Here is a 144179-nt window from a genome sequence, read left to right as displayed (position 1 = left end):
TCTGGTGTCAAGGGCAAAGTAAATGTTAATTTTATGGACGGATTCTTCACATGACATTTTGTGGCTTTATTTTCAACATAGTCAGTAGCTGCATCAGGTACAAGTTCAAAAAACTCAGAGTACTGGCAGATTGAGGTGGGGATTTGAATCTGAGGTGGAACTTGAATCAGGGACAGAACATGAGGATTTTAAACTGCACACGGTTATTAAATTGAAATTATAGTTGTAAAACAGAGTCTTTGGTTATACTTATCACACAATGTCACCTCTGACCTGTAGCTTTTGTGTCTGCAATGTGTGGCATCCCTTTTCATTGATGGGGGAAATCTGTCTATAAACTACCAATTGTACAGCAGCCTCATTAATATTCATGTGTGGAATGTCACTGCCATGGCAGTTGGAATATTGGTAGTCTCATGGTGTCACAGTCTCCTCTTCTCCCTCTGCCCTCTGTCTGTCTTGCTATTCCCAAGTAGCTTGATTTAATTTATTTTTTCCTATTTTTTTCTTTTTTAACTTAAACTGCATTAGCAGGACTCGGGGAGTGTGTTAAAAAGTGAGAATAAACATAAAAATTGAAAAATTGAAAGGCATGCTGGGTAAGTCATAGGGCAGGCAGGCAGGGTTAAGGAGGAGTCCAGAAGAGAAACAGCCTCAGTCGCATGTTTTACAAGATGTGCAATAATGGCTGCTGACAAATTGGTGTTTCCATTTTCTTGCAGTGAGAACAGGGCTCATATGATAAGGACCCAAGATTTCCTGATGCCTGAGGCAACGTGCAAGATGGTGTCTCCCCATTCTACTCAAAATTTCATTTTTAATAACTGACAAGACTAGTAGTGGAATTTTGTTTCAACATTAAAAAAAAAAAGGACAGCCTTCTCCAGTAAACCTGAGGGTAGTAGGAGATAGCTTAGCTAATAGTTGGTCCAGTGATGACTTGGAACTTATGCCACTGAACCATAACATTCTTCCTAAACTTGGAAATATTACTACCTTGAACCATAACTCCCAGTAACACCTGGTTGCTTTATGCCTGATGTCAGCTAGCATTTGGCATTCAGAGAGGGCTTCTTGTATTTTTCCATTTAACTAGACTGTTGCTTTTCTTTCTTTCTAATCTTCAGCTTCCTTCTATGACCATAACAAGGGAGTCATTAGCAAGCCTCCATGCTGATTCTCCAGCTCTTAATCTTTTACCTTTTTGCTTCAGGCAATATCTAACATCCTTACTTTTATCATCTCCATTTTCTTTTCATTTTCTCTTTTTAAAAAATATTATATTTTAAAAAGATTCTCTCTTCCCCATCACTGTGGCTGTCTAATGTAATTATGTTAAAGACAATATTGCCATGAAATTGAACTACACCTAACCAGCTCCTGTTTGTTCAGGATTGTGGGGGTTTTGTAATAATTTTTATTTTATTTTAGCTTAGTTTTTGGTTTTTGAAAAAAAAAAGAAGGGGGAGTGAAGAGGGCTTCAAGAATAAGGGAAGTCCTGTTCTGTTTTCCAAAACATACTGTTTTGTATTTTCAGAATTTATAGTTGATAATTTTCTTTCCAGTTTTAATTCTTTCAGCACAATTTGTCTTTTTAATAACAAAAAAAATCACACAGATTACATAATTTGACCCTGCTGATGATGCATGATTGATAGTACATTCCAGTGGGAAGAGCGACAATTTTTAACTAAATTGTTGAGAATGTAGTGTTGAGTGCTCCTTGACTTTATAAACATGCCTGCTATATCTCAGAAAGAGAGAGAGGGAAGGAGCTGGCATCCTTCTAGGGGTGCAGTGTGTGAATATTGTTTCTACGAATAATTGTTTACAGTTCAAGTTAAGTCTCACAAAATTTACTGGCTCGTAATTCTCAAGTAAGTGTGCATGTACAGCAGCTGTGAAGATCACTCCTGTGTGACTTTCAGGGGAGGGGGGGAACTGAATTCAGTGTTCTGAGTCTAATTCATAGTCCCAACCAGACCATACCTATTAAATCAATGACATTTATATAAATGTTGACTTATCATTCAGCAGTCAGTCCAGCAGATTTACTCTAGCTGAAGCTAGCAATCGAAATTTGGCCACCGAAACTTAATCATAGGTAAGTATTTATGATGTATTTATTCATCTAACTGTTTAATTTATAACCTGCCTTTTTCCCAACAGAAGACCCAAGGCAGTTTACAGCAAATCAAAGCAAAGCACAGCTAAAATCTTATTAATATAAAAGTGAAAAAGCAGTTAAATGAACAATTCTCATAAAAGCATGAAGTTAAAACAGTTTAATAAACAGTAAAAGAGATAAAAGCACAGCATACCCAGGACCTTTCCACCACAATGACCTAAGAGCCAAAGGTCTACCTAAGTAAAAAGGTATTCCTTGACACTGAAAAGAGCAGAGAACAGGGTCACCTGAACCTCCCATATGATGGAAGTCCACAGCCTTGGAGTAGCTACCAAGAAGGCTTTCACCTTTGTCCTCATCAAACATGCTTGTGATGTTAGTGAACTGAGATAACAGGAGTGGTAATGTGTAGTCCATGGGCAGCCTGTGACCCCGTGGAGACTCTCATGTCCCTCAAACTCCCATGCCTGCCACATGCACCTAAAAATTTATGGGAGTTGCAATACAAAAATGTAACATTCCCAACGTTTCCATAGGATTGGCTCCAATTTTCAGAAATGACTTTCTTCTGCCTCCTATAGACACTGCTCTATTATCATCCAAACATAAAAAATGGATGAGGGTACTTTAGCCTTGTTTGCAGAAGTTGTTTTTGTCCAGTTTGAGGTGATGTCCCCTTCTCTTCTCTCTGTGTTGTATGCCTTCAAGTCATTTTCAACTTATGGCGACCCTAGGCCAAACCTATCATGTTTTTTGTTTTTGTTGTTGTTGTTCAGAGGAGGTTTGCCATTGCCTTTCCCTTAGGTTCTGAGTGTTGACTTTCCCAAGGTCGCCCAGTTGGTTTCATGGCCTAGTTGGGAATCAAATCCTGGCCTCTTATATACCACAGTCTAATGAATTGGCAGTGTAACCCTCTGTGTAACATTTCTGGGTAGCAGGGCTATTATGAGGAAGAGAGGTTTTAGAAGGTTTTTTTCCAACCCAGTTGCACATGCCTTAACATAGTTGCAACACTTCTGATTTGTTTTAGGTGGAGAATACCCACAGAATTATGAGTGTTTGCTATTTTTTATGATTGTTTCATGTTTATCAGTTTTTTAAATGTGGTTATGCAGTCTTTATAAATGAAGTTAACAGTTCTTTGAAAATTGTGTTAGTGCAATGTCTGTATTTGTTTTTCAGAACACTGGGGTTACAGTAAAATATTAAGTGCCCCACACATTAAATCTCATAATCACCTTTATATCTGCCCTTTACTGAAACACATAGTTCACAGTTAAATGCCAGTACCAGTCTGTACTGGTACTTAATAGGAAGGGGTCATGCTGTGCTTTTATCAGAGAAACAGGGAGAAGGTTTTCTGGGTTGTCTTATCAGCATTATCCTTTCACAGTGGTTCTGTCAGGGTGGGACTTTGGGGCAGAAGGCCAGATGTCCTCTTAGCAAAATGAACAGGGAGCCCCAAACTGAGCATGACTTGTTTACCACATTTTAAAATAGAATAAGCAATGTGTGTTATCAACAAAACCAGGGGCAAGATTAAACCATGAAATGCACAGTGTGACTTTTTTTACACTGCACACTAACACAGAAGCAAGATATACTAAAAGGTGGGTTTAAAACAACAGCTCAGCTTTTATAAAACCCGAATGCACACTTCAACATTTTCTGCCACTATGTTGATATGTTTGACATTTAATTATTATGTCCTGTTTGTGATGAATTCACCCATAAAGCCTGATACAAAGGTATTTTTCCAGAGGTATGCCATGCTTGAGTTTCTGTATGAAATGTTTTGTGAATTGTATCCAGCTATGGCTTTGTCCGAGATAGTAGATTCCATATCTGCATATTTTATTGAAAGGGCATCTACATTTTGCCAGCTGTAAGTTCCCAAATTTTGAGACTTTGGGGGAATCCTCTGGAACAATACAGAATAAGTTCCATAGGCCAGCAGTAGGTGGTGAATTCAGCAAATATTGGATGTTCTTCTTTGTTAGAGGTGAAATGAAAAGTCAGTTTTATTCAACCACTTCAAATTATTTTAAAAAATGTTACATATGGCACTGCACATGGACAGTGTTCAGGCATGGGAAATTAATTGCACATTGTCCTCTGTCCACAACACAGCTCCGACACCCTTCTTTCTCTCCTTTTGGACTAAGACAAAGATAGTGAACATGTGCACCTCCAGATATTTTTGGACCACAAATCCCAGTATCGCTATCTAGTGCAGCCAGTGCTGAGATGTGATGCAAGTTGCAGTCTGGAATAACACATGTTTGCTATTCTTGGCTGAAGAAAAAATCATGTTCTAGGCTTTCATTCAGAGTCCAGTAAGGAAGCTGTATATACCTGGTTCAATAAATGTTCCCACCAGCTGCATGAAACTCAAATGAATAATCAAGGGTCAGCATACAATATGGTATGCTTTACAGAGGACAATTCTCTTCTATGAAGGCATCATCTTTTTAAAAAGCTATTTGATCCAAATCACTCTTACAATTGCCTATCATAAGCACCTGAACAACAGATTGAACAAACATATAGGTTACCTGGTCAGCCTTTCCCACTAAGGTGAGATGTGTTTCTATTTAAATTATATTATGCATTTCTAAATATCAGCCTATACAAAGGTCCCTCCACATTCACTGGGGTTAGAGGTGAAGAACCCCCATGAATGTGGAAAAACTGCAAAAAAACCAAAAACAAAACCACTAGTCTTTTTACCTTTTACCTCTAGGAATCTCCAGGTCCTCCAGTGCAACTCTGGTCAACATCTGCCAGAAGTTGATCATAGAAATGTTGGAGGACCTACAGATGTATAGACAAGTGTTTTCTCTAGAAACTTATATAGGTTCTGCATTACACCTCTATGGTCAACTTCTGGTAGAGTTGTGCAGGAGGACCTAGAGACTCCTAGAGAGTACATACATATTAATCAAAACCACAAATAATCAAATCCGCAAAAGTCAGCACTGCAAATGTGGAGGGCCCAAGGTCAATTTAGAGTTATCTTAATAGCAGAAACAATTTAAAAACAATGCATGAACTTTCCTATTTAAATTTTAATTTAAATCAGTGTAAAAGCATGATGAGGCTGAAAATACATCATTCTCCTTAAAAGACCCTTCCACAGCAACTTGTTAATAGTGAAAACTTATCTAAATAAAAAGATCTTTGCCTGCTAAGCAGAAAGGAGGCCACACTGGCCTCTTATGGGAGGGAGTTCCATACCCTGGGAAAAGCCACCAAGAAGCCCTTTCATGTGTCCTCATCCTCAACAAAAATGCCTGTGATCGGGATGAGACTGAAAGAAAACCATCCCTGAGGATCTCAAAACTCAGACAAACTCATAGGGACACACATTCATCTTTGGCCCATGCTTAACACACCAGAAGTAGCATTGACAAATGTTCTTGGTATTTATGTGGATTTTCTTTATGCCTTTGGAGGACTGCATGTTGGAAAAGAAGTATGAGACCACAGTTTCATATAGTTTTATAACCGAGTGACTCAATTTTGTTTGGTAGAATTAAATAGATGATTCATTTTGATGTAGATAAAATCAGACAATAAGTCTTTATGTTTGAACTTCTTTCTATCACTGGTTTTTATGTAGGAGACTCCAATGTGGAAGGATTGTTACATTTGTTGCCAATAATCTGACATGAAGTGGATTACGGTGATATATCTTAATTATCTAATTGCAAAATAACCAACAAAACGTATGTTTTTAAACATCATTTGGGGAGTTAAATAGTATTTCAAGACACTAGCAAGAGATATGAAAAAAATGCAAGAATGATAAGAACCAGTTAATTTCTTCACAGAAGTGAAATAGCAGAGAAAACATTCTCTTCCCTGAGAGGTTTTGAAGTGTTTGTAAATATACTGTACTGTCAGACCAACCTAGCAACTGCACAGATATTATACAGTTATTTTATTCTTCTTTAAAATCCAGTAATCAAATTATTAAATAATGAGCCTCAGCTGAAATGCTTTGTGTTCACTTTGGTCATCTATGCTTCTTAACTCTATTGTGATCATCTAGATCAGTAGTTCCCAAACTCTGGTCCTCTAGGTATTTTGTATTTCAGTTCCCAGAAGTCTCAGCTATCTTGGCCAATGATCTGGAATTCTGAGAACTGAAATCCAAACACCTGGTATTATTATTATTTAAGGCGGGGTACAGACCGCCAGAAAGAGGCGCCAGGGAGGCACCTCTTTTTGCTGTGCAGGAGCGCCGCAGCATACAAATTGCACGGCGCTGCTGCGCAGCAGAAAAGGAGCTCCAAAAAGCGCCAGAGACAGCGTGGTTACATCACAGCTGCGCAGCGCTGTTTGGAGGCGGTACAGCTGCGACATCATCATTACGTACACCATCTGTATGGCGCTGCGTAACAGCGGCGCATGCATGATGTGCTAGGGTTGCGGTGCATGTGCACGTCATGGACACACCACAAAGGGCCCATCTGTACAGGGACCCAGTTTATTTCTATAGCGCTGTAAATGTACATAGTGCTGTACAGACAAATGATCAAATCAATAAAAATAAAAATAAAACCTGCCAATGGCGTACAATCTACAAAATACGTATAAAACAATAGGCAATAATATAAAATAGACTTGGTTAAAATAAGCAGGCAACAATTAAAAACATCAACATCAACTATCCAATAAAAAATCAGATAATAACACAATGCCTGGGAACATGTCCCTGAACAAGATAGTCTTCAACTCAGATTTAAAAGTGGTCAAAGAAGTGACCTGGTAGACCAGAGTTTGAGAATAACTAATCTAAATTGTATGAAAACCATTTTCATTAGACAGTGCCTTCATCTTTAACCATAGTATGATTCAAAATAACCTCACATGGAGTATATGGAACTTTAGTCCAAACTTAATAGTCTTAATGTGTTTTATGATTCATCACAAGATACAACAGTTTCCTTCGTAACTGATTTAGCTGCAGCTAACAAATGTTGAGAATGATAACTTTCACAACATGGCAGACGGAAGAAAAATAGATTTTATAACAGTTGTCTATTAAAATTGCACATTCTGCTTGTTTATAGGGGTAGACATTTCTATGGCACTAGATTGATCTGTAGTAGAATTTCTCGCTAGAATCCTACAAACATCTAGGAGAAAAGCCAAAGAATGTGCATGCCTCACCCTGTAAAGTACATTTCAGATTTTAAGACAGAAGCATAGGAAATTGCACAGTATATCTCATTTCTGATTACACTCAGAGCAGGAGCTTTCTTTAAGCTGAATTGGCATTACTGGAGTGGGGTTGGGTGGATTTCACTCCATGCCCCTCATATATTGAAAAAACATTGTGATGGGTCATATGATGCATAACATGACAAAGTGGGATGGCTATGATCCCTACCAGTAGTGTGAAGCAGGGGCATCACTAGGGGGGTGCAGGCCACACCATGTGACACCCTAAGAGGGGAGGTGACATCACTGCTTCCCAAATATCTGTCTCCTGGCAGAAACAAGTTCTGGTGTTAACCTGTGTCGCTTTAAAATGTCAAAGAGATGGTGTGAGTGGGACAGGGCTTGGAGTAGAAAGGAGAGGAGCCAAGTTTTTTAAAAATTAAATTTTGAATTTTAAAATTTTGGTTTTTTTAATATTATTTTTAAATTGTCTATAAAAACATCACATCTTATCAAATTTTCACTTTAACCACACAAAACTATGTGCATGTAAATACACTTAGTTTGTGTATGATATTTTAATTTAAAGCAATTTTAATGTTGCTGGTTGTTTATATCACAACTACCACCATTACATTCAGTAATATATGGGAATTATGACTTATGAATAAAATTAGTACAAAAACATTGCTAAGGATTCTATAGGGTGTTGTAAGGGAGGAGGTCAATGGGAGGAGATGACACCGTGAGTTACAGCACTAGGTGACACTAATCCTAGTGACGAAACTTGTGTGGAGATTTCTTTTTATCACTCTCTCAGAGAGTGAGAGAGCACCCACACAAAGAGAACTTCCCCTTTCATAGAGAAGCTCTATGTATGCACATCAGAGTTTTGGAGGGGCATTTAGGTAGTCAGTGAATACTGGCTGCTGGGACTTTGTCCAAATCAGAACCAGAGTATGTTACTGCAGTGTGACTTCACAAAGCTCTCATGCTTTATTCTAGTATTTGAGGAAGACTGATGGTGTCTGTATTTTTTGTGCTTTCAGATTGTACAACTTAATTGAGTTTCAGCATTATAATTTTTTTCAATTTCATTTTAACATGCTAAATTAACTACAGTTTTAATTGTACCTGTTATTTAATCTTATTACCCACCTTGAGTCCCAGTTTGAAAAGCAAGGAAAGATATACATTAATTAAATAAATATATTCAAATAAAATGTCAAACAAATTTCTATAATGACATTATTTTTACATTATTATAGCATTTACTTTGCATATTGATAAGGTTTGGCATGAAAGCAAGCTAAGACTACCATGGCATAGAATTAAAGCACAGCAGGCATGGTAGCAATCACATAACTGAAAGAAGTGGTCAAGGGTGAGTTGGGAAGGGATTTCTCATTTTACCATCTGCTTGAGCATTTAGGCGAAGTAGGTCTATCTATGAATATATAGCAGCAATAATTTCCTCTGGCAAAATAAAATAAATAAACAATGTTGTGCAAGTTAGAGGTCTCACAAGGCTTAATCAACATTCCTGTATATACATTCCCACAAGAAAAAGAATTCACTTTCTCTCTATCAGTGACATTAACATCAGCTCAGCGACTTAAATTTAGTCCCTCTTATGGAATGGAAAGAAAACAAATTTGCATCTCACCTATCTATTTTTATATAAGCTGAAAGACAATTAATGCTGGAACCATTACAACATGCTAAGGGTTTTGCAGTTTGGATGAGCCCTGAGAGCATCTGATGCTGTTAGTTAATAGCCCCAGCTATTATTTATGCCAGCCCACTGGCATAAAAGAAGGAAGGGTTGAATGATATATGCATAGCATAAATTTAAATCTGTATTCATTTAAGGAAACCTGGGATAAAAGAGAATCTTAAAATAAATTAGTGAAGCTGTTAAAAAAATTTCTTTCCCTTTATATATCATTTTTAAAAGGTGCTCATCTCCTGACTGCATGCTATTCTATTTGTGGTTTACATGTATCCTTTTATGGGATTATTTATTTTTAATAAAATTTTAATTTTAAACTTTACTCCAAGGGAGACAAAATATTCTCATTCTCTCCCAATTCCTATTTAATCCTTACAACAACCCTTTGAGGATGAAAAGTAATAAGACCACAGTCACTTAGGCGGGTTATAAACCGCCGCTTTGTGGTGATCTGCCGCCGCCGCCGTTTGCTCCGTAAGGGAGCCGCTGCAGCCAAACCGCGCGGCTCCGTTACGGAGCAAAAAAGAAGCTCCAAAATGGAGCTTCTTTAAGCGGCGCCTCTATGATGTCGCGAGGCGCCAGGGGCGGACTCGTGACTTCATAGACGCCGCGACACGTGCAGACGCACAGCGTCCGATACGTAAATATGGCGGCGGCCGTGTGGAACGGCCGCTGCCATATTGTACATACAGAATACATACTAGGGTTAGGAGGGTGCGGAAGCACCACCCCTTCCTAACCCTAGTACGTATTCATTACGTACTAAATGGCGGTCTGTAACCCGCCATAGTAAGCTTCATAGAAGAATGGAGATTTGAACCTGAGCTTCCCTAATCTTAGTCCATGATTCTAACCAATAGAATACACTGGCTCACCAGTGTTATATCATGTATTCAATGTATGTGATATAGTAACTGGGGGTGGTAGAAAGGGGAGATGTAACTCTTTCTCTCCCTTCCATGGTTGTGATAAAAAGCTGTTACTTGTACAGTACTTGAAGGAAAGCATCCACTGTTGGCAGTGGGAATTTCTAGGGAAATATAGGTCCAACAGCTGTGGAGGAATAATTATTGTTATGTCTGTAGGAGGCTAAAAAGACTTAAAGCATCACCACCAACCATAACTGAAGGGAAAAGGTAGATAGCAGCAGATCATCCTCTTTCTGCATATGGTATTGTAGAGGTTCTGCATGTCTAGCACTCTTAACTCTCAGAAGCCAAAGGACTACAGTAGAGTGATCTGAAGAGCTTCTAGTTCAGAAATGAGCAGGAGCATCCATCAGCATTCCATGAAGAATTGCAAAGTGACAATGATACAACTTGAGAAAGATAAAGGGGAAAAAGTAGAATTGACCTCTAAGGCCAAATAGCACCTTCAGGGGATGATTTAAAACAGGAAGTATCTGTGGGGGAGAATTCTGCTTCCCTCCCTTTTCTCCTTGTAATTTTTTTTAAATGGTTGTAGAACATATTGTAAAGTCTAAAAAGTGAAGTGAAAACTTCAATAACAGAACTTAGGAAAAATAAATCACCAGGAACAGATAATATTTCAGTCAAACTGCAATAATCCACATTGATAAAATCAACCCTAGTGCTAACCAACATATGTCAACAAATATGGAAAACAAAACAGTAGCCATGAGACTGGAAACATTCAATATATACATCCCAAGTCACAAAAAAGAGACACAAAAGACTGCAGCAACTATAGGGCCATAGCATTAATTTCCCATGCAAGCAAAATTATGCTCAAATTCTGCAACACAGACTACAACCATACATGGAGAAAGATATTCCAGAAGTATAAGCAGGGTTCAGAAAAGGAAGAAGTACTAAGGGCAACACTGCAAACATACAATAGCTCATAGAGTGCACCAAAGAATTCAAAAAAAAAAAAAAATCAGCATGTGTTTTATCAGCATTCCAATCTATTTATAGACTATAGCAAAGCTTTTGACTTCATAGGTCATTAAAAGTTATGGAACATCCTTAAAGACACGGGATTTCCACTATATCTGATATTCCTGATGAAAAATCTATACTTAGGACAGGAGGGTACTGTTAGAATAATGAGAGATTGAATGGTTCCCAATTGGCAAAGGAGTCATGCAAGACTGCATCCTTTCACCCTGTCTGTTCAACTTGTGTGCAAAAGATATACGAAGAGCAGGCTTAGAACAAGGAGGAGTGAAGATGGGAGGAAGGAATTTAAATAATCTGAGATATGTAAATGACACCCTACTACTAGTAGAAAATATCACAGATCTGGAACAACTACTAAGCCAAATCAAAGAAGAAAGTGTAAAGGCAACTTATTGTTGAACATAAAGAAAACAAAAATAATAACCACACAGAACTTACACAAATTTGAACTAGACAATGAGGAAATAGAAATAGTAAAAGCACCGAGGATGTGGACAGGATCCTTGGGAGTGTTAGGAAGACGACCTGCTCTCTCGATCCCTGTCCCTCATGGCTGGCGGCTCAGGGGGGACCGGTGGTAACTTCAATGTTACACCAGATTATCAATACATCTTTTAGGGATGGGCAATTTCCATCAAAACTAAAATTGGCCATTGTAAGACCTTTATTAAAAAAGCCCTCCCTTGACCCCCTGATGCATAATAATTATCGGCCTGTATCGCTGTTGCCATTTGTGGGTAAGGTGATCGAGAGGGCGGTTGCGATCCAGCTCCAATCGATCCTGGATGAAACGGATTATCTAGACCCATTTCAAACCGGCTTTCGGGCGGGCTACGGGGTTGAGACTGCCATGGTCGCCTTGGTCGATGACCTCCGTCTGGGCATTGACAGGGGAAGCGTGTCCCTGCTGGTGCTCTTAGACATCTCAGCGGCTTTCGATACCATCGACCATGGTATCCTTCTGGAGCGCCTGGCAGAGGTGGGAGTCGGGGGCACTGCGCTTCAGTGGTTCTGGTCCTACCTCTCTGGGAGGTTCCAGATGGTGCAGCTGGGAGACGTGTGCTCCAACAGGAGACCCCTAACATCTGGGGTCCCTCAAGGAGCCATTCTGTCTCCCATGCTTTTTAACATGTACATGAAACTGCTGGGAGAGATCATCCGGAGACATGGGGCGCGGTGTTATCAGTACGCTGATGACACCCAAATAATTTTCTCTATGTCTCCGACTGATGCAGTGACCGGGGATGGCATCTCTCCTCTCGTGGCCTGTCTGGAGTCGGTAATGGGCTGGATGAGGGAAAACAGACTCAGCTTGAATCCAGAGAAAACGGAAGTACTTGTGATAGGTCCTCCTGGCCCAGGGATGGCGGTGGTTCCACCTGTCCTGAATGGGATCACTCTTCCCGTGAAGGACTCTGCACGCAGTCTGGGGGTGCTCCTTGACTCGTCGCTCCACCTTACATCTCAGGTGGATGCGACGGTCAGGAGCACCTGCTATCAGCTTCAGATGATACGCCAGCTGCGTCCCTACCTGAGCCGGGGGGACCTAGAAACAGTGGTACACGCTCTGGTCACCTCTCGGTTGGATTTCTGCAATGCGCTCTACATGGGGCAACCCATGTACCATACCCGGAAGCTGCAATTAGTGCAGAATATGGCAGCAAGACTGGTCACTAATACACCTAGGACCAGTCATATATCACCGTTCTTAAAAGACCTACATTGGCTGCCTATTCGCTTCTGGGCCCAATACAAGGTGTTGGTCATAACCTATAAAGCCCTAAATGGCTTGGGCCCAGAGTACTTAAAGGACCGCCTCTCTCCGTACAATCCGCCCCGCACACTCAGATCTACTGGGCAGCATCTGCTAAGAGTTCCAGAGACCAGATTAGTCAACACCACCAGAAGGGCCTTTTCCACCTCGGCCCCTACTCTCTGGAACTCGCTGCCCATCAAGCTCCGTTCAGCAACCTCCCTGGCCCAATTTAAGAAGGGGCTGAAAACGTTCTTTTTTAAACAGGCTTACCCCTGATACTTCCCCTGAGAGCCCTCCCCCCTCTGTTAGCAACTTACGATTTGGCACAAGTTCTTTTATTGTTTTAATTGTATTGTTTTTAAATTGTAAATTGTATTGTATTGAATGTAGTTTTATTGCTGTAAACCGCCCTGATGTTTCGAAGGGCGGTATATAAATAAAGTTTTTATTTATTATATTATTATTTATTATTCCCATACCTTGGGTCAAATGTTGATCAGAATGGGGACTGCAGTCAAGAAATCACAAGAAGATTAAGAATGGGGAGGGCAGCTATGAGAGAACTAGAGAAGATCCTGAAGAGTAAAGTTATACAATTGATCATGAAAAAATTAGAATCATACAAACTATTGCAGGCTTACTGCTCAACATAAAGAAAACAAAGGGCCAGTACACACCAGCGACGAAACGCCGCCCTGTTTGCTCCACTGTATTGCCACAGCAACCAAACCGCAGGGCAATGCTGCGCGGCAAAAAAGAAACCGCCTAGAGCAGCTTCTTTTTTGTGGCGTCGCAAGCAGGAAGGGGTGCCGCCATGACGCCACTTCCTGCTAGCAACCTCTGGCCACTGTACGGTGGTGGCGGCATCATGGCAGCCTCCATATGGACGTACTAGGGTTCAGGAGCATGGGGTTGCTGTGCACTCCTGAAGCCTAGTATTGGCGGCACCATGCCGCTTTTGGCCAGTGTGTACCGGGCTTAAAATAATGACTATGGCGGGATACAGACTGCCGCTGCCTCCTTTTCCACCAGCGGGAACCCGCAGTGGTTTTCCGCCACGCTTGCAACGTCCGAGTGCGCAAATGGTGCACTCGTGATGTCACAAGTGCGCCACAACATGCAAATGCTAAGCATCCATTGCTTCAAAATGGTGGCACCCGTGTATACAGGGTGCCACCATTTTGATATACGGAGTACGTACTAGGGTTAGGGAACGTCTGCATGGTGCGCACTCCCTAACCCTAGTACCGCCACCACCATGCCACATTTTGCCCATCTGTAACGGGCCAATGGAAGGTCTACACAGATACAACCCTAGGTCCTAGACAATGAGGAAATAGAAATAGTAAAAGCATTCCTATCCATTGGTTCAAACATTGATAAGAATGGGGTCTGAAGTCAAGAAATAAGGCTAAGAATGGGGAGGACAGCTATAAAAGAATTAGAAAAGATCCTAAAATATAAAGACATACAGAGCATGAAAGTTAGAATCATACAAGCCATTGTTTTCCCTGTTACCATATACAGTTGTGAGAGCTGGATAGTGAGAAAACTGGATAGGAGGAAAATCAATTCATTTGAGATGGCACTGGAGAAGAGTGCTGAGGATACCATGGATGCCCCAAAAGACAAACAAATGGGGCCAAGAATAGATCAAGCCTGAAATCTCCCTGAAAACCACAATCATAAAGTTGAGATTGCCATACTTTGGTCACACCATGAGAAGGAATGGCTCATTAGAAAAGACAATAACGATAGGAAAGGTGGAGAGATGTAAAAAGAGAGGAGGACCCCATGCTAGATGAATGGACGCTATTAAAAACCTCACAGGCATAGATTTACAGGACCTAAGCAGAGCTGTGGAAAATAGGGAGTCTTGAAGATATCTCAACGCAAAGATACAAAGTCTTGAAGATAACACAAAGTCTTAAAGATAACCTACTCAAAGATGGTTAACAACAACAAAAGAACATGTTCATACATATCACCCTGCTCACCTTCAAGGGCCATACAACACATTACTTTAAAGATATAGCTAGTTTATTTTGAAGGAAGTTACTTAAAAGTAAAAACTGATCTTGATTGATATTTCACCTCTTTCTCACTGTTGTGTTCCTACACCTGTACTTTACATTGCTCCAAAATAATCAATTCAAAGAAATGATCATTTTAAAAAACAACAACAACTATATATTGTAGACATCAGATGCCCAATCCAGATTGGCATTGCACTGTGTGATATGGTATGGTCTCAGTCCAGTTTGGGTCCTCCTGCACTTACTTTTGTGTAAAATAATATGTACCAGTAGATCACATCTTTAAAATAACACCTAATTTGTATCTGAGATGGTACAAAACCTATCTACAGTATGAAATGTGCTTCCTTGAATATTTGAACCAACATGTGGGCTAAGTATCTAAATTCAAAGTGAAATTAGGATACCCCTTTACATCAGTTGGATTTAATTTTCTGTATATCATAGTCTAAAATTACTTTGTCCTTCTACATAGTAAGCTAAGACATTTCAGAATTTTGGGGTGGGGCACTGCTATTATACATGAACATAATTCGATACAAAGCTACGTGTCAGGAGTCCAAAAAACTGACAGTAATACACTGAAGAGCAATGGGAAATTTCCATTCATTGCATTACATATTTGCTGCATTGCTCAACACTAAGAAGAACATAAGCGGGGAGGATTGGAGTGGATAGTACATGATTCCCCTCACTCCTTCCCCCCTTACTGGTGACTTAATTTCTGAAGTTGAAATTACAACACTGGTAGATTTCTATTCAGCAGTGTTGGAAACTTGGCAAATTGGTGTTCTTAATGATACACAGAGGCATAATGAAATTGTTATTGTTGATTGTAATTGTAACAAGATGTTGATTTCCCCCAAACCAAACCATTTCTGTGTAAAGGGGGAGCACATTTCTTGGACTTTCTTATGCTAAAAGCCACTGGGGGAAAAAGCACTTGTCAAGCTATGGAACAGGGTAGGAAGGAGGGAAGGAAGGTGAAAGGATCTGTAATTATGGCTTTTTCTTCTCTGAATCACTAAGCTGCTAGCAGTTTTCTCCTGACTATTGTTCCTAGCTACACCCATTTCTAGGGGCACTTTGTCATCAAGTGCATTAAGTCCCCATAAATTGCCCTGTTCTGAGTCCTGAGCCCTGTGCTCAGCTCCCTGACTACACTGTTGAATGTGATTGAAAGTCAATGAGTCCGAAGAAGGACAAATGCCTGCATTGACACCACTTAGGAATTCCACTGAAATCCCTGCAAGAGAGATCCAAGCTCTTCTCTCATTCACATTCTGATACAAAAACTGATGCTCTTCAGCAGGAGTTTTCTAATTATCTAGGATGCAAAGGTGGTCAGATTGCAAGCCAGAGGTTGTTGGAGTGCCACTCCCAGTATTCATCAGTGGCTATATTGGCCAGGGCTGTTGAGAGTTACAGTTCAATAACCTCTGGAGACCTGCACTCCTGGTCTAGAGCAACTGCAACTGCTCCCATCCCATACTTGTTTTGCCTAGCACAGATGTTAACAATAAGCGACTACCTCATTAATGAAATAGTTGCCTTTCCTGGCAGAAAAAAAACAGAGAAAGAATAAAGACTTTCCTACACCAAACAAAAGAAGAGTACTAGTTCATCGTGTTCCAGCAAAATTTTTATTCAAAACTAACAGTATATATATGGGAAATAAAACAACCAGGTCAGGTAAATCTTGTATAAATAAACAAAAACATGTTGAAACTTCTAGAGACCACTGGCAAGTTGTTTCCAAAATGCATCCAGGGATTACTTTTTCTTTCACCACCTTACACTTTGCTTATGATTTGCATTTTAAAGTCTGAACTTATGGATCTTTGTTTGGGGGGGGGGGGTTAACTAGTGGGAGATTATGGGTGAGACAGGCTTATCTGTTCTTCCCTTTTCTCTCTGTTTTGTTGTACCCATGCTCAGTAAGGGAGGCAGTTACTTGTTTACCTAACTTGTTATTGGCAGTCATAAAGAGCCACAGTAGGATTAACTAGAGTAGCAACTCGTTCTTTCCCAGCAAAAGCTTTCTTGCATTGTTTACTCTAGATATGCTCCTTCAACCTAGCACTGAATGTCTGTGTTCCTCTACTCTGCCTTCATTATCCTTCCATTGATGAAACCATTTACTAAAAAAAACTTTCAACTAGACAGAGAACAAGGAGGGAAGGAGTTGGGCAGGCATTAAAGGTCTCTGTAAAAAGGAGCTTCTTTGTGAGAGGTTTAGTTAACAGACGTATGCCTGTATAAAGGATTTTCCACAGCAAAACCCATCACATATTCCCAGTGTTTCTGGTTGACAGGACTATAACCAGAGCTTCAAATGATAACTGTTGATTTACTATGATGCCTATTTCTTGGTATCAAAAGCTGATCTTGTGGCATCTTAAAGAGTAAAAAGTTTAATATAACATAATCTTTTGTGGACTCTAGTCCACTTCAACTGATTCATGAAGTGTTACCTCATTTGGCACATAATGTGATGGGGTAGGGTATATGGATAGTTATAATCAGTGGGACCAGGCACAATTGGAATGCAGACAGTACAAAGAGAGCCAATTACCTCAACAAGAATAACAAATATTGTGGCACTGTAAAGGCTTGCACATTTAATCTGGCATAAATTTTAGACTACAGCCCATTTTTGTCATATGCATATATCTGATAAAGTGGGCTGCAGTTCATGAAAGCTTATGTTAATTATGTTATGTTTTAAAAAATGATTAGCTTTTAAGTTGTTATAAGCTTTGGTTTGGTTTGGTTTTGCTACAACAGGTAAGTGTAGATTATACTCCTGGAAGACGTTTACCTGGATAGTGGCCATTAATAAAAGAGTACTTTGATAGTAAGACAGGCATATTGAAAGTGATGTACTGTAATAAAAAGCCTTAATCCTTATTCAAGCCACAGGAGATGTAGTTGTTCCTTAATGAATTCTTGTTCAGCTGTTTCATTGTCATTGCTATCATTCAGAGGTGGCTACCTTGAGGTCAGAGTGCTACAAGACAGAACTGTTCCCCCACTGGGTTCTGAATATTGTATCTGATGACACATTGATGCCCATTTATCTTTTTGATGGATACTGCCCAGCCTGTCTTATGTCAAATGCAGTAGGCATTGCTGGCCCATGATAGCATATATTACACTGGAAGATGAGCAAATGTGTGAATCCTGAGGTATGGATAACCATATGAGATCCTGTAATAGTATTTCTGAAAGCCAGTGTAGCGTAGTGGTTTGAACATTGGACTACAGTTCTGAAGATCAGGGTTTGATTCCCCACTCAGCCACTGAAACTCACTGGATTACCTTTAGGTCCCATTAGGTGAATTTGATTGTATCTCTCAACCCCACATTTTGCATTATTTCAAATGTTGGATTGCAAAAAAGCATCTTTTTTGTTTTGCAAATTGATGTTAAATTTCCTGGATTTTGAAAATCTCCCAGTGAACACATCGCCAGAAGGAGGGGGTTCCAGCCTGCAAGTAATACCCCTCCATACCATCTGAACTGAGAATAAAAAACAGCAAAATGCAAGTCTATGGCCTGTTACAGACAGCCAAAATAAAGCTGCTTCGAGTCACAGTGGAGGTATGGTGTTTCAATGATGCATGCGTCCTAAGAGTCCAGAAGCCACACCAAAGCCATGCTCCAGCCCTAAGGACTGGAGCGTGGCTTTGGTGTGGCTTCTGGACTCTTAGGACGCTTGCATCATTGAAATACCATACCTCCACTGTGACTCGAAGCAGCTTTATTTTGGCTGTCTGTAACAGGCCTATGACTAATATCTTCATTTTTTTTCTCCTGTATGGTTTTTAACACCTTGCCTGATGAAGAAGCCAGTGGAACTTTGAAAGCTTGCAACATGTAATTGTGCATTTTGGTTGGTGTATTTTTGATTTGCCATATGCTCAGCACCGCTTATCTCTCCTCATGGTATTGAAACAAAGTCCTCTCCTTGGGGTTGCATCTTTACCCTTCCATGTGATTAGATCTTGGCATGCAAATAGTTACCTTTCCTATCTCCACAGCAGTGGCACAAGTGGCACAGCCCAGTGATTAAGCTCTTGTGTTATTCAGATTGTTTTCAATTAGAAGCCTCTTCCAGCCAAAACAACAGCATTTTCTTAAAACAAACCAGTCTCAAGCTTTTAATCCATTTTTACTTATAAGGTATTTACAGAAACATAAATATTCCAATGTTAGGAGTCTACTTTATAATTTTACATTGCTGTGTTATTTTATTTTTCCTTTTACTCACAAATTTATTAAACTTTCTGATATCAGTCTGAAGTCTTAAACCTTCTTAGCAGTAATCCTCAAGATCTCATCCAAAAATATGAAAAGCAGAAGATTCACCTAGGCATTGATGACAAACACTGAATCGAAGATTTCTTTTTATCCCATAAATCCTATTATTGTTACTCAGATAGTTAGAGAAAGAAAGTACAGTCCCTGACTTAATGTCCATAAATGTTTGTGTGTAGCAAGATGAGCTGATGAAATATGTTGTGCAGTTTCCATCAACCCCCCCCCCCAACACACACACACACATTTTGGTCGTAGTTGACTGCCACAGTCCCCATAAGCTTGGTGAGGATTTTGGATGCTTGTGGGCAATCTTCTTGTTCCTCATTGGGGTGTGTGTGTGTGTGTGTGTGTGTGTGTGTGTGTGTGTGTGAGGGTTAAATCACCAGTCAGAACTCACCTCCAGACCGGTGATAGCACTGCTCCCTCCCTCCCTCTCTCTCTCATGGAGACCCATAAAAGAAGTGTAAGCCATTTCCATATCTGGATGTCTCCTGACTGTTATTTGTAGAAGAGTAAACCCACTGAATTAATAGAACTTGCCAATTTGTTGATTCAACAGTTGATTCAGTGGATCTTTGCTAAACTAGACTAACAGATAGAATTCAGATCATGCCTGGGTCTGCCATAGGGTCTGGTTCCTGGATCTAGATTTCTGTTGCAAGTCTGTTAGTAGAAAAGGACAGCCAAGGTTCTGCAACAGGATATGTACATGTATCATATAACTACATTTCCCAGTGCTATTGTGGTGTCAAGGGTTTGTATATAAAAATGTTGCTTGAGTTATTGTGTGAGTATGAGGTAAGTAGCTGGCATAAGGGGAAAAATTTACTGTTAAAATGGATGCTGATTAGTCAGATGCTTGAGATTTTCATGAGTCAGTTGGTGAATACCAGTTACAGTTTGAGTTTAGCCTGGGCTGTGAAGAAGAGTGCAGCTGAAAATGTGTTTTGAGAGGGCCTTGAATGAGACTAGGGTTGGAGTGGGAGAAAGGAATTTGAATTGTGTGGTTAGTAAGGTATGATTTAGTTCAAAAGGAGAAAGTGAGGTGTTTCAGATGTTTTATATAAATAACATGCTGTTTTATGTTTATCTTCTGTAAATGAAGTGGATTTTGATTGTTATTGTTTTTATACACCTTTGGCTTCCTGAATTGCTATCATTCTAAGAGCTCGGCTTCAGACATTGTGGTGGTGGCAGGCTATAAGGTGGAAAGGTGATGTCCTGTTGGGGATAAAAATATTTTAAATCCTCCTAGGGACCTTGAGGGCATTTAGAGGGACTCTGCAGTTGGTGCCAGACAAGGGAGACTGGAGGAGGTCCTTACATGTGATCAGGGAAAACCTTCACACTAAGGAGTTTATCACATGGGAGGGATCCTGTGCAAAAATGGGATTCCAAGTGAAAAAACCCTGCAAAAGTGGATTTATTATCAGATGACATCCAGGTTAACCCAACTTTAACCTGGACAGAAAGTAGAAAAGACATGCAAAAGCGCAGTTGATTTTTAGAAGACAACGCTGTTAAAGTGCATTAACGTGACATTAACTTAGCTAGAAAGTGGACAAAACGTAATTCTTTTTACTTCCAGAAAATCCTGAAAGTAAAAAAGAATCGTGTTTTATCAACTTTCTAGCAGGTTTAATGTTGCATTAATGTTGTGATGTGTCTTAAAATTAATCATGTTTTTGCATGTCTTCTTAGGTTTTGGGGCAGTTTTAAATCCCATTTCTGCATGGGATACCTCCCATGTAATAAACTCCGGAGTGTTTGCAGTGACCACTGTGAATGGCTTCATATTTGGTGGGTTAAGTGTGGGTTAATCTCCACATTTGGTGGTTCCAGCAGAGGAATAGAGGGTTGAAAACTCAACATTTGCTGTAAGCAGGGGTGGAATATAAGTCATGAACCCCACAGCTACCTCCCCCTCCCAAAAAAAACTAACCGTCTAAGAAGTGCAGCCCTTCCCCTCAACACAACCATTCCTGTGTTGCCAGAGAGAGATGGGACGAGTGGGGACACATACAGTTATTTTGCTGTAGCTGAATACACTTCAACAAATTCTTGAATTCTTGCCCAAAGGAACCAGTGTGTCTTCCATGCCAGATTCATCCCTAAGAGCTATTTAGGTGAAGTTGCAAACTTTCAAACCCATTCCCTCTCCCTAAGGTTATACACCATCCTTATAACAGAGTCTGCATAAATATTCTACAGCAGAATTTGGCTTTATGCCATGTTAAATTTGTTACTCTAGTTTACAGAACTTGTCATGGTGCCATCAAGTCTAGTGCCCAAGTTCAGCACTAAGTACATACATACACATAGGATTGGGATCTTTACAGAAATATTTCCTAGTGTGAAACGCTTAGAAGTTGAGTAAAAAAAAATTCCTTACAGTCTTGTACTTCTAAAGTTGGACAAAAATCTATGCCATCACTGGAACAGTGTGCTGCCGTATGTCAGATAACAGTATCACTTTGCAGAGCTTCAGGAAATCCATGTTTTCCTTTTCTCATCATCATTTTCACTGGGGAAATGTCCGTATTTGAGTCTCAGATTCTTCCTTTTGCTTTTTTCCCAGAGCCGGGCTAAACCCATCGATTTCTTATACCATAGATGCATGATTCTCTACATTTCCAATTTCTTCCCCCCTCCCCTCCCAAATACTCCTGTTTTTAAAAGGATCTGGGGAAAGAGCAACTTAGTAAATACAATATTTGTGAGGGGTGTATATTTTCCCTGAGTACATTTTAGAGGAAGGAATTGGCAAACAATGTCTGAATATTTATTGCCTGAAAAAAACCCTATGAAATTCATGATATTGCCATATGTTGACAGGAGACTTGGAGTCACATACATACAGAGAGAGAGATTTATAGGTCCCACAATTAATATAAAAATTGGATGTCATGTGGAAAGTAAGAATATCAGTCCATTTTGTTGTCTGGCATAGAGCAGCAGTATTCACTTATGGGGTTCTTTTGTTCCTTAGCTAGTAGGTTAGGCATTCATCCAGTCAATGTAAGAATAATAAACACTGGCGGGTTATAAACCGCCACTTTGAGGTGGTCTGCCGCCACCGCCGTTTGCTCCGTAAGGGAGCCGCAGCAGCCACACCGCGCGGCTCCCGCACGGACCGAAAAAGAAGCTCCAAAATGGAGCTTCTTTAAGCGGCGCCTCTATGACGTCGCGAGGCGCCAGAGGCGGACTCGCGACGTCATAGACGCCGTGACACGTGTGGACGCACAGCGTCCAATACGTAAACATGGCGTCCCCCATGTGGAAGGGGTGCCGCCATGTTGTACGTATGGAATACGTACTAGGGTTAGGGGGTGCGGAAACACCGCTCCTTCCTAACCCTAATACGTATTCCATACGTATTTTTTGGCGGTTTGTAACCCGCCACTATCATAATACTATTTGCAACACTAGAATTTCCCTCTCTGAAAAGAAGGGATAGGCATGGACAAAGTTTTTTTTAAAAAAAAAAATCAGCAACCATCTACTTACTGAAGAACTATCAGAATTCAGCAAGGAATAAAGTCAGAGTTGAGTCAAGCAATGGGAATCATGTGGCTGTTAAAGAGCCATTGTAGCACTATGATTCCATTTTAATTTCCATGGGGCCATTTGACACTACACAGATATAGCATCATGATTCTGCTTTGTGAATATGGCTGCATTCTGTGGAATCCTAGGGCTTGCAGGTTTGATGAAGCATTACAGATCTTTGACTGAGAATTCTAAGCCTCCGTCCCTAAACAGCAAATTTCCAAGACGCCATAGAATGGGGCCAGGACAGTAAAAGTGGAATCATCACACTGCAGTTGTGTAGAATGAAGGGCAAAAAGCAGGTCTGACTTACCACATTATAAAGTAAATAGAATAATACATATTAACATCTTTAAATGGAGACCAGAGTTTAAATCCCTTCTCAACCATGGAAACCTGCTGGTTGACCTTGGGCAAGTCATACTTTTTCAAACTCAGAGGATGGCAAAGGAGGCAAACCCCCTCTGACCAAATCCTGCCAAGAAAACCCAGTAATAGGTTCACTTTAGGGTCAACATAACTCAGAAATGACTTTCAGGCATATAATAACAACATCATATGCTAGGGATTGAAAGAACATTCATAATTATTTGGATCCAAGACAAAAAGGAGGTTTCTTGAGTGTTGGAGAACCAGGATGAGAACAATTCTGGATGGGCAAGAATCATTGTATTTCAGGGCTTATTATGGGGGGAGAGGGGACATATGTTCTTGTTGTTTGCACAAAAAACAGCATTTTCTGCACAAAAATGTTTTTTTCCCCCAGAATGTGAGTTTCCTATATAGAAGAAATTGGCTAGAATCCTGTATGGAAATTATAGATGTGTAAGTACCTTAGTTATGGTGCTACATAGTGACAGGGAAACAGGCTCCCATTGGTCCCAATGGCTGTTGCCCAGTAAATGGAGAATTTGGATGACTTTCACAGTCCATACACAGCTACCAAAGTAAGGGCTATGTAAAGATTATGAATACGTAGCAGTCACAAGTGTCTAACTCTAGGTTACACATTCATAACTGTTATACAGGATTCCAGTCAATATTTCCTCACAATACCCTATACTACAAATGGTCCTCAAAAACTCTGCAGTTCTCGGGGAGTTTTTTATAGCCGAGGGGGAGGTTGTTTGTTCTTGGCCATGAAAATGAAATTTATGAGTATTTTTGTCCCTCTCAGGTATGAAAGAAAATGAATGGATGAATTAATACAGTGTCATGCTTGAAACACTCTAAAGGCACCAAATCCCGTTTGATCTGGGAAGCTAAGCAGGTTCAACCCTGATTAGTACTTGAATGAGAGACTACCAATGAATACCAGGCACTGTATGGTGTATTTCAGAACTAGAAAAGGAACTAGAAAAACCATCTCTTAGTATTCCTTGCCTAAGAGAATCCTGTAAAATTCACAGGGTCACCTTAAGTCAAGAGACTCAGAGGCACACATAGTTTTGTGACCAATGACAAATCTTTCAGCATAGATGGGGAGCAGTGGGGCAGGACCCCCAGGTAGGCACAAGACTTGCTCAAGGGGGGCACAAGACGTGGAGGCCCTCATTCCTCCTCCTCTTCCCAAACCTTTTTTGTGTGTAAAATTTACACATGCATTGGGTTAAATATTGAATTTACTTAAATAAAACTGTTCTAATTTGAATGATGTTATTTCCTTATAAAATGTTAAAATATGAATATACATGAATATGCAAATAAAAATACACACACTAAATAAACAAAATGTTTTTATTCATATGCTATATGAAGGGGGGCAGGTGATGTCTGCATGTAGATTTAAAGGGGGGAGGTCCCAGGGGTGAAAAGTTTGAGTACCACTGGTGTGGAGGAACTCTGCTTTATAATTAATCAAAATGTTCTGGGGTAAGAATTGTTCATTTGCAGCACCAGTGGAATATTCACTTTCCTTGGGCTTTTGTTATGGCAGATGGGCTTATTATGGCAGCGACTCAGTGTTTGTCATAATTGGGTTCAGGATGTTTACAGACTGCAAGCTCTCTGACACAGAGCTTAATCTATGTGGCCCTCCACCAACAGATGTCAGAATCTTAGACCATGATTTATTGGGGCAGAATATTAGGTTAAATGTCAGCAAATCGAGAATATATTAAAATAACAGCAATTAGAGAAGGAAAAGATCTATTATGTCCTCTAATCTGCCCTGGGATTAAGGTTCCTTCTCTTTGGTCTTTTCCATGTTATTATTACTTTTGAACTATGAAGAGAAGCTTTAAAAACAAAGCTATTGACTGAGCAATGGTTATTCATTCACATTTTTATTTTAAATAAACTTTTTAAAAGTATGAAATACAGACCTCTAGTGGTCAAAGTCAAGTACTTGACAAGTAGTAGAATTTTTGAACCAAATGAAACTGTTTCATTCTGGATAATACCGTTACTCTTGTTTTCTACTAAATTTACTGTCAAAGGGGATGTCTGTCTAATTTTAAATACTTTCATCACTTGAAACCTTTTAAATTTATGCTTACTATAGATATTTTCTCACAAAGAAAACAAATAATCCACATTCTGCTTTTCAAACCTTATCAGAAACATCATTTTTCACACATGTACAGAGATGTTTTCTGCTTCTCCTCCTTGGCAGTCTTCTTTGTTCCTCTGAAAATCCTCTCACAGAGACAGCTAAAGAAACAATAGTTAGGATCCAGCAGCATCCTATGAGGAGCTGTTGCCAAACATCTACAATTCTGAGCAGTATAGTTTAAGAAGAATGTCAGCAAGAGGAAATATATCCAGGCCCTACTAGGAGCAGCTGAGACAGTTGGATTTGTTTACCTTGGAGAAAAGGTGAAATGATATCACCTTCAAATATTTGAAGGGTCACCAAGTATAAGATGAAATAAGTTTGCTCTCTGTGCTTCATGGTATAGGACCTGAATGAATGATTCAAATACAAGAAGGAAAATATTGACTAAACATTAGGAAAAACTTCTAGAGCTGCTATGGACTATTTCAGAAGGCTATGGCTTCTCCTTCATTGGAAGTTTTGAAAGAGAAGGTCATTTGTCAAGGTTGCTTTTAGCTGTGAATTTCCTGTATCAATAGCCCTAGACTAATCTCCCTTCAACTCTATAATCCTATGATTCATTATACAGTAGTCAACCAAATTTAAGTGGCTGAATGCCTGAGTACTTTGCATGCATACATACATGTACAGATGTTGCCCTGCCTAGTTCCTTGCCTGATTCTGCACCTTCCTCTTTTTTTAAAAAAAAATTGTTTAATTATTTCATCTGATTCACCTATCTTTATGTGAATGACATGGAGGACATGACCTTATATTCAGTATAGGAAATAGTAACATTATGCCATATCTTCTGGGTTCCTAAACTCATTATCCCGGATCCACCAATGTGTTCTTCTGTCACTATAGAATTAGGTAGGATTTTAACATCACACTTCCCTGTCTACTTATGATACATTTGAACAGCCAGACTAGCTAGCATGTTCTGTGCCTTATCACGTGCATGTAGAAATTGAGCCATCTAAACATTTCTTTATTATACATATATTTATACTTCCCATCTGTTATGTTCCCTCAGTAGAATGTTTGTCCTCTCTTTACCTGTTCATGAGAAAGATACAGGAATTGTTACTCTACCTCCATGATGGGCTATAGTTTAGTGAAATCTTTGCTTTATTCTCTTGTAAAAAAATTAATTCTTCCTATTAGGTGAGATTACCTAAGTTTGTATACATTTACCAATAATTTTGACATTCAGCATTTGTTTGCAAAAAAAAAAAAATAGCTTGCATGAAAAACTAATGTGTACAGTAAACAATGTAATTTGTACCAAACAATCTTCCCCAAAACAAACTAGTATATCTCACATTATTACTGGAATCTAGAGATGCTCTGCTCCATAATTTGACAGTTCTCTCAGCAGCTGATTCTAGTGGCTTGGGGTTACATAAAAAGATTCAAGAGCTGTTTGTGTATCTGGAAGATTTTGTGTTGCCCATTTTTAAGTTGGTACCTTATGTACTTGATAGCTGATGGTTTCCAGATCTCAGGGCTCAGGGCCTAATCTCCAGTCCACATGGCAAAGTGGAAAAAACTCAGCGCAAGAGCTCTGTCTTGAAAGGTAGAGGCGGTGTTCCTCATTTGTTAGACTTGGATTTTATTAAAATCTAAATGGCATACACTGTGCAACTATGGTTGATATTTAATGAACAATAATTAATGACATCTCTTATAACATTATCTTTGTAACATCGTAAGGGCATCTTTCTGTGACATGGCAAAAAGTTATCCTAGGTCTCAGGTTTTGTCTCTGAAATGTCAGGCCTTGGCACAGTTGCCTGATCTGGCAATTCTACATAGTACTCCTTCCCCATTGCTCATGCCAGGAGGAGAAGAAACTCTAACAAGCATTTGAACAATGCCATAGATTCTCTGGGAAAAGAAAACTTCTAATGAAGCACAGATGTTGTTTTGTGAGAAATACTTGGGTCTATATATTTTTTTTATCTGGGGACTCAATTATTGCAATTGCTGTTAAACTACCTGTGTCTTAAAATGTACAATATACATGAATGGCCCAAGTAGTTCATTGAAATGCCAAAAAAAGAAAAAGGTCAGAATTAGTGATATAAATTACATGTACATATTTGAAGAGGGAATGCCTGAAAAATAAGAATATCCTGTTCAATAGTTGTGGCTTTACTAGCAGGCAGATTCTGAGAAGCTGTAGTCCAAAAAGTAACTTTTTGAAATAGTGGCTCATGCTTAGGTTAATCACTAAAAGGAGGGACACAGAAACAGTAACATGAAATAAACATTTTCATACATAAATCTATCATCATAACTCCCTGATTTTTTTCTTTGCATAAAGTCTCTTAAGGCTAAACTGGAGTTTATGTTAATCACTCAATTAGCAATTATGGTTTTAAAGTATATTGCAGCCATAGTAGGAATTTAAGGTCCCATTCCCACTTACAGATAAATCGGTGTGCAATCCAAATCGATGGATCGATTCAACAGCAGAGCGTGGTTTCCACTATGTTTGCCCCAATTGCATTTTTTCTCTTCAAAATAATCTACTTGTGGTTCACATTGGGGCATGAATCAATTCAAATTGGACTCACTTCAGCTGGACGAAGGGCAAATTTAAATCAATTCCGATCCGTTCACACTTGTGCAGATTTGATTTATTGATAAAGAAGCGGGAAAAATAAGCATAAAAAAGATGCGGGTTATGGGGCCCCTCTCTCAGAATCGCTTCAGCAATTCAGATTAAGTGGGAACCAGGGTCGTTTGAACTGGTTCAAACCGATTCATGATCCGGTTTAAAAGGTAGTGGTGATGAGACTTATCCTAACAAAAATTGCTATGGGGCCTTTAATCCTTTGCCATCATGCTACAATCCCTATCTACAATAGGACCCCTTTGCCTGCTATTTGCATTGAGGAAAAGTTCCCACATGTATGAATGGGAGTTTTATCCTGTGACAAGTAACCAACATGGAAAAGAGATACAAATCAGAATTACTTGGGGGGAAAAGGTTATACCACCACCAACCCACAACCTCATTGGCAGAGTCCTAGTTTAGACCAAGAGGGATATACTTGCAATTTATTTTTAAAAAGCCATTAACACAATGGTTGTCTGAATGGCATCCCATCTAGTTTGGCCACAAAGATCTGAAAATAAGAGGAGCAGAGAGAGACTCTATACTGAGTTCCTGGAGAGAGAGAGAGAGAGAGAGGAAAGAAATATGGGGAAATCATAGAATCATAGAGTTGGAAGAGACCGCACGGGCCATCCAGTCCAACCCCCTGCCATGTATTATTAATGTATTATTAATAATGTTAAATAAAAATCACAATTACTTATCAGGTAGCAGAAGGCGGAAAGGAAGAGATTTCTCATTGCTGCCACCACACAAGCAAAAGCAACCAGGTGGAGAAATAAATGGGGTTTGGAAAGTAGAGTGAGTAGAGAAGGTCATGGGCTGGATCAATGTCATGAGGAAAGAAGCTGAATTCTTCCTCACCTTGCACTGAAATCTAAGGCAGGATATCATTATGAGGGCATACTGCTTTTTTCATGATTGAGATGTGCATTAAAAATCTTTGAGGACCATATTTCTGAAACAGGAAACGTAATTTTTGGTGAAACTGCTGATTCATGAGAATACACTTTCAAGTGATTTGGTACTAATCTGTCATCTTGCCCATCTCCAGGTCAATGCAGGAAATGAGGGTAACCTAATGTGGGTTCCTGCATGGCAGGGGGTTGAACTGGATGGCCCTTGAGGTCTCTTCCAACTCTATGATTCTATGATTCTAACCATCTAATTAACCATTTTGTAAGCCACTCTGAGAGCCTTTGTGGCAGAAGAGTGGGATATAAATGCAATAAATAAAAAAATAAAATAAACTTAAGGATCATAAGATAGAGATAAAATGCAACATTGTGAGAGCAAAGATTCACATGCTAACACATTACTGCCACAGGTAATAAAAGACAGCTAGAGCAAGAAAGTCAATACCATGTCAGTTCTCTAACTACAGGAGATAAAGCCACAACCATGAAAATGGACTAACAGAAACAATGTCCCTAGTTAATATAAAGAAGAGTTAAAACAGTTTATATCATAAAATATATAATCGCAAAATAATGCGGAGTCAAATGTCCTTCAATTTCCCTTTTTCATTTTGAAAATAATGGAGAGCAACTGGACCATGATTCTTGATACAGTTGTGTGTGTGTGTGTGTGTCTGTGTGTCTTCTTTCCTATTCTGCTACTGTCTCTGCATAAAGCAGGGTGTTGTTGTTTTTTTTAATTTCTCCTGAGGCAATCTGAAGGCACAAATAACAACAAATCTGGACCATTCAGGGATCGCATGCAGTACTTTGTCATCACTTCCTACATAAGCAGTTAGATTTATTTTCCCAATCAGAATGGCTACATTCAGTTCAAGGTTGCAATAGTAGAGCTGTGCATGTTGTGCCATTGTGTATGATTGCATATTGTGCACAGTTGTTCATGTACAGTCTATACTGTTGGGCGTGTATGGGTAGAGTTTTGTTTTTCACATGTAGCCATGTAGATGCGTTCGGTTGAACAACACTGCAATTCACTAATGAAAAGGTATCTCATAAGTGTTGATTAACTCAACATAAAGTTACCTTTATTCTCCTCTATTTAGGAGCTCAAGTTTTAGACTTAGAACCGAATAGTTCTCTTGTAACAAACCCTGGAAAATTGCTGAAAAGGAGGTTTCTTTCCATTATGATGAACATTTTTGTGAAATTACATCCAAACACCATATACCTTTTACCTAATGTTATCTATTCTTTGTAAAGCAGGTTACAGAGTGGTGTTGTCATGTACATTCAGAGTTTGTAGGGGAAAAGTCATTCCAACTGTACAAATACCCACAAAGCTGTGTTTTCATTCCATTTGAAAGTGGGCAGCAATCTAACATTAAGCAATGAAATAGTCCTTCACATCTTAAAGCTAAGGCAACCTTTTTGCGGGCAGTATGCCCACTTGCTATCAAGTTAGTCCTTGCCGAAAGCACATTTATGTTAGCTTGAAATCTGGATTGGGTTTACTGTTAATGAAGTTCTCACAGGAAGCTGCCATCACCGGTATCTCATCTTGTTTTTCATTCAGCAAAGCATTGTTTACCTTGTAAAGGGGCCCAGCATCATTCTCTGTTATCTCAGGCAGTTTAATTAGATGGCTTGATCATCCAACCTAGGAAATGAGCAGAGTACTAAATAATAGTTGGTGCAACAGCCTGAAGCAGCACCTACTCATCAGTGGCTTATTATAATCATTGTAGTGTGTGTGTGTGTGTGTGTGTGTGTGTGTGTGTGTGTGTGTGTAAAAGGTCAAACAAGACAGTCATGGACCCCAGAGATTAGCATCTCTCCAGATAATTTGTTGACAGTTTATCCTCTAGCAATCATCACACACACCATTTTATAGTTGCATGAATTTGTGCCTTATAACAAAAGCTCCTTTGCCCTTCTAGGTTTAAGGAGTTCAGCCTACCTCTATTATATTGTTCTGGTTCTGAGGTTGAAAATCACCATCAATGGAATTTATTTGCACCAGTCATAAATATTTCACGAAGATGCGACAGCACAGAAGAAGCAGTTTGGCAATTATGATGATAATTACCACAGTCTAAAAATGTTAGCTTTTTTTCCACTTAGAAAATCCATGTTGAAGTGTTACTCAGAAATACCAGGATATTTGTAGTTGGAGGGGCACAGCAGTGTGTGCAGAGAACACAAGGTGGTGCTCTCCCCTAATTTCCCTGCCTTTTGTGCACTCAGGTAGAATGTGTGAATAGGGTTTCTATGTGAACTCCCTTAAAAACAAGCAGACATATTGCTTAGTTGATGATGTTGCTTTTTTAGGGTCCTTCATAAGAACCCCTCAGTAGAGTTGATAAAAGACTTCTTTAGACCAGATGGGCTCACTCTTCTTACCACCAGAGCTGCACATTGCCTTTCACTTACCTGAAAAACATCCAAATTCTATTCATGAGAATGTCTGATACCCCTTGCGAGTCCTCCTCACAGAGAACGCCTCACAGATTTGTATTAAGGAACTATGGCATTGTTGGTGAAGGGCTAACTCATAAGTCCCACAGGCCTGTCTTCAGAGCTTCTATATCCTTCTGAGAGGTAGGAAACCAAACAAATAGAGGACAGAGCTGGCACAAGCAGAAACATTGGGCATAATTGCCTGTATCACTGTTTCCAGTAGGGATGGAGTTAAATATAGTCTTCTGTTCCATTATTTCTTTACTTTTGAAACTCATTCAACAACAATGCAACAAGCATTTCTTTCACAAGCCTTGCAACCTTGTGTTAGTGGAAATTTACTTTTTCTACTGAATATGGTAAATAGTATCTCAAATGGATTTACCTAAAGATAAACAAAATAAGAGCACTATAATAATGCCTAAAGATTCTAATAACTAAACTGATATACGTTTCCTATAATTTAACTTCAGGCTTTGTTTTAAATTATTTTAAATTCAGTTGGTATAATTTTGTTTAGATTCTTTGGTAGAACGTTTTTAATGTGTTCTTAGTTTCGAAGCATTGCATCCAAGGGGATGTCCTGTAACGGGGAAGCAAGCCTCCTGTAAAATTGGCTCATTATATTCATAAAAGATGAGCAACACTCAGTTTATAAAGTGGCAACCAATCATAGTATGCTTACACCTACATGGTAAGTCGGTTGTCTGTAAATAACCAGACAAGAGACAGAAAGACATTTACTGTTCCCTCTACTTACACTTTAGAAATGTAGCTTGAAAAATTATTTTTATTTTATTCAACTTTAATAGGTAATACAATGACTTTTGGCTGTATTACACAGTACACATAGAATTCAAGTCTAAGATATTATCTTCTAAGGTGTTACCTTAGAAGGAGAACGTATCTCAAATCGATGATCCAGTCATTCAAAAAGATTACTGCGCATTTGACTGAGAAGCAGGAGACTTCTTCAGTGTTGCTACTTCTTGATTCACATAGTAAATAAATGGCAAGCCAGTTCCAGCAAATGTTTCTGTGTCAGTTTCTTCCTGTGTTCGTTTGGTCCAGGGGTGGGAATGGTGCAATCCATGGCCTGGATGCAGTCCTTTGGAAACCACTAGGTTCTTGGGACCTCCACTGATCTCCCAAAGGCTCTGGCACCACTCCAAATTTTTTATTTATTTTATTTTTCTTTGGACCTAAACAACATTTTTTTTCAGTCTGTAAAAAACCACAACTTAACAACTTTAATATGGTTAAAAAACTCTTTTGTGGGGCTGTAAAATATTGTTTGGGAGGGCTCTCCAACCTAAAGCAATATTAATTATTCAAAACCAAATGTGGCCTAAAAGATTATCTAAAGGGTCACATTATCACTTCTAATCACCCAAAATGATGGCAACAAAGGAGTCCATGTGTACTGGTACAAGTCTCAGTACCTGTGAACCTATCCACCTCTGGTTTAGGTGGTTACGTCAATTACTCCAGTAAACGCAGGTCCCACACAGGTAATGTGATGGTATTCCATTGTACCTAGAACTGTCACTTGGAATAATTGGAGCAAGAAAAGAAGAAATGCTTGTTCCTCCATGTTTGCAAATATAAAATCTTAACTGCAGCCTGAAAATTTCATGGTGAAAGGGCCAAGAACAACTTATTTGCCCCTTTTTATAGCTCGAAAATATCCAAATTGAGAGAGAGAGAGAGAGAACAATTGTCCTGCAATTCAAAGCTGTAGCTCCTCTAGAAAAAACCAGGAACCTTCACTGATGGCTTAATCAGGTCAGGTTGCATATAAACTGTACTTTGATGAGTACAGACCTACATTGCCAAATAATTTGTTACTGCAATTGATGTCTAGAATGCAGCCATGAAACATTTGTGATAAAGTCATGAGAATCAAGGTTTCTCCAACTTAACACATCCTTCCTACATTGTTCTAGAGAAATTTCACCCATTCTCTGTATTAGTGAAGACATAAATGAATTGCATTGAAATAGATGGAGAAATAGTCATGCTAAAAGACCCTGTTTTCTAGCAAAGAAAAGGGATAATGTAGTGCAAGGCATAGATATGTTCAGAGCTGTCATGCTCTATCTACTGTTGAACAGTAGCTGCCATCTTGATTTTCCACTTCAGAAAAAAAAGTGTGTTTCTGCTTCAGTTGTTAAGCTTTTAATTTGCTTTCCTGTGCTTTTTTTTTTTCCAAACCAGTGCAACACCTGTGAATTTTCTGAGGAAGCTTTTTCATTGATGTGAAATTTGGAAACATTAGAACTTCTCATCCTTACAAAAATTCAACTTGGATCTTAGCAATTGTTCCTCAGTATAGCTTAAATGCTGGGCCACTGGGCCTTTTGCCTCAAAAGTTACAGAGAACCTCAAATAGATGACAAGGTCACACAGTGATAAGGATATAAGTATCTCACTCAAACCTTATCATGCGAAAGTTACACAGCTGTTACTTTCAGAGAATGTGTGATATCAAATAAGAATGCTTAACCAACAACAGCAACTGTTCCTTACAAAATGAAATATAAGATATATGTATAGGACTGTATGAACAGCCGAGGATCAGGGCAAGTTGTCTGTAGTTCAGCATTCTGTTTCACCCAGTGTCCAACTGGATCCCACCAGCGAGTCTTCAAGGAAAAGAAAAATGGCTTTAATCATTTGAAAAATTTTCTTCAACTGTTTGTTTTTATTAAATTAAAGGATGGGCAAAATGTGACCCATGGGCCACATGCAGCCCCAAGGACTTTTAGTGAATGTGATTTAGTGGCTTGAGAATTGGACTATGAATCTGGAGATCAGGGTTTGAATTCCCGCTCAGCCATGGAAACCTACTGGGTGACCTTGGGCAAGTCACTTTCTCCCAACCTCAGAGGAAGGCAAAGGTATACCCCCTCTAAACAAATCTTGCCAAGAAAGCCCCATGATAGGTTTAGCTTTGGTTTGCCATAAGTTGGAAATGAGGCCAACAACATAACAGCAGCAGCAGCAAGGTTTATCCAATTCAGTAAAATCTGGGGGATTTCAGTATCCAGATTTGCAACCTTAAGAAACACCAGAGTCTACAGAAAATTGGACCCTTGAAACTCATGCATTTTAAGAGTGGTGAGGGAAGTGTCAAAACTGAAGACAGGTTGTAGATATCTGGAACTTGAGCTGGTCAGGGTGACAAGGAGAAATGGGTAGCCAGGATACTAAATAGTAACAAGCAATAAAATGAACAGAAAAATAGCTAGGTGTGTCACATACCAAGCAAGGTCTGTGGGAAAGCAGCTCAGGTATTAGTTGCTCAGAGCAAAAAAATAGAGAGGATCAGTAAGTAGTGTGACTTTGTGGGCTTGAATCATCATTTGTCTTAGGCCCCATACAGACAGGCCAAAATAAAGCTGCTTCGGGTCACTTTGGAGGTATCCTGTTAAATGATGCACGCGTACTAAGAGTCCGGAAGCCACACCAATGCTGTGCATGGCTTTGGCATGGCTTCCGGACTCTTAGTACGCATGCATCATTTAAACAGCATACCTCCAAAGTGACCCAAAGCAGCTTTATTTTGGCCTGGCTGTATGGGGCCTTACTTATATTTGGAGACTCCTCTTCTTCCTGGCACTATGTCAAGTCCTCTTTGTACCATATAAACCTGTGCAGGTAGACAGTACATCTGGGGTCTTCCAGTTGCTAAAGCCCACCATGTTGTTCCACAGATCATACTAGATGTGAGACACTTACTTCAAACAGGTCCCTCTCTGTCTTAGCACCACTCAAAGGAATTCTTCCCAATTTTTTTTTTTTTTTTGGGGGGGTGGGGACCTTGATTTTACTAATGAAAACAGAAGAACATTTGAAGCCAAACTAGGGGACTGCATCTATGGAGTAGTTTCCCCTTTATATATTTTATCTAATTTACAGCTATTCTTAAGCAAATCATGGGCACTTATGTTTTCAGAATTTCTACGAAATCCTTATCATTCATTTTGAATTACCTTAAAAATTTGTTTATTAATAAATGGTTTATGTCACGCTATGCCTGTAGGATTGCATTAATCAGCCTGAATCTAATTATGATTCCCTCTCTCATTTCATCCGTTCATTGGATGTGATGCTCAGCTTATTAGATCTTTCTTGTCGGGCAAATTTAAGAACATATAAAGCTCATGAAACAATAAGGAAATTTGTGTCAGGTGACTTTAATGAAACTATTTTCATTAAATTTTTTGATGTTTAATCCTTTTTAGGGGTTGATCACTGTTTTTATGATTGGGGGGAGGGTTGGGATTTTGGGGTTTTTTAATTGTATTTTTTAATTTTTTGATGTTTTAATTATACTGTTGTAATCCGCTTTGATTCCCTTATGAAAAAGTGGAATACAAATAAATATTATTGTTATTGTTATTATTATTATTATTATTTTGATTTCTGTGTCAGCCTTTAGCTAAAAAGTCACTGGGGCTAATTGCAATACATCTAAATTGAAATAAAAGTATCCAAAAACAAAAATAGCAATAAACCATTAAAATGATATAATAAAACAAGAGATGCTATCTATTTAATGGGCTTTCATGCCAATATCTTGTTGGAATTCTTTCCTGAACATTATTTCTCATAAACACAAAGATTAGGGCTTTCTCTGACACTACACTTAACAAAAGATACCTATGTTTTAGTAAATACTGCTACAGAACATGATGTGGCATGTATAGTGAATGTTTGTGGAGAGGGCAGGATTGCATCCATTAATCAATTCCTAACCTACATGTATTAACTAGATGTTATTAGCATGTCTTGTACATGTACACATTGTACACACATCAATTTCTATCCACCCTAGCCCAGAACCCTGCAAAAAGCAGCTTCTTCTGAAGGTTTCTTGAAAAGCTCAGTTGAACATGCACAAACGAGAAGATGGTATCACCTTGTATGATGACATATGAAAAAGTCATATATAATTCACAGTAAAACACATTCTTATTATCTAACAATGGGAATTCGGTGGAAGTGGCAGTGGTGGTGCTGACAATTTATGGATTGGAAGGGTGGAAATCATGTGGCTTTCCAGATATTGTTGGCCATCAACTACCAACCACTGATTAAAATCAATTCCTTACCATTGGTTATGCTGCTGATGAGAACTGCAGTCTAACAACATCTAGAAGGTTGCATGAATTTATTTTAGATTTATATTCTGCCTATCTGTCAGTGTGGTGTTGTGGTTTGAGCATTGGACTACAACTCTGGAAACCAGGGTTTGAGTCCCCATTTGACCATGAAAACCACTAGATGCCTTTTGGCAAATCACACTCAGCCTCAGAGAAAGGTAATGGCAAACTGCCTCCAAGCAAATCTTGCCTGGAAAACTCCATGAATTTTAGGATAAAACACTATAAGTCAGAAAAGAGTCAAGGAAGCAGTGGAGATACATTTATGTTATAAGCAGGAACAAAATGTACATTATTTCTTCAAGCAATTATTTTGTTCCCAACAGTGAGAAAATATGTTGCTGAACTGATTTTGGCTTGTATTTATTTTAACTGTAATGACTTAGCATATCCAAAGTGAATTTAAGAATGAAGCCAACATGCTTGCTAATCAGATACAAATTAGTATTTGGCAAGAGATTCATGTAAGTTCAGATAGGCAAATCTCAATGCCAAAAGGTTTTGTTTTCATTAATAGCTAGCAAATCTCCATGATCCAAGACAACCTCTTAAATGATTCTCTACAAACATATTGCGTTCTATTGTTTGTCTTGGTCTCCAAAGAGCAGCCAAAACATATACTATGAAACAAAGTCATTCAGATGTTTACAGTATCAATCTATAATGTAAGAGAAACAGAACACCAAGATATCTGGAATCTAGCAGTTGAGCTATATTTAGTGTTTATATTGATAAGATAATACAGTGGAAAGAACAACATTTCATTTCTTTTTAATGATGTAGTGTTCAGGTTTTTAAGGTCAGCCACTTGGTCTAGTAGAGTCCAAGAAAACTTGATTGTCCTTAATTATTTCTTAAATTTAAAATATATTATTAAATTTACATCAAATTTCATGTATTCCAGTCTGCCTCAGTGTTATAATAAACACTGCTTGGATAGATATTGTGGGGGACCATTTTAATAGATGCTTCTTACTCTTTCAGATAGTTGCATGGAAGAGGTCCACCTATTATAGGTTGCTATTGCTTTCCCACCACATGGTATGAACAGTTTGTGTGTGTGTGTTTCAAGGATAATCAGATTGTGATGGGGACACAAGTGGAGGAAAGTGATTAACCTGTATTCTCCTGAAAACCATTTTTGTTATAAAACCCACTTACTCTTTCTTTGCCTGCTTTCCCCAACTATTCCAGCCACCACCATACATCAGAAAGCTACTTGGAAGAGGCAATTTTGATTCCCCTGGTTTCTTTAAAAACTAAAAGGTTAATGAATGTATTACTGAATGGATGCATCAGTTAATGAATATATGAATACTGAATGCAGAGGGTTATATTTCTGTCTCCCCAACTTTAATGACAGTGACTGAATCCCCTGCTCATTTTCAACATTCCAAATTAATTCTTAATCCTAACATTCTGAGCACAGGACAAAACATGGCCTGTGAACTGACCCTTTAGTCAAGATTCCCACAGGAACCTTACAGTCAGTAAAAATCACCACTCCTTATAACAACAGTAATGAGCTGCCAACAGGCCTGAACCCAGAATGAGGCCACTAAGAAACAAGAGGGAAACCCTCAACATTTGCAGAAGATCTTTTATAAATATAAATAATAAACTTATGAAATCAAGCTTCAAAAATGCATTGAGGACTGAGTATCCACAATAGTCATGGAATGTTGATTGTTCCTTTGGGGGGGGGGGAACAGAACGATACAGGACAGGAAGAATATAACCTGCTTGAGGTTCTTATATTGCATCATGGCACAGATGGCTAGCTGACACCTTAAAGAGATGCACTCCTACTAGGAGAAGAGGATACACAAAAACTTTTTGTTCTAGATCATTTTTGTTTCCTTGTCTTTTGTTCTGGATTTAGACACAGTTGGCCCTCCATATCCACAGATTCTGCATCCACAGATTCAACCATGCACAACTAGAAAATATTTTTTTTAAAAAATCAAAAAGCAAACCTTGATGTTGCCTTTTTATGTAAGGGACACCATATTACTGTGTCATTGTATATAATGAGACTTGAGCATCTATGGATTTTGGTATCCATGGGCAGGGAGGATGGTCCTGAATCAAACCCCAACAGATTCCAAGGAGCCACTGTACTAGATTCAGATATGAATATAAACCAGTGGCCAGATCATAATAATTTTAACAGCCATATATTCCAATCAGCAGATGACATTCAAACCTTTCTTAAAAAATCTCCAGTGAATCCCACTCAAGGCAATCCATTCCACTGTAAAGGTATATCTCAGTTAATGAAAATTTTGTGTTCCCAGACATTAATATTTTAACAGACAATTTGGTATCAAAAAGAGCAGTTTCAAAGAAAAAAATTTCAGACAGACAGAGGACAAGAAGGGAAAGGGGGAAAGCAAGACATGCAGAGTTGCATTGGGAAATGCTCCTGACATGCTGAAGAGAGTGTGGGGAATGGAGACAGGCTTCAGGGACAAGCCAAGACAAACTGGATTGCGAGATGGAAGATGTTCATGAGAGAATGTACTCGGAGATAACATGGCACATGGAAAGGATGCTAAAAGAAATTCTGAAGCGAGATCAAGAATGACGACGGGAGGTTGCCTGAGCATGGAAAGTGGCAATAGAAGTGTTACAGACCATGCAGCAGCAGAAAACCCAGAGCTTTGGGATGATAAGCCAGGGAGGCTACACAACAAGATGGTGAGGACCAAAACCCTGATCCCACCCCCCCAGGACAAGTGGGGAAACACAGGAGTGGCAAGCTGGCCAGGCTGGGTGTCCCACCACAGAAACAAGAGTGAGCCCACAGACCGGGTCGCCTCGGGAGGCCTTCAACTCAGAGAGGTCACGTAACCAGCAGAGTGAGTGTGAGGAGGAGGAGGATCTCAAAGCCCAGCAGGAGCAGTCACATATGGCAGAGCAGTTGATGCACAACCTCCTGGCTGAGCCAGTGGATGCATTTAACCAGGTTGCTGTGAGAATGCCGGCTCACGAAACAGGGGAAATCCTGATGAGACAGTTAGCCCATGGTGAAACAAGGGTTGCAGAGGCACTCCCTGCAGCGGCATGCACCTCGTAGTCTCAGGGGCTGGCCCAGTCCCCAGTGAAAGTGGCAGCTCCTCGAACAATGGTGACTTCTCTGTGTTCGACTCATTGATCCCAGGAACTGAAGGCATGGGCCCTGATGGCCAGGAACACTAGAGAAGCAAGAGATCCAGATTCGGAAGCCAGGGAACTGGAAATGGGGAAAGACATAAAAAGGACACTAGAGAACCTAGCCGACCAACTCACTCAACAGGGAAGACAAGAAAGAGTACCAGAGGCAGACCAATCAGGAGTAACCAGGACCAGAATAAAGATGAGGTGCTATCATCCACTTCAGAGGACGTACCGATGGTAGGGGCTACCCAGTGGGATGTTTCGGAGGACCCAGTGAGCATATGAGCCATCACCCCAGAGCAATTAACCCAGCAAGGCCCAAACTTGAGAAGGGAATTTCTAGAAAAGAAGGAGGGGGACCATGCCAGGGTTCTACCGCAGCAATGATGAGATCTGAAATTCTATGTTTTAGCACCTAAGTTGTGGGCCCCATGTTTCCCCTAAGGCAAGTAGGGGGAATTGGGGGGATAGGACAGACCATGGGCCAATAGGAGGTGGCTAGAGCCACACTACTCCCAAAATCCAGGGAGCCCAGGAGGGGATGAGCACTGCTCAGAAACTTAAAAGCTTTGGCATGTCCAACAGGGCTAATCCAAAAACTGGAGAGGGAAAGTGCCTCTGTATAAAGAAAAGAGTCTAGCCCCAACAGGGTGAGCCAGTTACCCTTCTTTCTGGCCCAGGCAGCTGGGCACATGAATCAGTGGGAACACCTTCCCAGTGAAGGAAACAAAGTGAGATGCATGGCCACACACCTGGATGGCAAATCGGCAGACTGGTTGGTGCCGATGTATGATAGAGGAGCTGTAGGACTGAGACACTTACCAGCATTCATGGTAGCCTTGTGGGCTTGATTTGAAGACCTGTCCAGGTAGAGGGGGCCCAGTCCAGAGACAGTCCCCAAGGGGTGAAAAAAATGAATTCAGTTGACCAAGGAGGGGGAGGGGGGAGGAAAGAAATTCGCCAGACAAGACAGCAAAGAGGAAGAACAATCACTCAAAAATTGAAGAGAGAACAGCAGCTGAGTCTGGGGCTTTTCCTGACATGTGAGAAGAAAGAAAACTGGATAACTACTTGCCCCAACCACAAGGCCCACCAATAGAGACCCTCAACAAAGGAGGTGCCCACCTCAATCAGAGAACATCAGGCAGTCAGGCACTGAAGGTAGCCAACGAGACACCATGAGACCAGAGGAAATGTCAGGTGCCACAGAGTCGGGGGACAATGCCGAGCCAGCGAGAAACTTCCCTGGCCTGCCTCAGGAAGTGTCAGGAGGCAGGCGCCAGACCCAAGCAGCTAAACCCCAATGGTGAGTGATGAAATTCCCTCATGTACCCTGAGGGTTAAGATCATAAATCTGAGGGGAGAAGAAAGTGTGGACTTGGTGGCAGCAATAAATTGGGGCTGCACCTGAGGGCTTGTAAATCTGAATATAGCCATGAAACTAAAGCTAGACACCAAGAAGCTAGAAAGCCCCATCATCTTCCAGCAGATGGATGACACCCTCATGGGAGGGGCACCCCCCATTGAACAGACTGGGATGGTGTGGCTTGGGGTGGCAGAACATTGGGAAGGTGGTCATTCCACAGGACCCAGTGGAGGCCAAGAGAACAGAGTTTTGATGATCCAATATTTCAGGGAGCATACCCGGGTTCCCGATTTAAATTCTGAAGAAAGAATGGCAACTGTGTGGATTCAGCTGGCCCCTTGGCGAGAGCATGCAGGCAAAGCTATCCAGGAAAACTGATTGGGCTAACCCACCACTCACAGACGAAAATAGTTGGCCCTTTGCAACGCTAGGGTTGCCTGGGGGCGGAGTGCCCACATGCACCGCAACCCTAGGATGTGACGAGGATGTAACAATGGTGGCGCCCTATATACACAGGCATCGCCATTGTTACGTAAGCGCTGTGCGGCATCTGCATGGTGCCACATGGTGCTTATAAATAATAATAATAATAATAATAATAATAATAATAATAATAAATTTATTTATATACTGCCTTTCCAAAAAGATCAAAGCGGTTTACAAAATTACAATTAAAAAATTACAAAACACATAAAATGCACTCGTTACACTGCCGCCGCGGCTTTACAAGAACCCACTTTTTGCAGGTTCTTTTTCCACCGCCGGGAAGCCGTGCGGTTTGGCGGCTGTGGCTTCCCTCTGGTGGAAGAACAGGCGTCGGGAGTCTGCCCTTTTTGAGTGGTCTGTTCCCCCCAAAATCTAACCAAATGAATCTCAGTCACCACTTTCTAGAACTATACTATCAAAACCTGACTATCAACCATGTTAAAACTATACTGTTCACGATCATATTGATATTGTGCTTAGAACTAAGGACAAAACAATATGACACATCATCATAGACAATACAAAATTTCTAGTGATCAAAACAGTCCAAATCCCACCCATTTGATCTATCAGTGAATCATGGAATCGTAAGCACAATCAATCGAAACACAGGCATTTAAACAATCTAACTTAAAGTAAAAGCTTCATTAGACACATCACACTAGGTCTGGTTTTTCCCTTTTCCCCAACAGTGAAATATCACCATATATATCTTTAAGAATGACCTAAGGTTATCCCCAACAATTGATTAATTCATTTTAAGTACAACTGAAGCTGTAATGGTCTAATGTCTCTGTTCTGGCTTCCAGGAGTTCTATCCTTCAGGATTCTATGAGCTTTTGGCCTCGGTGTAGGCAGCTATTGAGCTGCTGGAAATTTTCTTCGCAAAGTCTTGATAGTCTATAATTTGTCCACTGGCCTTTGGATTTACAAAACCCATCTCTGTCAGATGGGCTTGTCAGTGCAACCTGTGGGCTGTCAAAACCGTTACTGGCACCTTCACCCTCTGAGTGACTTTTACAAGTCCCTCCCCAAACGAGAGGGTTATTTGGAGCCTTGTCCAGCCATGGGCCCAAGGTTTCTTGGCTGTCTGACTTACTCCTTTGGGCTGGAAGGAATCTTATTGCTAAGGTTCCATGGACAGATTCAGGATGTGGATGCCTTGAGGGCTGTATCCTGTAGGCTGGGAGGCTTTCCTCCTTGTGTTCTCAGCCAGGCTGTCTTTTGTGACAAAGGAGACCTGTGGGACAGGGTTTTCTCTGGATAGTCACTAAGTCTTTGTCTCTTGGGCCCCCTCCATCAGCCTTAGTTATCCGCCCTTTTAACCACTGGGCAATGGGCTCGATCTGTGTGGGCTTTCTGGAGCCCTGGTCTGTTTGAGTGAGTTGGGGGGGGGGGGGTTCTCACCAATGTCCAAGCTATCTCTCATCACTTTCCTGGCCCCCATACTGTCAGAGCCTCCGAACTTCATCGCACGGGCCCTGGAATGGGCCCATTGTGTGCCGAAAAGGGGGCGTTCTGGGAACGGGATGGGTCCCAGAATGCATTTTACTGCACGGAGGAATGCCGCAGCTGCTGCCGGGTGTTCCAATCGCATCCCTGCTCCGTACTGGGCCTTTGATTCCTAAATGCCTTGATTTACTAATTGCATAAAAGTTTGCTTGCCATATTTCTTTGAGGTTGGTTGATTATCCTTAATGTGTTATGTGAAACCATTTGTTGAAAAAATACTAGTCAACGAAGTTACTGTGGAGTTAGACTTGCCGAGGTCCTATAAACATCTACATCCAGTGTTCCATTTTAGTTTGCTGAAGCCAGCTTTAGCTACGGACCCATGGGGGATGGATCAAGGACCACCCCCACCGCAGATAATAGAAGGGAAACAGTACTTTAAAATAGCTAAGATTTTGCACTCAAAGATTCATAGGGACAAGTTACAGTACTTGGTCCATTGGAAACATTTTCCTGAGTCCAAGACCGAGTGGGTATATGCCCACCATCTAGATGCCCCAAAGATGCCAAAAATATTTCATGAAAAATAACCTGGCAAGCTGGGGGGGAGGGGGAGGTTGAATTTTAAAAAATGGTAGATTCCTCCTGGGATGGCAGGATGTCAGACCTATGTGTATGGTTCTGTCATGATGATATGATGGCATGCTGATATAACAAAGTAATGCTGTGATAACCTGGTGAATTATTGGGAGGGTGGATATGGGAATATCAAAGTGTATTGTATATTAATCAATTGAACGCTGTGGATATGGGAACAAATGGAGGGGCAAATAGTAATGGGATGAAAACTTATACAGTGCGACCATGTTATACGCGGGCGCGCTATACGCAGCTTTGAGCTTACGCACTCAGGCTGTGGGGAGTGCGCGGGGTGCAAAGGGTGGTGTGTCCCATTCAGATGAATGGGCCGTGCGCCCATGGCGCATGGAGGCACCGCACCGCCACATGCACAAGCCCCATTCAAATGAATGGGGCTCTAACATAGGCGGAATTCGCCTTATGCGGGGGAGGGGGGTCCAGAACGGATCCCATGCGTAAGGCAAGGGTCCACTGTAGTTTTATGACCCTGCCTTTCCTGCAAGAGGATTTGGCTTGTAAAGGAGGGATACTTCCTTTCCTCCCTTAAGGGTGATTGAATGGTAAGCATGGGAGAGAGAAAAAAGGACATGAAAGGTTGCTTTGATTGGGATCAAAGGGATTTAAGGAAGGGGGGATTGGATTGTTTGAATTTTAATACCACAGTAAGGGTATCAGATCCCCAGTTCCGATAAAAAAACTCGGACTGTGAACTTCTGTCTTGATGTCCAGAGTAAAAGTCTTTTGTTTTCAATCACACTAAGATGTTTTCCTAGTTATTGGGAACTGAGTCCCCAGATCCTGACAGATGACTTCTTTGTTGTGTTACTGTTGTTGTTGTTGCTGTGTGCTTTCAAGTCATTTCCAACTATCATGGGGTTTTCTTGGCGAAATTTGTTCAAAGGGGGTTTGTCTTTTGCTTTACTCTGAAGTTGAAAAGGTTTGACTTGGTCAAGGTCACCCAATAGGTTCCTATGGCTGAGCAGGAATTCAAACCTTGGTCCCCAGAATTATAGTACAATGTTCATATTACTACACCATGCTGGCCCACCAACTAACTCATCCACTTCTGCCCTTTTCTCATTGATTGATTCTAATGACAATTGACTTTGTCCTTTTCATTGCATTTTGTTTTCTTCTTGCCATGTTTAAAAATCTGCCCGAACTACTGTTGAAGAACTGTTGTTGAGGATGCTCATAATACATTTTAATATAAAAGCAAAATAAAATTAATAATCTCCTCTTTTTTTCTCTTTCTCTCTCAGATAAAGTTGGTTTCAATTTTCCTCCAGTTGAACTTAACAAAATGGTCCTAAATATGTCTACAGAAGAGACTGTTGAAAGGGTCGAGATTGAGTGTACCTCACTGGGAAGACACAACTACATCAAGATTATGGTGCCAATTGTTTACACATTCATTTTCATCACAGGTATATTTGGAAACAGTTTAGTAGTGATTGTCCTTTACTTCTACATGAAGTTGAAAACTGTGGCAAGTATCTTTCTGTTCAATTTAGCCTTGGCTGATTTGTGTTTTATAGTGACTTTGCCATTATGGGCAGCCACCACAGCCATGGATTATCACTGGCCTTTTGGCAATTGCTTGTGTAAGTTAACATCAGCTGTATCAAGCTTCAATCTCTATGCCAGTGTTTTTCTGCTCACATGCCTCAGCATTGACCGTTACTTGGCAATAGTGCATCCAATGAAGTCCCGGCTTCATCGCACAATGGTTGTTGCCCGGATAACTTGCGTCATCATCTGGCTGCTAGCAGCAGTTGCCAGCCTGCCTGTTATGACTCACCGCAGTGTTTACTTCATTGAAAAAGTAAATATAACTGTTTGTGCTTTTCGGTATGAGACCAACAGCAGCACAACCAATAGCACATCGGTTAAAGTTGGATTAGGTTTGTCCAAAAATATGCTGGGATTTTTAATCCCCTTTGTGATCATTTTAACAAGCTACATATTAATTTGGAAGACCCTGAAAAAGGCTTACCAGATCCAGAGGAACAAGACAAGAGGAGATGATATTTTTAAGATGATTGTCGCAATTGTACTTTCTTTCTTTTTTTCGTGGGTTCCTCATCAAATATTCACTTTCCTGGATGTGCTGATCCAGCTTGGTGTGATTGAGGGTTGTCACATTGCTGATATTGTGGATACAGCTATGCCCTTCACGGTCTGCCTAGCTTACTTTAACAACTGCCTGAATCCTGTCTTTTATGGTTTTTTTGGAAAGAACTTTAGAAAATATTTCCTTCAGCTTTTGAAATATATCCCTCCAAATGTCAGGCATGCTAGTCTGGCAACAAAAACAAGCTCCCTTTCCTATCCTCCATCAGAAAACTTAATCCAGAAAGCTAGAAAACATGGGTCCTTGGACATTGAATGATGGCTTGGCAACAGCACATGTTTTCTGCAACTACAGTGATGATGCTCACACGACCTCCATAGCTTAAAGTGTTAAACCATCTGAGACACATCATCTTTATGAAAACTGAGCAGTCACCTTTCATTTCACATTATGAGAAGGACTGTTGACTGTTTACAGCAAGTGTTAATTTAGTAGGTCAGCAACTGTGTTCATCAGCATCCTGCCTTTCAGGGTGAAGCTTGGGTAGAAAGAGTACATGGTAGAACTCAGAACAACATGTGATATACTAGAAAATGTAGTCCGATTCCTTATTTCATTCTATCAACTTGATGAAATTTGCTTTTGAACTTGTATGAGCATATATACAGTATTGTGTTGTTGTTATTGTGTGCCTTCAAGTTGTTTCCAACTTGTGGTGATTTTAAGGTGACCCTATCATGGGGGTTTCTTGGCAAGATGTGTTCAGAGGAAGTTTGCCATTGCCTTCACCTGAGGCTGAGAGAGTGTGACTTGCCCAGGGTCACTTGGTGGGTTTTATGTTCGAGCTGCGAATCAAATCCCTGTCTCCATAGTTGTAGAACTATAGTCCAACACTCAAAACACTATGCCACATTGGCTCTCACATATAGATACAGATTCACATTCTTGGGGGGGGGGGGGGTGTGGCATGTCTTTTACTCTCTCTCTCTCCCTCTCTCTCTCTCTATATATATATATATAGAGAGAGAGAGAGAGGGGGAGGGAGAGAGAGAGAATAAAAGACATGCCATTTTTTCAAGAATGTGAACTGTACATCTTGTAGGCTAACTTGATTGTAATCAAAACCTTCCTAAAACTACATCTTCATATGTAAACAGAAATCCCATTCCAGTGGCAAAGATGATCAAGACTGGGACAGCATACATATGCAGTACTATGAGGCTTTTTAAATAAGACAGAAGTATACACATGAAGCAAAATGATTTTATATACATTCATTTATTATTGCCTTCAACTCATAATTCTTGTTGGCTCAGTGCATGACCCCCATGCTACAGAAAAAAAACATATAGATTTGAAATAATGTGGAAATTTTCTGTCCTGTTTCTCCCCCCCCCTCCCCACACAAACACACACACATGCCACTCCACATCCCATTGCTTCAGGCATACCAAGAATACTTCTTTTTTCTGCTGGCAGAATTATTTTCAATTCTTTTCAATGTTGGTTTTGCTTATGTTGTAAAGATTATTATTTGTATTTATTGTACAGTAAAGCTTTGTCTTTGAATTCATTTTTTCTGTCTTGGATTTAATGTTCTGTGTCATAAAAATATGTAATATTTATAGTCCTTCCTTCCTTCCTTCCTCTCTCCCTTTCTGTCTTGTAAAAAAGTGAGCCAAACTACCAAAAGGTATCAGTCACTTTGGTATCTCAACACTACACTGTTAGAGCAGTTCAACAGCACTTTAACTACCATAGCTAAAAGGAATTCTGGGATTTATGCAGATCTGGACAGTAAATAAGAGAGCATTCTAGAAGAGAATGCTAAATCCCTCTCTAAACTACCAATCCCAATGTTCCTTAGAATAGAGCCATGATGGTTAAAGCAGTATGAAACTGATATAGCACTGTGGTACAAGTGCATCTTTTATGGTCCAGGAAACACTATTCTTTAAGCAATGTATTTGTGTTCATGCTGTATAATGATTCCAAAACAGTGTTTGCTTGAAAGCACTGAAATTCAGGACAGGTGTGTGACCATCTTGTCAGAGAGTCAGTGAATCTGTTCTGAATTTTTAATGGAACTTTAAATGCGCTATTTCAAGATGCTGACACATATCTCCAAAACAGCATTAGTACCTCAGACAGTTCCTTTGAAGTTTGGACTAAGGCCTGGAATAGATTCACCAATCCACTGACATCAAAGACACCTCCCCCATGAAAATGAGCAATCTGTTGAAGATGTATATCATTTTCTTGTGGACTTCGCATATCCTTTAGTAGTTTCATCTACACATACTGTATATAAGAACTGTAATTGTACCCAAAATTAAATTTCATGACTGATAAATGTTACCTCTAAACAGTACAAAATGGTAATATAGTTGATTGTATCTTTGTTGTTTCTAGTGTTACATCATTTAACACAATATTCTGTATGATATATATTCTGTATCTCAAATACTGTGAAAGGTATTGTCCACATGATATATTTGTATTTGAAAACACTGTCATAATTGTTCTTGTTATCTTGTATTATTGTTCTTGTTATCTTGTATTATTATGGATTATTTTGGAAATTAAGCCAAATCCTATGAAGAGTGCAGAAATGAGCAAAACGCTGTGTGTGGTCATACAAGAGTAGATGGAAATATCAAAGCCATGATAATACAGGGACCCATGTACACTTCTTTGCAAACGTGGAGGTTCCCTATTTGTCAGCTAACTTATTCACTTCAAGGGACAGATAACATGTCTAGGGTTCACCTGCTAAAGTACGATTGGGAATGGTGTGACCCTCCATATATTGAACGTGAACTTCCAGTATCACTGGGTAGATGAGCTATAGGTGATAGGAGCTGCGGTCCAACAACATCTGGAGAACCACATGCTCCCCACTTCTGTGCTAATGTAAGTGGGAAGATCCATGCTGCTGAAGAAATCCTGTGCACCTACTAGAGTCACTGAGCATAAAGGGTCGAGTGGCTCAGTTCATCATGGTGCAACTTCTTATCTCCCCCAGAATCAGAATCCTTTTTTAAAGTCCATAAACCTTTTTGGATATTACTGTATTTTATCCGATTTGTCACCATTAGTTTAAAGCCAATCCAAAACCCAAATTATCATATTTCTTCATATGTAGCGTTGTTGTTGTTGTTGTTGTTGTGTGCCTTCAAGTCATTTCTGACTTATGGTAACTCTAAAGTGAGCCTATCACAGAGTTTTCTTGACAATATTTGTTCAGTAAGGGTTTGTCCTTCCCTTCCTCTAAGGCTGAGAGAATGTGATTTGCTCAAGTCACCTAATAGGTTTCCATGCCTGAGCAGGGATTCAAATCCTGGTTTGCTAGAGTCCAACACTCAAACCAGTACACCACACTAGCTCTTTTATATCTACCAACCCAATTCTTAAAGTCTTCAGAGGCTCCCCTCCAAGTGCCCCCTCTGAAGGAAAGGAGACAGGTTACTATCAGTGAGAGGGCCTTTCCAGTAGTGGCACCCCACTTATAGAACAGCATTCTCAGATTTCCTCAGCAGTATCTCTGTGGTCTTTCAAATGCCAGCTGAAGATTTACCTTATCCACTAATGTCTGGGCCTTTAAATTTCCTGGACTTTGAAAAACTCCCAGTTCCCACATGGCCAGAGGAGAAGGAGCCAGACTGCTAAAGATACCCTCCACATACCGTGTTAGTTAAGGACAGAAACAACAAAATGTAGGCATCTTATTAACATCTCCAATTTTTCTCCTGTTTGGTATGTAACATCTTGCCTGATGAAGAAGCCAGTGGAGCTTCAAAAGCTTGCACCAAGTACATTGTGCATTTCGGTTGGCCAATAAAGGTAGTGTTGTTTGGTGGACTTTTGTTTGAATTTACTAAATAGCCAACACAGCTACCCCTTCATGTTGTCTCGGCTTATTGATTTTTCAATATGTATTTTTAATTTTTGGATTTCTAAGAGTTTATTTTCTTTTTGTATTGTATATAATTTTGATGCTATGGTTTGATGCTTGACTTTATTTCTAAATAGTGTTGTTTTTTTATTACAAGTCAAGTACCATTAAAAATGCATGTTACAGTGGCACATCAGCATCATAAAATTAGTTGTTGAATGAATCTGTCAGTGCACAAACACTTTTGAATTAGCTAATTCACAAACACAAAGAAGTTTACTGCAAAATGTGAGCTTCTTGCAAACTCCTAGCTAATTGCTATTAAATAGTAATCAAATCCAAATGACCCATAAAAATCACGGGCTACAACATATATTTTGTGAAGAGCACTGAATTCTGCATTTATGTTTACTTTTTGTGCATTATTTTGAGCCCGACTTTTCAATACTACTTTACATTTGTTTCAAAGACAATGAACAATAAATACAGATACCTGAATATAAGTCTTTACACTATTATCTGTACAATTTAGAGCAACATGCTTTATTAAATTGTATAATCACACAACTGATAAACTGTTAGCACTTATATAGATCCATAAGAACTATTGAACAATGTAAATTTTGATAAAGCATCTGTTTTAAGTGTAATATGTTGTGTAACATTTAATGGTTCTGTTTGTAACATCCATAAGAGAAATAATTAAAAGGACAAGAGTCATTTAACGTGGAGTTATACATTTAAAATATTTTTGTCCTACAGGAAATAATGAATAACACTGGCATTGTTATTAAAAGTTAAGAGATACAGAATGAAACATGGAGAGAGCTCAGCAGAAATGTCATTTCCTAGATTTACCCTCTGATTACAGACATGTTTTTATTATCTATTGATTATTTTACATACACAGAATCTGAGATGCTGTATTATATTACATTCAGTATTAACGAATATAGGACTTTCACCAATCAAAAATGTCTTAATGGATTCATCTGCAAATATCAATTTACTGGTTCATTAAATCTGCATTGATTTATACATATATTTTTAAAAAGCATAGTTCTGAGGACAATACACATTACTTATTTTAGATGATACACATCACAACAGGTGCAATCTTATAAAAAGTATTCCCATTAGTTTGAAAGAGAAGGAAGATTGCTATTTCCAAGATGGGCCCTACTACAGGTGACTTTTTGCAAGAAATACGCCAAAATATCTGAAGGCACTCTTTAAATCGACTGATTAATTCGTTGATATTGCAGCTCAGTTGGCAAAGCTTGTGAACAGTGGGTATCAATAAACTTCCCATACATAGTGAATTTGAAGGCTTTCATGGCCGGCATGCATAGTTTTCTGTGGATTTTCCAGGTTATGTGGCCACGTTCTGGAAGAATTTATTCCTGATGTTTTGCCTGCATCTGTGGCTGGCATCTTCAGAGGGTGGTGACATGGAAGTGTGTGAGATACATATTGCACCACAATGCTTGTTTGACAAAGGAATTGCTCTGTTCTTATAGACCCACCTGTGGATGGAAACCAACCATGAGTCCATGGGTGAACTTCATTCAAGTCCCTAACATATTTTGACCAGAGTGCAGATTGCAGAAAACCTGCCCAGTTATGTAAAACATCTCATTTACAGAAGGCTTGGGTTAACCTTGAGAAACTGTACATACAGTATAAGCCATGTGTACAAGCATCCATTGAGGCAGCCCACCCCCAAATGAACTGAAGTACTTCAGTCAGACTACTTTCATATTTGCCTCATAAAGTTTAGGATATGACATTAAGAAAGTAGCAGCTCTTGCTAAATGACAAACTGATCAAACCCTCAGTTTATGCATTCTTTGAGGATATGTGCAGTTTACCAACAGATTTTTAAAACACTGTGTTTTTCTGGAGATTTAGTCTAGTTCTTTTTGTGAGTAATTTCCAAAAATGTACTTCATTTCTTCACTCAACCATTTGATAACACACATATAAGGTGATTTATACACATTCGTCTGCTGTTTTTATGTGTCTGCAAATTGGCATGATGTATGGCAATCCTTTTGGGAGTTTCTTGATAGGATTTATCTAGAGAAGTTTTGTCATTTCCACTCTTGTCATGAGAGTGGTCACCTACTGGCTTCCCATGGCTGAGTGAGGATTCAATCCATGGTATCCCAGAATCCTAATCCAACACTATACCATCCTGGCACTCTTCTCCTGGGTTGGAAAGAGTGCTGCTCTTCAGATGTTTCTGGAGGGCACTTACCCTCATGCCACACTGTTGACTCTGCTGTCCAGAGCTGATTGGAGTTGTCACCTAGTACATCACAGATTCATCAATCCTATTACATTGTGTTAATTTCATTGTCTGCACCAGCCAGGATATTCTATGGCAGCCCAGAGTATCCTGGCTCTACAGCTGCCCAAGTTACCTGACCATCCATTCCAGCACCATGGATGCTATCTGCACAGGTGTCCAACTGAGCCATGTGGCATGTCTGCTGCTTCCACAAGTCATTCACTTTTGAAGTCAAAACAAGGTACCCAGCAATGCTCATAAGGCTAGGTGTCTTGTTCTGACCTCAGAACAAGCAACTTGTGGCAGCAGCAGATGCATCTGTTGGCCCAGTGGCATTGCATCACTATTTTGTTTTATTTCCAGCTATACAAGAGTTTGTCTTCGAAGTTATAAAGGCAGGAGCAATGAGGATCAGATCTTTGTTTCTTGAAAAGGAACAAGATTAGTGCATGAAACACTATTCTCCTATCACAAGTTTAGGGGTAGCATTTCTAAAGAAGCATTACAAATGCACCCTTCCCTTCAGACAATATATTTCACCCAATAATTCTCCAAGACGTTCATTTTTCTGATGGAATTGTAAGAAAGAGCCTGAAAGTTTTTCAAAAAAAAAAAATCAGGAAAAAAATCACACTAACTTTAAAACTTTTGTACTTGCACTTAAGCATATTTTTCCCTGATTGAAGCAGAATTCATGAGCCAATTACAGGTCCATGACAAAGCCTGCTAATGATTAGCCTTCAAGAATTGCTGTTATTTCTTTTGACAGTTCAGAAGCTGTTTTTGTTTATTTCAGGAAAAGGAAGCATCATATCTTTTATGGACTATCCAAACTGAAGAGACAGAATAGTGGCTGCTAATTATCTATTGCCATCATTTCCACTAAGGTTCCCACTGTAGAACAGAAGACTTATGTAACAATTTAGAATTCTAATTAATTCTTGTCAGCAAGTAAGGCTTCTTTGAAGTAATAACATGCACTTTACTGCTTGGCTCTGGTATTATGTTGCACAAAGGTGGCAAACATCTAACCCAATTAGAGGGAAACAATTATAAGGGGCAGCAGATGTGGAACAATTTTATTAACTTAAGCCAAGAGAAATTATAATAACGAGGGGGAGATGACAGAGACAAAGGTCAGGAGCATCAGACAATCTTTTAGAGAAGTTCTTGCCAATCTCCATTTCTGTAACTCCCAAAAATAGCAATGGAGAATGTTTTTTCCTTATAGACTGTAACAGGTGACAACTTGAAGGCACATACAGAGAGGTAGATTCCTTTATTATTCCTCCTATTTAACTTTTTAAAAGTGGTGAAAGAAAACACACAGAATCAAAATGTTGACTCCATTGTGACTGAAACAGTTCAGAGCAGTAGTTAGCTATACTGAAAGAAGGTAGTGGATAGACATGAGGGGGTTCATAAAACAAAGTTGGTGGGAATGCATGCTGTATAATGGGGAGGAAATATGTAGCCCTACAAATGTTGCTGAACCATACTTCCCATTGCCTCTCACAAATGGTTATGCTGACCAGGGTGACAAAACATGCAATTTAGTAATATTCTCCACTCTAGCTAGATAAGGTATTCATTATATTCCCAATAAGGCTGAGTGGGATAAATGTGTTTTTGGCTCCTATCCCTGGCCAAGCAACTTGTAGTTAAGACAGAAGGAGAAGATTATCCCACAGCAATTCACCCACCGGATTTAAAAGTCAAAGATGGATTTTACCACACTGCCCTTTAGGCAGGCAGTATGCAACCTTTATGCAATCCACATTTCTCTGGTCTTCTCGCACAGCTTTTCCAAACATGGACACTCTCACAGGCGAATTGCTGTACAATAATCTCTGAAAAGCGCAACAGGGAATCTATCTAAATCTGCAGAATTCCATCAGTCCTGTCAAGTGCTTCAAAACCCACAGCTTGTTCATGGTGGCAGAATTCAAAGACATAGCTTCAAGCATCTGAGGAAGTAGACTCAGGTCTATGTACTTCCAAACCAGATATGTAGGCATAAAAGGTGAGATAAACTTTCAGGTTCCTCTGAAACCACCACAGTGCTAACAGGAGACAGGCATTGGTGCTGGATGAGCACAATGTATTGCCAAAATTTGTGTCATGTAACTACATATCCTTTAAGGCACGGTATTTAAGACAGTCATTAAAACTAATGGAAGTTTTTAATTTGTTATAATGGCATGTGGATGGCATCTGTAATTTAGTGAATTCATTCCTTCATACAATATCATCTTATCCTCTGAACAAGCATATAAATAGCAAGAATTTAATACTATTATTTTAAGATCTTTGATAAGGGGTTGCCAGAATGCACAGCTGCAAAATGAGAATGGACATGCAACGGAACTGATCTGGAGAAAATTATGTATTTTGAGCATTTCATTGTCTTTTCTGCTATTCTGATACACAGTTTTCTATGAAACTGAAGACATGCAAACTGATATAGATAATTATGGCAGCAAGTATTTGTTTGGGTAAAATTGTTGAAAGATATATTATTATCCTGTAAGGAGAAAGTTTTCATGAGCTTTTTAAAAGTTTAATGTTTAAAGGGTTCTCCTCCCCAACAGTGTTTTTTTTAAAAATTCACAATGGTATTTCAGAATATCACTTTTCTTCCAAAGTTCAAAGAAGAAAACAGTATCAAAACATAATAATAGAGCAACTACAACAAAAAGAACAGCACTTAAAACTAAATCATTTACCCTCTAGCAGGAAGCAAACAAGTAAAAACAACCCAGAAGGAATTAGAGCATACTTAGCAGGACAAAAATAAAAAACAACAGATAGCCATTGCCAGAGACCTTCAATGGAAGAACTATGTTTCAGTGTGGTGATGGAAGGTTGGGATCCAGAAGAATCTCACATGGAAAGGCATTCATATCAATGCTGTCACTGAAATAATCTTACCATTTCTTGCAATCTCTTGACCTGAGCTAACAAAACAGTGAAAGATATCAGATGCTGGATAGCTGACTATCAAGGAGCTGAATATCAAGAATAATTGTACTGAGAATCAAAGCATGAAAATATCTCATTATAAATAATAAGCTATTTGTAATTCTTTTTTTAAAAGCCCCTTCCTCCTCCATTGTTACTCTCCATGCATAAAGAGCAGCATTTTCAGTAGGGGAGTTTCTTCTGTACATCAAGTCAAAGATGACTGGTGGATCTGTTTCCACAGGGATGGCAAATTCACTGTAGAAAGTCCTAGAGAAAAGGCTTCTTGAGGCATTTTTAGGTCCTCCAGCACAATTCTATGGTCAACACCTGGCAGATGTTGACCATAGAGACAGAAGTGTCACTAGAGCTGGTGTGACCTGGTATGGTAACTCATGGTGTCACCCCCATACTGACCTCCTCTTTCCATCCCACATCCATACAGAATCCTTAGTCATGAGGTTGTTGTTTTTTTGTACTCATGGGTCTCATCAATCATAATTCCTGAACATCACTGAATGTCATGACAATTGATGTGACCTAAACAACTAGCACAATTAAAATCATACCTTTACATTACAATAGCATATGCTAAGAATAAATGTGTTTACATAAACATAGTTTCATGTAGTTAAAGGGAAATTTTGATAAAATATGATTTTTTAAAAGAAATATATATATATATATATATATATATATATATATATTAAACGTTTAAATTGTAATCCTTTAAAAGAAAAACTAGGGCCTCGTCTTTCTCTGCCTACTGAGCCTTACCGCATTCACACAATCTCTTCAGCATTTTAAAAAGATACGGGCAAATACCCAAGCTTGTTTCTGTCCAAGTGCAGATGTTTCAGGATCACCCCAGCACCTCCCTAGTGATGCCATTGCATAGAGTTGTGTTGAACATTCCTAAAGAGGGTATTTACTCAGATTTTTTTTAAAAGTGGGTTTTTAATTTGCATTTTTTCCATTTTCAAGTGGGTCCTGGGCCCCTAACCCCAGCAAATTTGGAGAGTCCACTGTAGTGAGTATTCTGCCAGCTATTTGTCCCTGCCCTCACTCCTCCAGCTGTACATATACTGTGATGATACTCTGTTTAACTGGTAAACACAGAGTTTATGTTTTAAGGCTATTTTTCATACTGTGTCTGGATGATCCTGCTTTGTGTTGTCTGGTTATTTAATTTGAGCTAAACAATAAAGCAGACAACCTGCTGTTCTATGAATCTAATTCTATGATTCTACTTCTTCATGTTATTTTCTTCTATGCATAAAGTTATATTACCTATTAGACTGATCATTTTCTGATTTACCATGTCAGTCAAAAGAAATGTATCCAGAATGAAATCCCATTAGGTTCAATAGGATTTAGTTCCAAGCCACCATATATGAGACTGAAACGCTTGTCCATTGAGACTAATAAAACCTATGAATCAGGGGAAAATACCTAGGGGGGGGGGGTTATGGAGATAAAGTAAAAACATATCCTATGATAATATGTGTATCAATCTAAACAAGCATATTCAGAAGGAAAACCAGTTCAAATCAATCAATTCCATCTGAGCCTCTCTTCTTAAAACTGATACTCCTATCCTTTGAGAGAAAGTATGAGTCAGGGAAAAAATGTTCAGTTTCTTGTGTGGATAAACCAAAACCAGATGCTTTTAGTACAAGAACACAGGATTCAAACAGTTGCACGTCCTTAAGTCTCTGGAGTCACATCTGTTTCTCTGGTGTTCGTATGAGAGGTCATTTTCATATATGACAAACCAAATTTTACTCTCCTTTTCATGAATGCAAGTCCAGTGAATTGGGATTTGAACATGTGTAGTTTATGTCACAATTTGGCTAGCAATATCCTCCCCCCTCCAGAGTATGTGAGCTATAATTTGAGCACCATGTCTTCTAAATACAATCTCATATGCAGCCTTACAGCCCAGTTGCTTTCATTGGCTTTGCAGTTCGAAACATCTAGAGAATCCAAAGGGGAACATTGAGAGTGGGAAAGGAAAGGGGTAAAGCTGAGCTGTACTACAACATGTTTTGCATGAAAAAGAAAATTCAGGCTCCAATTGCTTCTTTAGGAAAGAATGAGGAAGACTCCTGTCTGAAACCCTGGAAAAATTCTTGCCAGTAATGTAGTATAAGACTGCTTTTTGAGTTCAGAGTAGATAAGTACCCTTTTGGAAGTCATGTTATTGCTGTGAGGGTATCCACTTGAAAAAGAAAGAACTGCATCTTTAAAAACTGCATGGAAGATAATAGTTGTCCTACAGATATATTTCAGCAAGTTTAGTTTGTACAACAGAGTCAACATAGTGAAGTCAAAGCCTTTCATGGCTGGCATTCATAATTTTTTGTCAATTTTTTGGGCTATGTGGCCATGTTCTAGAAGAGTTTATTTCTGACATTTCACCTGCATAGATGCAGGCAAAACATCAGGAATAAACTCTTCTAGTACATGGCAACATACCCCCCCCCAAAAAAAAAAAAAAACTCACAAAAAACTATAGAGTCAACATTATGTATTGATTAGACTAGGGCTCTGGGAGATCAGAGTTTGAATCTGCACTCAGCTATGGAAACCCATTGGTCATACCCTCTCAGCCTTACAGGAATTCAACAGTAAATATCCTCTGAATAAATCTTCCCAAGAAAATCCTACAAGAGGATTGTCAGATGTTGGAATCAGCTTGAAGGCAAATTACAAAATTTGCATGGTAATTGTTTTTTTCCCATGCAACTATTAAATGTACAGAAGCCCTGGGCTTTTTTTAAATGTGGCCATCCTAATTAAGCAAAGAGCCATGCATCAAAGTTGTTCAATCTAACTTTGTTATTGATGTTGTTGTATGCCTTCAAGTAATTTCAACCTTATGGCAATCTTATGGCAAACCTATTGTGGGGTTTTCTTGGCTAAAGTTGTTCAAAGAGGGTTGACATTGCCTTCCCCTGAGGCTGAGAACATGTGACTTACCCAGGGTCACCCAGTAGGTTTCATGGCTGAGATGGGAATCAAATCTTGGTCTCCAGAGTCATAGTCCAATACTCAAACCCCTATCCCATGCTGGTTCTCCAGTCTACCTTTACCAGTATACAAAAACATAGTTGTGTTAGTCTGTGCTGACATTTGTAACAAAAGCTTTCATAGAAGCAGGTATTGTTCCACCATGCTTAGCTCTAGAAGCAGATGAAAGCCCCCCTCCACCTTAACTGCTCCCACCGTGGCCTTGGGGGAGAGAAGAAAAGGCAGGGACAGCTCCACCATGCTTAGCCCGGGGACAGATGAAGGGCCCTCCCTCCATTCCAACTGCCACCATCCTGGCCTTGGAGGCAGGACCCCTAGAGAGATGTGAAAGTTACTCAAAGGGAGTGAGAGACTTGGAGGCCCTGATCCCTTCTTTATCTCTTTCCTTCTGACACACACAAGCCTCTCTCACACATACAAACACATGCACAAACACATGCTCAGCTGCATGCTTTTTCTTGCTTGCTTTCTCCCTCACATCTTCTTAGTTAATTCTTACACACACACTCTCTAGTCATGGGATGTTATCAGATAAGGGAAATTGGAAATATAATCCAATGGCAATCTGAACGCAATCATGGGGTTTAACGTTATTGCGTGACAGACTACCACACGCAATTTCGGGCAATGGGAAGTCAGTCGAACGCAATCATGGGGTTTCACATTATTGCGTGATAGACCACCACACGTAATTTCAGGCAATGGCAAGCTATTTTCGGGCAATGGAAAATCAGTTCGAACACAATTCGAATTCACATAAATTTGCTGAACTAGTGAATTCACGTGAATGCGTTCTGGCCCCACTTTCTTTTCATTCGAAATTAAGATAAATTCCTCCCATGTGATAAACTCCATGGTCTCTCTTCCCCTCTCACAAACACTGATTCATACACAGTCTCACACTCTCTCACATGCTAATTCTCCCTCCCTCTCTCACACACACACACTGTGACACTTGTCACAGATGCATGAATTCGCTCCAACACTCTTTTACCTCCTTCAGTATACAAGTGACTTTCTCTCACACGCTAATTCTCTCACACATATATTCAGTAATGCTCTTTTTCTGACATTCTCTCCCTCAGATATGTTCATTTACACACAGTCTCACACAGAAATTCACACACATACACACACACACCCCTTAGTCACACACTTCACTTTTTTCCCCTTTTTTTACTTATTGCCATATCCACTTGTATATACTTGGATATACACAAGAGAATGAATGTTTCTGGGTGACTGTATGTGAGAGAGAGTAAATGTGTGTATGAACGAAAGAATGAAAGAGCATGATTTAGCATATACATACATGTGTGAGCATTGGTGTATATCAGTGTGGTTGTGTAAGAGACAGGATGTGTAGAATTTACATTTGTCAAGTATTAAATGTATTTAAATAAGACTGCTCTAAACTGAAAAATGTTATTTCATTATAACGTGTTAAAATATGAATATACATTAATGTGTGAATGAAAATGTGCACACTAAACAAACAAAATATTTTTATTTGTGTATCATTTTTATTTACATATCACATATATTATTCATATACAGGCAGTGTCCACATGTACATTTAAAGGGGGTCACAAAGAGAAAAAGTTTGAGAACCTCTGTTCTATACGTTACACTCTGCTCTGTCCCTTTCAGCTGGAGATGAGAGGGCTATATTCTAAAATGTGTTCTTCTTGTCCAAATATGTACAGTTTAGCTAATATGAAGAATAACCAGAGCTTGTAAACTTAGGAGCTGGAGAAGAAAGGAAAGAGGATTTAAATCATTTACTCCTATTATTATTAATTTTTGCACTTTTTGCATTGCTGGAAAAGATTACTGTACTTTACATTACTTTATTTTTTGCACTCTTGATTATTTTTCTATTACTTTATTTTACTTTTTAGAAAGTTAAACCTTAAGATATATGGGGAAATGGTATAAAACTTGACAAATTCCTTTCCACAATGCCTCCAAAAATATTCATACAGTAACATATGAAAGCAAATTAGACACTGTTACGTGTTACATCAACACAATAATATAGTACTGTACTTGTTCATAACTTTTGGTATAGCTTTTTAAACCCCCTCCCCTTGACTAGTTATTTCCAGGCTCTGAAGATTGCTATTATTTTTTGCTTTTAAAATAGTGTCTTTCTTTTTTCTTCCATATCTGCAGGTTGTTGAGTGAACACTGAAGTTTCACAAAACAGTAAAGAAACTTGAGAACTAGGAGTTGTTTATTAAGATAATTATTTTTAACTCAGCATGAAGAGAACTGTATGGTATCTGCCTATTCTATTTGTGTTAAAATGAGAAGCCTCTCAAAAACTGGGGGAGCAGATGATAAATTAATCACTAACATGATTGAACATGTGTTGTTGTTGTGTGCTTCTAAAGCATTTTGAACCAATGACAACACTAAGGTGAACTTATCACAGGGTTTTCTGAAGCTGAAAGTGTGTGACTTGCCCAAGGTCACCCAGTGGATTTCCATGGCTGAGTGGGGAATCAAACTCTGATCTCCAGAGTCATAGCCCAATGCTCAAAGCACCAAACCACAGTGGCTATCATCATACAGAACATTGATTGATTGATTGATTGATTGATTGAACATAGATTATTAAAACCCAGACTTTTAACAGTTATACTGTGGGGTTTGGTGGACAAGAAAAACTGGAGTTTGCTTTTCTCAAATTTTGATTTCTCTTTCCTTCCTGAATGTGGGGAAAATTATGAATTGTAGTAAATTCTTATCAACTCAAGATCATTATCACATGAGAAAGCTGAAACAGAATGGGAGAGTAGTGGGTTTCTCCTTGCCTCTCTGCATGCTGTTGTAGCACTTCCGCTCTCTTCTGTGGGAGACAGTAATAAAAGCATGACTTTTGCCAAACAAATTTTTCCAGTGTTTGCAGTCTAAAAATAACTGTCTCCCTTGGGAAGTTTATGACTGTCTCCCTTGGGAAGAGAATAGAAGTGCTACCATGACATGTGGAGAGGCACAGAGAAAATCACTTCGTTTCAGCTTTCTTTTCTCATGCAATAAACTTAAAGAAGGGTTTTTTCAACAGAGAGCAGCACTTTTTTAAAGTGGCTTTTATTATTTCTGATTTTAAGCTATAAATTGTCTTTAATGTTATTGAACATTTCATTCTAAATGAAGGGTGGCTTTTCATTTGTTTTAAGTGCCTTGCATTTATTTCAATCTGTGCTCCACTGAGCACTGGTTTTTGAAGAAAAGGTGGGATATACATAAAGTTCCTCATTGCTATCACTCTGGTTTCTCCAGATGCAGCGAATGCATTGGGAGGTTAAAATAAGAGTTTTAACCTCTATATTGGCTTTCAACTGTTTATATGGAGCTCCAGCAGTGAGATTCCCTGTATACGTGTCACTCTCATCTTTGGTTATCTGCCTTCCTGGTGAATTAATACTGGTCTCCATCAAAGTAAAGGGAGGAGGGATTTTCCCCCCATTCAACACTGGGGGAAAAGAGAAACATTTGTACATTTCTTCATATTCAGGATAGAAATAACTAGAGATTTTTTAAAAATAGAACATGGGGGGAACAATTGGAGGATTTTTCCATTTCTACTCTATAACTCTGTTCTGGAAAGGGAAGGGGAGATAACCTCCTTCCATATTATCTTTATTCTGTAGATATCTTTCTTTATATGCCGACCCAGGAAAAAGACCAGAAGTATGCCAGGCACCATTTGTACTTATTTCTTATAAGAGAAAATTTGGGTCAGCCTTGAGGGCCATAAGGGAAATGTACATGTCACAAGATTTATCCCTATAGGTTTAAATATGAATTGGAATATTTTAAGCCTCAAATATATGATCTCTGCTGTACTTTTCCTCTTTTAAGGTCAAGAATGTGGCATTTGGAGAACAAGCTCTTCAGAATATGATTAGGGAGAGCAGAGGAAGTCATTGTTCCCAAGAGACATTGTAGAAGATATAGCTTCATTTGGTCAGCAGAATGTTGCTTTGAACTTATGACAGAAGGAGGAAGTATTTAATTGCATAAATAACATTGAAGACACAGCTTGGATTAAAAGAACATCAAGCTGAACCATGAAGCAAACAAGCTCATAACCCTTTTCATGGATCACTGAAGAAAGAAAAACAATTTATTTTGCAAGATTTCATGCTTGTCTGCCCAAAACTGTATAGGGTAGCATTTCCAATAGCTATGTTTTAGCTTTCCAGTATTTACTGCCATGGACATCCCCCATTTTGGATTTAGTTCTGCATGTGCCAAGGGAATTTGAACATCTGTAAGTTACATCAGAGTCTAGCTAGTTATATTCCCCCCTGTAGTTCATCACTCAAAATATGTGTATCATATCTTTTCATGAATGCAAATTCATTTACAGCCAAGTGCTTTCACTGTAAGGTAAAAACATAACCTGCTGTAGAAACTGAGATTGTGTCTTCCAAAACCTGTTTTGTACAGCATCCTTTAACAATCAGATGGCTAGACATCATCTCAAAAATTACAAGGAGATGCAGCTAATTATTACAGATGATGACCAGCCAGTGAATTATGCTGCTGACTGACTAATGTTTCAAGATGATCAGTTGATGTTTCGTTGGAGGGAGGGACCAAATAGTTCAAGAGATTTTCCTAGAAGAAAATCTGTTTCCTGCAAAGGAAAGGAAGAGTGCACACTCTGCAGTGGAATTCTTTTATCTTTCTAAATAAGTAGTAAGGAATATGGACCACCACACATTTGCAGTGAACTAGAAGAAGCCTCCAGGAGGAGATATGATTCAGTGTTGAAAGGAGGTTATGGATCAAAAAGTGAGGAACTCAAGGATTTATGGGTATAAACACAGGAATTAGTGTGATCTTCTAGCTCTTTGGCCTAGATCTCAAAGGGAGTTAAGTTTGTTGTTGCCAACTGACATGAAAATTTTATTACTTGGCTTTTACTGCCTTCCTCCTCAATCCACATGGCTATGAACAAGTGGTGTGCCTATCTGCCTCAATCCTCTCTCGTGGCCACCTTAAGCACCATCTTAAGCCCATATGATAAGCAAGGTACAGTCGGCCCTTCTTATACACTGATTTTTTTATACACGGATTCAAGCATACACAGTTTGAAAATGTTCCAAAAAAGTATAAAATTACCTTGATTTTCCATTTTTATAAGGGACACCATTTTGCTATGTCATTATATTTAATGGGACTTGAGCATACACGGATTTTGTTATACACGGGGGATCTTGGAACCAAACCCCAGCGTATAACAAGGATCCACTGTACATGCCTGCAACTCTAATCACATCACTTTTTTTCTCCTGTGAAGAAGCCAGGAAGATTTGAAAACTTGTTTACAATATTTGGGGGGGGGGGGTTGGGGTTGGGGGGTGTCCTAGTAAAGGTATATGCATGATGTGTAACTTGCATTGTAACTTGTAGTGTAAAGTTTATATATTGGAAGAAAGGTGGGATATAAATAAATTGAGGAGGAGGAGGAGAGGTGGATGCAGCAGAGGCAGGAATGGCAGCATGGTCCGACAATACATTCTTTATTAGATGAGCTTGAAGGTCAGGAAAAGTAATTAGAGAAAATGACTTAGGACAGAGTGGGCAATTCTGGTGGATGTTCTGCACCCTTTGACACACGCACACACACACCATGACCATTGTTGTTGTGATGGTTGTATGCCTTCAAGTCATTTCTGAACTATGGTGACCCTATCATGGAGTTTTCTTAGAAAGATTTGTCCAGAGGAGGTTTGCCATTGCCATCCAACAGTGTGGCTTGTCCAGTATCATCCAGTGGGCTTCATGAGCTGGGAATTGAACCCTGGCCTCCAGAGTTGTAATCCATCCCTTAAACCTCTATGCCACACTGGGTCTACTGAGGCCTTACACAGTGTAAAAAATGAAACCTCCCTCCCCCAAAACAGAAGTGTCCAAAGGTCCACTTCTGGCTCTGAAAAATCAAAGTTATCTTCTTTGTTTATTTTAACACAAGCAATGACAGAAGTCCTTGCAACCTATTTCAAGGGGGTATTGCCACTGCTGGAGACTTCCAAGAAAGGCAGTCTTCCAGCTGAGATCCTGCATCAAACACCTAGCCACAATGGCATCAGAGTCATCAGAGGTGGGGAACCTGGACTACATCTCCTGTCATCATTGATCATTGGTCATGCTGGCTGGGGATGATGAGAGTTGAAAACATCTGGCATTCCACAGTGTGTCCCTACAGTGCACAGCTATTTTCAGTTCCTCTGAAACAGCTGCTAGTCATCTATCACCCCAATCTGCTTTTAATACATGTTTTTGAAACAGCTGGACAAATTTGGAACCAGGTTTAGAAGGAAAGGAAATGACCTACAATATTTCCACCACAATACATGTTCTTTAATTTTTCTCCAACAGTTCTCTCCCTCCCTCCCTCTTTCTGTATGTTATTTGTGTAAATTAAGACTAATTTTGGGGCAAGAAAATTCTTCTTGAGAAACTAGAAGTGCCTGGCTGGTCGCTTCCTGTTTCTTACAAAACACCTGCTTGCCTTTCCTCATAGAAAAATCCTGGAGAAAATGCATATAGAGAGCAGATCACCATATCAGATACTTCTGGTTGCATAGTATGCCTCAGTTTTTCCCCCAGAGATGGAGTGAAGTCTGCAGAGCTACAAAGGAAAGTGAAAATAGTCCCTGAATATTTTGATGTTTCCCACTGTAGTCCAAGATCGCAGCAATTTAATGTGCACAAATGTACTGCTCTTGATGCTGATCATTTCTGCTATTCATTTGAATAAAATTCCAAACCTTAGAATGTTTTTCCTAGCTTAGAAACATTACCTTCCAGAGCAATGAAAGATATCCCTTTGGAAAATTACCTTTTGGACTTCAACTCCTAGAAAGTTTCCAACTGTTGTAGTCAAAAAACATTCCAACTTATGGACTGTGACCATTTTCCTAACAGCACTTCCTTCACTTGCTATAAACAAGGAATGTCTCCTTGGCCAGCAGCTTCTGATTCTGGCTAACTCACTGCTTAATTTCACCAGGCAAGAATTGCCTCCAATGAAAGGTCACCCAGCACATGTAAAAACTATCCTGAATTGAAGGTACCCCTCTTGCTTTCAACATTATCATGCCGACTGATCAGAAACAACAGATAGAGAAGAAAAGAACTGCTGTGATTTACTTCATTCCTGAAGGCCAACTCAACATGAAAAGCAAAACAGAACTGTAAATTACCAGTGAACCAGATAGAGAAATCTCAGTCCCAGACCAAAAAAAGAAAGAAAGGAAAAGGTCAGCCATCCACTTACCTTAGCTGAGTTCTCAGTGCTATCTGTGGTTTGAGAAATCTTTATAAGCCTAGTCCTTTAAAACTGTGAAGAGCTTGCCAGCACAAGGAGAGCTTTCAAAAAGAAGAGACCTGCCCTTTTGCCAAATGCATGATCCATTCTAGTATCTACATAACTCCCAGTAAGTTCCACTGGAACCAATGGGACTCACTTATAGGTTTCCACTAATATACAGGACTGCATTGTAAAGGAAATAGCCCAGGGCCAAAAAAGGGGGATAGTTATCAAGCCCATTCCAATTTGCTTCCAAATGATAACCCTTAGAAATTAATAAGATGACTCCATCTGACAAGAAATCTGTGACTGTATTTTATATCACCCACCTGCCTATGATCACCACTTTTGGAGCATTTGGGAATACAAGACTTGCATCCTCAAAATTAACTTTTTGGGTTTCTTCTCAGAACATTAGTGTGGATTAATCTCCCATCTTCTGCTACTGTGAGAGGCTTCTGGAAAATCCTGCTCCTATATTTGAGTATTTTGATGAGAATGAGTCTGCATGCATGTGTGCATGCTGCTGAATTCACAGGCGTCAATGACATAGAGTATATGGATATGGGTTCACAGTGGTTTATGCCCTTAAGTGCATGGGCATCCTAATTCTACAAGTGATGTGTGGTTTTCAGGGGGTTTGGTGATTCTCTAGGTTTGGTTGGCTTTGGAAGTAGGTCACAACAGTATAAATAGATGAAGCTCACTATATACACAAAGAGCAATTCCACTAGCAATCACTACCAACAAGAAAACTCCACTTGTAAATATGAGGCTATATTTCTGGCATCCATACATAGTGCTTCCCATGTTAATGGGACAATTAATTTACTCTGGTTTTTGGTTAAACTTTAAAAAGTCTATCCATGGTTCTGAATCTGTTTGGGGGATAGGCTTCAGAATCTTGACTAGTTCCATTAAAACTAAGAGGATTATCGCATTGGTTATTAAAGCGATTTACCTCTATTTGGTTTAAAACTAAATTTGGGTGGTATCCTGATCTTATCAGACTTTTTTTGCCAAGAAATCTGCTGCCCGAATACAGCCAGGATCTATCCCAGGTTCCATAGCTGATCCTCCCAGCTCTTTTAGGATCTGATTGTTTTCTGACTTAAGAAAATGGCCAGTGGAGCGGCTCTGGCAGCAGGGATGGAAATGGGTTGTATTCGGGCAGCAAAAAATGTCTTATAAGATCAGGATGCTGCCCAAATTCAACTTTAAACCAGATAGTGGTAAACTGATTTAATAACCAATACAATAAAATTATTATTATTATTATTATTATTATTATTATTATTAGTATTCCGCTTTTTTACAGAGGAATCAAAGCAGATTACAACAGTATAAATGAAACATCAAACAATTAAAAATTACAATTTAAAAACCCCCAAACCCCAGCCCTCCCCCCAAAACATGGAAAATAACTAACATGGAAACAAACAGCTATTACCAGATCAGAGAATGCTAATGGTATGTTGTTGCTGTTTTGGAAAAAATGATTATTTACAGATATATTGGTTGATCATGGGAAATGGGGCAATACTAGTGCCCTCAGATTTCTAGAGTGTCCACCCAGTGACTTCACATTCTTACACTGAGCAACTCAGCTGTCTGTGTCTCTTATTATGATTCCAGTAGCAATCTGAGGATGCGGAGGTTGATGGGTTCACATTTTAATGTGAAACTACCTAACTGTACACTTTCAGTCCAAAATTATGAACCAAAACCTAATTGCCCTTTACCTTTCTCATACTACAATACACATGCAATGCACAGGAACAGGATATACCCAAGACCAAATATATTAGTGAAAATATGTTTAAATGCATTGTATTGGGAACATTTCTTGCAAAAACTGTAAGCAAAAATGCATAGGCACATCATGTATTAATATAAATCTTTTAAAAACTTTGTAAAATGTTTTTTAAAAAATCATTTCAGAGTTAAGGATAAAACTAATTTAAGATTTTTAAAAATCAGAGAAAATGAAACTGAATTATTGCGTTCCCTTTGGTGGTGGTAGAGAAATGTAATGCCCTGTCTCTAGCTAATTCAAAGAACAGACATCATGGATGAATGCAGGAAAGTTTTACTGAATATTAGGTTCAACACAGCAGCAAGTTCATTGCGAGATCTGAGACTAAAGCCTAATTTTCACATTTAAAAACTCCCTGCCACTCATCCCGTAGGAAGCCCGCATACCTTCCCACACAGTACCAAGCAATCCCAACCAGCCAAACAACTTTGAGTCCCACAAACATCTTTCTGTATCTGCTTACCCATCCCAGCACACCAGAAACACTCCAATATGGCTTCAGAGCAAGGTTTTACATGGTGGTGAGGCCTGCATCTGACAGGAATCACATTGGTTGTTTGGTGGCTATCGGCTTACTAATTTAACCAATCAATAAAATGACTGTGTCATATTTTGTGCTGAAGCAAAACAAGTCCATATTGCAGTTGCCAGGTCAATAATATCCAGACCCTGAGATTTCAGGGCCAAAACCTGAGACCTGGAGATGACCCCTTGTAATGTTGCAAGAGATGGGCCCTGGTGCTGTTATAAGGTTCATGTTACAAAGGGCTGTCTGGTTATTTGATTAAGCATGATAAATTAAGCATCAATCAATTTTCCTTTTAAATATTTTTAATTTTTCTACAAAACATGCACACATACATGTGTACACACTACACTGTACACAAAATTCAAAATATACAAAATATGCCCCAGTACAAACAAAACCACTAGCCCCCCACTCTCCATTACAAACACAATCTAAAATTGACTTGCCACCCTCCAAACCAATTACATAAATACATACATTTTCATTTTCACTTGATGTAGGTTTACATTTCTGACCAACAAAGTAAATTAGTTACAACTCAATATACAAATCCAACAAAAGTGTTTATCCCATCTTTCTTCTTTAGAAATGTAATAAATGGCACCCAGTCTTTCAGAAAGATGTCTTGCACCTTGTCTTTCATCAAGATAGAATAGCCTGGCCATTCCAGCAACTTTTACAGTCTTCAGTATCCATTCATCCTTACAAGGAGTATCCAGGTACTTCTAGTATTTCACATACAGCAATCTGGCTGCCAAAATCATATAATGAAGGGCTTTGTAATTCAACTCTTTAACCTGTTCATTTGTCAGCATTCTCAAGAATAACTCTGATGTTTTTAATTTTAGTTTTAAACACCTCATGGATCAGCCACTGTAATTGTTTTCCAAAAATTCTTAGGCGTGTCACACAGTTCCCACATATGATATGATGATCCTTTATGCGCTTCCAGCAAACATTCTTATACATTTTGGATAGCCTTACTGGAGTCAAGTAATGGTATTTTGGGGCACAATCTATATTTTTTCTTTCACACTGAGAACTGGAGAAGAGGGTCTAGGCGCTAAGATTCAAGGCCAGGCTTTGAGAGCCGGGAACCCTACAGAAATGTAAACCTAGAGGAGAGAAACAAGGCTATAGGCAAGGGCCACCAGCCATCAAGCCACTTCCATGTTCCTATGACTGCCACATGTCCTACCACAGAAATCACTATTCCCCCACCACACAGAACCTAGAACAGGGAACCATGGCTGTTGCTTCCCAACAGAAACATGTTCCAGGCAGATGCAATAGTGTGATTCTGCTGGAAAGCCAGGTTCATATTTCCTGGTCACCAGATTTCCTCTCCCTGCATGCCAACAGCTATGGGGAGCACTCTCTAGTAACCCCCACCCCAGGCAATGACCTATCCATATTTAATCTCCATAATACTCCTCTAAGGAGTAGAAATTGGAGAGAAAGATAATTCACAGAACCCAAGAATTGCACGTGGTATGAATTTGATTCTGAGTTTCCCATATCTAAAAACACAATAGTCTAACTTCCTGCTCAATGATATTGGCTAAAGACCCTACCTAAAAAAACAACCAATTGCCAATTCTGAATTCATCACAAACTAGTGTTTATCTGTTCTCTCTTCTTTGTTTGTGGAGCTGACTATGAGGGAACCAGATTTATGGTGCATTTTTTACAAAACTGGAGAACAGCTTTTGAGCAACAGATTCTTGAAGATAGTATCAAAGCTGGGTTGATTTTAGCAGGGCTGTAAACATAACTTATCTGTGTCATTTATCTCCCAGAGAAAGACTTGAGATAGTTACTAGTGATGTAGTAATAAATTTTGCCATATGCTAGTTATGTTTTAACAACATTCTGTGCTGCTTTTTTTAATCTGGAAGAGAGTTCTTAGTTTTACTTATTTCAAATGCCTTTTTTATATTCAAGGAAAGGAGGAAGGAACAATGCCAAACATTATTTCACCATCAACGACTCCCATTGCTTCTCTTGTGATTTCTGACAATCTGTTCGGTCTTCATTGCCCTCTTTTTTCTCTAGAAGCTTCAGAGAGACATGAGAGAGGCCAGAGCAGTCCCTTCTCACCCCTCACCCCACCAAAAAAGAAAGAAGAAAGTTTTGGGTGTGCTCTGCCAAAGTTAATTTTTTACAGATTTGAAATGTAACATTTTCCCTTCAGTTCCAAGTCATAGGTGTATTAGTTTGTATCAGTATGCAAAGGGATCTTGAAAGTCCTTTGAGACTAAAGATTTTATCACATGCAGCTAAAAAGTGGAATTTTATAACAGATTAAAAGCTCTTTGGCCAGGCCAGTACTTATCACACAATGTTGTGTCTGTCCTGCTGCTGCCTTGCACTCCATTCATTACTGTTGTGCACCTTTTTATTGATGGGTAAAACCCATCAATAGGCTCTCAATCTTGCTGCTGTTCCATTACTATCTTGCTGTGGTAGGTCCCTTCTACTGCAGTTCCACCTCTCTGCCCTCCCCTCACAGTGATCATGGCTGCTGGTAACTTTCCAAAGCTGGCTGCTGTGTGCTCATTCACACAGCAGCAGGCTTCAAGAATGTTTTGGCAGCTGCAATCCCTCACTTCATCCCAAAACATGGGGTTGCTGTGTGAATGTGCACACAGCAGCAACAAGCTTCGGGAGGGAGGAGCAGCTTTAGCTGCCAACACCTTCCTGAGGCTGGCTGCTATGTGCGCAGTCACACAGCAGGCAGCTTCGGGAGATAGCTGGCTGCTCTTACTACTTGTGCCAACCCCTCTTCTTCCCACTTGGAAGTGTGGAAAACACATTTTGGAACCATAGATTATCAAGGCACTATCGTGTTCGGAAAAGAGTTATAGGACATTATGCCAAACCCATATGCTTTCATTCTTAAACTAGCAGGATTGTAGCAGGACAACAAGCTGGTGTGATAAGGTCATAAGAAAAAGACTTTGTAGCATAATCTTTCACAGACTCAATCTAATTCATCAGATGCATCTGATGAATCTACAGAAACAGCTTCCCACACCTCTTAATACAAGAGTGGGAAACTTCATAGGATCTGGGTGAGGGCAATTTTCCACCTCCGTTGTTGTTGTTGTTGTTGTTGTTGTTGTTGTTGTTGTTACAACTTATGAGCCTCCAAGCTGAAACCAAGTTATGGCAATCCTTTCATGGGGTTGTCTTGCAAGATTTATTCAGAGGATGTTTGCCATTACTTCCCTCTAAGGCTGAAAGAGTATGATTGCGCAAGGCAGTATTTCATTGCTCAATTCACTACACCACTTCCACCCCACCCCCACCCCCCATGGTCAAAAATAGGAGGAAATAGATCAGATCTGTTTTTAGTTTGGAGGGAGGTTGGAAGGCTTTGCATCCCATTTTACTGCAAATTCATTGCTCCTGAATGGTTCTAGGAGTGGAAAAATAGTTGTTGTTTTTTCCAAAAAGAAATTGGCCAGTCAGAAAGGCACAGGGAATAGGAAAGCTGCAAACAAAACCTCAAGATCCAAATTCAAGTTCACGGGCCACATTTTTCCCACTCCGGTCTTAATATGTTAATCCTTCGTTTTCAATAGTAGGCTATGATATCAACCTCTCAATGCTAAATTCATAAGAATAAAAGGGATGGGAGACCCTCCACGTCACAGATGTTTCTTCAACCAGCTGAATCCCTCCCCTAGTGGAGAAGCCAGTGGGATAAGAAATCCTCCTTTCATTTTGATTCTTAGAAAACAGTGAGGAGAGAAAATCTCACTCCCCCCCCCCCCCCCCAGCCTGGTCACTGACACAGATAAAAACAAAGATTCTGCTGTATGCTGGTTATATAGGGGGATGCCCTACTCTTCTCTCCAAACATTTATCTCATCATAGAATCATAGAATCGTAGAGTTGGAAGAGACCACAAGGGCCAACCAGTTCACCCCCATTCTGCCATGCAGGAAATCCAAATCAAAGCAATCCTGACAGATGGCCATCCAACCTCTGTTTAAAGACCTGCAAGGAGGGAGATTCCACTACACTCCAAGGGAGTGTGTTCCTCTGTTAGACAGCCCTTACTGTCAGGAAGTTCTTCGTAATGCTGAGGTGGAATCTCTTTGGTTGTAGCTTGCATCCATTGTTTCGGATCCTAGGGGGTATGGAGATTCAGACTGCACCAGATGAAACCACTGCTCCTCAAAGATCTGCCTTTGGGCAGAAACAGACTATGTCATTTGCCTGTGTCTCTTTAGAATGCTGTAAAGATCGTGTGAGTGGGGTGAAGATCAGTAGGAGGAGAAAGGACAGGTCCCAGTTTGTTTGTTTTTTAAATCAAAATTCAAAATTCTTTTTAAAAGAATCCAGAATCTCCTCCAGTATATCATATGTAATATATTATAATAAAGAAGCAGAAAATTGGGGGGGGGGGGGTGTTGAAAAAATAACTGAGGTTATTAAGCACTTAATTGGTTTCTTGCGAAGAATTACCAAACAGGAGTTAAAAGGGTATACACATTCAAAGAGTACTTGACTCAAGATGTGTCAAATGTCCAGCATGGCATTGACTCAATAGTTTCTAAGCAAGTGAAGGAGAGACTTTCCAAGAGGACTGGTATTCCTTGGATCCCTCACCATTTGGCTATCCTATCTAGGGATGACAAGAACTACAGTCCCACAATTTCTGAAGGTTTGCATATTCCCTACAGCTGTTCAAGGCCATCTCTGGCTTGAAAGAATAATAGTCAAATTTTGGCTGAAATCCTATATGATTCAATGTAGCATATTAGAACTACACTCAAGCTGGTCATCCACCCTACTTTATTGTAGAGCTGCTGTAGCCCCTCCATAGCCACTGTTATGCCTAGTGGAGTGTCAGGATGATCCGAGAAGCATTTTGCTATGTCTCCATAGCTGGCATCAAATGATTCCATCATTGGCTGAGGTCTGCTGAGGTCAGCTGGGGTCCTTCAGAGGCCTTAGTGGATGGTTATAATCATGCCATGTCTGGCTATGGGGACATAGCCAAATGCCAAAAACCTCTGTTCATCTACCTCTTCCCCACTCTCCACCAGACATGAAATGGCCAAATGGGGGCTAAATCAGCTGACCATGACCTAGGAACTTATCACACTGAGGGATTTACGTTGCCAAAACATTGCTGAACTGTGTAGAACAGTGAAGGTGGGATTGTCTGCTGCACTTCTAAAATTTAATCGATTCTTCCTGATTTCCTTCTGGGATATTCCGTTATTCAAAAAATGGCTTCTCCACACATGCTTCATCGATGGAAGGAAAGCGGGAAGCCTCAATTACCCTCCCTCTTTTCCTTTTGCCAACAGGCAAAGACATTTTTATTGAATCAGGCTTTTGATATATAATTGTGTTAAGGAGGCTTTTATACAGGCTGTGTGCTTTAGATATGTTTATTTAACTTTTGTATGTTTCTTTTAATGTCATTTTATACTGTTTTTAGTGAGCTGGTTTTAATTGTTTTCAAATTTCAAGTTGTTTTCAAGATAGATAGATAGATAGATAGATAGATAGATAGATAGACAGACAGACAGACAGACAGACAGACTCCTGTTGATTAGTGGCATTGAATCGATTGTTGAATGGCTCAGGGAATTAATTTTAACTAGATCTGATATGTAATACACTGTTTTTAGATGCTGTAACCCGTCTTGATTCCCCATGAAAAGGCGGGCTATAAATAAATAAATTATTATTGTTGTTGTTGTTGTTGTTGTAAGTTTGAGTATTTCATGTACTTCAAAATGTACTTTAAAATGGGCAAGCTACAAAAAGAAGAGACAGGAATGGAATTCCTCAAATGAGCAGACAAACAAAATCATGTGTGAACAGAAACCATCAGACTTGATATTTGGCATTCAAGTCAAATCAGCCTCCTGGCCCTCCTCCACACAGCATGCAGATGGTGAGAAAAAGCGGACCATTGCTCCAGATAGTATTCGCTTTAAAACCTCGAATGCTCCTCTGAGAAATAGCACATTCTTTAAGTCTGTGAAGTGTGTCCACATCACCAGAAGACTTCTCCAAAGGGGTAGGGGGGCAGTTTGAACTCTACATTGGGCCTCCACCCTCCAGAAGCAGGTCAAGGAGCACTTCCATCTTCTTTCCTGACAGTATATGATTCAGCATGGGAGTCTCATGGGGCTTATCGCTGCCAAAACAATAGCCACAAGGCTTTGCAGTTCCACACCAGAAATGACAAATTGCTTTCCCACCAGCAGCATTCACAGCTGTGTACGTGTGGAGCTGCACGAAAGCCATGTGACTGCTTTCTGTTATTTTAAACATAAGTTGCCCCAGCCCTCATTCCTGTCAAACAGGTAGTGGGTGACCTCAGTAAAATCAAACCCTCTGCCAAAATCTAGAGCAGATACAGGCATACTGCAGTTAACAATGCCTTTGACAAGAAGGTCTATTTCACAAAGTCTAGGTGAGGTATTCAAAACTCTCAAAGTCTCAAGTCAACTTTCATAGCCACTTTGAGTCCCTGTACCAGAAGGAAGGCGGGATATACACAATTATTATTGTTGTTGTTGTTGTTGTCTCAAGCTCAGTCTTGAGTCCTTGCTTTCAAGTCAGATCTCAAGTTAAATCTCAAGTCTTGGAGCCCACTTTAACAGGAAAAAAAGGAGGTGGTATGGAGGGGGTTGAATTTCAATAATTGCACCTCCCCCGTCAAGAAGAGGTGCACAGTGTTGGGTTACAAATTAAATTATTACACACAATTTATCAAGATTGCATTTTAGAAAAATCAGATCTACTGAGCTTCCTGTCCCCACTGCACATCAGAGCAGCTTTCTAAAGCTTTTCCTAGGAGGAGGAGCAGAAAAGACTCATCACCAAAGTATGAGGAATGTTTCTTGGAGGGGATAGAAAACCCTTTAGGCAATGAGCTTGAGGTCTACAGGAAGCCAGGGCTTCCTATATGTCAAAGTATTATTTCCATCATGAGACCAGTAGGCAAAAAGCCATGAGGTGGACGCATTATTCAAAAGAGAAAAACTGTTTTCCATTCTGTAACCAGCAATTTGGTTGCTAAAACATATACAAGTCAAGAGTCAAGTCAGTCTGTCATTTATTGCCAAGTCAAGTCTGCTTCACGGCCCATCCCAGAACCCCTTTTCTAGTCTTCTGTATACCTAGAAGTTGTTTGTCTGTCTGTTTGTTTGTTTGTTTGCAGCACTGGCATTAGAAGGATGGTGAAGGAGGACTGGAGAAGCTTTCAGTATTGGGTTACTGCAGCATTTCATAGGTGGTCAAAGTTCTTAGGCCATTTGGTGAACAGGGACTATGGCATGATCTGTCACACATCTTAGATTCACCTGTTCCATTTGGACTTATCTACAATCCCCACAAAAGCTGGAAGAGAAATTAATTTGATCAGATTGGCAGGTCAGCAGTTCAAGGCCCAAGTGCCACACGACAGAGTGAGCTCCCGCCATTAGTCCCTGCTTCTGCCAAGTTAGCAGTTCAAAAGCAGGTAAAAATGCAAGTAGATAAATAGGTACCACTTCAGTGGGAAGGTAACAGCATTCAGTACAGTCATGCTGGCCACATATCACAGACTCATCTTTGACAACACTGGCTCCTCAGCTTAGAAACAGAGATGAGCACTGCCCCCTACAGCCGGACATGACCTGACAACCTTGTCAAAGGGGAATGAATACCTTTACCTTTTTTTTTAACCAATATACTAACCCTGTTTCTGTCCAAAGTAAATGGGGCTGAGTCAGTTTACAAAAGACCTGCTCCTGGTGGAAATGAAAACTGCTAGAAATTGTAGCAAGGTTATATGATAGATGATGATGATGATTTCTCTCTCTCACACACACACACCCAATTTGGGGCTCAGGGTGGCTTAAAACAGTTAAAACAAACATAGCATACAAAAGTTAAAAATGAATTAAACCATCATAAAATTAAAACCTGTTAAACTTATTTTTTAAAAAATTAAAATGTAGTATATTATAGCTCCATGGTTTCCATAAGAAAATCAATTCTCAAAGGCCTGCAGAATGAAAACCTTGTTATCCCCATGCGGAGAAGGTAGAGAACAGTCTAGCTTCTCTGAGAAGGAAATTCCATTACCTGGAGGCAGCCATTGAGAAGGCCCTCTCTTATGTTCCCACCTGCAGGTAGAAGTGGTGGGACAGAGAGCAGGGCCTCCCTGGAAGATCTCAAAACATGGGCAGGTTCATACAGAGAATATGGCCTTTGATATAGGCAGGACATATATGTTTTTTTTCCTGTGACGCCATAAAGAGAGGGACCTGTCTAGTCCTGTCCAGTCATGGGGCAGCAGAGACTAAAGCATCACCTTCTGTATGTGTATGAGTTGAAAAGGAGTGCTGGACTGAGGAATATGTGGCCCCTTTGATGTTCTTGGGCTACAGTTCCATTCAGTACTAACCAGCAAAGCCAGTAGAGATGAGACCTGTTGTCCAACCACATCTGGAGGGCCACAGTTACCCACACCTGGATGAGTGCATAAGGCAGATTGTTTGGTTAACTGAATTGTGTTTTTATGAAGCTACTTGGTCTCCAGATCCTGAGATTGTGTTGTGGGATGGGCCATGAAGCCTTTAATTTGGATTGAAAGGATGTGAAATTAATAAAATATAAGTGGAGAGAAGGTCTCCCCTAAGCAGGAGTGCCAATGGTTGAGGACAGACTCAGCAGCACACCTTTTCTTCAAAGAATTACCAAAGGTCTCCTGAGTCCAGTCAGGATAGGCTTGCCATATCCCACCTGGGGGCGGGACTTTCCCGGTTTGGAGTGGGGCCACACAGTCCCGCCCTGGTTTAGCCCCTCCCCCAGGACCTCCCCCCCCAGCAAGGCCCTGGAGGCAGCTCCACCCCTCCCCATGGCTGTGTGCCACCCTCCCTGCCTCCCTGAGCCTAGAGAGCAGGTCTTCAAAACATCTGCCACTCAGAGTTATTGCCAGCCCACTTGGTATATATGTCTTGCAAAAGGCATTACTTTCCAGGTTACAGTGAGCAAAGAAAAAAAGGCCATAAATCGTTCCTGTTTCACTGGGAGTCTAAATGCCTCATCTTTTAAATGTCTACCACTCAGTATTCTTGTAATTCTTTATCACAGGATCGTTTTTGAGGCCCTAAACACCTTTACTTGTAATATGCAAATTTCTCCCAAAGCTGACCAATGGGAAAGAAGCAATCAGCCCTCCCCTTGGGTTGGTTTTCAATGGCTTGGAGAAGGAAGAGATTTTGCCTTGCTTGTAAATAGGAAGGGCTTTGGGATAGCAAAAGGCTGCAGAAATAGTTTGACCCCCCCCCCTTAAACATCCATGGCTCAGTGCTATGGGATTCTGGGAATTGTAGTTTCTTGTGGCACCAGAGCTCTTTTGACAAAAGGAAGCTGAATGGTCCACAGAGGAGGCGTTGGCTGGGGGCAGAGCCTCTTGCCAGCAGTCTTCGGTGGAAGAGAGGAGACTGATGGTCCTGGCCACTTCCCTTGGTTCCCTCCCTCCTCCTCCTCCTCCTCCTCCTTCTCTCAGAGTAGTCACAGCCAAGATGAGCTTCTCATTCACTCTCCCTGGCTTTTCTCTCCCCCCCCCCTCTGCACTTTGAGACCCCTTTAACTGCCAAAGCTCAATACCACAATAAACTACAATTCCCAGGATTCCATAGCACTGAGCCCTGGCAGTCCAAGCAGTGTGTTTTGGACACAGAGATCCTCCAAATGAATCCAGTCCCTAGCTTTTATATCTCTCACACACACTTCAGGAATAATAACCCACTTTGAGACTGCTTTAACTCAGTGCTAGGGAATCCTGGGAATGCTAGTGTTTGGGACACATTGAGACTTCTCTGTCAGTGATGGCTCTGAGGCCACAATAGACTACAATTCCCAGGATTCCCCAGCACTGAGCAGTCTCAAACTGGACCATTTCTTCAGTGTGGATGCACCTGGGGAGGAATTCTGGGCACTGCAGTTCAACTACGTTTGGAGGGTTATGGGACTCCCTGTCAGAGATAGCTCTGGGGCCACAATGTACCACAATTCCCAGCATTCCCCAGCACTAACCCAGGACAGTTAAGTCACTCTCAAACTGGATTATTTCCTCAGTGTGGATGCAGCTTTGGTGAGGAACTCTGGGCATTTCAGTCCAGCTATGTTTTATTTCTGCAGTGTATTTTGGACCAGAGACAAGGTGACCAGGCATCCTCCTCCTTTTCCAGGACATGTCCTCTTCTGTCAAATTTCAAAATGTCCTCCATTTGGATCATGGCTAAGAAGCATGGATTTATAAGTACATGGGTGTTTTTAGCTTTTATTTTTGGCCATGTCCTACATATTTTTGCTTGGGTGCCCTACATTTTGGGGTGAAGGCATTGGTCACCTTGGTCAGAGAGCTTTCCAGGGGTTTAACTGCCATTCTGCTGTGGTGCTGGAACAAACCACCATTCCCAGAATTACATAGCATTCAGCCAAGACAGTTAAAGTGGTCTCAAACCAGATTATTTCTCCAGTGTAGATGCAGCCCAAGCCTTTTGCCTCTCTTATGCCTGAGATTTCAAAGCCCAGCCTTGGCACCACAACAAACTACAAATCCCAGGATTCCATAGGATGGAGCGATGAGAGTGAAAGCAGTGTGGCAGCAGCCTAAGTGTGCTTAATGCAGTTTTTAACATGGTGCACCTCTTGCCTACAGAGTCTCACAAGACTTTTTTGTTTAACAACTTGTACCCATTAATTCCATTTCATGTCTCCTTTATTTAGTGGGGAGGAATACGGACAAAACAAGTCAAAATGAAGAAAAACCAAAGTCCCTTGACCAAAGGGTTTGGTTGTGGAATAAGCCTCTGAAATATGCAAGAGGCAATGTTAAAATAAAGCCATGTTCAATGCTCAAATGTGCTGTTTGGAATGGGGAGAGGGGGGTGGCCAGAAAGGGAAGTACATTTCCGTGATCTGTCTACGAATAATGTCAAAATGTCCTCCATTTTGATCATGCCTAAGAAACATGGATTTATATTAACATTTCTAAAAAAGCCTCAATTTTTTTGCGTGTCCTCCATTTTTATAAAATGTGTCCTACATTTGAAAAATGTTGTCCTGCATTTGTCCTACATTTGTCCCAGTTTGGAGGTCCTCACTTATGGCAACCCTAAGTCAGGAGCAATGACTTGCAAAAAAAAGAAAAGGGGAAAATAAAAAGCTGCAATTTATTATCTTATCAGTTATGATGTCTGACATTGGAACAGACCAAAAAGCCCTGCCTAACCAAATACAATTTTTGTTTAAAAAAGAAAGAAACTGATTACGCTCGGAGTTTGTAGAAGCTCCTTTGGTGCTGTGCAGGAGGAGACTATACTTTCAAAACCACAGCCAGTAGCTATACTGGTTGGGGGATTCTGGGAGTTTCCTAAATATTCAGAGAACTGAACAGCATCTCTCCCCCTCCTACAGCCCCACCTTTGAAATAGAACTGGAGGCTTGATTTTAGCCTTATTTACATGTTCTTCTGAACATGTGTGAAGGTTAATGATGAGATGGAGCTGTATATGGGCCTGAATCAGATAGGCCAAAAAACAAAGTCCCCAGCTAATCCAGGCTGCTGCTGTGGTTTTGAACTGAGCCAGCAAAAGGAGCGGCATTTTATTGCTCTTATTTGGCTCGGTTCATTGGGGAAGATGTGGGTCTACAAATGTGTTGTACAGACATTCTTTTAGAAGAAATCACAGAAAAGAGGAGGCTATCTTTGTTAAAATGACAACTGCCATCTGCAAATTTTATCATTTATGCAAAACAGAATTATCAAATGGTACTAATCATGATGGCTAGTCATGATTATGTCTTTCCTGCAGCAGAAACGCAAAAGCAGGTAGATTTCAAATGACACTGTGGGTTAACCCAAACAAAAAGTGGGAAAAACCTGCAAAAGTGGGTAGATTTTCAGACAACATTTCTGGGAAGGCAAAATCATATAACATTAACCCAAATGGAAAGTCACCCAAACCCACTCCTTTTTACTTTCAGAAACTTCCAAAAGTAAAAAAGAAGGGGTTTGGGTAGGGTTGCCATAACCCAGTTGCAACCGGGTTTTTCACGGTTTTGGCGGCACCTGCCCGGTCACAGCACGGGTGCTGCCAAAAACCGGGAAAAGCCCAGTTGCAGCGGGGTTGCTAGGCAACCCTGGGGCCTCGCTGCCCTCCTCCTCCTCCACCGCGCATGGCCGCGCGGAGGAAAAGGAGGGCAGCGAGGCCTGGGGCGGAGGAGGCTGCAGGGAGGCGGCGCCTCTTGGGCGCAGCCGCGCCAACCTCCCCGCCTCCCTGCAGCCTCCTCGCCTCCTTCCTGGTCTCCGCGGGGGCCAAGAAGGAGGCGAAGCCCTGGCGATCGCCTCCGGCTCCTCGCCTCCTTCCTGGTCCCTGTGGGGGCCAGGAACGAGGCGAGGCCGCGGCGATCGCCGCCGGCCTGCTCCCCTCCTTCCTGGTCCCCGCGGGGGCCAGGAACGAGGCGAGGCCCTGGCGATCGCCGCCGGCTCTTCGCCTCCTTCCTGGTCCCCGCGGGGGCCAGGAACGAGGCGAGGCCCCGATCCTGGCCTCCGATCGCGGCGAGGCCCGGGGCCCAGGCGGGGAGGGAAAGCCTCCTTAAGTGGAGGCTTTCCCTCGCCGCTTGGCCTCCGCTCCCCGCCGCGATCACGAGGGAAAATTTTGTCCTACATTTTTCCCGGTTTGGAGGTCCGGCGCTATGGCAACCCTAGGTTTGGGTGACTTTCAGTTTGGGTTCATGTTATGTGATTTCGCCTTTACACAAACACATCTGCTTTTGTGGATTTTTTTCAGGCTTTTAAATCCTGTTTCTGCATGGGATTTCAGCAATTTGCCTCCATATGATAAACTCCCTGTTCTTCTTCTCTGTATCTTTAATATTCTCTTCTCCTCTGACTTTTCTTTGAGCATTTGATTTCCATTTTTCCCATGCTCCCCTTGGTACATTCCAGTATGAAATACCAGTATGTGGAGACTGAGCAGTTGCAGGAGCTTTAAATTTTGTCTTCTTCCACATTTTCAGAACCTTTAGCAGCAAAGCCACTGATTTCTCCATGCCATTATAATTTATTTTATTTTATTTTATTTTTTGCATACTGAAAAGTATGTAGGCAAAGTCAGGAAAAGGGGAACTCTGTGCTAAAAAGTCAGATCCTGAAATTCAATTGTGCATTAAAAAAAAAACAAAAAAAAACCTCATTTGCAGTATACTGCCCCTTAAACTAACTTAAAAAAATATTTTCAAATTTATGCAAGCAATATTTTATGACTCCTTGGCTATCAGATAGGTTTAATGCTGGTAGTCATAAAACAGAAAAGGCAGATAGCCTCCCCCAGTTTCATTTTCTATTGATTATCTCCATGCTAACCCTTTACTATGCTTATATTGAATTTCCAGAGTGTCAGGAAAAAGAACCAAATGCTCTTTAGATTTCCTTTTTGAGATAGCTTGACAAATAGCCATCAAATTATTGGATCCAAAATGAAGCACTTCAGTGGGATTTCATGTCACCAAGTGTTTCTGACCTAATCTCAGATGAAAAGGTGTCTGTTATCAAAAATTACAATATTCTATATATCTTGGCAGCTCTGTGGTTGCCAGTGGCTAATGATGCGTTATAGATTGTTTTTCAGAAATGGTCTCCAACTGCTTGAGAAAGCACAAAGAATCCCTTAAACTCCATTCAAATGTGGGGAAATCTGACAGACTTCTATTTCTGCATCTCTTCTTGCCGCTCGACAGGGAATGATGACATCTACAATTTGTTTGATTACTCCTTTTGATCATTTATTTATTGCAGCTTCTGGGCTTGATCACTCTGCATTATTGTCTTTGCCACATTTCTGATCTGGAACAATGGTATCAAATATTGTAGAGTTCATTGTCTTCAAATTAAAAGCTCTCTAGTCTCTTGGCTGCTATTTTGGCAGTTTGTGATAGCTCCTGCAGTTATTAGTCTTCTCAGAGCTGACTCCAAGAGCCTGTTAAGAAAGTACATGAAGTGTTACAAAATTAGGTCAGATTAATTGTTAGTTTAGTTGTGGTTTGGCAAGAGGACTAACCAAAGATAACAATTCCACATTGAATGTAACCACTTAACAAATGATTCACTCCATTTTCAGTCAAATTTTACAATATCATTGGAGGCAGAGAACCTGACAGAGTAGTGGTATTTCTATAATAACCTCCATTTAAATTTTATTGCGAATGCTCACGTATTTTCTTGTTATCAATGAGAAAGTGCATTCCAAAACATCTAAATACCCCATTTGGGTGGTGGAGGAATGGTCAATTGCCATGATTTTTTTCTCATTTGGGACCTTCTCTGGAAAAAAATTAAATTGGACAAAGAATTTGTATATTGAATAAGAGCAATATTTTTGCAAAAAAAAAAAATCTATATTTTGTATGGCATAGAGTGTTTTCTGAGCAAAACAAATGTCATTTGACAAATGTCAAAGCCCAAGAGGTTTTGTACAAACACTTTCTTTTTACAAAAAAAAAAAAGTCACAAAGAGCCAAAAATACACAAAATTTCTTGCAGGCTTGCCCAAAGGAGAAAACATCTGAAACTATGTAAGAATGAAATAAGTTTTTCACCCCTAGAAAAGGTGACCTTGTTGAACAGATTTCTTAAACTTGGGATGAAACAAACAGGTGGAATGAAGCAGCTTCCAGCAGCTTTGGAAGTATACGAATTAGACAATGCATGCCTCCAAAGCAGCCGGAAGCTGCACCAAAGCCATGCTTTTGTCCTTTGAAGCAGAATAAAAGGAACCTCGAATAATCCAACTACTATTGGCCCCTGCATGTTGGGGCATGCAGACGAGTTGTGTCTAGCATGCACACATGCTGAGTTGGTGCACGTCGGTAGGAATGCCTAGAAGATGGTTTCTGTGAAGAGTCTGGCTCAGAACAGCACAGGAAAAAATCCTCCCACACCCAGGATGCAGCTTTCACCTTGAAGGAATGAATCTCCATACAGCAAGACTTCACTCAATGAGGGCTTTTAATTGTTGTTGCAGAATATTTACAAAGATTGCACAGAGTATCAGACAGCTGTCTTGAATACTCACAGCTATACAAACTAACAAAGTGCTTTGCCAACCACCGACCATAACAACCCAACTTTGGAGATTGTAACCTTCTCCCTTATATAGGTGGTCTTCCTGAAGTCATGTGACAGCCATGCCACCAATAAAACCTGGCTGGTTTCATACCCAGTACCTATTGCATCAGAAGACTACCCATGATGCACATCTGGCTGGCTTCACCTACTGTGCATGTTGCATCAGACTTCCCATGATGCACAGCTCACCAAATGTAGACTCTTGCACCTGCCACTTGAACTGTAGTAACCTCTGCTCCAGTTCCACCTAGTGGCCACATCCATTTCATTTTCCAGTCCAGGGTGCAACATGGTCTTGACACTGCATGCATGGCCCACTTTGGGAATGGGTTGTGTGGTCAGCAGAGTTTGAAACCACTTCTGGCTAGAGTGGACTCGGGCCACTCTTTCTCACCCATCTACTCCAGACCCAGATCTGCTTCCCAGATCTGCTCCCCAGATAACAAATCCAATCATGCCAACAAGTACGGCCACTTAAGCTAGTGATGAAGGAAATCAAAGTCCAATATATCGGAAGGGCACCACAGTGGAGACAGCAGAGAGAGAAATTAGGTATGGAAGAAATTTTGGAGCCTTAAAGCTGACAATTAAAAACTGTTTTATCAGCTTTCCCTACAGTGCCCACATATATTGAGGATTTTTCCCTTGTGCTAAGAAGGATGGAACTCACTTGTGTGAAAGATGAAAAACAATTAATGGAGGCTTCCTTAGCTTTTTGGTAAATATCCTCAAATGTCTCTTATTATAAACTGGGACATTTCATAATAGAAATTAATTAGCAGATCTGATAATATTTCTTAGGACTTGAATAAGGATTATAAGCATTATCTCACTACAAAAGTTAAATTATCTCCTATTGTATTTCTGTTGGGTTATTTCTGTATGTTTTTCTTTGCCTGCATGCAGCATCTTTTAATATCAAATGCAAGAAATGTGAATTTATGAAATGTCAGAAACAAACACATACTACATCAAATGCTTTCAAAAAATCAAAGAGCTGAATACATGCTGACCCTTTCTTTTATTTTCTTTTTAGATGTTCATTCAAGGTCCAAACTAATCAGAAGGAAGAAGCATTTTCTACTTTGCTGTGACACAATATCCATAAAGATGATTAAAGACCAAAATGCATGCTATAGCATATATTGTTAGCTAAAATCTGTTGATATGTAACTTTTCCCAATAATTTTTGACTTACAAAAATATCCCCCAGCTATTCACAAGCCAAAACAGCAAATGGTGCCTTTGTTGAAACATAATATTGAACCATGAAGCCTGAATTGGCATACTGTATTCAGTACTTATTTCCAAGCCCTAGTTTGTGAACACACATCAGCTCCCTAATTTTTCACACTATAGTCTAGAGGTAAAACACAAATCATAATTTGCCACTTTGCAGTTCAAGGGGAAACTATTTTAATATCAACTAAAAAATGGAGGAGATGATCTGGACTGATAAAGAACATTCTCTCCATCCCATTATAGAAGCCCATTGAACTGGCCCTTCAACCTAACTTCCACTCTTATAGTGGGATATAAACTACTGTGCTACCTGGTAACAATGGCGCAGTACAGACCTCTGAAAAATGGTGGCCTGCCAGTGACTGTTTTTCCTCCAGAGGGAAGCCGCAGTTGCCAAACCATGCGGCTTCCCTCTGGTGGACAAAGAACCCACGAAAAGCGGGTTCTTTTAAAGCTGCAGGGGTGGCATAACAAGTGCACCACTGGCAACGTGCAGATGCCGTGCAGCGCTTACATAACAATAGCAGCACCCATGTATACAGGGTGCCGCCATTATAATGCTGTCACCACATACTTGGGTTGTGGGGCGTACGGTTGCTCTACCCCGTGCAACCCTAGTACATAACCAGGCCAGTGCAAAGCGCTGGTCTGGACCACGCCAATATTACATTTTAAGGTGTGCAGAATAGGCAGAGAAGGGAAAGACCAGGCTGCTTAGGAGGAAAAATTGTTGGACTCCCACTGCTGTCCCCACTCACAGTATCAGCAGCATTTGGCATTGTAGGGGTGTAGCTGAAGAAGGGGGCAAAATGAAGATATTGCTCTTCCAAATAAGAATTTTGCCCTCTTTTGAATTTTTGCTTCTGCTCTCAAATTTCTAGCACTGCACAGTGAGACACTGAAATCATCACACCTAAAATTTGCTGTGCTCACATTCCATTAGTAACTTTTGCTTTGATGCCTAAACTGTATTTTGTAGGCTGTGTCTACAGTGCAGTATTAATGCAGTTTGACACCACTTTAACTGCCTTGGACAAATACTATGGAATTCTGGGATCTGTAGTTTTGCGAGAGCTTTCTCTGTCAGAAAGCTCTAGTGCCACAACAAACTACAGATCTCAGGATTCCATAGGATGGAGCCATGGCAGTTAAAGTGGTGGCAAACTGCATTAATTTTGCACTGTGGCAGTAACCTAAATGCCCAAGTGATGTTTTAAGTTACTGTAATGCTAAAAACATGGAAATTGGAAAAAAAAGTTCATTGAGAAAGCAGAATTCTTACTTGGGATAAGGCTCTCACTCTTCCCTGTAGCTACACTCCTGGACAGTTGACTCACCTCAATGGTAGCTTAGTAATAGGGCTAATCCTGCGCAGGATCCACTTGTGAAAAGAGAGGAGGACATGAAACTGCAAAGGTACTACCAGACTGCCAGAATCCCAAAGCCAGCATAGCTAGAGGCTGTGCTGGCAGGGAAATATGGGAACTGTAGTACTAAAAAACAATTTTTCCAAGTTCTGGATACTACCAATAACCAAGACATATTTTGCCATTACATTTTCCTTGAGTCACTAAGAATGGGAGAAGTGCAAAATAACTCATTGGGAACAAAAGTAAAATTGTTTTTCAAACACTAGACTTGTAATCCATTAACAACCCGTGAGATTTTCTGTCCTGTTTCCACAGGTGAGCCATAATCCACACTCATGATAAATAGTCCACAAACAAAACAAGGCCAGGAGAATCATCAATCAGTGAACAAACGGTCTTGGGGAACAGTCTGACCTGTCAAAGATAAGAACATTAAATTATAAAAGTAAGTAAAGGGATAATCTGGTGCTTTGTCCTTCCAAGTGAAAACCAAGATGTGGGGCTTGCTGCTTCTCCTGGGTGCCACATCTGCTTTTGCTGATGCTTCTGTTCACAAATTTGAAGGGTAAGGATAAAGAACATTCTCAACCTGCATATTTTGAGAGATTATACAGGACCTCTGGGGCATATAATTTATTGCTATTATTTTCTTTAGGGAGAAAGTTTTTCGTGTAACACCTCACAATGAAGAACAAATAGGCACCCTTGAATACTTGGCCAGCAACATTCAGGTAAATTAAAATGTGGTAGGATGATGATACTGATTAAAAGTAATTATCAATCTACGTCTTATTGTCTTGATAAATAAGGAAGTTAGCTTTATTCCTACTATAGAACTTGGAAAAGAATGGCCAGCATGGGGATCCTGGATGTTACAGTCCAAAAAACGGTAACTTATCCCCAGCTCTGTCCCATTATTGATGGAAAATGACAGGCTTACCTGGGAAAAGAAGAACAAGTTGTAACATAACTGATTTCCTCTTCTAGGAACTTTGAACAGGAAGGACTTTATCAAACAAGGCTATAAAAGTGGGGTTTTAACAGGGCAAAAGTGTCTCTGGCTAGTACTTATCACACAAGCTTATGTCCATCCTGCTGCTGCTGGTGGTGCCTTGCATTCAGTTTATTACTGTAGCATACCTTTTAATTGACAGGCAATACCTGTCAATAGGTTCTCAGTATCACTGCTATTCCATTATACCTTCATTTTGCCTTCATATGATAATCCCTTTGGTTGCAGTTCCACTTCTCTGGCCATCACATGACGTGAGTGAGGATGTGTTTGCTCCTCTCACCCTCTCATCCCTCCTCTTCACAGCAATCATGGCAGCCAACACCTTTCCAAGGCTGTTGTGTGAATATTCACACAGCAGCTGGCTTTGGGAAGCAGTTGGCAGCTACAGTGATTTGTTCACTCCCTCCTGAATCACTGTGTGAATGTGCACATAGCAGTCCTGCACTTCGGGAAGGGGCAGGAACAGTGATAAGAAATTATGTCAAACCAGAATGCTTCCATTCTTAAACTAGTATGATTGCAACAGGACATCACGCTGGTGTGATAGAAGCCTAAGGCACAGTGATGCTGCCAGCTTAGGAATAGGTTTAGAGAAAAGCCCTGCTGAAATCCTCTTGTGCTGTTTTAGCAGCTGTGAAACACTGATTTCTCTCACTCCCCCTCCCCAACCAACCCTGGGCAGGCTCTTTCTCACCCAACCACCCGCAGCTGCACAGCACATCAACAACCCATTCCCCATCCTGGAAAGCAACAGGGAGAATAAACAAACAGGCACCAAGAGCCATATTTTGACAAACTAACTTTTTTAGACTACCGCTTCCAGAATTGTCCCTAGAACTGCCATTATAATATAATCATATCATTTGTGATGATGTTTCCAATCTCCAGAGGGGTCTTTCAGGTGACCATCTAATTTGGCAGCAATATCAGTATGCTCTGAGGACCCCACCAGACTGGGCATGGTAGTAGACACAAAGTGATGACTTTCAATTGGAACACAAGAATATTAACTGATAGCAAATGAAAGAATGAGTTGTCCTGAAGGGAAGTATGATTAGTTATCTGGATCCCTGGACATGGGATAGAAGGTAAGGATCAAAGGTTGCCAAAGCTGCATTTTTGAATTATTGTGCCTAGAATTCCCCACTCAACTGGCTGGAGTCTGTGAGTCCAAAAAAGTAAAATTGTTGAGCTTAGGTGAGAATACACTGCAATTTTTTAAAAAAAATTTTTTTACTAGTACCACTTGTAATGCTATAAAAACAGCAACATGCTCTAAAAACAGGAGCCCTGGTGGCACAGCGGTTAAATGGGGCAGTGGTTAGATGCTGATACTGCAACCACAGGGCTGTGAGTTCAATTCCAGGCCTCCAGTGTTGACTCAGCCTTCCTTCCTTTCGTAGGTCAGTAAAATGAGTACCCAGTTTGTTGTGGGCAATTGGCTTACAGATTGTGAACCGCTTAGAGAGTGATGAGTTTACTGATAAGTGGTAATGAAATGTAAATGCTATTGCTATTGCTATAATGCTATCCCCAATTATCACAAAGCCTTTCTAACATATTCATATCTTCTTACCCTTTTCTCTCTGTTTCCTCCCCATTTATCATTGTCATCCCCATCAAGCCAGTAAAGACACTGTAAGCTCCTGGGGGCAGACACCTGTCATTTTGTTTTTATGGAGTTACTTTGTAAAGTGTTATGATATACACTCAGCTGAAGAATACAGTGCTAGAAAACATGGCAGTGAAGCCAACCTTTATGTTTTCTTTCATTGTTTAATATTATAATACAGTCAATAAATGGCACTGGAAATGTGTGGGGTGAGTGCCTCACCCCAAAATTGATGTGAGGCTTGTACTGCTGAGTTCATGAGCTGGAGTAAATAAATTTATTTTTAAAAACTCAAATGAGGATTGCAGGACAGAGGCTCTGATCAGTGTGCTTGCTAAAAGTTTAGGTCTTAATCAACTTCAGCCACCTACCCCCACTTTTCAGTTTCTTATGTGTCACCTTCTCTCTCCTGAATGTTCTGTAAACCAGTTGTCCACTCCAAATGTGTGTTTGACCTTGGTGTAGATATATGATGGCATGAGAAAACACAAGCAAAGATAGCAGATCTAGTCTCAATATCTGTGCATGGCTTTGATGTTGAGAAATAGCTGCAAAAGAGAGGAAGGAAACACCCAAAGCTTCACCATGAGATGTGACAATTGCAATGATATACAGATGTACAGGGGCTTTTCATTGACCACAGGTCATTGTCAAACTTTCTCCTTTTCTGAGCACTGCTCTTCATTATGTCTTCTTGTGTCCTTCCAAATTAATTAGAGTTTTGCTATTCACATCTATGAGGACATAATTCAGCCAGGTATTATGCTGAATTATTATGATGTTACCATGGTTTTGCTTTTTTATTTTGGATATAAGATTCAAAAAGGACCAAAAAACATCCCTTAATTCAGCTTTTTCCCAAGTTGATGTCCTTCAGATGTGTTTGATGACACTGTCTACCAACTCTAGCCAATATGGTGCAGATTGTAGACCAGAATAGCACCAGGCTGTAGAAGACTTTAATCCTTGCTGTAAAGTAAGACTACCAACGGTTACATCAGGAATGAGAAATATTAAGTCCTCCAGATGTTGATAGACTGCAGCCCCCATCATCCTTCACCATTCATTATTCTGGTAATGGCTGATGGGAATTGGAATCTTATAACAGTTGGAGGACCCCACATTCCCCATTCCTCTTTACAGTCATCTTAAATATACAGACACTACTAGGTGACCGGCAGAACATATGTTTTGTATGTGCAATGTCTTAAGTTCAGCTATCCACTTAAAGGCCCATGTTTAATGGTATTTTATTCAAATAAATCAGGTGCAGTAGTCAATAATGCAGCTCTATTAGAAAATAACTTTAGCCTGTGATCTTAGAAAGTCACATCTGTCTTAAGTAGATGATAGCAGGCTTGATGAAGCCAGTTTGATCCTGGAAATGGTATTCCATAAATGTAACTTTTCCAAGCTTTAGTCATCCACATCACTAAATTTAACATGAAAATCCACTATAATTCCTAACTATATCTTTTGAAGTTGCAGCATTTTAGAGAAAGGACTAAACAGGTTATTGGTCATGCCAGGAAAATATTCTATTACACATTTAGTTCCTAAAGACCTGTGCTCGTGAATAGCAGCAGTTCAGAAATACGTCACAGTGTCTTATATGTCCACAACAGGCTGGATGAAATGATATCATATGTGTCCAGTAGCAGTTTCCAGTCACCTCTTTCAATTATCACAGAATTGATGTACCATGTGTGTGTCTGTGTGGAATGGCAGGGATTAGCCATGTGTCAAGATATATGACTAAATACTAAAGTTATGATTGTTCATGCCATCGTATTTCCCATTTCTTTGTATGGTTGTGAAAGCTGGATAGTGAATGTCTCATGGCAACCTATGAATGAGTGACTTAGAGGTCTCTCATTCATAGGGTTGCCATGAGATGAGATCAATTTAGCAGCAGTTAACAACAAAGAATGAAAAGCAGGTAATTGTGCATGAGGATATTCAGACATTGGCACTTATGTCTATACCTATATCCCTGCTACCTCTCAGCAATTTTGGGCCAATACCTAAGTAGGCTTTAAGTCTACAGGAAGTTGGAGTCCGTCAACATCAGGAAGTCCCCAGTTGCCAATCCCACCACAGATCATAATCCAGTACATTATTAAGCATACTAAAGACTATTGATGACAAAGGCATTATGTAATCTCTAGTGAAAATGATCATGCCTGTGCAACATCAAAAAGTTGGATAGGAGTTCAAGTTCAAGTGTTCTTTCTTTCTTTTTTTCTTTCTGTCTCCTTTAAGTGACAGTTCTTTGGACATCTTCATTCCATCTAATCATTTTTAGCAGAGTATAAACCTCACTATCTGACTACTTTCCTTCCATCATTTCTTGTGTGGCCATTTATCAGACTTTCTAACAAGCAAATGAGGAATCAACTGATATTTCTGAAGGACCTGATTAAAACTTAAAAAACAGGAAGGAGACAGGCCTCAGTGGTTATCTTGATACTTAATTTTATGTGGTTGTGTGAATGCTCTCAAAAATGGCATACATATAAATGCATTTTATAGCTCTGTGACTGATGAGCAAATAGTTTTAAATTTAACATTTAAAAATTGCATTCCTATATACACTCACCTGGGAATAAGTACCATTAAATGGTGGGATTTACTTCTGACTAAATATTTATTCAACTGGCCTATTACCCATGATCTCTTTATGGTTCACAGTGAAAACACCTTATATTTGATTTGAATGGAATTCCCCAACTATACATTGTCTCTTCTATAAATTCAGACTAAAGAAAACATAGTTTGTGCTATCTAGCATCTATGTTGCAATGAAAGTACATAATATACAGCACCCATTTAAGGAATGGTATGCTACCCTTGGTGATGTATAAGAGTAAAGCTTAAGTAACTAAAGCAAGACTACAACAAAAACAATTATTTTTACATTCTAAGAAAAGATGTATATGACCAAATGAGAGAATCCTAATTTAGCTTGGTATATTTAGAGGATAGATTTCACTGTTTACAGGATTCTAATCTCAGAGGTAAAAATATTTTGGTCACTGCTTAGAGACGAAGTCAATAGGCACCTTTTACACAGGCTTACTCACAAAAGTCTCCATGGACCCACTGAGTCAATCCAAATGAAATGAAGCTGCAAATTCCTAACTTTAGAAAAATATGCAAATGTCACTGCCATGTCATAAATTCATAAATCATTTGTTTCTTACAAATGATAGTGCTAACATGCCTTTCAACATCCTTGTAAGGCATGTCTGAAGTTTGGCCAAGTTCCACCTGTTCTCCAGCTGTTGAAAGATTTAAGTGCTGGACATATGAGCAGACTGAGCTTTGTAAAGCCAGCAAGATAAGGGGCTGGGGGGGGGGGGGGGGATAAGGGAAGGCAAGGATAGCTGTTATTATAAACCTACAGCATATCATCCAACATTTCACCAATGAAAATAGGAACATTTTGGGCAAAGAAAATTAGAGTGTGGTCAAGATGGCAAAATTTATTAATGAGGGACAACACACAAGCTGGGAGTCTACTGGGAAGGGCAAGATTCTGGCCCCTCATGTCCTCTTCCCTAGGTGAGTTAACAGAGTGCAAACTAATTTTGCACTTTGAGTTCAGTTTGCATTAAACATAAGTAAATCAAGGACAAAGGAGAAAAATGAGGGGAAGAAAAGAGCAAAATTCAGACATTATTAAAAGCAGCTGAAAAAGTGGGACAGCAGAGGATTGTTTTGGATTGTCCTTGCCAGATAAGAACATTTGATGATTCAATGGTCTTTGTTCATGCAGCTTTGACTCTGGCATGGTACAGACTGCCCCAAAGGGGCGGGTCTGTGGTGCCCCTTCTCGCTCTGGGGTGGGGGCAGGGCAGCCTCACCAGCAGCCCTGCAGCACCAATCCTGAGTTTTTCTGGACCACGGAGAAGCGGCAAAATGTTGCTTCTCTGTGGCGCAGAAAAGGGGTGTCCTTAGGGCTTCATGCGCTTGGACACTCCAGGAGCAAGAGCTATGGGAGAAAGTGGCCACCTGGCCCTTTCTCCTCAGCATCGTTCCTGCAGCCGTTTGGTTGCTGTAGGAATGATGCATGTGTTCAAAAGGAGCTCCGTTTTGGAGCTCCTTCCCATGCCACAGCCAGGCCACTGCAAGCGGCCTGAAGCGGTGCAGAGACATCACACATGCGCCATGCCATTTGGATGCAGCGCATATATGACATCATCATGGCGGCCCCATGTAGTTGGAAAGCCATCATGATTACGCCTCCGCCACATAATAGGGTTGCAGGGCACATGGTCACTCTTCCCCCGCACAACCCTTGTTCATGGCCAGGCCAGCGCAAAGCGCTGGTCTATTCCACACCTCTGAGACTTTTCTGACTCTGTCCTGAGCAAAAACCACCTGATTCTGCCCCTTAACAAGCTTGAGGAGGCTTCTGGTGCTGGAATACCGTGCAAGTTTACACCTTGTTCATTTACACCTTGTTCATTTGCTATCTCTAGTAAAAGCAGATAGTAATCATGGGATCTGCCCAGACTGGTTCCACACAATGCTTTATCCTCTCTGGTGACTTTTCTGGTTACCACACTGCAGAAATAAGGTAGTTTGACACCACTTTAACTGCCATGACTCTAGGAAACCTAGGATTTGTATGTAGAGAGATGTTGTAGCACCTTAGAGTCTAACTCGAAGAAAGAAGTTGGCAGCATGAGCTTTTGCAGACTTTGGTCTATTTTCTTTGATGCATTTGGTGGAATAGATACCAGAGACAGATGTATATATGCCATTGGTATGTGAGAATGTCAATTCAAATTCAAAATCCTTTGTGTATGGAAATGAAGTGGCAAGTCCAGTTTCAGCTCTGGTTGTTTGTGAACAAAGGCATTGGGAAAAAGTCTTTGCGTATGGAAATGAAGTTGCAAATCCAGTTTAACATTGGAAACTACCCTGTAGGTGAGGAGAATAGATAAGTGTAGGATGCACCCATGAGGATGAGGTCAGATAGTGTTGAAATTTCTGGGTTTTGTTCAATCTATTGCTTAGAGACTGTAGTCTGTAGATGAATAGCAGTTCTGCTGCTTCTCTTTCTAACTTACCTTTTGTGTGGTATTCAGTCTGGTCTGTTAGTAAGCTCTGGTGCCTCACCAAACTACAAATCCCAAGAATCACCAGAATAGAATCTTGGCAGTCAAAGTGGTATCAAACTGCTTTATTTCTATAGTGTGACTACACCCTTAGACTGCCTGAGTGTTGTCTGAAATCTGATCTGATCTGATCTTCAGGTTCAAATAGAGCTCTTATGACAGTGGAATCAAACTTGTTCTCACTGTCACCACTCTGAGTGTTGAAACATACCTTGTTTAATTTCACTTCTAGTCTCAAGTTCCCATGTGTGGTAATTCTTCATAAAGCAGTTAATGCTACACTGTTTGACAAGATAAAATGTTTTTTTAATTATATGAAAAAATGCCATAGATGACAGTCAAAAAGTGTTCAGACTTCCACTCTTTCAAAAAACCTGCGACTAACAGCTAACTCTGACAAATTATTGAAGAGACATAGGAGACAACTAACTACATAGTTTCAGTTACATCACACTAATTCCCATATTGGAAACTGACATGAAAATGCATCTTATCCAAATTGTGAATCTAGTCTTTGTCATCATGAATGTTCTCAATATGACAACAAGGAGCAAAAAGATATCTCTTCATTGGCTAACCAGTCATTTAAAATTATTTTGTAAAAAAAAATATTAAGTATTGGCACATAGATATTTCTTCAGATTGCAATGTATGGGGTGAGGATTAGAGAAGACACTATTACATGCCTAAAACTACACTCTCACTTGCTGGATCAGCAGAATTTGACTTTTGGCTGAATTGGCACAAAGTCTAACTGCAACTGACTTTGACAAAACTTCTTAGTTTTAAGAGATCTATGAATCACACTGAATATATCTTTGGGTTGACCTGTCATCACTTTAGATTAACCGTAGTTCTACTGGGTAAGATGGAGAAATCGCACAGTCCAATCAAATCTACATTTACAGACAAATCCACGGTGAACTTATGAGTATTTGTCACCCATGAACATCTTTGTTCTTTCTCTGTTTAGGTTGATTTCTGGCACCCAGATTCTATTGCTCAAGTGAAAAAAGAAATGGTTGTTGATTTACGAGTTGAAACAGACAAATGTACTGAAGTAGAAAATCTCCTGCAACAGAAAGGATTGGACTATGAGTATGTATATTCTTGGGATATTTGCTTCATTAATATAACAGAGGACAACCCTTTGTTTATTCTGTGTCACAAATTAAAGGTTGCAGTAACATGCCACTTAACTACCATAGAGGCAAGATGGATTGCAGATTATTGAACATGAGCCACAAGACATATAGCTGTGCCTCAGGTCCTAAAGAAAGTCAAGAAGCAATGAGATAGAAATGGTTTTTATCCTTACCTTCCTGAATGCTCATGAAGCACTTTTGCTATACAGCTGATGGAGATGATCATAAATGCATGCCTTTTGTCCTGCTGGAAATATTCATCTGGCAAAAGCCATGCGTTTATGACTGGCTCCCTCTGGAGGAATAATGGAAGTACTATGATGTCATGCAGGAAGGTAAGCATAAAGCCGCTTCTACTGTGCTGCCTCTGGTCTTTTTTCTTTTGGGCAATGTGATAAGGCCCTTAGAGTAACCATAGACTATATCACAACAGGCTTGAAAAGTGGAGTTAGAGCAGGATAGCAGTGCCTGTAGTCATATTTTATCATACGACACTGTGCCTATCCAGCAGCTGTTCTGTAGCATATCTGCCAATAGAGAGGTCCTTTTCATTGATAAGAAAACCCATCAACGCCCCCAATTGTGCTGCTTTTCCACTATTGGGTGAATGTGTAAGTTTCTCCCCAATCAGTTCCAATATACAGGTAGTCACATAGTGTGAGTGGCGTGATTATGCTCCTCCCCCCTCAGTATTCCCAAGCAGGCTGTTTTTTATTTTTATTTTTTCAAGTTCTTGTTTTTTCTTTATTTATTTTTACCTAATAGATTGCTGTGATCACAAGATTGCATGAAAAATAAATAAATATAGATATAAATATAAATCCAGACCAAAAGGCATGCTGAGAATGGGCTAGGGCAGGGAGGTGGGGATATGGATATCAGTATGAGGAGGGCAGAGGCTGGGAAAGAAGCAGCACCATCACACTTTTGAAGAGCTATGTGATAATTATTGTCTCCAACTGCATTTGTTTGCATTTGCTAGACTAACCAGATTTTAGTGCCTTACAATCCTGGTGTGATAATTCTCCATATGTCATACTATGCAGAAGACAGTCCTCAGTTTAAACTTATCCTCAATCTGAAGGGCTATCTAATCAAAGGTCAGTTTATAGGCAATTGTAAGGAGGAATTTCAGGGGCCCTAATGCTGTTCATGTACAAATCCCACCTGGAGAGCAGCAGACTGGGCAGGAAAGGAGGACACCTTGTCACATTTTTCCCACTCTGATGAGGTATCTTGTATTTTCTCAAAATAATAATAATAATAATAATAATAATAATAATAATAATAAAGAGTTATATTCATTGTATCACTATATGAAGGGAAAGGCAATGATAAACCTCCTCTGAAAAAATCTTGCCAAGAAAACCCCATGATAGGTTTGTCTTAGGGTTGCCATAAGTCAGAATCTACTTGAAGGCACATATCAAACAAACAATCACTATATTCTATGCCAATCTGCACCCTTGCTTGTGCTCATTTTTGGCAATGCTTAAATACATGACTCCTGAAACATAGTGCCATACTTTGAGGGATCATATGACATATTTTGTAAAACATAGTGTTGCATATTTAAAGGATGCTGATTAAGACCCCACAGCTCTAGAGGCTTGGGTCTTTTCATTTTTGCGGGTAAGAATGGGTGTTGGTCTGTCACCTATATGCTGATGACACCCAGATCTATCATTCCTTTCCACCTAATTCCAAGGAAGCTGTTTCTGTCCTAAAGCAGTGTCTGGATGCTGTAATGAACTGGATGAGGGCAAACAAACTGAAGCTTAATCCAAGCTTTAAACAAGACAGAGGTACTCCTGGTCAGTTGAAAGACAGATCCAGGAATAGGGATTCAGCCTGTGTTAGATGGGGTTACAAACTACAGGTTCGTAGCTTGGAGGTACTTCTGGATTCAGCGCTGATCCTGGAAGTCCAGGTATCGGCAGTGACATGGAGTGCCTTTGCACAACTCAAACTCATGCACCAACTGCGCCCACTCCTGGAGACGTCAGACCTGGCCACAGTGGTGCATGACTTGGTTACATTCTGTCTGCACTCCACATGGGGCTGCCTTTGAAAAGTGCTCAGAAACTTCAGCTGGTCCAAAGAGCTGCAGCCAGATTGTTAACTGGAGCTAGTTACAGGGAGCATACAACTCCCTTGTTGCAACAGCTCAGTTGGCTGCCAGTCCATTTCCAGGCACAATTCAAAGTGTTCATTTTGACCTATAAAGCCCTATACAGCTTGGGTCCACGCTATTTGAGGGACCGTATCTCCCTGCACGAGTCCCTCAGAATATTGAGGTCATTAGGAGAGGCCCTTCTCTCTGTCCCACTGCCCTGCCAGGCATGTTTGGTGGGAACATGAGAAAGGGCCTCAGTGGCTGCTCCCAAGCTCTGAAACTTCGTCCCCATGGGAAACCAGGGTGGCTCCATCCCCGATGTCCTTCCAGCAGCAGGTAAAGATATTTTTATGCCACCAGGCTTTCACATGACATGGATGCTGTTTTATTTTTGTTTTTGTTTTTAAGAGTTTTTAACTTTACTTTGAACTTTTAACTTTTAATAATGTAATGTTTTTAATTGTTTGAATTGTTTAATAATTGTTTTTTAAACTTGTATTTTGCATATTATTGCATATAATGTTTTAACTTGGACTGTTTTAGATTTGTTAGTTGCCTTGAGGGAGGAAGGTTGGATATAAATAAACCTAATAATACTAATTTGTAAAGTAAAAAAAGAAAGCTTACTTTTATTGTCTCAGGAAATCCATCTTAGGATAGGAAAGGAAATAGAAAAAAGAAGTTGACCTATACATGGTTACAAGAGCCCCTAAGAACTGGCTCTCATGTATGAGTTTAATCTAGCAGCAGTTATTGAGGCTGGATCATCATTCATTGCCCTCCCCAGACAAAAGGAACAAAGATACTAATAGCTTGAAGAAAGAAGATTTCTTTCTTCAGATAAGATAGAAGCAACAGGCTTGAGTAGATAGACCCAAACTGATCACATTGGAACAAGATAAGGAAAAAATGTATGCAGGAAATTTAAACACTTTCTTCTCTCTGTATAAGTACAGTGGGCCCTTGGTATCTGCTGGGTTGTGGTTCCAAGATTCCTCCATGGATGCCAAAATCTATTAATTACAGTGGCATAATAAAATGGTGTCCCTTGGAATTTATATATTTTTCAAAATATTTTCAAGCCATGGATGCTTGAATCCATGGATTAAAAAATCAGAGGATCTGGGGGGCTAACTGTACTGGCAAGATACCTTATCATTCACTGGTCCCAGATAGCAACCTTCTATAGCCTTTGGTGAAGAAGTTTTGTCTTGATGACAAAGGAAAAGTTACCCTGCCATGGACTGCAACACTTCCTCCACTAATAATGAATGTATATATTTGCCTGCAGAACAGAGCACTTTGAAAGACTGTCCCTGACAAACTTCAGTGAAATGTCCTTGCTACAACCAGAGGAGATACAAGCCTTTGATGTGCAGAGGCAATGCCCTGACATCACGTCAATGCATCCAGTTCAAGTGTTCATTATGAAGGCTGGGGGTGCATTGCAAAGTGGCCTCTCTCACTCATCTAATGCAGGTCATGGGAATCAAGGGCATAAGTTTGCTCATTTCTTTATCCTAAAGCTATTCTAATCAGAGTTGGGTGGGAGAAAATTATGGATGAGAAGACTTCCGCAGTCTTTAAAGGCCCATGGTGGAGAACAAATAATGTTTATATGAGATCTCTGAATTGTTTGAGGGGAATTTTTTGCTTTCTATAACACAGCAGTCTTTCCTAAATTCATAAATATCAGATGTTTTAGACTGCAACTTCCATCAGCCCAAACTCATATGGCCATCCTGAGGGGATCGCAAAAGTCAGAAGCATCTTCACATCAGCACAGGGAAAATGGGCAGACTGTATGCACATTATTATTATTATTATTATTATTATTATTATTATTATTATTATTTCCCTATTGCCATAGGTGGTAAAAAATCACTTCTCCCATTTTTCTATTTTTTAAAAAAATGCAAACCCATTTTGTAGATAGCATATATATTGCCTATCTATCTATTTCCTATATAGACTTATATATTGGGGTAGCCATGTTGGCCACAGAGCAAACTACAACAATTTCCAAAATCCACAAAGTAGTGATACCTTTATTGAGCCAAGTAAAAAGCATGAAATACATGCAGGTTTTCAAAGTTTCACTTCTTCATCAGACAAACAGGTTAAAAATCATACTGGAGAAGAAGATAAATATAAGGATGTTAGAGTCACAGGCCTACACTTTGTCTGCAACATCTGCAACATTTTGATGTTACTTCTGTTATCCATTAAAATGGTCACAGCATTATAGTCTTGCAATGGGCCAGGAGGGCCATATACAATCCTCCACTATGCAGGAATATACAGTTAAAGCACTCCTGAAAGATGTCCATTCCTAAATCCTGCAGAGTGACTGCTAGTCAGAGATGATAAGTATAAAGCAGTTTCCTAAGTCCCTATAACATCTTTTGCAAACGGCCTCCTGGGCTGCATCTACAGTGCAGAAATAATGTGGTTTGATACCACTTTAACTGCCATAGCTCCATCTTATGGAATCCTGGAAGTCATAGTTTTTTGTGGCACCAGATGACGGAGAAGCCCAAATATCTCATAAAACTACAAATACCAGAATTTCATAGAATGGAGCCATAACAGTTATAGCTGTAAAGCTGCATTATTGCTGCAGTGCAAATTCAGCCTAACTATCTTGAGGAGGGGAAAAACCTCTCTTCTGTCTCCAGCTGAGAGAAGTGTATAGCTATAGTGCATGACTATAGCACATCCAGGCAAAATGAAAAGAAGCAGTGACTAATGTGTTTTTGTGGTCAATTACAAGAGCAGACTTTAAGAAGGCCTCAGATAAAGTGCCAGCAGAAAATGAATTTGTCTGTTTTGACTTCTCCTTGCTGTTTTTCAGAGTTTTAATTGAGAACCTTCAATCTGTGCTTGATGGGCAGTTTGACAATCACATTCGAGCTGCGGGTCACAATTATGAAAAATATAACAACTGGGAAATGGTAAATCCTCTTCTCTTTTCCACATGACAGGTTTTGCTCAGACATGTTATTTTTCCGTGTAGGGTCCAAAGTTATGGGGGGAAACAGATTCTTTGTGCATATTCAGGTTGCAGTTCCTGCAATTTCCAGTTAAAAGTCTGTTAAATAGCAAAGCTAGGAAAGTCTCTGTTTCAGGCCATCTCTGCAATTTCCAGTTAAAAGTCTGTTAAATAGCAAAGCTAGGAAAGTCTCTGTTTCAGGCCATCTCTGCACGGGCCAGCATACTCTGGAGTATTCTGGCCCCAAATTTGCCCTGATGTCCTCCTGTTACTTGGGCACTCCGGAGTGATGCTGGGCAGCTGTTTGCAATGTGTTCCGCTGCGCCACCTACCACCACCACTGATCTGAGTCGCTTTCTCTGAGGTCAAAAAACAAAGTGCCTAACATTGAGTACATAGCTCATTCTGACCTCAGAGGTAGCATCTTTCTCCAGCAGCAGCGGGTGGCACAGTGGGATGTGTTGTAAACAGCTGCCTGGCATCTCTCTGGAGGGCTCTGGATATTCTGGGAAGATCCAAAGCAAAAGGTGAGTTTTTATCACCCATGTTATGGGTGGTAAACTTCGGGTTTGGTGCTGAACTGGTTGTACATTATCCAGACAGTTCACACCAGAACTGAGTTTAGCCCATGCCCTGCACTGCTCCCGTTTACAATTATGATTTTAGTCATTACATCCTGCTTTGTTCCTCAGTAACAAAACGAACAGGAGGAACATTTCACAAGTTGGATGCAAGTGTCTTTCTTTCAGTAAAAGAAAGTATACTCACTTACTTACCTCTGCCATTTTTTTGCCCTGGCCCTATCCACTGTGGATCATATAGCCATTATTACAATGCACAACCTGACAGGTTTGACCAATGTAATATGGCCCTTGACAAAAAACAGATTTACCATAGCTTGTGGCCTAGTGGTATTAGTTAAACTCATATTGGCTGGTTCTTATATCATTAAATGCTATCATTATTTTTAATTCAACAGATTGAGGCTTGGACAGCTAATATTGCAAATGAGAACCCAACTCTTGTTTCCCGATCACAGATAGGAACAACTTTTGAGGGACGCCCAATGCATCTCCTGAAGGTATTCACTCTTCATTTCCTTATGCAGTCTGTTCTTTCTTGTCTTGTCAGGTAGAAAATAACAAAATTTATGAAGCCCTCAGACTCCAGATTTGTATTTTTATAAAAAAAAAAATGCTTTAGGAAACAAAACAGATTTTCTGAATTCCTTTAGGTTGACATTTTTATCCTTTTTGATTGATCATAAACCCTTGCAAAATAGCAGGCTGTAATAAAAAGCTTTGACTGTTTGCATGTATAAATTTAACTGCATTCCTGTAAGCAAGGTAAATGGTAATCTACCTTTGTATCACTACATATGCCATCTGTTATTTGTAAACCTATTTGCTAGAAAGTGATCTATAAACTTTTGCCTCTCTGCCCACCTTAAAAAAAATGCCATGGCCTAAATTCTGTTTTTAGTCCTAACTAGAGTAGACCTATTCAATCAAAAGGATTTACCTACATGTTAATTCACAGTTCAACAATTGATTGAATAGGTCTACTATAATAGGGACTAACCAACAGAATGCCAGCCCATTTTTTTAAATGATGTGAAGCAAAATTGTTCAGTGTCTCTCTGTTTTAGTAATCTGCACAAGTGATATAAACAAAAAGAAACTGATTAGCCATATTATTATTTTGGAAATCAGGTCAGTTTTTTAGACTATAGTCCTAGGGCCTTTTTCATGCCACAAAATTGTAGCACAGTGATTCCAGCATGGTGTAATGGTTTGAGCATTGGACTATGACTCTGGAGACCAGGGTTTGAATCCCAGATCAGCCATGAAACCCACTGGGTGACTTGGGGCAAATCACATTTTCTTAGCTTCAGAGGATAGCAATGGAAAATACCTTCTGCAGGAACTTGCCAGGAAACCCCCATGATGGGTTTGCCATAGAGTCACCATAATTTGGAAATGACTTGAAGGCACACAACCACAACAACAACAAATGATCCCACTTTAACTTCCCTGTCAACATCCTATGGAATCTGAAATTTGTAGCAGGATGAGGCACTAGAATTCTCTGATAATTCTAAACATCTCTCTCTAAATTGCACATCTCAGAATTCCATAGGATCTTGCCATGGCAGTTAAAATAGGATGCTGTAACTGCATAGTGTGCAAGGGCTCCAGGTTAGCATAGAGTAAAAATATAAGAAGAGCCTGCTTGGCTCAGAGCTACTAGAATCTGCCAGCCTTAGGATTTGCACACTAAGGAAGCAGCCCTTTGAGGCAAAAAAATCACAAAGAAAAGCTGAAAAAGAATTCAGCTGTGAGCTGCAAACTGGAAAACACCGTAGAACTCTCTGAGAACCTGGGGTAGGGCAGTAGACCTATCAGATATAACAGTATTTGTGCTATTTTCAGTGCTTGGAAAAATCACTTTACTAGTCATGCTGACAAACTGTCTGATTAATAACTACCGGGGGGGGGGGGTTCAGTATATTTCTAAATATTGTTCAAAAACATCCTAAGACTCCAACAGTCTCTCCTCCAAAAGGAACCCAAAACCAGACTATGTAGCCTAGAACTCAGGGAAAGGGAGAGGATATCACACCAGCCTAGGGCAAACATTTGCTTTTACTAGCATTTGCTGTGGTGGCTGATGACTTCCATATCAGTGAACCTAGTGAACTAGTGAACCTACTGTAGGTTTGATTTAGACTTCAAAGGAGATATCCATGGTGCTGAACTTATTTTAGATAGCTTTTTAAAAGTTCAAGTGAAAACCTGAATTCAGTGTCCCACTGACATGGAAGTCACCAACCACACTGGTCACATCTTTACATTCTACTTCATTAACAGAAAGATGAAGGATTGGTCTGCAAGCAGAGGCATCAGTAAGGGAGTGTGGGGGATGTGGACTGCACCACTATTGCTTCCCAAACACCTTTTGGCCGAAACAGGCTGTAGTGTTCATCTGTGTCCCTTTAAAATGCTGAAGAGATAGTGTGAGTGGGGCAAGGCTCAGTGAGAGGAGGAAGAAGAGTCCTCAAGGGTTTTTTTTTATTAATTTTTTAAAAAATAAAATATATATTTTGAAATTTTCTTTAAAAATATTACCTTACCAGATTTTCATTTTAACCACATGAAGCTATGTATATTTAGGGTATGTATATGATATTGTAATTTAAAGGTATAATTTTAATTTTGCTAGTTGTTTATTTCACAACTAATGCCATTACATTCAGTGATATACTAGAATTACAATTTATGAGTAACATTAGTACAAAAAACATGACTAAGAATTCTGTATGGTGTGGCATGGGAGGAGGTCATTGGGGGGGGGGGGGATGATACCATGAGTTACCCCACTGGGTGACACCAACCATAGTGATACCAGTGCACAGGTACATTTAGTCTATTGCTTTTTATTTCTTCTCAAGACAGTCTATATCAGTGATGGCGAACCTATGGCACGCATGCCAGAGGTGGCACTCAGAGCCTTCTCTGTGGGCACGCATGCTGTCGCCCTAGCACAGAGTTTGCCAGGGTTTCTTATTGGAAAGCCAGAGGGACATGGCACTTTGCAATAAATAAGTGGGGTCTGGGTTGCAGTTTGGGCACTCGGTCTGTAATAGGTTCGCCATCACTGGTCTATATCATAGGATATCCTTACTGCACCACCCAACATCCAAATTTTTGTTGGGATCAGCACCAGTGCAACTACTGTTGCAACAGATCCCTGGTGGCGCAATGGTTAAATGCCAGTACTGCAGCCACTCACTCACAAACCACAAGGTTGTGAATTCAATACCAGCCTTGCATCCTTCCAAAGTCGCTAAAAGGAGTACTCAGCTTGTTGGAGGCAATTAGCTTATACATTGTAAACCGCTTAGAAACTGCTTAGGCAATAGCAGCTTCATATAAATGAAGCTGCAATTGCTATTGCTGCTGTTGGGGATTACAGCATGAGTGATGCCATCCCTGATGACACCAATGCCTGCAAAATCCCCCTCATTCCGATTTGCTTTGCATGTTGGGACTCCTGTTAAAATGAATGAAAAATTCATAGCACAGGTGCTGACTGGATTCCACTGTTAGTTTGCAGAATTCTTCTAAATACAGTTATTAGATGAGGGCCAGAATATCAGGAGATATTCATGTCTTCCCATAATATGTCCAAAATATAACACTCTCGGCTTAGTCATCTTGGCTCCTAGAGAGAATGAAGGCTTGATTTGCTTTCAGACCCATTTAGCTGGAGGGTACCATAATAGATATACATTTCAGCAGATGGAGCTCGTCTCATTCCTGTGTGACAAACTTTCTTCTTATGCACAACTGTTAAAGATAAGAGAAACTGACTTGCTTACAGTCACCCTCTATGTTACTATTTATGTAAAAAGGACAGATATAGATATAGATAAGGAATGTAGCACAGTTAACTAGGCTGCTGATAAAGTACAGTTGTCAGCAGGGATAAAATATGAATCCAACATGCCTTTTTGAACATGATGATATTTTTCAAAGGTGATAAAATATATCCAACATTGGTATTTTAATTCCCAGTGATGAAACTCTCCCTCTGCTTATCTCTAGTAATGCCTGAGGCTGCAATATGAAGAGAAAATGGTAACTGTTTCTATGCAACATAAGTTGCTACTGCTGTTGCATGATGATGATGATGATGATGATGATGATGATGATGATGATGATTTTACAGGTGGGAAAGCCTGGTGTGAACAAAAAGGCCATCTTTATGGATTGTGGTTTCCATGCCAGAGAATGGATCTCACCTGCATTTTGCCAGTGGTTTGTAAGACAGGTTAGTGATCAAAGCATAGTTTCATTAAATCAACAGCAAAAGCTATTGACACAGTTGGAAACGGAATGTATAGTGTGCATTTAAAAAAAATTATTGGGAAGTTTCCAGGTTCCCAAATCTGACACTATATGGATACACAATAATACATTTTAAATTTGAGTACCACTACTAGATTTCTGCTTCAGTGAAAAATACAGTGGTAACGTGTAACACACAATGAAAATACACTGAATTAAATCTCCAGAATCTATCACTCCAAACAGAAGAATAAAACAAAAATCTGCCTAACAGCAAGTACATAGTGACAAAGTTGTTGTTGTTTTTTAATTTCTAAAGTCTCCCAAGTTGTCATTTATGTTATTAAGAAGTGAAAACTATTCTACTGTACTTGATCCCAGTAATATTTAAGTGGTTCATTCATCACCCCATTAGGTGTTCATTTAAAAAGTTAATTTCTGTAGATCTGTAGATTGCCCCAAGTATGAACTTGTTTATCAGTGGCCCCATCCTGACTGCAACACCCATGGCACTCACCACTGAGTTTACTATTACAATCAGTGAATGATATGTGATGCTGTTTCAGAAGCCTAGAGGGGAGAATGTGTGCATGAATTTAGAAGCATGGTTCACAGAAAACCTGTAAGAAGTTCTCTGTGTTATATTTATCCCCTTTCATCCCGTCTGATCTTGCATCAATTCTTTACAACACTACCCCTAACAAATGTATCTTCCTCAGTATTGTTGTTGTTGTTATTTGTGTCCCACATTTTTCCTAATTTGGGACTTAGAAAAGTCAAAATAGATACCAAAAATGCAATTAGTTCATACAATAGTTAAACAATAGAATGAAGCTACCAATAGACTGAAAACAGTTAAAAACAGACATGTAAAAATAAGAACAAATATAAACAAGGCCTTTTCCCACTGAGTAGTCAGTCCTCAAAGGCCTAAGGAAATATAAAGGTCTTCATTTGCCTACAAAAGAATAGTGAGGAGGGCATCAATCTAAGCTCTGTAGGAAGGGAGCAACAGAGTCTGGCAGCAATCACTGAGAAGACCTCTCCTGTGTTCCACCAGATGTACCTGTGATGGTGGTGGAAAAGAGAAAAGGGCCTAGCTAGGTGAATATAGATACAGTCCTTCAGAGATCATGGACCTAAGCCATATAGGACTTGGTTGATCACAACCAACATTTGGAATTGTGTCTAGAAATAAGACTGCCAGTGGAGCTATAGGACTTTGTTGATCATAACCAACATTTGAAATTGTGTCCAGAAATAGACTGCCAGTGGAGCTATTGTGACAAAGAAATTGTGTTCTCCTTGTAGGCAGGCCTGGTTAACAATCTGGTTGCAACTCTTTTTACCATTTGAATACATCCAGAGATATATGGATTCAAATGTCATTTAAAACCACTTGTGTACATATCCTGGGTTTCAGCCCAGCTGTTTAATCTATTACTTAAAGTCAGACACTGTCCCAAGGGGATAAAAATAAAAGATAGCATCACATAAAGTGTGTTATAATAATTCAAGTGGGATGTAACTAAGATGTGTCACCATGACCAGATCCAATGCCTCAAGGGTGCAACTGGCACACAACCCTTAGCTATGTTAATGCATCCCTGACTACCACCAAAACCTAGGCTTCCATGCTCATGGTTGAATCCAGGAGTATACCCAAGCTGCAAGCCTATGTTTTTGGTGAGGCTCACCCCATCCAGCACAGGATGAATCCTCATTCCTCAATATGCCTTTCAAATGACCAGGAGCACATTTATCTTGTCTAACAGGTAAGGTCTACATCCAATTGTTACTCTAAAGTGGATGTCATTCTTCACCTACTTTCTTCAAGAAAGCAATAAGTCATTTTAGCAATATTCTTCCCATGACATGAAAGCCTTCAAAAATCACAATTTTTAAAGCCCATTTGCAATTTGGTACTTACTCTGTGTAATATATATGGTTTATTTGTACTTAAACCTGCTGTTTTCTGTGCAAATCAACCATTTGCAAATTTTGTGCAGAGTAAGCCCACATTTTTTTGCACAGGAAACATATTTTTTCTGCATGGAAAATAATATTTCTCTGCAGAAATATTATGTTCTGCACAGAGAATGCTGTTACCTATGTAAAGTGCTGTTTTTTGCACATGATAACCACATGCAAATTTTGCACAGAATAAGTCTCAAACTGTGAAGATTTCCATCAGCCCAGGATTCTTCTCATCAGGGTTTCTCGACAATATGGTCTTGTTTTTAAATATTATTTCCATCCCTAGTTACAAATGGGGTAGAACCAATGATTCAATATAATTTACATAAGTTGACTCACAAAGCTTTCTTTTATTTAGATAATCTGGTGTTGTTGAAACTAACAACTGGATTTAGAGGGAAGTGTATAAAAGATGTATTAGTGTACTAGTGAACTAGTAATGTTAAAAAAAAATCTGATTATTCTCATCCTTGGCAGAAAATGGTATTTTGACACATGGAGACACCATTGAAAAATTGTCATTTACCACTGAGCAAGAATGGAAACATCAGAAAATGTTTGGGAGGGTGGGGAAGGCAGTAGAAATAGCAAAACTAAAAAGCAGTTTGTGCAAAGCATAGTCTTTTGATGAAAAATATATATACTTTTTTCAAAAACTATTCTGCACAAAAAACTTATTTTTGCCCAAAGAAACATCATGAAATGTTAGCAAAACAAAGTAACCTCTCATGTTGTCTAGGAGAGAGAAAACTTTTGAAATATTTAATTATCATGTGTGAGAACAAAATAAGGAAGTTTTTATTCTTCAACTTTCACTCAGTTATGAAACAGACTGTTTGCTGCTGTGAAGTTCTATGTTTACCTCTGACAGCTTATAACTGTTTTGAGGCTCATGTTTAGTAAAATTCTTACCTGAAAAGTTTTTTTTAATGAACAGTAGCAATAGCATGCAGTTAACAAGCAAATCAAGAAGATAGTTGACTCAGAATGTAAATAGCTACTCAGTGATAACAGAATTCCATGTTTGTCCACTGGAACATGCATGTAGGGACAGACATAGGAACTACAAGTGACACTGCAATCATATCTCTGCAGAGTTTTTTCCAGTAACACAGTGGAAACTGAAATGCTATCTCATTTAGTATTTTTGTTCACTACTACAACTATCAGGGCCTGATTTTTATCTCCTTGGGACAGTGTCAGACTTTAGGAAATATATACTGTAAAACAGATTTGAATTAATAAATGCAAAATTTCCAAATGAGAACTGCAATTTAAGGAGAAACATCTTAGTGGAGAATAGCAGAGAATGGCTGCATAGTCTGTTTTTCATGTTCTGTTAATAGATAGCTTCAAGATCCTGGTCTCCCTTCTTTAAGTCAGACTTGAATTGTACCCTCTTTTAAATAAAGCAAGGGTAGACATAGTGGGCCATAATCCATATGGAGACCCTTTTCCTTGCTCTTTATGATATATGTTTTATCTATTACTGTACTTAGGCTGTTCGAACCTATGGAAAAGAAACCATTATGACCCAGCTTCTGGATAACTTGGATTTCTATGTCTTGCCTGTCTTGAATATTGATGGATACGTCTATACTTGGACTAAGGTGAATAACATACTTGTTTTGTGAGGAAAAAGACTGGTGCTTGTGTCAGATATAGTCCTTCAAAAGTAGCACTCACAAATATATTCCATTGTAGAATCGCATGTGGAGGAAGACTCGTTCTGTAAACCCCAATAGTAGTTGCATTGGTACTGATCCCAACAGAAATTTGGATGCTGGGTGGTGCAGTAAGTATATCCTTTGATATAGAATCATGATGGCAAACCTATGGAACGTGTGCCAGAGATGGCACACAATGTCATTTCCCTTGGAATTCTGCAGGGAGGAGGAGGAACAGGCGCACACCTCTTCCTCCTCCTTCCCAACCCTCCCCTGCCTCTAGCTGCCTGCTCAGAGGCAGTTGAAGGCCAGAGACTGCACAGGGAGATGAGGAGGGAGAAGTGCATGCCTGTTCCACTTCTTCTCCTCTCATTCCCCCCCCCCCTGCCATGCCTTCAGCTGTCTCTGAGGAAGCAGCTGAAGGTTGGGAGGGCAGGGGAAAGAAGTCCCACCCTGAAAGTCCTGCCCCCAGAGGACAGAAGTCCTGTCCCCGAGGGTGGGAGTCTCCACCCCCAGAGGGCAGAAGTCCCCTCCTCCAGCACCCCGTGCCAGAAGGCCTTTTAGTTTGGGCACTTGGCTCTAAAAGGTTCACCATGACTGATATAGACTGTCTTGAGAAGAAATAAAAAGCAATAGACAGAATGGACTGGAGTGTAGCTTTGGCGCAGCTTCTGGCCTCTTAGGACACATGCATCATTTAAACAGCATATCTCCAAAGAGACCCAAAGCAGTTTTATTTTGGCCTGTCTGTATGGGCCCAATGTTGAGGTTCCCCCATCTTACAAACTGTTACTGTAAACATTATTATTATTATTATTATTATTATTATTAAAATATTGCATAATTAAAATGCATCACTCATTAAAAAAATAAAACGCTATTAAAAACAGATAAACATGCTTCAAAACAGTACAATTAAAACAGTACAACCTTGCCATTCTTTAAACACTGTCTGTTTTAAAAGCCTGTCTGAATAAAAATGTCTTAGCCTGCTGATGGAAGGAGAACAAGGAAGGGGTCATTCTGGCCTCCCTGGGAGGGGAGTTTCAGAGTTAGGGGCAGCCCTTGTGTCCCCACCAACTGTGTTTGTGATGGTGGTCAAAGGACATCTTCACACAATGCATAGTTAAACTGTGGGATGTAGTTGTGATTTGGATTGCTTTCAACAGATAGTAAATAAATTTAGTATTGGCAACTACTAATGAAGAGGAATTGCTTATCACAATAACCCTTGGGGGTGGGGATTGGAAAGTCATGCTTGTGAATCAAGGATTCAGCTTTATTGGGGGAGGAGTATTTATGTCCCACAGTCTCACAGATGAGGATCCAAACAGAATAGAAGCCCTGAACTAGCACTTGTACCCCTTATATGGCATCTGAAAAGTTGTCAGGGCACTCATACATTGTGCATGTATCAAAGTAATGTCCTGTCCAGTCAACATTTCTAGTAGAAGTTTGAATTATCTACCCAAGCCACCTTACACAAGGACCAGTATGTGAATGGAATGGGAGCCTAGGTAGCATAGCTCTTCTTCTCATGTCCTTTCTACTGCACACAGCTCTTGGTGCTTCAAAAAGACCATGCGATGATACTTACTGTGGCAGCGCACCTGAATCAGAGAAGGAGACCAAAGCTTTGGCTGACTTCATTCGTCAAAACCTCTCAACCATCAAGGCTTACTTGACTATTCACTCTTACTCTCAGCTGCTGCTGTATCCATATTCGTACACTTATGATGTAACAAAGGACAACGTGGAATTGGTAAGCAGGAACTAAACGGCTGTATTATTCTAAACCTAAAACTAAAAGCGTTGTGGTGAATCTACATTTATTTCATTCCTGTTGCTTGGGTATTATAGCACTGTGAATTTCTGACTCTTTTAGTGCTGAAAAATTTAAAAGATCTAGTAATATAGGCTTATATGGCAACATAAGATAATACTATTAAAGGGGTAATCTGGTGCATTAGAATAGCAGAGACCAGAAACATTAAAAGATCTATAACATCCAAAATCCACAAAACAGTGATAACTTTATTGAGTCAACTAAAATGCATTAAATATATGTTGCAAGCTTTCAAAGCTGCACTTGGTTTTTTATCAGGCAAAAGTGCTAAAAATAATACAGGAGGCTTGCACTTTGTCAAGATGTTGGTAATGGTATTCTGAGTAAAGAAGGATATGTATGTATGCAGGACACTCCTCCTTCTGGCCATATGGTACTGGGAGACAAAGCATTTTAAAGTCCAGGAAGTTTAAATTCCATTGGCAAAACAAAAAAGTACTTCCTATGAGATCTGTGCAAGAACTGAGCTGGGATCCTTCACTAAAGACTTTTGAAGCCTGTTTCTGGGGAGTGAGACTCCCTCCCCCCATTTTTCTTAACTAATTATCTGTTATCATATGAAATTCTTCCTTTATGTTAACCTATATTTTCAATTTTATTTCAAAACAAAATAAAAATTTCAATTTTTTTAAGGAAGAAAGAAAAGAAAGAAAAAATCCATCAAGGACAATCAGTAAAAATTAAAAAGGCATTTAAACATTCTGTGAGGCCACAAAAGTCTTGTGGTACCTTAAAACTTGCTAAGTTTCATTGGGCTCATGAAAATTACATCAGATAAAAACATGTTAGTATTTAAGGTACCAGAGGTCTCTTTGTATACATTCAGTTTTTGAAGGAGTACATTTATGGTACATGGCTACTGGGAAGAAATTCACACCTGGTTCAATAGAATTTTATCAAGTGTGCATGCATAAGACTTCATATTACACCAATGGTTATTGTCACCTTTGCTAGTTAGCACAAATTTGGCTCCAAAAGGAAGATAAATAAGTGTTTGATGATCATGGAAAATAAAAAAATTGTTTTCAGTTATTTTCCCAACCATGAATGAGTTTCCTAATATAAAGAACAGCTTGAGAACTGGAATTTGCTCTTTAACCATCTCTGGTAATACTGTTAATGTTAGTTGGAATAGTAATGTACAGTTATTTTTTGTTAAGGCATGCTTGAGACATCTGCCTGCAAAACTCAAATCCTGAAAAATAATACATTTGATACATCCTTGTTTTTCTTTGCTAATAGTTTTTCTCCTTTTTTCTTTTCCTTCATCAAAAGAGCAGTAACTTTCTCAGAAGAAATTACTTCAGCGTTGTGGAATATTAAAGAGTAGATATTGCTGGCACTAAACACAACATGATAAACAAACCATTTACAAAAAAACCCAGAAACCAAGAGCATTTTAATTCCCTAATTCAGCTGCCAGAAGTCCAAGGCCAAAACAGAGCTGGCCCTTTGCCTAGAATCCTGACAGATTTATGATGGTTCCCTAGTGGAAATCTGAGGATTTTGAGGCAGAAATGGACAGTAAGGACAGATTAATTGTTTTGCCCTGGACATCTGGCAACATAATCCTCTCATTTTCCATTTTGAAGAAAAGAAGATTTTTGTTTTGCACATTGTTACACTATATTGTTTTTCCTCAAGCCACCAAGTTTTAGTTGTGTTTATTCCAGAAAACTAGAGTTGTTTGTGCTTTGTTCTGTTTGCCTTTAATTCTAACAAAATGATTTCTAACTTCACACATTGTTGTTTGGTCTAAATGAAAAGAGAAACATAGGCTAGGATCCAAAAAGCTACTCTAGGCATACTCAAGGATTTCAATATGACCAGTGGGAATTTTAACATTTTTGAATTCTTTTAAACAGATTCCCATGCCTTTTTACAGACTGTACTTAGAAGTGGGTAAACTTTCCAAAGTGCTAGGACATGTGGCTTGATATTAAATAAACACAGGACCAACTTCCTAGGTGTACAGAACTAGTCATATCAGTCTTAGAACTGGATCCTACCCAAAGCAAAGGAAGAAATTGCATGTGTTTCAGGTTCAGAGGTTCCTTAACATTTTGTACAGTTTGCTATATTGTGCTCAAATGTGACAAAATATACTTCTCTCTCTTCAGATTTCAAATATACAGCTGTTTACATTTTATAGCTGCTATGTGGAAGTCTTTAAAAACCACACCAAAGCATGGCTTAACTCACTGCCAATTTTTATATTAAAACACACATGGTGGATGGGGAATGCAAAGATACATATTGTTTCTGCTCTGTTATCTAGTGCAAATGGACTGAAACTGTTGCTTAGCACCTAGGAAAATCTCTTAGCTCTCTTTTGCTGAAGAACTTCAGAAAGGTAGCTTCATGACCGTTTTGCAAATGTTTGTACATTTAATTGTAGAACTGAGCAGTTAAAAGACAGTTAAAGCTTTGTTTTTTAAAAAAACTCTTACACTGAAATCAATAAAATACAAGAAAGTGTGTACAGTTCAGTTCTGTAAAGTATCACAGTGATTTATTAACATCGACAATGTAATGAATGTTGTGCAGAGGAGGGGTGTGGCATATGTTTTGTTTTGTTCTATTTCAGTAATTTTAGAGGTCCTTTTTTTGCTGCACAGCAGTGCCGCCCAATTTGGTTGCTGTAGCGCTACTGTGCAGCAACGAAAGTTGGCCCCAGCCTGCCCTTTTGGGCCCGTCTTTACCAGGCCTATAAGTCTTTCTGTAACTTAAAATATGATTTGTCAAACTGTTATTTATCAAACTGTTGTCTTATTTTTATTTTAATATCTAGTACATTAGAGGTTGTCACATCATTTTTTCTAGATTTGATAAGATGTATGGTCAGATGGCAATCTTAATCCTTCTGGATGAATGATTCTCACACCCACCATCCAGGCTATAAACACTCATGTATTCATTTGCAGGTTTCAACAGAGAAGGGATGTAATTCTTTACTAGGTTTCTTCTGGAGAAAGCGATAACTAATTTCAGTAATTTACTTCCCACCGCAAGAAAGGCTTGAAAAACCATGCAGTTTTCAAAGAATGTCCTGTACAAAATTTGCACATGGTTGTTTTGCACACCAAATGGTATTTTCCCCGAGATGTGCCCCTCTTCCTCATCTGCACCTCCATTCCAGAAGGTCCATGGAGTAACACAATGAGTTACCACACTGGGTGACTCCAACTCTACTGGCACCACTGAGTGACTGCCTTGAGCTACCTCTTTATGGGATATGTTATAGCTAGAGAGGAGCAGAAGACTGGGCAACAAGTAGAGAGTGAGAGTGAAAAGGAGAGAGAGAGAGAGAGGAAGAGACACTGCCAATACACATCAGAACAGTCTTGTGGTGCATTAGGATGGTTCTTAAGCACCTCTGCTATGTAACAAATTATGTGTTAATTTGCACAATGTAGAGTTGCAGCCCACATTTTTAGACATTTGCCTGTGTTTTTTGTTTCCCTCTATTTTGCTCAAATGAAAGAGAATGCCTCTGCTGCCAAAAAGACAAAGAAAGTGTCAGTGTGAGCGTGGGGAATGTGGGGAGCTGCTTTGCCAGGCTGGCTGCTCCAAACAGTGGCAAAGGGAATGTCCTTGCACTGAATAAGTTGGTGTGACTGTGAGAAAGTGTTTAGAGGATGGGTTGGTATTGCTTTGCATGGCTGAAGACAATCAGAGCAGACATGAGATTCAGAACAACTGTTTGGGGGAGAACAAATTGGGGAAGGATGAGGGAATAAGTGCATCTGTGCATCTTCCCAAAACAGCAGTGTGCAGTGCACATGGTAGCTGCATGGTCTTCTCTACTTTGCCTGTACCTGTGAATAGGGATTCCAGGCAAGGTAATCCACTCTAAATTATACTGAAACAGATGAGAGAACCAGAGAACTTTATTCTGTAATTTTTTCATTGGCTAAATATTGGTAACCAATGGTTTACTTTCTGGGCAGTAACAACTCATGAATATTTTGTTGAGTGATCAGAGTAAATAATAATAATAATAATAATAATAATAATAATAATAATAATAATTAACCTTTATTTATGAAGCGCTGTAAATTTACACAGCACTGTACATGCAATCTTTTTAGTTAGACGGTTCCCTGCCCTCGGGCTTACAATCTAAAAAGACATGACACAGAAGAAGGGAGTGGTGGAGGGAAAGGGTAAGAGGTCCAGCAGTTCCTCTCTACCTCCAAGGCCTGGACCAAGGCAGATGGACTGGAGGGAGGGCTTGGCTTCATAATGGATCGTTAATCATTTTCCAGGGAAATTTAATTAGTTCTGTTCAAAAAGTGACATACTAAGCTTTGTTTCATTCTCTAATTACAAGTGTTAGAGTGGTAAGAATGTAGAGATTGTTGGTTCCTTTGTTTTCCAGCATTTTTTATGTATTGCAGGTTAGAATAACTCTTATAGTCTGAATTCCACAGACATCTACTTTATTGCCAGCTAGTCCAAGATTTAAAGTTGCCAGAATGAATCAATAGATATTTCCCACATATCTTCAGATTGTGTTCATTAGAACCATGACTCATGCCTACCAGTCCTTCCAGTAATAGTATGTATTTCTATAAAACAATTTTTTGAATATTTTATACATACTTGCTCTAAAAAAGGCTAGGGTCCATGCTGAGTATTGTGCTTATTAGTGAATGTTTATTAGTTGGATAACAAGCTAATAGCACCACCCACAGTCAGAGTGGGAGAAACAAGGTCCACTGCAGAATTCTCACAGATGTTACACAATAGTCTCATGGCAGTTTCTTGGAAGAAATGTGACATTGATGAAAAGTACATTCCCTAGCTTTCACAACCACTTCCACAATTCAGTTTATTGCACCCCTGGTACTTAAATGTGTACAGAAGTATGCATAAGTATGCGTACAGAGGAAAAACATATTCAAAAATTGTTTTTCTAACTAGAAGAAGTAAGCAACCTCCTCTTTACAGCACTAGAATAATGAGAATCCACTGTCTGTCTTGTCTTTGCAACTTTCCTTAAGCAATATTTATATTGAGCTAGTAAAAGCTTGTGTAGATGTTGCTCTTTCTTTCTCTTAGAAACATTCCATGCTTTAAATTTGCTCATGCTTTGGCTAAAGTTCTTGTTTAGATCATCCTGGTGTACCTTCTGTTCCAGCTAACATTAATCCAACTTGTTCAACCCTTATTTGTGCTTGAATAAGAAAAGAGAATGCTTAGAAGATTAGTATAGTGGATACTTGGCTATAAATCTCAGTAGTTTGAAATTCAACAGTGTCCAATTTCTCTGTACAAACCCAGGTAGAGCTGATGAAGACATTTGCATTCATAAATACTTCCCTAGACTATCCCTCCCCTCTCATCCCTTTAACGGGTATTACAGCCCACCCTCCCCAACTGCAGGCTTGCCATCTGTGGATTTAAGCATCCACTGATAGCAAGCCCCACTGCCCCTAATGTCTGGGCATGCATGCAGCTGTGGTATAGTGGCCATGTGTGCATGCATCACTATTTGAAGTCCCATAGTTTTTTTCATCAGCTAGGGCTGGGGTCTAGAATGATACTCCTGAGGACTCTAAGGGCCCCCTATAATGACTTTGTGACATGGATTTTTGGATTATTACTTTTTGCTTTTCAGGACTAAAAGTGTGTGTGTGTGTGTGTGTGTGTGTGTGTGTGTGTGTGTGTGAAAGAGAGAGAGAGAGAGAGGCATAATTTGCAATGAGATTTCAAGAATGGTAGATTCACCCCCACATCCCCTCAGTTTTGCTACCATTTTAATAGGCCTGTATGCTCAAACTGTCTTGATTTGGCAGGGACAGTTCCAATTAATCCTCTGCCATCCCATTTTCCAGCTGCTTTTAAAATGTCCCAGTTTTGCTTTCCTCTTCTCACTTTCTCCCTTTGTCCTCAGTTTACTTCAATGCTGCAACCTGAGTTGGAAGTACAAAAAATATTTTACACACTGGTTCAAAACATACTATAGAAATAATCCAGTTTGAGATAGCTTTAACTGCCCTGGCTCAGTGCTAGGGAATCCTGGAAACTGTAGTTTCTTGTAGCACCAGAGCTCTCTGACAGAGAAGGCTAAATGTCTCATGAAACTACAGTTTCAAGAATTCCCTAGTATTGAGTCAGGGCAGTTAAAGTGATCTCAAACTGGATTATTTCTGCAGCATGATTTGGACTTCAGTTAACGTAGCAGTGGAGACAGGAGAGAGGGGGAGAGGTGAGGCCAGAATTTGGCCATCCCTGTAGACTCAAAACTTTTGAAGCCTCTGCTATCATTTGTTCTTTCTCTTTATTTGTTTTTCTTGACCACACACTCTGGTGTGTCCCAGGCTTCATCTGTGAAATTTTCAAGGCTATAGTATGTCTATCAGCCTGATATCTACAATGGAGTCTCAGGCCTGATACATGTGGGCGCTTTGGGGTGTGGCAGCGGTGATTCTAGGGCTCGGGAGCGTGCACCAACCACAAGCTCCTGAGCCCTAGCATGTGCAGGCAGCACCATTTTTGAGTGGCGCCACCCACATGAGGCATGTATTGATGATGTGTGGCCATCTCAGCGCCCACATGTCTCTAAAAGGAAGTGATGCAGCTCTTACGACATCGCAAAAAAGGACCTGCTCCAGGCGGCTCCTTTTTTACTGCACAGCTCTGCCGCATGGTCTGGTTGCCACGGCAATGCTGCACAGCACAACGGGCCAGCATTTCCTTGCCTGTCTGTACTGTGCCTCAGTTTATGGAGACAGTTTATCTATACTTATACTGAAATGAATTGTAACTTTGAGAGCTTAGGGCCTATACAGACCGGCACTTTGTGCTGGCCTGTGGGTGGAGTCAGGGTACAACATCCTCACACTGGATGCCCTAACTCCACCCCCATGGTGCCAGTATGGTGCACGCCGGTCCACATGGTGCATGCCACCATGACGCACCTCCAGAGATGCAGTGCTGAGGGGGCATCATAAAGCCACACCGCCACGACTATGGCGCATCTTGGAGGGTGCAAAAAGGGGCTGCTTTTTGTGGCTGCTTTTTGCGCTCTCCAGAGGCCGGATCAGGGCCATGGGTGGTCTGGAGAACCCCTAAGTTATGTTATGGCTGTACTGAGCAACATTAAACAGCATTGCATTAAATAGCCATTTTAGTGGCATTTTGATATTAATTTTTCATGTTTTATGACATTCTATCCTGCATTTAAAAAAGAAAGAATGAAAAAGTACCATACAATGCAATAGGCTACTTTTTAATATCATAACACTAATTACTTTCTAAATCCTTTATAGAGTAACAGGAATCAAATACTTTGTCTCTCCTGCCTCTATGAGAGATTGTTGGGGACATCTGGGTGACAAAGCTGATGCAGATGTCTGGACTATATGGAACAGATGGCTGGGCTATATGGAACTAGAGTAGAAAAGCATTTTGCGTATTCCTATAAACAGCTCCAAAGTTATCAAGATTAAATTAGAGGAGAGCCATAAAAATCCATGTAGAACAGTTTTACAGGAAATGGAGCCAGATGAGGTCCCATGGCCTAATTAGAAACTGAGTATAGGTGCCAGCTAATATCCCCCCTAGCTAACTATACAACACAGCTGCAGTATTAGGTTGCCAGTTATCAACACTGAACCCATGTAGATGAGTTTGGTGTCATTTTTCCTCTTCATGATAACTGATGTACTAGATACAACAATGGCAGTTCAGCTCAAACATCATCTGACAGATTCAAATCAGTTCCCGAAACAAACATCCAGAAGCAAATCTGAATAGCTAACACTGATGAAACTATTATCTAATCTGTTAACTGGCAGGAAGTGCAAGGCCTGCTATATTATCTTGTACATGTACACTTCAAGAAGTGATATGGGCAACATTAAATAACAACATGTGGGTTTTCATAAAACATATTACTATCTGAAAATATATGTTTTCAATAATGTGACTTATAAATCAAGTTTAATGCTATATTAGGCATAAAGTGTCTGTTGCTTTTTTAAATTGCTATGAACAATAATAGGAAAAAATACAACACCTCATAAGTGTGCCTTGTATGGGGATCAACCAATGTCTTTGACAACAGATGTTGGTCTGGGAGGCTAAATTGTTACTGAATTTATTCTTGGAATCTTTGAGTTGTGTTTGCACAACCACCAGAAAAACAAGGCTGCAATTTTGTTCATCACAATGGGGGACAGCCAGCTTGCTAATATGATTGTTATGCTACTTGGACAAAAGATAAACACAGACAGACATTTTGCAGTAAAGCAAAATGTACAAGTGTATCAGAAGGTTGATCATCTTCCTGCATAGCACAGTAGGTACAAAGGGACAAAATGAGAGCATTGCCCCACAAATAAGAATTCTCTCCCCAAATGAAATGTTTCTTCAGTCCTCAAACATCTAGCATTACAGTAACCAAAAATTTCAGTTGAGCATTTGGAAATACTGTACAGTTTATGCAGTCAAATAAAAGGGTCAGGCAAAGTTAGCAAGCAAATGTGAAGACATCAGATATGAGTTCTAGGTGTCAGTGAGTTCCCATGTCTCTGAAATACTAGAATTTGAGGACAGGAGAATTTCATTTGGGAGGACAGAATTCCTGTTAGGAAGGCAGTACCTTCACTGTGTCTGTGCATGCATGCATGCATGCACACATACGCATGCATGCACGCATGCACGCACACACACACGCACACCATAGCTACAGCCCCCATACTTCCTCCAACATTAACCTAGTTATTAAAATAAATATATCACATCCTTCTCCAGTTTGATGCCCTCCACATGTTTTGAACTAAAGTTTCCAGGATTCTTGACCATTAGTCATGCTAAGGCTGATGTGAATTGAAATGCAAACTGCCTGGAAAGTAATACACTGGCAGAAGGTTGGGATATTGAACCGCAGTGTGTGAGTAAAACTCTTGAATGCCTCATGCAAGCTATTTTCTCTCTTTAGAATAGACTTGCTAAAGCTACCGTTCAAGAGCTAGCTACAGTCCATGGGACAAAATACACATATGGTCCAGGAGCAACAACTATATGTAAGTATTACTCTAATACTACTACTACTACTAATAATAATAATACAAACATTATGATAAGGCTGGCAAATTGTTATTGTTATTTCAACCAAATGTCTGTATAGTTGCTTCCCACATTCTTAAAACAGCTTTAGCACTAAACAGTGTGAGAAGCAAGTGACAGGAAAAAAGGAAACAAACAAACCAAGTAAACAAAAATGAATATAGCATGCTGAGTTTTCTGTACAATTACCTTTGATCTAATTTGGGGGTGTTGGGCTCAGCCACAAATGTCCTTTTAGTTGCACCATATTGCTGTGGCATCACTTTTTTCTTTTTAGACTTCATGTGTGCTAAAGAGACAGCCACATCAGTCTGTTGCAGCAGAAAAGTGTAGGGGGGGGGGCATGTTTCTGCACATGTGGAGCTACATGTACATATAGGATCTAGATTGATGTAGTTACTATTAAAGCAACAGGTATATACCACTGACATGGTAGCAAATATTTTTTTAAAGATTTTATTGAATTATAAACAAGACAAATATAGACATCAAAGGTCACAATTATTTGTCAGCCTCTAACGGGTCTATTTGAGCACCTTGTGGTTTACATCTTTTAGTATTAACAGCAGTAACAAAATCCCAGCTCCCCATTCACGAAAGGAGAGGGGCCACTGGGCTGTTGCACCACTGCAAGGAGTATTCCAGTAGGTCATTCAGATGTGCAGAGGCATCCCAGTGTTTTGCGTGCCCTCATTGCCTACTGCAGAGGCCTGGAAGCCCACTTTGTAGGCTTGTCCAAATTCTAGTTGCCGCAATTGGTGTGGAACTCCCTGAGACAGATTTGGGAGGGATAATCCCTTCCTATGGCATGGATTTAAAGGCACCCATCCTGCTCCTTGGAGTCTATGCCTTTCCATTTTCCTCTCCTCGTAGTCCTATGGGATTCTTCCCTCTGGCACCTGCTTGGCATTTATGTCATCCTCCAGCTTTTTTAAACTGTAAAGGGGTTTTACTTCTCGGCACTCCAGACCCCTCGGCACATTTAATTCTCTATTTATCCATGATTTATTTACTGCCACAACTTTTTCTCACGGAATGTGCAATATTAGAGTAAGCAGGATAGACCTATCTGCTTCCCAAGGGTGAGTCTTTATAAAAGACCTTGGGGAGGACCATGATGCCAGTTTATCTCAGGTAGTGAATGACCAGGTTTTCCCCCAAGAGCAAGAAGGACCCACATATGGGTCCATGCCCTTGTGGGCTCCTACCATGCCACTTGAATTTCCCCAGAAGGTGAGCTGGGCAAGGGAATATCAGAAGGCAGGTAAATTAGCCTGTGGTTGTTGACTTTATTTATTGTTTCTCCAAAATTGGGGCTCAAAGTTGCTTACAAATTAAAATGATTTCAATATAATGAAAAACACACAAAAATATAATTAAATTATTAAGAAAATTAAAATTATTTAAAATTTACAATTTATTCTGAAAAATGTCCATTCCCAGCTCTGTTTCTCTTCCTTCTGCTTTCCCTGTGCCCTTAGCTGCTGGGGTACAAACCCAGAGAAAGAGAACACACTACTCTTAGTTTCAATATGTGATTGATTTGTATAATGTTACAGACCACATAGTCTGTGCCATGCATAAGCAATGGACTGAATTATTCACCTTTGGTAGCTTTGAGCTGAAATTTCAGAACAACTAAATATCAAGTGATAACTTGCCTCAGTATATATGTGACACCCTACCACCCCAATGTGGTAACCTGGCTGTGTGTAGCATCCCAACAAGTAGTGAGCAAAAGTTGGTGGGTTTTTTGCTGTTTTTGTTAGGTTTTTCCAAAAAAATACATACATGATTATAAATCAGGAGCAAGAAAATTATTCTTACAAGTAAATAAGTAACATTAATATGTATCTCCTGCCCAGTTTGAAAAGGCTTTCTCTCAGAATATCCCTTGCTCTCAGAATCCCTGGGCAAGCATGGCAACTTTTCCAAACTGAAACACAATGTATTAAACATATGAAAGTCAGCTATATTGGCCTTTGCTCTAGTGTCCAACTGCTGTTCCTTTATCTTTGCAGATCCTGCAGCTGGTGGCTCTGATGACTGGGCATATGACCAGGGCATCAAATATTCTTTCACTTTTGAACTTCGTGACACAGGTCGATATGGTTTTGCTCTTCCTGAATCTCAGATAAAGCCAACCTGTGAAGAGACATTGGTTGCTGTTAAATATATTGCCAGCTACGTCCTTGAACATCTGTACTAAAATAACAATGGGGAGCTACTAAAGAGAACTTGATTCACAACAACATTTCTCTTTTTTTCTTGCTATGGGTTATTTTGGAGTCTTCAAAGATTCTGAACACATTCTTTTACATTAACATCACTGGATCAGTGACAGCCCCTTCTTCCATTTCAGTACATCTCTACCACACAATGGAATATCTGCAGGAGAGGCAGAAAACATTTATATAAACAGCATTAGGATCCTATCTGGTACCCTGTGGGGTACCTTGAGGACCTATTTAGACATACTGCCTATACATAAGTCAATGAAGACTGACTTTTACTTAATAGAAAAAATTTGCATACTCTCTTTAAGCTAAATGTTTCCCTTCTCATTTGCTGGATATAAGCCATCACATCTGGCAGGAAGGCATAGGGTCAGTCTGTCCAAACCACAATCCATTTTCTCCAAACTACCCTGTTATAGTGAAAATAGCTCCAAAGCAAATGGACTGTATAGCTGGCAGGATTGTACGACAGACTGTCAATGAGCTATGGTCACTCAGCCAGTTGTTTTTTTTTTTTTTAATGTAGCCAAGGAACAAATTGTGGGTCATAACAGTTTAACCGAAAGCTCCTAAAAACAAAACAACCCCCTCCAAGGAATCTGATTGGATAGGGTTTTCCATAAGCTTATATCAATGCCCATGCAATTGCCATGTCTGCACTGATGCCGAACATAGGGCTGCTGTAGGAAGGGGGCACCTTGGCACATGGTGAGCACATCAGCTCATGAATTTCGTTATTACATGAATGAAAGTCTCTGATATTCACTGGCATTCTCTGCCTTCCTCTAGAAACAGGCATAGCCTCCTAAGAATTTTTTTTTGGGGGGGAGGAGGGGGGGTTCAGGCTATGTAGCCATGTTCTAGACATAGCCCAAAACCCCCACAAAAAAAACTATGGATGCCAGCCATGAAAGCCTTCGACTTCACTCCTGAGAAGTGTTTGTGAAATACAGTTGAGACCTACAGCATTTAAATCCAACCTGCCAGTTTCACAGTAACAGCTCAAACAGAAGATTCTTGTTCTCATGCTTTTTCTGACAAGCAAGTAACCTTCCTACAGATCTTAATACCATGCCCTCCACCATTACATAAATGAAAACTGGGACATTTCTAGTCAAGCAACATCAAAGTGTAGTCAAATATTAATAAAGAAGAACTCAATCTAGGGAAGGCACAGCAGTTTGCTTTTACCTGATTCTGCAGGGAGAGGCAAGATCCCATCCCCTTCTCTCTTTCCTACTGAGTTAACTGAATGTGCATTAATTTTGCTCTTGGAACTCAGTTTACAGCAACAGAAATAAGCTGAGGAAAAAAGGAGAAAGTAGAGATGCAGAGAAAATTGGCATATGTTAAAAGCAGCTGGTGGGCATGATACAAAATGGGAAAGTGAGGTTTAAACTCCATTCCATGAGCTAGTTCCACTTCAGTTCTACTTCTGTTGTGGGCTGGCACCACCACTACATCTAAGCTGAGATGCGTAGGCTGCACTCTCTCTCCCCTATGACTCCCCATAAAGCCTCGACTAATCTTATTTATTTCTTAATTATGACTATAGGGTAATAGTTAATGGAAAGGTGGTTTATTGACAAAGCTTGGAAACATTTGCTTTGAAATTACCAATCCCACACTCCCCAGCAAGCAATGGCCATGCTGGTAGTTCTGGGAATCCAAAAGGTAATTTTTCCAGTCTGTTCTTAGAATCATAGAGTTGGAAGAGACCCCAAGGGACATCCAGTCCAACCTCCTGCCATGTAGGAATACACAATCAAAGCATTCCCAACAGGTGGCCATCCAGCCCCTGTTTAAAAACCTCCAAAGAAGGAGACTCCACTACACGTCTCAAAGACATTTTCTCAGTAATCTCTTTCTTTGAGAAATGATATCTAGCAAGATCAGATTTAGGTGTTTTAAAAATCAGGTTTATTGAAACATTAACAGAAAACCAAAAAATAGTCTACGACATTAAGCTTATTACATGAAACATGGTTACCAATGAGCATATGTATATTTAGATAAAGATATTACACAGATTGGAGGGGCAACAACATGAAGGCATAACATAACTGAGGTCTAGGAGCTGCATTCAAGGGGCTTTTGGATGGCTCAAAATATTCCCAAAAGAGACCCCAATTTCAACCTGCATCTTTGTTGTTTTCTGACTCATGAGATATGTGTGTGTGGCCCAAAACACTTTACTGCCTGAGATGAAAGACAAGATAGATCTTTCCCATTCCATTCATAGAAACTGACCACATGGGTAACAGGACAGTGGGCCCATTCACACTACCCACTTATAGCACTATAATTCCACTTTAACTGCCATGGTTCCATCAAATGGAAGCCTGGGATTTACCATTTGGGGAGGGGTACTTAGAATTCTCAGCCAGAGAGCTCTTGTGCCTTACCAAACTACTAACCCCAGTATTTCAGGATGCAGCCAAGATAGTTAAAGTAGAATTATAGTTCTGTTATTGGTTAGTGTGAAAGGGACCAGTGGCTTCCACTAAACATGAATACAGCAAACCAGATGACAGATTGCATGGCATACCAAGCAGCACACACAGTTTTGTCTTTAAGTACATTGCCACTATTCTCTGTCAGTTCCCAGAACATGCTACGTAAGACTGTTTGAAAGAAAGACCAGTCCTACTTAGTCGTTTCTTCAGTCCCATTCTTACTCTTTCAATACAAGGCTGCTTCTCCTTGTAAACTACCTGGTCCCAGCCTCTCAGGGATCCTGTATTTATCTTTACCACCTCTTTGTTAGTGTACATTCTGATGGCATTAAGGGAAAAAATGTTCTAGCTAGTCTTGAAATAATCTACCGAATATGCTCACTTTCTACTGTCAGGGAATTTTGATTTAGAGTTTAATTTAATTGTGGTTTTCAAACTTGCATTCTGAAATGATATAGTCCTTACAGTACACAGGCAGAGTGAGACAGTTTGCGATGCAGATTTTGAGTGTCATGAAAGGGCAGCAGATTTTAAATTATTGAGTTTGTTTGTTTGTTTGTTTGTTTGACTAAAAATATTAATTTATGGTTGTTCTGTCCATTGGGGCTATGCAAGAGATGCACAATTAAAAAGATCAAAACATTCTTTTAAAGCAGTTTAAAAACAATTTTAAAAGCTAATTGTAAAACCAGAGGCCAAACAAAGCGCAAGGATGAAGCCACTCTAAAGTCCTTTCAAAAAGAGTTCTACAATTGATCTTATTTATTTAAAGCTGTAATTTATTATTGTATTTCTATTGACAGAGATGAGTCAAGTTGTTTCTGCCTTCTATGCTGAAATGACTCAGCTGCACTTGCTGAGGAACGGGAGAGGTGTAAATAACACAAAGGACAACCAATGGGCAAGAAAAAGGTCACAACTTTATTGAATACAGCAACAAGTGAAAAGAGGGTTGGCCTGAAAGCATGAGATCTGGATCTGACACTCACCAACCTGAGTTGGTCGATGAACCAAAATGCCTGGTCATGGCCAGGCTTCGGGATGACAGAGAGGTGACCGGCCTAAAGTGTGCTCACCACTTAATGAGCCGGCTATGCACATAAGCGCATCTTTGCCCTATGTCACCGGGGAACACTGAATCAATGTCGCCCCCACACTGGTGACATTGCTAACCCTCAGCACCCCCAAGTCCCAGTGGGACTCCCAATCCAGTGCTCTTCAGCACAGGAAACCATGCCCATCAGATCCGAGACCTATGCTGCCGCCACAGAAGGCCACCTTCTATGAGAGTTGTGACAAAGAGCACAAGCATAAACAAGGGAGGGAAGATGGGGAGCTGGCAGAAAATGGTGCCGAGAGCCGGCGCATCAAGGGCCTATATAGGCCTGCCAGCCAATGGATGGCTGGGAAGCCGGGGTTCCCCCCCCCCCCGGCCTCCCTACCAATCCAGAGCTGCAGTCCTGGGAAACAGCCAATCAGGGCCACTTCTGCCTTCAAAAGGGAAGCTGGGAGTTGTAGTCCCCAGCCCGGAAGTGGCCCAGAGACGTGGTGCTTCCCTTCTGCTCCCAGGGGAGTCTGGGAGCTGTAGTCCATGCCCATGTGGACCAGAAGTGCCACAGCCAGCTGCTGAGGCTGCATGCCCTCAACCAGGCCAGAGTCCAGTGGGGGCCTCCGGCTCGTGTGGCGAATGGGCCACTGCACCACCAGGCCTCAGGCAAGCCAGCCTGACCTACACCCCCACACACACACACAAAAACTGGACTAGCCCGGTATGTCAAGTGGTCCCAATTTAACCTAGGTGAAGTGATAAATGTTCTTTAGAAAACTTTGGGAAACAAAATGTCTTAGATTGGTTGTATCTTAAAAGGAGGTGGTGTGTGCTATTTTTCTCAAAATTCTGAACCAAATTTGTCTTGATGAATGTAAAGGTACTAGGACAAACCTTGGCCAAATATTTACAACTTTCTTTTTTCCCCTATGTAAATATTTATTTTAGATTTTAATAGCCCATAAAATAATTTCTTTGGGGGCTAATATGTAATATTCTCTTGTGAGCTGTCAAGAATTCTACAACACATAGGATGCAAAAAAAAAAAAATTGTAAATGTTTATCAGAGCTTCGCAGCTCCTTAAATGTGTGTCTTGTGGGTTAGATAGGCAATAAATAACTCATTCCACCAGATGGCAGTCAAGTGATTCTTGTCTGGAATTCACAATTCACAAGGTGTATCTAGCATAATTATGCTGAGTTTTAGCATTAGTAGCAGAAAAGATCATTCTTCTTTAGTCTGTTTTACATTCCCCTGAGTCCAGCACTAGGATGAAGTAGTATAAATAAATAAATACACCTGATTTCAAAATTAAAACACCCAAACATGGATAAATAAATATGTTTGATTTCAAAATTAAAACACCCAAACATTTTTAAATGCATGTCTGGTTTCTGAGACAGTAGATATTATAGGGTCATAGAATCATAGAATCATAGAATCATGGAATCATAGAGTTGGAAGAGACCACTAGGGCCATCCAGTCCAACCCCCTGCCATGCAGGAAATCCAAATCAAAGCATCCCTGACAGATGGCCATCCAGCCTCTGTTTAAAGATCTCCAAGGAAGGAGACTCTATCACCCTCCGAGGGAGTGCGTTCCACTGTCAAACAGCCCTTACTGTCAGGAAGTTCCTCCTAATGTTGAGGTGGAATCTCTTTTCCTGTAGCTTGCATCCATTGTTCCGGGTTCTGTTCTCTGGAGCAGAAGAAAACAAGCTTGTTCCCTCCTCAATATGACATCCCTTCAAATATTTAAATAGCACTATCATATCACCTCTTAACCTTCTTTTCTCCAGGCTAAACATCCCCAGCTCCCTAAGTCGTTCCTCATAGGACATGGTATTATTTATCTTGTCTAGTATGCAGTACACGTTTGTAACCCAGACTTACATATCCATAACTGGTCTGTACTCAGTGAAAGAAAAGAGAATTCTGAAAAGCACATTAAAAGCAGTGACAGTAAGGAGACAATCTCCACATGGCTTTCTGCCTTAAACAGCTGAGAACACTCTCCAAAATATAGGACTATTGATTAATTGATTGATTAATCAGTGGTCCTGTGTCAACTCCAGCGATTTCTGTTGAAGGCCCCTAAAGATGTCCTTTTCTTACTACGGCCAAAATGCATTGGACTTTATTAAAGAAGTGGATAAACAGTTGACCATCTTAGAGCACATGGAGTTTATTGTCTTCCCATTTTCTCAATTCAGTAAGACTACATAGCCTTAGTGTCAACGTATGGTATATCAATGCCAGCACAATCCACCTTAGGAGCCAGTAGTTGAATCAAGCAAAGAAGGTCTGTTCAGCTTCAGTTGGAGTGCAAAAAAGGATGGCGTTTTTACTTTGCTCCTGCCAGCAAGCAAATCTGGCAAACAGAAGTAGCATCTCTGTCCCAAGCCCTTGTCATAGCCTGCCTTACTGGCAGTTCTTGTTGTTGTGTGCCTTTGTTTCCAACTGATTGAGACCTAAGGTGAACCTATCATGGCATTTTCTTGGCAAGACATGTTCAGAGAAGATTTGCCATTGCCTTCCCCTGAGGCTGAGACTTACTCAAAGTCACCCAGTGAGTTTAATAGCCAGACAGGGAATTGAACCCTGGCCTCCAGAGCTGTAGTCCAACACTCAAACCTCTATGCCACACCAACTTTCATTTATAGACAGGCAGGGATAGGAATATCATCCTCGATTGTGCTCTGATTTAAAGTGAATCAGACCTCATTCACCTGACCCAGCTGCTGGCTCTTAATGTGGGCTGGGTAGGAAGTCAGCCCAAAAGATGTTATTTAGTCACATTTCTATAACTTAAGTACTTTATCTTTGATACCAGTAGGGTTTTTCAAAAGAAGCAAATGCTTGTTCACACTTTTAAGTACATGCATTTAAATACAAAACACCAGCCCTGCTGATAAGTTGGAGAGCCAGCATGATGTAGTTGTTTGAGTGTTGGACTATGACTCTGGAGACCAGGGTTCATTTCCCATCTTGACCTTGAAACCCACAGGGTGACCTTGAGCAAGTCACATGCTCTCAGCTTCAGGGGAAAGCAATGGCAAACCTCCTCTGAACATATCTTGCCAAGAAGACCCCATCACCTTGAAGGCACACAACTATAAATGATTTGAAAGAGGCAGCTGCCTCAGGTTGCAGATATATATAGGACTAGGGTGATAGCAGTTCTTTCTTGCACTCACCCTGAACTCTTTAAGGCAGTTTGTTGCTCTCCAGTGAAGGAGAGTCCAATATCCTGCTGTCACTAGTTCTGAAATAAGAATAAACCACCCATCTGTATTGATACTATGGTATTCTGTTGAGATTCCATCTTGCCTGTCACCTCAGGTACCAAAATACCTTGAGGCAGCCTTTTGGATTTGTAAGTAAGCCACACTGGAAACCACGTGAAATAGATCGGAAAGAGAAATAGTACTGAGTGAATCAAAATCAGTCAGGAAACAATTAACTGTACATCACATTATTTCATCCTCCACATGACACTCTGACAATGTCATCTTACAGTCTTTTTGAACTGGTGTTTTTTAAAAAAGTTAAAAGCAAAATTGAATGAAAGCCCCAGAGGAAGTCACAGGGTTGCTTGTGGTACTTTCAGAAATGGATATATAGCAAGTGCAGCCATTGCTTTGCCGTCAAAAGAGAACCATGAGGTTCCTAGCTTTGTTTTGGGGGCTCCTTGTAACATCTCAGGTTGTGCTCACGCTCCGCTTTGACAGGTAAACCTTTTTTATTCCGTTCAATTTCTGGGGGGCTGTTCACACTGCAGAAATAATCCAGTTTGATACCACTTTAACTGTCATGTCTTGATGCTATGGAATTCTGGAAACTTTAGTTTTGTGAGACATTTAGCCTTCTCTCTCGGGGAGATCTATTGCCACAACAAACTACAGATCTTAGAATTTTATAGCGCTGAGCAATGACAGTTAAAGTGATGTCAAACTGGATTATTTCTGCAGTGCAGATGCAGCCTCAAAGAATAATGTTACACAAGCCCATGTCTTTCCTAAATGAGTAGAAATACAGACATGCAAGCAGAGAACCCACAGCCCAGCACAATCCTTTGTGAGCCCTATTAAAATGAAAGGGTGCTGTGAAGTCAAACATCTTGTAGTCCTCAGCCTGAAAGAATTGAAGATGGGGAGGAGGGAAAATACAGAATGTCAAGCAGTTTAGTCATGTAATTCTTGCTGTTTAATTCTGTTTTACTTTTACTGAAGGGAAAAAGTGTTTCGGGTGAAACCTCAAAATGCAAACCAAGTGATGTTCCTAAAGGACCTTGCTGCTAAAGTACAGGTATGATTCTTCCATTGCATGTTTTTGTTTTTAATTTCGAATTTTTAAATCACTTCCCCCAAATTCTCGCCATTACTCTTCATCTTAAGTATATAGCTTTTGATTAGCAACAATATGTTTTACACTGCGATACAAAGAGATGAAAAGACCATGTCCCTAGAAAATTATGGCAGTTGAAACAAATACTTTAAAATTTGTGAAATCTTCAGTCAATTTGCAATGTTAAATTCTGTCTCAGACCTTGAAATGTAGCTCATTAAGTTCATTGGCATTGTTAATTGTTTTGATATTGGCTGCTGTCAGATTTAAATCCTATAAGGATGCAATGATAACACACCAAAGAAACAGAACTACCAGCTAGCTATGCAGTATAGCACATTTCCAAGTGTCATTGTACATCAGCCACTAAAATACTTTCAAATATTGAAATCAAATATCATTATCCATCAAATAGGAATATCAACTATGTGTTATGGATTTGTATGTTTTGTAAATATTAAATGTTAACTTTTGCAGAAAAGAATTGTGAGAATATATGGGAGAGCCTCAGAGATCTAAAGTGACATTTTAAAATTCAGTAAATATTTTAAGAATGAGGATAGGTGTACGATTTTACACAAAACAGTATAAGCAACATGCGCTAAAATATTGAATGCTTAGAAACATGGATGAAGAAATCCCCCTCCCTACTCACCTGACAATATTTTATTAATAATTGCTTAATAGTCCAATAATGTCCCAAGGCAAGTCTTTTCTCTTCAAAGCATAATTTAAATCTATTTTTTCACATCCTGCTCTTTTCTGCCTAAGTAGACATTGAGATGACACATTTGTGAGGAAAGGGAAATAAGGTTATTTCTCCATTGACTGGAATGCCTTTACCAGTTCATGGCCTTAATTGCACACATTCTTAATGAAGAATCTCTGCCTTTTTGTACAGCTTGATTTTTGGAAACCTGATTCAGTTCATCACATTGGCATTGGAACTGATGTCGATTTCCGAGTCACTTCAGATCAGACAAGCTATGTCCAGACAATGCTGGAGCAGAACAGAACACATTATGAGTATGTGCTTTATAATACATGTTCTTGAGAATTGTCGATTGTGTATGTTATAGGGATTTACTTAGAGAGAAAGCAGCAGTTTAATCAAAACTATTTTTTAATTTATATTCCACTTTTCTCCCAAATAGGATTCAAAGATATGAGTTTAATCAAAATCAGAATTAAACTGGCATCAAAAAGCATACAATTTTTGTAAGAGGCACACCTGCCTCAAGAGAACATTCCAAAGGGTGCCAGCACAAAGGAGGCCCTTCCACTCACATATGTGTAATGTATATATGGAATATGCAGGGGAGAAACAGCTTTGATTATCTTAACGCATAGGCATTCTGGATGAGAAGGTGCTCCTTCATGTATTTGAAGTTTTAAAGTTAAACATGAGTGCCACTGGGGTGGGTTGCAAATAGGAAGTCAGGAACTACGGCTCTGGGATATTAGAGTTCATATCCCTGCTTGTGGCCTTGGAGAACCCACTGATGGCTTGAGCAAGTCACACTCTCTCAGCCTAAGAGGAAGCCAGTGGCAAACCCCTTCTGAACAAATGAAAGCTATTCCCAAGATAACCTTATGGTGGCCATAAGTCAGAACCAACTGGAAGGTACACAACAACAACTACAATGAGGTGAAGACTAAGGGGTAAAACCAAAGGAAGTAATGTACAGTCCATAGCCAGAGATTTTTTTTTACCAATGGATTCAATCATCCATGGCTTGAAAAAATTCCAAATAAATATAAATTCTAAAAAGCAAACCTTGGGCCAATACAGACCAACACTAAAAACTGCCTTTTTGATGGCACGGGAGCATGGCGTACACACGATGTACGCACTTACATCTCCTGGAAGCCACCAGCCTCATGGGCTGGCTTCACAGCACTCCGGCAGCATGACGTTTACATACCACATGCCGCCTGAGCGCCACTAAGCTGGAAGCAGAAAGGTCACCCTTTTGCCAGCTGAAAAAGGAGCGGCATTTTGCCGCCTCTTTTTGAGCTGGCAAATAGCTGGATAGGAGCCATGATGTGCAGTTGCTGTGGCCCTGATCTGGCTCTCTCGGGGCAGCATAACACCGCCCCTTTGGGGCTGCCTATTTTACCCCCTTCATTTTGCCATTTTATATAAGGAACACCATTTTACCATGCCACTATATTTAATAGGACATGAGCATCCACAGACTTTAGTATCCACGTGGGGTCTTGTAACCAAACCCCAGTGGATAGCAAGGGCCCACTATAATAGAAAAGCCTTGGGCAGAGCAGGCCAAATGTAGGATCTGGTTGTGCTAATGTTCTTTATCCACCACAGAATTTTATTTCATGATCTACAAGAAGAAATTGAAAAGCAGTTTGATGGAGGGATACATTTCCACAAGAAGCACAGCTACACCAGATACAATGACTGGGAAAAGGTACTATTTACTGGAAAAGGAGGGAGACTTATTATGGTTTCAAAAGTAATGTTTTAACATTTAGTGCTTAATATTTCAATCAAGAATATGACAATATCCTGTTACTGCATGCCCCCCCCCCCCCCACGCCCCAGATTGCTGCATGGACTGAAAGAATGGCTAAAATTTATCCCAAATTGATTTCCCGGCTAGAGATTGGAAAGACCTATGAAAACCGTACCATGTACCTTCTTAAGGTAAGAATTTTTGTAATAATTGTACCTTAAATCTGAAATATAGTGACTTAAAAATAGTTTTATTGTCAAGCTGGGGTGGCTACAAGCAGAATGCCATAATCTAGACTTAACCGTGATAGAAAATTTGTCAGGGGAGGTGAAGTATTTATTCATTTAACCTTTCAAACATCAAATAATGGATTTCTAATCTCCACAGTGATCAAAATCTGTACCATGCTGGATACAAAGTCATGATCTTATTAACAAGAGCAGCTGAGTGACTTCAAGCTTGGCAGAATAAACTTCATTTGGGTATGAAGTCATAAAACACAGAGAGAACAGTAAAACAGTACTGAAGTCTATATATAACTTGAGTCTCATGATTATACAGTGTGCCCGCATCATACACTTGTAGATTCTTTTTGTACAATATTGCCAAAATCCGACCATATCTCTCCGCCTCTACTGCCAAGATCCTGGTCCATGCCCTAGTGATCTCACGACTTGATTACTGTAACATCCTCCTGGCTGGGCTTCCTCTTTCTCACCTCCGTCCTTTAATCTCTGTTCAGCATTCAGCTGCACGCATTATCACTTCCACCCACCGCTCTGACCACATCTCTCCTGTGTTGGCATCCCTTCACTGGCTCCCCCTCCTTTTCTGCATTCAGTATAAGCTCCTGCTGTCGACATTTAAAGCCCTCCATGAACTGGCCCCTCCTTACTTATCAGACCTTCTTTTTCCTCACCTTCCCACTCGGGCCCTCCGTTCTGGTAGTCAAGGTCTGCTGTCTCAGCCCAGGATTTCCTCTGCCCCATCCCGGATTCGCCCCTTTTCACTTGCTGCCCCTCACTCCTGGAACCTTCTTCCCCCACAAGCAAGAGCCATCACTTCTTTAACCAGCTTCAAAACGGAGTTGAAAACCATCTTGTTCAGAGAAGCCTTCCCAGGCATTGCATAATTGTCGCTTACTATTTGATGTTCTTTTGGTGCCTGTTTATCAAACCATTTCCTCTATTGCTATGTACTGTAAATGCATTATCTTACTTGAGAGTATGTATTTTCCCTGGAAGAAGATTAACCATCCATTATGAAGCCAAGCCCTCCCTCCAGTCCATCTGCCTTGGTCCAGGCCTTGGAGGTAGAGAGGAACTGCTGGACCTCTTACCCTTTCCCTCCACCACTCCCTTCTCCTTCTGTGTCATGTCTTTTTAGATTGTAAGCCCGAGGGCAGGGATCCGTCTAACTAAAAAGATTGCATGTACAGCGCTGTGTAAATTTACAGTGCTTCATAAATAAAAGTTAATAATAATAATAATAATAATAATAATACGCGGGTGTTATATACGCGGCTTTCGGTTTAAGCTGAAAGCCATAGTATTTACAGGAAATTGTGTGTGCACCACACGGCACTGCATGCATGAGCCCCATAATTTTCAATGGGGTTCGAGTATATGTCAAGCTTGCCTTACGCAGGGGGGGGGGGCTGGAACGGGTCCCTGCATAAGGCAAGGGCATACTGTACGTATACAGTGTGTGCGTATGTACAGGTGTGTCGGGGGGGGGGGTGCCCACACATTATTCATATATTCATAAAGCTTACATTAAAGGCAAACTTCAAGGCTTCGTGCAACTACTTATTTGACCATATCATTTCTTGTCACTGTCATTTGCACCAATGGTTATTAACCAACTCTGCTTTCCAGGTGGCCTGTACATGAGCTATCTGCTGCAGCCTTTCAAAAACAAATTAAATCTTAGATGTGCTCTTTTTTTCCCTGTGTATTCTACTACTAACACCATTGCAACAAATAAGCTCCTCCACCACCTCCACCTCCACCTCCACCTCCACCTCCACCTCCTCCTCCTCCTCTTCTTCTTCTTCTTCTTCTTGGGGGTGGGAAGAGGAGACAACAATTTACAGAATTCTCCCTGATAGGCTGGCTACATTCAGGGAGTCTGTGGTCTGAAAAAAGTATATTTTCCAAGCTCTGGGTCCATTATTGTGTTATTTAATATAATAATGATATCCAAACCATTAATGTTTCCTGCTGACAGGTTGGGAAGGAGAGTGGCAGAAAGAAGGCCATCTTTATGGAATGTGGTGTTCATGCACGTGAGTGGATCTCGCCAGCATTCTGTCAATGGTTTGTAAAGCAGGTCAGGCCAACATTATTTTATGCATACATTCTATTCTTGCTGAATACAGAAAGCTCTCACACAGTTCCCAATGTGCTTTAAATTGCTCGCAGTTATTGAGGTGTTATGGGGAGCAGTGAGGTTTCCAGATTGCTAATGACACCACATTATTTAAGCTAGCAAAAGAACATGTGACTGTGGAATTGAAAGGGTCCTACTCTTTTGTCATATAATTGTTTTTGCTTGGCTTGGGCCTCCTGTTAATTTTCATTTTCTGTTTGTGTTATGTCCTTCAACTGTGCCTCATGTTTAAGACATGCTGGAATACTCTTCTAGATCAGGAAGGTTCTTCCTCCCATTCATCCTTTACTAGATGTAGAACCAGTAGCATCACAAGTGGGGTGCAGGGGGTGCAGACTACATCAGATGACACTACTGAAGGGAGATGACACCTGGTGAATGCCTCCCATCCTGTTTCCGCGCTGCTTTACTTCAGAGCAAAGCCACACAGGACAGGGAGGGAGAAGGCCCGGTGTCCCCCCATCCCTGTACCACATGGCTTTAGTCTGAAGTAAAGTCATGCAAGGCAGAAAGTTGGGAGGATGGCCTTTTGGCTCTGCCCTAAAACCCCACCCCCTGAAGCCCCATCCCCCACACTGGGTAACACCCAGGTGTGGGACGCTGCTGTCTAGATCACCTGTTAGGTGGCATCCACAAAGCAACACAACCAGAGAGCCACCAGTGGAAGCTTGATGAAACTCCCAAAAGACAAATAATAGAGGTCTTATAAATTATGCCATTGTTTAGTGTGTTTATGGACAAACTTTTGGAGCATTTGTTTCAATGTTTGATTGAACTGCTCAACAAGACAGTTGATTTGAGGGTGGAAAGCTGAAGTGCACAGAGATTCTACTTGTGACAAAGTCCACATTTCTTGCAGCACATGACTTAAGTTGATTGGTCCCTTCTTTTTTGGGGAAGCCTGCCCATGAAAATATTAGCAAAAGTGCATGATAGGCATAAAATGCCCTCTGGTGGGCCTTTGGCATGAGTTCTCTGACCCTGATCACAAGATGTGCAGTAACACCACATTAGTTCTACTACCTCAGGCCAAATTAATCCTTGAGTTATCCTGTCTTATCCACACAGCTAAATATCCTGATGCTGGAATATTGTGGGCCAATCATAATATTTCTTTGCATAGGGGCATGGGAACCAAGAGTTGAGCTCTCACCTCCCCTGTGAGTAGCCAAATTGGCAACATTTTTTTAAAAAAAACTTTTTTGTTCCAAAATATCTTCCAGGACTGGACTTTTTTGAAACCACTCACTTCCTGTTAAAAAAAAAGGCCTCTCCTGGCCAGAAAGGCACAAGAATATGGTGAAAATACCCATGTCCCTTAAAAGAATTATCACACTAAAGCACGAAGTCAATTGTTAAAGTTTCAGTACATTTAAAAGAAAAAACAGAAATTGAGAGAGAAAAAGTATAGTACCAACCCTATTAAAATGTTGTTCCTCTTTAAAGCCTGGTGGAATACAAAACTCTGGTAGTAGAAGAACAATAGTTGTGGGCCATCCTGGCCATTCTTTGGAGGGAGTTTCATAATATTGAAGCAGCCCATTGCCGGGTATTGCAAATTAATATGTTACATCAGTTGATTGCCCCAGGTGAAATTCAATGTGTTCTTTTCCTGAATCACTGAAAAGGGGCACTGATTTCCTAAGGTTTCTCCAAGTGGGTCCTTCTTCCAGTGCCACACAAAATAGTATCTATATATTAAGTGGGATTTTATTCAATTAAACAGAAGCACTTTCTGATCCATATGATGTGGTGATTACAGCAAATGTATGATGATGACAACCATCATTCTCATTGTCTTTATTTTTACCCCACCTTTTGCCCAATACTAGGACTCAAGGCTCCCATTAAAAGAAAGACAAATTTTTTTAAAAAAAAAACAGTAAACTAACCTTAAACTATTAATTAGGCTTGTCTCAGGAACATCTAGGAGGGACCACATTACTCCGGTTTTGAGGTCCCTCCACTGGTTGCCTATCAGCTTCCGGGCCCAGTACAAGGTGTTGGTTATCACCTTTAAAGCCCTAAATGGCTTGGGTCCAAGCTATCTCAGGGACCGCCTCCTCCCGTACAATCCTCCCCGCGCTCTCCGGTCCTCTGGGAAGAACTTACTGCAGCCTCTAAAATCTAGGCTTGCGGCGACCTCCCAGAGGGCATTCTCTGCTGTCGCCCCCAAACTCTGGAACGACCTGCCAGATGAGATCCGTCAGTTGACATCATTAGACAGCTTTAAACAAAGCTGTCAAGACAGATCTCTTCCGGCAGGCCTTTCCAGATTAACCATCCCGGCCCAGGTTCCCAGGTTCCCTGATTCCCTCATTCCTCCCGTGGCCCCATCTTAGTGATGGTTAAGGATCAACAGAGGGATATCAGGGGTTTTAGTTTTTAATTGTTGTTTTTATGCTTGATATTGTGTTTTTAATATGTTATACTGTTTAATACTGTCTTAAGAGGGGGAGGGATAAAGTGTTTTTAATTGTTGTATTTTATATTTTACTGTTGTCAACCGCCCGGATTGGTTTCCCATAGGGCGGTATACAAATAAATATTATTATTATTATTATTATTATTATTATTATACTAGAAGCATTTTAGAGCAGGCAATTAAAACATGAAGAATCAGTTATAAACAAAACAGTTAAAACAGTATAGCAAACTGTTAAAAACTGTTCTTTTTTTAAAAGAAAAAAGAAAAGAAAAGAAAAGAAAAGAAAAGAAAAGAAAAGAAAAGAAAAGTCAGTTCTTAAAAATGTGTTGGAATTATTTTTTTTTAAAAAAATGTCTGCCTGCCAATGAAAGGACCAAAAATATAGAGCCATTCTAGCCATCCCGAGAAAGGAGTTTCAGAGCCCAGAGGAAGCCAGTGAGAAGGACCTATCATCCCCTCTACTTGTGTCTGCGAAGGCAGCTGGATTGAAAGAAGGACTGGTCCTAAGGCTCTCAGGACCTGGGCGTATGGGGAGATATGTTCTGTCAGATTGCCTGGTCCCATGGCATAAAGCTGTGGCATTTCATGGGGGGGGGGGGGAATGGCACTACTATGCAAACAACTTTTAGAAGAAAATTCCACAAATTGGAGGTCACAGCTAAAGATTTTTAACCATGCACATTTGTGCCTATAATGTTTTTTCCCTGCCTCATCATCCTTCCAGACTTTAAGACTTAAGAATTATTATTGTTTATTTTACTATTTTGATTATTGGATATCGTCCTTCCAAACTTCTCAGTTAGCTAAGATCTGAATTTATATATCACGTATTTGTCTCTTACAGGCTGCCAGAAGATATGGAAAAGACAAAGTTATGACAAAACTGTTGGACAATTTGAACTTTTATGTCCTTCCTGTATTCAACATTGATGGTTATGCTTGGACATGGAAAAAAGTATGCAACTTTTTTTAACCCAAGTGGGATGTATGTAGCTAAGAGCTGTGGGTTAGGGGTTCACATACACTCCTGCATACAGGCAAATATCCACAGAGATTTATATAGGCATAGCCATACACATGTTTCATATTAGCACCTCTCCTCCATGCAAGCTGAAATCATTTCTTGTTCCTAGCAGAAAACGTTGAAAATTTTAAACAATTACTAAAGAAAGTCAGAGAGGCAAGTACCTAGGCAGGCTTACCTTTGAACATTATGAACACAAAAATATTGAGCACAGATGAATTACAGAAATTGTCTCTAGATGGTGAGGAAATTGAAATAGTTAAGGATGTCCAATACCTTGGATCAATCATTGATCAGAACAGGGATACAGTCAAGAAATCAAGAGGACTAGGATTAGGAAGGGCATGTATGAAAGAACTGGATAAGATCCTAAAGTGAAAAGATATACAACTAAGCGCTAAATTTAGAACCGTCCAAGCCATTATATTCCCCATCAACAATGTATGGATATGAGAGCTGGACCATGAAGAAAGAAAGTAAACTCATTCAGAATGTAGTATTGTGGAGAGTTTTAGGGATATCGTGGACTGCTGCTGGAGCTACTTTGACTTATGGTGACCCTATGAATGAGAGATCACCAAGCTTGGGACAATCATCATCTCTGCTCAGGTCCTGAAAAAAGCAAACGTTTATTCCTTCTTGACAGTTGCTGCTCAAGCCCAGCAAACCAGTGTATCAGGAGATTTATGAGAGTAGAAAAGTTTGATAACTGGTGGAAGGGAGGAGGGGGAGGTGCTGTTGTGACAGCCGCCTCTGTCCTCCCTGTCAATTAGAGGGAGCAGGAGGACCAAAATGGCTCAAAATGAATAAATCAGTGAAGGCAACCTCCCCCACCTCCCCCCCCCAAACTGGCTGCACAAAGAGTCCCCACCCCCATCACTGTGATCGGGGATCCACCACTCTGAGATCAGCCAGACGACTTAAATCAGATGCTCTTCTTCCTTCAAATCTTTTGTGCTTTGTTGCACCGACAAATGCAGGTAGCTAGGGACCTTTAACTTTTTAAATACCCATCACCTTCATTAGTAGGGTAAAAAATGGAAACTGAATACCAGTTTCAACCCCAGTTTCAGTATGAAAAAATTAATTAAAATGCCATAAAATATCAAAAACAGAAAAAAACCTATATGCACCTAAAACCAAAGAAACCTGTTAGTAGTAATGCCCACACACCCACCCTCTACCAAATTGCACTACCAGGCGAACAAATACAAATTCGACAGTCACATGAGATAATGCACACCTTAATGGATACTTTGGTAAAAGTCACAAATCCATTTTCTGCGGTGTTTGAGGAGTTTTTCACGACCACGACCGCCCCTGCCAAAAGCTAGGCCACCTGCTAATTGCATGTTGCCAGATCACATTCTGTTCACATAGAATGTGGAGGTTTTTCATCATGTAGACTGGCCCAAAATTCATTAATCTGCAATATTTACCTAGCAAAAGCAGGGAATTAAAATTTAAAGTTTTTCAGGCCTACATGCACACAGGTCATGTGTTCATTATACCAAACAAGTAAAAGAAATCCTCTTGATACACTGTTGCCAGTTAAACTTTTCCATGAGTTATACAGTGAAGTTGAATGTAGATAGACAAAATCTGATAGCTTCAGGTAGTGTATTTCTCAAATTTATCATTTCTTTCATTGCTACTAGTGCAGCCTCTTTATTCTTATGCAAACGTAGTTACAGTAGAGTAATGGACCAACAGGATTCCAGTCATGAATATAGCCTTTCTATTTTTTTTTTTTTCTGAATTAAAATGAATCCAATTATAGAAGGTAACAGTACTCAATTATTTTTAACTGCAGGATCGCATGTGGAGAAAGAATCGGGCCAAAACTTCCAACAGTGAGTGCATTGGTGTTGACCTGAACAGGAATTTCAAAGCTGACTGGGGCAGTAAGTATAAAAGCAGGAGTAGCAAGAGAAACTAGCATATATATGACTATGAGGTGTAAGAAGTGGCCCTTGGGTAGTAAGGTTACCATTACACTCCATCCTTGTTTGACTTGTTTCCAGAAATAAGAATATAATCCTCAAATCATTTATTCTAGAACAATCTGACATATGTAAATTAATGTTCTGCTGAATGAAGTACTTTGCCCCACTCTTCCCAGTCCCTCACACACTCCAAATAGTAATAATTTTTCTCAGGAGTTATTAATGAGTAGACTTCTGGCCTCTTATACCATATCTCCTCCTCAATTGCTTCCCCACATACTCAGTTTCAAACTGAAGGCCTATGGAAAAGGTAGAAGAGGAATCAATAATAATAATAATAATAATAATAATAATAATAATAATGTTTATTTATATACCGCTTTTCCAAATTAGATCAAAGCGGTGTACAACAGGAAGTACAATACAATATCCAAAGTGAAAATAAAACATAACAGGCCTCTCTCCCCGTCAAGATGTTGGTCAGAAGGAGGGCTCTTTGTCTTCCAGGCCAGGCCTCTCTCCCCCTCAAGATGGTGGTCAGAAGGAGGGCTCTTTGTCTTCCAGGCCAGGCCTCTCTCCCCCTCACGATGGTGGTCAGAAGGAGGGCTCTTTGTCTTCCAGGCCAGGCCTCTCTCCCCCTCAAGATGGTGGTCAGAAGGAGGGCTCTTTTTCTTCCAGGCCAGGCCTCTCTCCCCCTCAAGATGGTGGTCAGAAGGAGGGCTCTTTGTCTTCCAGGCCAGGCCTCTCTCCCCATCAAGATGGTGGTCAGAAGGAGGGCTCTTTGTCTTCCAGGCCAGGCCTCTCTCCCCGTCAAGATGGTGGTCAGAAGGAGGGCTCTTTGTCTTCCAGGCCAGGCCTCTCTCCCCCTCAAGATGGTGGTCAGAAGGAGGGCTCTTTGTCTTCCAGGCCAGGCCTCTCTCCCCATCAAGATGGTGGTCAGAAGGAGGGCTCTTTGTCTTCCAGGCCAGGCTGCTCTCCCCCTCAAGATGGTGGTCAGAAGGAGGGCTCTTTGTCTTCCAGGCCAGGCCTCTCTCCCCGTCAAGATGGTGGTCAGAAGGAGGGCTCTTTGTCTTCCAGGCCAGGCCTCTCTCCCCCTCAAGATGGTGGTCAGAAGGAGGGCTCTTTGTCTTCCAGGCCAGGCCTCTCTCCCCATCAAGATGGTGGTCAGAAGGAGGGCTCTTTGTCTTCCAAGCCAGGCCGCTCTCCCCCTCAAGATGGTGGTCAGAAGGAGGGCTCTTTGTCTTCCAGGCCCGGCCTCTCTCCCCCTCAAGATGGTGGTCAGAAGGAGGGCTCTTTGTCTTCCAGGCCAGGCCTCTCTCCCCCTCAAGATGGTGGTCAGAAGGAGGGCTCTTTGTCTTCCAGGCCAGGCCTCTCTCCCCATCAAGATGGTGGTCAGAAGGAGGGCTCTTTGTCTTCCAGGCCAGGCTGCTCTCCCCCTCAAGATGGTGGTCAGAAGGAGGGCTCTTTGTCTTCCAGGCCAGGCCTCTCTCCCCGTCAAGATGGTGGTCAGAAGGAGGGCTCTTTGTCTTCAGGCCAGGCCTCTCTCCCCCTCACGATGGTGGTCAGAAGGAGGGCTCTTTGTCTTCCAGGCCAGGCCGCTCTCCCCCTCAAGATGGTGGTCAGAAGGAGGGCTCTTTGTCTTCCAGGCCAGGCCTCTCTCCCCGTCAAGATGGTGGTCAGAAGGAGGGCTCTTTGTCTTCCAGGCCAGGCCTCTCTCCCCCTCAAGATGGTGGTCAGAAGGAGGGCTCTTTGTCTTCCAGGCCAGGCCTCTCTCCCCCTCAAGATGGTGGTCAGAAGGAGGGCTCTTTGTCTTCCAGGCCAGGCCTCTCTCCCCCTCACGATGGTGGTCAGAAGGAGGGCTCTTTGTCTTCAGGCCAGGCCTCTCTCCCCCTCACGATGGTGGTCAGAAGGAGGGCTCTTTGTCTTCCAGGCCAGGCCGCTCTCCCCCTCAAGATGGTGGTCAGAAGGAGGGCTCTTTGTCTTCCAGGCCAGGCCTCTCTCCCCCTCACGATGGTGGTCAGAAGGAGGGCTCTTTGTCTTCCAGGCCAGGCCTCTCTCCCCCTCAAGATGGTGGTCAGAAGGAGGGCTCTTTTTCTTCCAGGCCAGGCCTCTCTCCCCCTCAAGATGGTGGTCAGAAGGAGGGCTCTTTGTCTTCAGGCCAGGCCTCTCTCCCCCTCACGATGGTGGTCAGAAGGAGGGCTCTTTGTCTTCCAGGCCAGGCCTCTCTCCCCCTCAAGATGGTGGTCAGAAGGAGGGCTCTTTGTCTTCAGGCCAGGCCTCTCTCCCCATCAAGATTGTGGTCAGGAGGAGGGCTCTTTGTCTTCCAGGCCAGGCCTCTCTCCCCCTCAAGATGGTGGTCAGAAGGAGGGCTCTTTGTCTTCCAGGCCAGGCCTCTCTCCCCGTCAAGATGGTGGTCAGAAGGAGGGCTCTTTGTCTTCAGGCCAGGCCTCTCTCCCCCTCAAGATGGTGGTCAGAAGGAGGGCTCTTTGTCTTCCAGGCCAGGCCTCTCTCCCCCTCAAGATGGTGGTCAGAAGGAGGGCTCTTTGTCTTCCAGGCCAGGCCTCTCTCCCCCTCAAGATGGTGGTCAGAAGGAGGGCTCTTTGTCTTCCAGGCCAGGCCTCTCTCCCCCTCACGATGGTGGTCAGAAGGAGGGCTCTTTGTCTTCCAGGCCAGGCCTCTCTCCCCCTCAAGATGGTGGTCAGAAGGAGGGCTCTTTGTCTTCCAGGCCAGTCCTCTCTCCCCCTCAAGATGGTGGTCAGAAGGAGGGCTCTTTGTCTTCCAGGCCAGGCCTCTCTCCCCATCAAGATGGTGGTCAGAAGGAGGGCTCTTTTCTTCCAGGCCAGGCCTCTCTCCCCCTCAAGATGGTGGTCAGAAGGAGGGCTCTTTGTCTTCAGGCCAGGCCCCTCTCCCCCTCAACATCAATGGTGTTTCAGAAAGTGCATTGAGTCTTCCTTGGATGGTGTTAGCATGGCTTGTGTCGCTCCCTCCACTATTCATGTTCCTCACCATGTTGTTTAGGTTTTGCCCTTTTTTAATGGCTATCATGCTACTGCCCTGTTAAGAGCAACTATGGGGAACTCTAAGAATGAGAAAGCAGTGTTATTTATGAATGAGTGTGTGCACCCTTCTAGTGTTGTTGTTTTTTTAAGCAACTCAGTATTCCTTGCTATTGCTGAGACTGGCTAGAGCTGTTGAGAGTTGCAGTTCAACAACATCTGGAGGGCAACGTGATTCCCTGGAGTGGGCTTTTCCAAGTTTGAGAGTCTTTTCAATAATAATAATAGAAAAGTGAACTGACACATTTCAGCCTGGGTGTATTCTTAAGGTATTTTCCAGGGGGCAACATAAAATCATAAAAAGACAACACATAAATACATATCATCATATTACATTAAATCATTATTTTATTACTATATTGAGAACACTTCACATAAAATGTGCAATAATTCTTTTTTTTAATGTCCTAAATAAAATAATCCTAGCAGCAACCATCTTACCTCAGAGCAGGTGGTGGGCCCAGATGGGTCAAGCCTAAGTCATATACATTTTTTAAAAAAAAAAAAATCCTTTAATGACCTCCTTTGTGGTATTTTTGACCCCAGCAAGAATTCCAATATGTTGTGGGCTATTAAATTCCTGTCCTCAAGAGTGTCTGTTAGGGCAGAGCCAATGATATTCTACTATACCTAAGCTCCCAGAACTATAAAACACATATAGTGGGCTTCTTTTATCCACTGGAGTTTGGTTCCAGGACCCCCTGTAGATACCAAAATCCATGGATGCTCAAGTCCCATTATATATAATGGTGTAGTAAAGTAGTGTCCCTTATATAAAATGGCAAAATCAAGGTTTGCTTTTTGAATTATTTAACTTTTTCAAGCTGTGGATGGTTGAATCTGTGGACATGGAGCGATTACTGTTTTCACATGAAATAGAACATTTGTGTTTATTAGCCCTCAGACCTCCTGTAATGCAAAAAATGCTAGCCAACATAAAATCTGTGTGAGAGTCAGCATGGTGTAGTGGTTTCAGTATTAGACAATGACTCTGGAGACCAAGATTTGATTCCCATTTGGCCATGAAATCCATGGTTAACGTTAGGCAAGTCACACTCTCTCAGCCTGAGAGGAAGGCAATTGCAATCTCCTCTGAACATACTTTGCCAAGAAAACTCTGTGATAGGATCACCTTAGGGTCACCATAAGACGGAAACAATTTTACACACACACACACACACACACACACACACACACACACATATTATGTGTTAAAAATACTGCTATTTTTTCTGGGTTTTTTTTAAAGTTGGGTACATAAGAGGCATCTGAAACTCAAAGACATTGGGTGGAATTCACATTCACAGTTACAAATGTGTAACCAAGTATTATGCATTCATAAGTGATTTGCATTAATGACCCCTATGTATTCAATAGTTTTAGGTAATACGTAGGGAACATAAAAGTCCCCCCATCCTGACTTACCAGGCAGTTTCTGCTGCAAGTGAAGAGGTTCTATTCTCCTGTCAATCAGAACACAGCAGACTGGTGTTTTCCCCCCTCCCCATGTGCAAAGAGGAATTGCAACAAGGATATTTCTTCTGGCCATGGCACTAGAGATTGCTCACAGAAAGCAGTGGAAGCATCAGTGTGCTGCATCTTGATGAACAGAAAAGCAGACCCAATCCCCCACTGGTTGCAGTGGCTGCTTCCCAGTAAAGTAGTATGGGGGGTTAGCACCCAATACTAAGCTAAGTAGCTGATCTAGAATGTTCATGTATCATAAATTCCATGTGTCATAAAATGCCTACCTTGTAAGTCTAATTCAATCTGAATTCTCTAAGAAAGCAACTCAGGCAGACAAAAATGTCCTCTTTGTCTAAATGCTCAAATTTCTACACCATAGACTTCAACTATACATGGAGAGAGAGATCACATAGGTCCAAGAAGGATTCAGGGAAGAAAGAGGCACTTGGGACACATTGCAAACATACAATGGCTAATGGAGCATACTAAAGAATTCCAAAAGAAAATCAGTATGTGTTTTATAGACTATAGTAGTGATGGCAAAACTTGCCCAAACCCAAAGGTGTCTCCCCACCAAGTGTTACTCAGTTCTGGGAGGCAGGACTTTCGGGCAGATGGGACTTCTGGGGGTGAGACTTCTGCCTTCTGAGGGCAGAACTTCTACCTACCAGGGGCAGGACTTCCAGGGGTGAGACTTCCCTAGAGACAGCTATGGGCACAGGAGGGTGGGGGAAGAGGAGGAAC

At 40.4% G+C, this 144179-nt stretch overlaps 2 protein-coding genes across 3 annotated transcripts in view; both read left to right on the top strand.

Moving 5' to 3' along the window:
* AGTR1 (angiotensin II receptor type 1) overlaps positions 1-46469 on the top strand; it is a 52796-nt gene extending 6327 nt beyond the window's left edge. For both annotated transcript variants that reach the window (XM_089509084.1, XM_089509083.1), the window contains exon 2: positions 44687-46469. In XM_089509084.1, the coding sequence (XP_089365210.1) occupies positions 44728-45816 (1089 nt within the window). In that variant the 5' untranslated portion in view covers positions 44687-44727 and the 3' untranslated portion in view covers positions 45817-46469. The remainder of the gene's footprint in view (positions 1-44686) is intronic.
* Positions 46470-85627: 39158 nt separating this feature from the next.
* CPB1 (carboxypeptidase B1) lies at positions 85628-120766 on the top strand. The gene is made up of 11 exons (XM_089507730.1): positions 85628-85698; positions 85789-85864; positions 93860-93984; positions 99002-99101; positions 100119-100220; positions 103871-103972; positions 107466-107576; positions 107671-107761; positions 109193-109395; positions 118430-118514; positions 120579-120766. Exons 1-11 carry the CDS (start codon positions 85628-85630, stop codon positions 120764-120766), a joined length of 1254 nt encoding a protein of 417 aa, XP_089363856.1.
* Positions 120767-144179: the final 23413 nt, after the last annotated feature.

Source organism: Sceloporus occidentalis, unplaced genomic scaffold, assembly GCF_023333645.1.
Source record: "Sceloporus occidentalis isolate IW3139 unplaced genomic scaffold, rSceOcc1.0.p SCAF_2, whole genome shotgun sequence".
NCBI lineage: Eukaryota > Metazoa > Chordata > Lepidosauria > Squamata > Phrynosomatidae > Sceloporus > Sceloporus occidentalis.
The sequence above is the reverse complement of the archived record's forward strand: the minus strand, read 5'-3'. Positions and strand labels throughout refer to the sequence as shown.

Coding starts and splice junctions, on each gene's coding strand:
- CPB1 (XM_089507730.1), top strand. CDS start 85,628: ATGTGGGGCTTGCTGCTTCTCCTGGGTGCCACATCTGCTTTTGCTGAT. Junction 100,221..103,870: donor GCCCAATGCATCTCCTGAAG/GTATTCACTCTT, acceptor ATGATTTTACAG/GTGGGAAAGCCTGGTGTGAA. Junction 118,515..120,578: donor TCCAGGAGCAACAACTATAT/GTAAGTATTACT, acceptor TTATCTTTGCAG/ATCCTGCAGCTGGTGGCTCT.